Genomic DNA, 102171 nt, shown 5'->3' with positions numbered 1-102171 from the left:
TTTGTTCCTCCCTCTGCCTCTCCCCCTGCTTGTGCTCTGTCCCGGAGAAAACATAAGCTGGTACATAGGATGGCTTCTGGGAATCCAAGGTGGGAAGTTGACTTGCTTTTCGCTGTACAACTTTTGCTCTTCGGGGTTTATGCTTTCTAAGTGCAGGTGTTACCCATTGATCTGGAATGGGCGCGAACTTCGGAAATGAGCGGGTGAGCCCAGAACCCAGGTCGGGGCGGTGGGGGAGGGGGTGGACAAATTGAAAACTTAGCTCTTGCCTGGGTTTGCCAATGCTATTGCTGACCAAACTCAGATAGACCTGTAGCAAGAGAAGCCCATAACTCAAGAGACAAGGTTTTTGGAAAAGAGAAAGGGAGACACTTATTTCGAGTGCTGGCAGCCAGGACAGGTGTGACAGAACAGGCAGAGAGCCAGTGATCCTACGTGAGGTTGGCGGGGGGGGAGGGGTTGTTCAGCATGTGATCATGGGCGCGGCGGTGGGGGCACCTGTGGGGGTGGTCTTCTAAGGCGTTTCATTGCTCTCGGGGCTTTCCCAACCTGGCAATTGGGATGTTCCAGTCATTGCAAAACATCTTCCATGCCTCAAGAAGTTGCAATGAGAAGTGAGAACCATGGGTTTCAGTGACAGCATGAGTTGAGCTGTCTTGTCTCTTGTCTGTTTCTGATTTTAATGGTTGGCGTCTATAGTTGAGCAAGAGGGCTTGCTGACTCGTGTATTAAAATAGAGACAATGAATTGACAGTCGCTTAGATAAGCCCCAAACTGGATATCGACTTGACTGAAACCTCCTGGGGATGGATAGCTCTTGTCCTCTACTGAAGGTCTTCATAAAAAGCATCCCGCAGAAGCTCACCACTGAGGGTGATGTAAGAAGGACATTGAGGGTACTGTGAAATCGGAAAGCAAGAAAAACAAGAGCAAAATCTGATTTAACTGTTCTGGTGTGGAACTGGCTGTGGCAGATGTTTTAAAAGCTCTAATGTGTAGCCATAGTTGAGACCCGCTAGGACTGAGAGGGAACAATTCGAGATCTTCATCCAGAAGATGTTTCTCTTATTTTGGGCAAGGCACTGAGGCAGGGGGTGGGGTGGGGGGGATTTAAAAGTAAGACTTGGTCTCCAACTTCAGATGTCTCCTGGAGCTGGAAGTTGCTCTGTTTCTTATTGAAGATGTTTCTGGAAAAAGCCTCTCCCCTACTCCCTGTCTACTTCCAGTTTCATTATGTAAGAGCTGGGGCTGGGTTTGCTCAGTGAGAGCTGAACTGAGGCATTGTGTCAGCCTCAGAAGATAAAGAACTTTGGGTCACCTGGAGCCCTTGAGGGCAGCTGGCCCTTCCAGGCACTTCTGGGAGAATTCCACATTCCAGATCACACACTCAGGCCTGGGGAACCCCGGGGTGGGGGTGGGGGGCTTGCAGAGCCACAGATCCAAGTTTTGCTCTGGAAAAGCCTTTCCGATTGTCACCCCTTCGACAAACTAACTATATATATTTTTTGCCATCTTGATAACGGAGTCACGTAACCTTTTTCAAACTGTAGCAATGGATGGGGGTGCCTGGGTGGCTCAGTGGGTTAGGCCTCTGCCTTTGGCTCCGGTCATGGTCTCAGGGTTCTGGGAGGTTCAGAGACCCCTCATCGAGCTCTCTGCTCAGCGGGGAGCCTGCTTCCCTCTCTCTCTGCCTACTTGTGATCTCTGTCTGTCAAATAAATAAATAAAATCTTTTAAAAAAAACTGTAGCAATGAAGAAATCATCATTTCTCAGAAGAGAGAGCATTCCAAGTTTGGAAAATTCTATCTAATCTTAAATTTTTTATCTTGAAATAATTATAGGCTGTCAGGATACTGCACAATTAGTACAGAGTCCTGTGTCCCCTTCACCTCTCTCCCCCAACCAGTGACATCTTATCTGGGGGTAAGACAGTTTCAAAACCAGGCGATTGACATTGGCACAAGAGTGTTCTATTTCCTTTGCCTTTGGAGACATGTCTTGAAAGAAGTTGCTGTGGCTGATGTTGAAGAGGTTACTACTGCCTATGTTGTCCCCTAAGATTTTGATAGATTCCTGCCTCATGTTGAGGTCTTTCATCTATTTCGAGTTTATCTTTGTGTATGGTGTAAGAGACTGGTCAAGTTTCATTCTTCTACACATAGCTGTCCAATTTTCCCAGCACCATTTATTGAAGAGACTGTCTTTTTTCCACTGGGTATTTTTTTTCGGCTTTGTCAAAGATTATTTGACCACAAAAAGCTGCGGGTCCATATCTGGGCTCTCTACTCTGTTCCATTGGTCTATGTGTCTGTTTTTGTGCCAGTACCATGCTGTTTTGGTGATCACAGCTTTGTAGTAAAGCTTGAAATCAGGCAACATGATGCTCCCAGTTTTGGTTTTCTTTTTCAACATTTCCTTAGCAATTAGGGGTCTTTTCTGGTTCCATACAAATTTTAGGATTGTTTGTTTCAACACTTCAAAAAATGCTGGTGGAATTTTGATCGGGATGGCATTGAAAGTATAGATGGCTGTGGGTAGTATAGACATTTTAATGGTGTTTGTTCTTTGGATCCATGAGCATGGAATGCCCTTCCATCTTTTCGTATCTTCTTCAATTTCTTTCATGAGTGTTCTGTAGTTCCTCAAGTTCAGATCCTTTACCTCTTTGGTTAGGTTTAGTTCTTTCAAGACATGTCTCCAAAGACAAAGGAAACAAAAGTGAAAATGAACTTTTGGGACTTCATCAAGATCAAAATCTTCTGCACGGCAAAGGAAACAGTCAACAAAAAAAAAGAGGAAACCCACGGAATGGGAGAAGATATTTGCAAATAACACTACAGACAAAGGGCTGATATCCAAGATTTATAAAAAACTTCTCAAACTCAACACACAAAAAACAAATAATCATGTCAAAAAAATGGGAAGAAGACATGAACAGACACTTCTCCAAAGAAGACATACAAATGGCTAACAGACACATGAGAAAATGTTCATCATCATTAGCCATCAGGGAGATTCAAATCAAAACCACATTGAGATACCACCTTACACTAGTTAGAATGGCCAGAATTAACAAGAGAGTAAACAACATGTGCTGGAGAGGATGTGGAGAAACGGGAACCATCTTATACTGTCGGTGGGAATGCAAGTTGGTACGGCTACTTTGGAGAACAGTGTGGAGATTCCTTAAGAAATTAAAAATAGAGCCTCCCTATGACCCTGCAATTGCACTACTGGGTATCTACCCCAAAGATACTGATGTAGTTAAAAAAAAGAGCTATCTGTACCCCAATGTTCATAGCAGCAAAGGCCACAGTCACCAAACTGTGGAAAGAACCAAGATGCCCTTCAACGGATAAATGGATAAAGAAGATATGGTCCATATATACAATGGAGTATTATGCCTCCACCAAAAAGGATGAATACCCAACTTTTACATCAACATGGATGGGACTGAAGATTATGCTGAGTGAAGTAAGTCAAGCAGAGAGAGTCAATTATCATATAGTTTCACTTACTTGTGGAGCATAAGGAATAAAATGGAAGACATTAGGAGAAGGAAAGGAAAAGTGAGTTGGGGGAATTTGGAGGGGGAGATAAACCATAAGAGACTGTGGATTCTGAGAAACAAACAGGGAGGGGATTGGGAGGTTTGGGTGAGCCTGGTGGTGGGTACTAAGGAGGGCACATATTGCATGGAGCACCGGGTGTGATGCATAAACAATGAATCTTGGAACGCTAAAAAAAAAAAAGAGTGATCTAGGCTACAGGTCTTATTCACACTTCATCTTTTTTGTTGTTGTTGTTTAAGATTTTATTTATTTGTGGGGTGCCTCGGTGGCTCAGTTGTTAAGCGTCTGCTTTTGGCTTAGGTAATGATCCTACGGTCCTGAGATTGAGCCCCGCATCAGGCTCCCTGCTCCGCGGGGAGCCTGCTTCTTCCTCTCCCACTCCCCCTGCTGTGTTCCCTCTCTTGCTGTGTCTCTCTCTGTCCAATAAATAAATAAAATCTTTTATTTTTTTTAAGATTTTATCTATTTATTGGACAGAGAGAGAGAGAGAGATCACAAGGCACAGAGGCAGGCAGAGAGAGGGGGAAGCAGGCTCCCCGATGAAGGCAGAGGCTTAACCCACTGAACCACCCAGGTGCCCCCAATAAAATCTTTTTTAAAGATTTTATTGAGCCTGGGTGGCTCAGTGGGTTAAGCCTCTGCCTTCAGCTCAGGTCATGATCTCAGGGTCCTGGGATTGAGCCCTGCATCGGGCTCTCTGCTCAGCGGGGAGCCTGCTTCCCCCCTTCTCTCTCTGCCTGCCTCTCTGCCTACTTGTGATCTGTCAAATAAATAAATAAAATCTTACAAAAAAAAAGATTTTATTTATTTGTTTGTCAGAGAGAGAGACGAGCAGGGGGAGCTACAGAGGGAGAGGCAGAGGCAGGCTCCTCACTGAGCAGGGTGCCCAGGACCCTGGGATCATGACCTGAGCCAAAGGTAGACTCTTTACCAGCTGAGCCACCCAGGCGTCCCACTTTTCATCACTTTTTAAATTAAAACAAACAAACAAACAAACAAACAAACAAAAAACCTGTATTCATTTGTGTTTGCAAGTTGTACGGATCTGCATAGAAATTCCCGCATTTAAGATATAGATCTGTTTCATCACTGAAACAGAACTCCTTCCTTCTGCTTCTTTGTGTTCACACCCACCCATTTCTAGATGAGAAATGTTCTATAAATGGACTCGTAAAGTATGCAGTCTTCATTTGAAAGGTGACAGCTTGAGGGATATATAACTCACATACCATTCATTTAAAGTGCACAGTTGAGGGGCCTTAATGTAGTAAAAGACGTCAGCAACCATCAGCATAATCAAGTCAGAACGTTTCTGTCACCCCAAAAAGAAACTTTCCACCAGTCCTCACGGGCTTCTGATTTCTCCCCAACCACTGATCTGCTTTCTGTCTGTAGAGAATCGCCTGTTCTGGCCATTTCCTACAAATGAAATCATCTAATATTTATAATCATATCTATTTAGTCTTTTATAGTCTGACTTCTCTCACTGAGGAAGGAGGATGTCATCAAGGTTCATTCCAGCGATAGCAAGAATCAGGACTTTATTACTTTTTTTGTTTAAAGATTTTATTTATTTATTTGAAATAGAATGAGAGAGCCAGAGAGGGGGTAGGGCCAGAGGGAGGAGCAGACTCCCCGCTGAGCAGGGAGCCCAATGCGGGACTTGATTCTGGGACTCCAAGATCATGACCTGAGCCGATCATGACCTAACCAACTGAGCCACCCAGGTGCCCAGGACTTTATTCATTTTTCCTGCTGACTAATAGTCCGTGGAATGGATGTAGCACCTTTGTTTCTCCATTTATCCATTGTTTCCACTTTGGTCTACAATGAATTGATTGAATTGGTTGGCTATTTTATTGATTGAATTGATTGGCTCTTATGAATTGATCAATTGTTTCTACTCGTGGCTATTATGAATAATGCTACTAGGAAAATTTACATACAAGCTTCTGTGTGGATCTAGGTTTTTATTTTTTTTAGGTTGTACCTAGGCATGGATTGCCAGATTTTATGGTAACTCTATGTGTAACCTTTTCGGGAACTGCTAAGGAAGGATAGTTGGAGGAAAGGCAGGCAAGAACCAGGAACCCCTGCCCTAAGAGGAAACCATCCTTAAAAGGATTTGACACCACCCCGGAAGGAGCCCTCCACCCTTTCCCAGGTGATAGATGAGAAAAACCTGACTGGATGCGCGTGAATGATAAATCAGATTAAAACAGCCTGCCCACAAGCCCATAAAACCCCCTAGACTTAGAAAATCCAGAGGCAACCAACCGGGGTTCCCTCCCTCTTCTGGAGGTTTGCATTATCGCTCAATAAATGGTGCTTTGCTGCCCACCACTCTTTGTCTGGTCTATCTCCTCATTCTTCAGAGCTGCTCGACCATGAACCCTGGACACTACAGGGAAGGGAATCCTGTAACACTGCCCAGCTGTTCCCCAAGCAGCTGTGCTAGCTCATGTTCTCACCAGTGGTGGACGAGGGTTCCCGTCTCTCCACATCCCCACCTGTGATTGTCTGTCTTTTTGATTCCAGCCATCTTGGGGAGTGAGGAGTAGGATCTCATTGTGGTTTATCAAAAAAGATTTTATTTTTATTTATTTATTTTTTAAGGATTTTCTTTATTGATTTGGGAGAAAGAGCGAGAGAGCACAAGCAAGGAGGAGAGGGAGAAGGGGGCTCCCCACGGAGCAGGGAGCCTAGTGTGGGGCTTGATCCCAGAACGCTGAAGGCAGATGCTTAACCAACTGAGCCCCCAGATGCCCCTAAAGATTTTATTTTTAAGGAACCTTTACTCCCAACATCAGGCTCGAACTCACAACCTTGAGATCAAGAGTCACACACTCCACCTACTGAGCCAGCCAGGCACCCCTCACTGTGGTTTTGATTTGACTTTTTCTAATGGCTAGAGACATTGACCATCTTTTCATATGCTCTATGGCCTTTTGCATATCTTCTTTGGAAAAAATGTCTACTTGAATCCTTTGTCCATTTTTAAATTGGGTTATTTATCTTCCTATTGTTTTAAGAGTTTTCTCATATAATCTAGATACAAGTCCCTTAGATTTATGGTTTGCAAATATTTTCTTCCATTCTTTATGCTTCCTTCATGGTATTCTTTTGAAGCACAAATGACTTTAATTTTGATGAAGTCCAATTTATCTATATATGTTTCTTTTGTTGTTTTTGTCTTTTTTTAAAAGATTTTATTTATTTATTTGAATGAGAGAGAGCATGAGAGAGAGCATGAGCAGTAGGGAGGGGTAGAGGGAGAGGAAGAAGCAGGCTCCCCTCTGAGCAGGCAGCCCGACTCTGGGCTCCATCCCAGGACCCCAGGATCATGCCCTAAACCAAAGGCAGACGCTTAACCAACTGAGCCACCCAGGTGCTCCTTCCTTAGGATTTTCTATATACAAAATCATGTTGTCTGCAAATGGAGAGGGTTTTTTAGCATGCATTTTTATTTGTTATTTTTATTTATTTTTAAAGTTTTATTTATTTGAGAGAGAGAGCATGCATGTACGTGGAGGGTGGCGTGGCGGGGGGAGAGGCAGAGGGAGAGGGAGAGAGAGAATCTCAAGCAGACTCTGTGCTGCCCGCAGAGCCCGTCACGGGGCTGGATCTCCTGATGCTGAGATCACGACCTGAGCTGAAACCAAGAGTGGGACACTTAACTGACTGTGCCACCCAGGTGCCTGTGTTTTTTAAAATAGACTTTAGGGGTGTCTGGGTGGCTCAGTGGGTTAAGGCCTCTGCCTTCGGCTCAGGTCGTGATCCCAGGATCCTGGGATTGAGCCCCGAATCGGGCTCCCTGCTCAGCAGGGAGCCTGCTTCTCTTCCCCCTTGGCCTGCCTCTCTGCCTACTTATTATCTCTGTCTGTCAGATAAATAAATAAAATCTTTTAAAAAAATAAAGTCTACTTTTTAAAAAAAGATTTTATTTATTTATCTGAGAGAGAGAGAGAATGAGAGAGCAAACATGAGAGGGTGAAGGTCAGAGGGAGAAGCAGACCCCCTGCTGAGCAGGGGACCCCCCCCACCCCACCGCCCCATGTGAGATTCCATCTGGGGACTCCAGGATCATGACCTGAACTGAAGAAAGTTGCTCAACCAACTAAGCCATTTTTAGATCAGTTTTACGTTCACACCAAAATTAAGAGACATGTACTCCCTGCCCCTACACATGTGTAGCTTCCTTCATTATCAACATCCCCCATAGGAGTGTGGGGCACATTTATTACAATTGGTGAACCTATACAGACACATTGTTATCACCAAGAATCCATCATTTACATTAGGTGTACATCCTGGCATTGCACATTCTCTGGACTTGAACAAATGTATAATGACATGTAACCATCATTATGGTATCACATGGAATATTTTCACGGCCCTAAAAATCCTCTGTGCTCTGCCTCCTCTCTAAACCCTGGCAACCACCCATCTTTTAACTATTTCCATAATTTTGCCTTTTCTGGAGTGTTATTTAGTTGGAGTTATACAATATGGTGTCTTTTCAGGCTCGCTTCTTTCCCTTAGTGGTATGCACTTAATTCTTCAGAATTGAACAACATTCCATGATTAGATGTACCACGATTTATTTATCCATTCCCCTACCAAAGGACATCATGGTTGCTTCCATGTTTCCGCAATTAAAAATAAAGCTGCTATAAACATCCAAGTTCAGGTTTTTGTGTAGATGTAAGTTTTCAGCTTCTTTGGGTGAATACCTAGGAACACAATTGTTGGACTGTATGGCGAGAATATGTTTAGTTTTCTAAGAACCACCTCGCTGTCCTGCTAAGGGGCTGTTCCATTTCGCATTCCCACCAGCAACAAATGCGGGTTCTTCTTCTCCACATCATCACCAGCATTTGGTGTTGTAAGTGTTTTGGATCTTGGCCATTCTGATAGTGGGTAGTGGGATCTCGGTTGTTCTAATCTGCGTGTCCTCAATGACTGAGGATGTGCAGCCTCTTGTCGTATGATTATTTGCTAGCCTGTGTCCTCTTTGATGAAGTATCTGTTAAGGTCTTCGGCCCATTTTTAAATTGAGTTGTTTTCTTATTGTTGAATTTAAAGTGTTCTTTGCATATTTTTGGATAACGGTTCTTTCAACAGATGTGTCTTCTGCAAATATTTTCTCCCAGTCTGTGACTTGTCTTTTCATTATCTTGACAGTGTCTTTAATTTGCATTTTTCTAGCGGTTAATGATGCGGAACATCTTTTCATGTGTTTATTTGCCAGCGAGTGTAATACCTGTTTATGCCTTTTGTCTGTTTCTTAGAGTTTGCTTATCACTGTGGAGTTTTGAGAGTTCTTTGTAAATTCTTGATATAAGGCCTTTGTTGGGTATGTGTACTTGTATACTTAAAAAAATTAGTTTTGATCATGTAAGTAGTACATGAATGTATTTCTCTCTCTCTCTCTCTCTTTTTTTTAAATAGGCTTCATGCTCAACACAGGGTTTGAACTCATGATCCTGAAATCAAGATCTGAGCTGAGATCAAGAGTCAGCTACTTGGTGACCAGACACCTGGTTGGCTCAGTCAATTAAACGTCGGCCTTCGGCTCAATTCATGATCCTGGAGTCCTGGGATCGAGTCCCCCATCTGGCTCCCTGCTCAGCAGTGAGTCTGCTTCTCCCTCTGCCTGCCACTCCCTGTGCTTGCGCACTCTCTCTCTGACAAATAAATAAATAAAATCTTAAAGAAAAGAGGAGATCCTCAACAAATTGAGCCACTCAGATGCCCTACATGGATGTGTTCTTTATTTAAAAATAGTAAAGTAAGTTTGATAAAGTTTCAACCCCCAAATCCGTTCCTTCCCCACAATCCCCCCAGGGATAACCATCAAAATGTATTTGAGGTATAGCACCTAGATTTTTAAAAATACTTTTCTCAAGACACACAAACTCACAGTGTATATAGTGCTGTTTTGTATATGGGTTTTACAAAAAACTTGTACTGTTTATATTGCAGTGCAAGATACATTTTTTGAATGAGGGATATTTTTTTCTATTTTTATTTTTTTTTAAAGATTTTATTTATTTATTTGACAGACAGAGATCACAAGTAGGCAGAGAGACAGGCAGAGAGAGAGAGGGAAGCAGGCTCCCCGCTAAGCAGGGAGCCCGACGCGGGGCTGGATCCCACAACTCTGAGATCATGACCTGAGTTGAAATCAAGAGTTGGACACTCAACTGACAGAGCCATCCAGGCACCCTGTGCTTTTTTTTTTTTTTTTTTTTAAAGATTTTATTTATTTATTTGACAGAGAGATCACAAGCAGGCAGAGAGGCAGGCAGAGAGAGAGGAGGAGGCAGGCTCCCTGCTGAGCAGAGAGCCCGATTCGGGGCTCGATCCCAGGATTCTGAGATCATAACCTGAGCCGAAGGCAGCGGCTTAACCCACTGAGCCACCCAGGCGCCCCATACACCCTGTGCTTTTTATATTTTAATAGATCCTGCCAAACCACCTTCCAAGATGTTTCCCCACACCTTGGCCGAGAACCACATGCCTTTTGAATGTCAGACCCTCTATTTCGTATGTCGATCGCCTACCAGCTGCCAAGATGGGGGCTGTCTGAGGGCGAAGAGGAGTGGGATTCAGACACGTGGCCGGTGAGGGGAGGCGGGGAGCTCACACCGGATGGTGCCTTCTCTGCCATGGGGCTGTGCCCACATGCTTTCAGCTCAACTCTGTTAGGAACTGTCATCAACTGGAGGGGACAGTGGAGACATGAAGACTAAGTCCAGTGCGGATTCGGGGTTAGAACGTGAAACAGAAAGAGTGGGGACACGGGTGGTATCCCATGAAGTCCGTAGTTAACTGTTGTGTACCAATGTTAATTATGCCTTGTGACAAGTGTGACTGGGCTCTGCTGGGAGAAGGATATACAGGAATGCTCTGTCCAATCTTGGCAACTGGACTGTAAATCTAAAATTATTGTAACACAAAATTTGTAAAATAAAAGACTTGAACATGCAATAAAATATATGATGTGTATACCGTATTTGGATCCCACCAGAAACAAACAAACAAACAAAAAAGAGAGTTGGTGGGAGAAAACAGCAAAAATTTGAATATAGACTGGGTATTAGACAGTATTAAGGGATTACTATTAATTTTGTTAGCATGTTTGATGAATAAAAATCATCTTTACCTATTGAAGGTTCATGCTGAAGTATTCACAGGTGAAATGATGTAATAGCTGGAATTTTTAAAAAAATATTCAGAAACAACGGGGGTGCTTGGAGCGTGCGACTCTTGGTCTCGGAGTCGTGAGTGTGAGCCCCATGTTGGGTGTAGATATTACTTAAAGAAGTAAATAAAACAAAAATGGACACATCCTTTAAAAAAAAAAGTTAAAATATTCACAAACAAAAGAGGAGTACGGGGCGCCTGGGTGGCTCAGTGGGTTAAGCCTCTGACTTCAGGTTGGGTCATGATCCCAGGGTCCTGGGATAGAGCCCCACATGGGCTCTCTGCTCAGCGGGGAGCCTGCTTCCCTCTCTCTCTCTCTGCCTGCCTCTCTGCCAACTTGTGATCTCTGTCAAATAAATAAATAAAATCTTTAAAAACAAAAACAAAAACAAAAACAAAAGAGAAGTACTTAAGGGTAAAGTGATATAATTTCTTGGGGTTACTTTAAAATATTCCAGAAAGAAAAATGTAGTTGGCAAAATGTTGCTGCTTAGTGAACCTGGATGGACCATACAGGGTGTGGGTGAGTGTCTGTCCTACTTTTCTCTCTACTCTTATGAATGACGAAGTTTTTCCATAATAAAAAGTTAAATAGACAACGCTGGTCCATGGATAGGAGTGACTCGGTGACCCCCTCCCCCCTAACTTTTTCTTCCCACGGGACTTTTCCACGCTTCGATAGCACTTCCTCTGTTGTTTGACGCCGTCCATAGAACCTGTCTCCTCTCTCGTCTGAAGGCTCCTTGCGGCTGTTTTATCTGTGCGGCAACATCATCCAGTCCTCCTTGGGGAGCCTTGCTATGTACCAGACCCTGTGCTGCCCTGGGGGATGGGCTGGTAGGGAAAAGCAACATTGTTGCTAACTGATTGAATTTATAGTCCACTCTGGATCAGATCCTTGGGTCCTGGCACTGAATCGCTTGGCTCTCTGTTTCTGTTGTCCTGACTGCTTCTCTGACTTTAACTCTGACCTTTCCGCCTCCAGCATATAAATCTTGTGATTACCCTGGGTCCACCGATATAATCCGGATGATCCCCCATCTCAAGATCCTTACTTCATCACGCCTGCAAAGCCCCTTTTGCCACATAAGGTAGTAACATATTCGCAAATTCTGGGGGCAAGGACAGAGACATCTTTGAGGGGGTGTTTTTGAGCCGACTCCATCTTATTTTTTTGAGTTCTGTGTTTATCCTGAAAAAGACTTGCGAAACCATCTCAGTGAATGAGATGGTTTAAGCCAAGGGAGGACCCAATCAGGTCCGCCCTTTGCCCTGATTGTTGTATCCAGAACGGACTGGGTGGGGGTTAGGAGGGGAGCAAGGGCAGGGTAAGGTGGGAAACTAGGAGGCTGTCGGGTGAAATCCTTTAGTCTGGATGAGAATGGAGGTGGTAAAGATGGAGAAGAATGAAGAATTGTGTTTGATAAATGAATGAATGAATGAATGAACGAACAGTCACTTTTGGAACAAGAGGAACTTGCTTCCCCGCTGTGAGGTTTCCACTCTGAAAGCACAGTGTGCTGCTGAGACGGGCAGCCCTTGACCATCACAGCACGGCCTTCCAAGGCCCATGTGGTTGAATGTTGCACAGACGCGGTTTTTATTAAGAACGGAGGCCAGGCACAGTTAGAACCTTCCTCTGCATTAAAAAGCATATGCCCTCTAATAAAAATAGTGTATTCTCTGGGCCCTCTTTGCAATCATCCCCGGAGGTAGGCAGTGACTGCCTGTTTTACAATCAAGAACCTGGGGTCTGTGGGAGCTCCTCAAGGCCACAGAGAAGTCACGGAGGCCAGACGAGTCAGCTCACCGGGTTCTGGGAGGCTGGGTCTCTCTCGAGCCGTCTCCAGGTCAGGCAGCCTCGACATCACCCCCAAGCTGGAAAGGGGAAGGAACTTTGATGCCAAGACTGCACACCTGATTCTGGTTCTTACCTGACTCGTGGGATCTTGGGCAACGCCCTCCCCCTGCCGGCCTGTAAACCCGATGAAATGGTGGTTACGGCCCTTTCTAAGCCACCTTCTAGGACTCTGCTCTTTCCACCGCCATCAGACGTCCTTTGCCAAGGTCAGTCTGCAGACAATTCGGGGGGCTGCAGCCTGAAATTCCTTGCCCTTGCTCCGCAGAGGCCCCAGGGATGTCAGCTTTCAATCTCTCCGCTCCTTTCCCTTCCAGTCAACAGACCCTTGTGTGTGGAACGCTCTGCCCTTAGGAGCATTTCCTGAGGGAGTGCGGGGGCTGGAAGCACCTGAACACGCCGGCTGTTGGGTTTCGTCGGGGCTTTGGATAAAAGCCGTCTTGTTCTTCTATCAGATCAGCCCCCAGCCCCGGCCGCCCCCCAGGAGCGGTGTTCTGCGGAGACTGAGACTACGGATGGCCCGGACTCCCCAGTCCCCACACCGGCAGCCCCCAGGCCTCTGTCCGCAGCAGCTGTGTGCAGGGCTGCTGGAGCGCAGGGCCAGGACGTTACTCTGCAGCCAGGAGACTCTGGATGAAACTGCCGGCCATCCCCGAGGAAGGCTGCTCCTTCCCGAGGTTCCGGAAAAAGCACAGTGAGGCCTGAGTCCAGGGTGGAGCACTGCACAAAGCTTTCCCTCCGGGCACTTGGCCTTTCTCTTACCAACCAGGCTGTCCACACACGGGGCCTCTTCGCCTCCGGCTCCCAGCCAGGCCATCAGCGCTGAAGCGGCTGCCGCCACCGTGGGGACACCTGGGGCGCATCCCACCTTGGTACAGGCTACCCAACAATTCGTTCTTGTCTCCACTCTGCTCCTCCTGCGCTGTGCAGCCTCGAAAGGCATGGGGACCCCCTGCTGTGCTTCCTTTGCTAGCCTTGTGGCCCTGGGCGAGTTACTGTTCCTTCATCCGCAAAATAGGGGTTAGTGGCACCTGCCTCGCAGGATGAAGGTTAAATTTAACTACATGTACACAATATCTGGCACATAAGATGCACTGTTTGCTATTATTATTATTTTTAAGTAGGTTCCCTACCCAGTGCAGGGCTCAAACTCACGAACCTGAGATCAAGACCTGAGCGGAGATCGAGTCTGACGCTCACAGACGGAGTCGCCACTCAGGTGCCCCTTCTTAGGATTGTTTTACATGTTGGCAGTCATAAGAAATAGGGAAGTGGTCCAGCCTAGAGTAAGTAGACCTAATTTTTTTTTTTTTAATACTTACCCTCTTTCTGCATAGGGTACAGAGGTCCTTTCTTCAGTGTGACTCCCTAATCGCCCCAACCCGTTTGTCCTTTCCCTGTTCTATTCCCAGCAGCGCCCACAAACATGGACTGAAAAGGAAAGGCACGAACGAAGGCCTCTAGTGACCGGCCACTCTTGCAGTTGGCTGAAGGAGACTTACAACACTGGATTCAATCAAAAGGGTTATTTTGAAAACTTTGCAGGAACTTTTGGTAAATGGTTTGACAGTTTTACTCTAATGGTGGTAACATAAGGTTGCCAAGTATTAACTTTTATGGCCCTGTCGCACAATTTTGAGACATGGCATTCTGATTTAGTTTAAGACTGGAACTTACTCTAACCTTTGTTGGTATGTAATATTTTATTTATTTATTTATTTCTTTGACAGACAGATCACAAGTAGACAGGCAGGCAGAGAGAGAGAGAGAGAGAGAGAGAGAAGGAAGCAGGCTCCCTGCTGAGCAGAGAGCCCGATGCGGGACTCGATCCCAGGACCCTGAGATCATGACCCGAGCTGAAGGCAGCGGCTTAACCCACTGAGCCACCCAGGCGCCCCGTTGGTATGTAATATTTAATAGCACACCCCATATTGGTGTTAAAAACAGGTCCAGGGACTCAGTTGCTCAAGCGTTCGACTCCTGGTTTCAGCTCAAGTCATGATCTCGGGTCATGGGATTGAGCCCCAGGTTGGGCTCCATGCTCAGTGGAGGTCCCCTTCTCTCCCTCTGCAACCCCCTCCATCCCCGCTCATGCACCCTCTCCCCGCCAAATAAATAAAATCTTTTAAAAAAATGGGTCCAGAGAGGTTAAAACTATGCCAACTATAACTCAGATGTGCTCATTCTGGCACTGTTGATGAATTAAGAAATTAAAAAAATCAACTGGCTTTTGAAAAGGTAGTGCTCAGTCAAAATTGGGCCAGATCGTTCCTAACCCCCAGGCTCTTTAATAGTTACCACCACCATTTCCCACCAGACATCCGATGTGAGGGAGAATGAACGGCCTGAGGCTCGTGAAATGGTAGCAGCGTGGTGACTCCTGCCACAATTTGGAAATTAAATGATCTGTGGGGATCATTCTGATTAGAACATGGATATAAAGCCATCCCCTGATCACTCTGGACATCAGCGGTACTCAGAAAGTACTGCACACAATGTGACTTTCATGACCACATAAGGGAATCTTCCTTGTAATTATGCTCATGGGCTTCTCCCACCGAGCACCGAGGCTACGGTCGCTGAGGGAATCTGGTGTTACCCAAAAGCAAGCCCTAAACTGAGAGTTCAAGAGATTTAGTGTTTTTGGTTTTTTTTTTTTAAGGTTTTCTTTCTTTATTTGACAGAGAAAGCGCACAAGTAGGGGGAGCAGCAGGCTACCCGCTGAGCAGGGAGCCGGACATGGGGCTCGAACCCTGGGATCATGACCCAAGCCAAAGGCAGATGCTTAACCGACTAAGCACCCAGGTGCCTGGAGATTTAGCGGTTTTATTTATTTATATATTTTTAAAGATTTTATTTATTTTAGAGAGAGCGAAAGCGATCACAGAGAGGCAGAGGGAGAGGCCGACTCGCTGTGGAGCGGCCTGCCCGCGACGCGTGGCTCGATCCCAAGACCGCGAGCTCATGACCCATGCGGAAGGTAGACGCTCAACCGAATGAGCCACCCAGGTGCCCTGAGATTTAGCGGTTTTAAAATCTCCTGTAAAGCTGCCCAGGTTGGTAAGTCTGAATGTTACATATTACATATATACATAAAGTAAACATCAAGTAACACCACAAGCATTTAAAAAAAGGAAGTTTATTGGTCTTTAAATGGCTCAATTTTGCAAATAAACCAATCGGGTAGTGGCATCAGCCTAAGACATGTGATGCATCTTTGTCAGTTGGCTTCATAGCACCTCAGTACCCAGGAGAGGAAAGGTCTAAAGCAAAGTCACAATGTTAGTGGTTAGGACCCCTGGTTAGATGAGACTGCAGTGAGTACACACGGAGATCGCTGGGCCCGCGGGGCGGCTGTCACACGGGTAACTTTAATTCTGCACATGGCATAGCCTATGAAAAATACGAAATGAAAGATGTACATCTCCAACCCTTTAAGGACAAATATTTAACAGGACAAGCCAGATGGAGTATCTAAAGAGCTGAGTTCCTAAAAAGCCTATTTTTGTTAACTTTACGTACACACCTGTTACCTGGAATGCCTGAACACATCTTGGACTTGTTGAAATTAGGACTGAGCCAAAAGAAAGACGAACTTTGTTGAATCAACTCTCTTAGACCCATTCCGAAGAAGAAAAGAAAACTCTGGACAGCAGTGTATTTCCTGTTGAAATTATGTTCCCAGATAGCATGCTAGATTTCTTCCAGGGGACGCACCACACAACGGTGACACAAGCTCATGTCTGGCCTGCGTTTGCCACACACGCTTCCTGCACTACACTCGGGTTGGTGTTAACGTCAGGACAATGTGGCTCTGGTGTTCTTCGTGATGACTCCTGAAAACTCTCCCAGAGCCCAGCTGTCACCTCCTGAGCCTGGCTGGCCAGCACGCGCGCCTTCCCCAAGTGTTCCAGGGCAAAATGCACTAACGACGTTCTTCCCGTGCCCTGCTCCAGAGAGACCAACAACAACTTAACACATGCTCACCACTTGCAGCAAGGGATTTCCAGGGACCGGCATTTTAAAGAAAAAGAGGGATCACTGAAACGTGACTGCGCTGAATCCTCACGGCCTCAAGGTATCTTACAAGCATATGCTGGCCCTTTTTTGCAAACTACCTTACAGTTAGTCCAAAGTAATCGAGGTGCTCTGGAACCTTACTTTCAAGAACCAGAGTATGGCACACATTGTAAATTTGGACAGATCCTAGCAGACGGTTATTTTTTTACGAATCTTCTATACAAAAGTTGTACTCCACACCAGGCAAATTTTCTCTCACCAGGACACGTGGGGCGATGGGCCCACGGCACCAGTGAGGACACACCCAGGATGATGTCACCGGGTATTTTTCGGTTTCTAAATTAAGGCATATTCAAAAATTTCCATGTACAAGTTTACACCACTTTTCCACGTTAATCACCAGGTAATTAATGCAGGTTCACAGATGAATCACTCTCAATTGAACTATATGCAACAATCATGCCAACAACTTTTCTTCTATATTTTGCATAACAATGGTTTAAAAAAGTGGTACAGTTTAACTACCATGTTCACAATTGTCATTTTTCAAGGCAGTAGAAGACCAAGACATTTTAAAATGATATAAAATTTAAGCTTTATAATAAACCAGAGGAAGTAGCCTTTCCTCCCTTCCCCCCCACCCCATCTCAGCTCTATCAGTTCCAGAAAGACTGCCCTCGAAACACAAGCCCACACGCTACGTTCAGGACCGCAATAAATGTAGGCAATTATGAAAGAAGTTGAACTTTGCTTCTTGGTGAAGCCACATTAATTTCTTTTTTTTTTTTTTTTTAAGTGAATTTGACTTTCAGTGCAGTTCCAATTCATGCTTTTAGTGATACATAACAATTTCCAAATTGTTAAAGTAATTTCAGTCAATTGAGCCTTCGATGGCAATGCTTATAAATTATATTTATTAGTATGGTCAAGATAAGAAAGGAGTTTGGGCTTTGATTATAAAATGCAGCATCTTTCTCTGATTCTCTTGGCTAAACTTTTCCTCTTCTTTTTTCCATTCTTTTCTTTGCTGTCTTCCATCTTTCTGGCTCGAATTTCCCTCATCAGATCAAAAAATACCTGGAAAGAAGAAAAGAGGGTACATAAAGCCAACAGATAACATGAGCTTGGTACTTCTTGGAACCACAGCAGTAAGCCCTGGGAATGAACTAAGAGTAACTACTTAAGTGCTCTTGTTTAGGGAGTACAGGGAGAAGATAGCATAAAACCAAAGTCTCCTTCTCCAGGTATACTGAGAAAGCTGGGACATTTTCTGAGTTACACTTTTCGGTACAATTGTTCACATAATATAACCTAATCTTCTCATCCCAATTTTTAAGATAAAGAAGATAATAACCTATAGATGACGACAGCTCCAAAGATAAAGATGATAATAGCACTATAGATGACGTGGATTCTGTTTATACAATAATGAATGTATTTCACCAATTCATATTTAAAGGTAATTTATGTTTAATACAATTTATATTTAATAACTTGTTTTCAGCTCTGTTTTGAGAAACAAAGCTGAAGAAAATGAGTGCTTCCTTTATCATTCTGATACCAGGTACTAAGAAAACAATTTTCTTTGTGGCAACATACTTGAGATTTTATCAATTCTGTCTCCTATCCAGAAACTGGCAAATGAGAGCTATTAGCACAATAACTAAAAAATTAGTAGAACAACTCAAAAGTTAAATATTGCTGACAAATGCCGGAGGGCAGACAGACAAGGGTCTAAAAGGACACGGGCTCACATCGTACGTAAGTAGTTTCAAGTATGCGTATGATGACTAGATGAAAAAATTTCAGGGTCTACACTCTAAAATTCTGAATTAAAAACAGTTATTACTTTGGTTTTGTTTATTTTTCTCATAAGCATGAAATAAGAAGTGACACCACACTGACATATTAAGAACTCAGCTGAATATAAAGATTTCAAAACTTCTAGTTGGCCTGTGCATTGCGAAGGTGCAAAGTAAACAAATGTATGTTACGCAGTGGCCGGCGCGCCTCTAGCTCTCTGAAGGAAAGGCTAACTGGAAAGGCGAGGTGCTGTAACGCTCAGGCAGAGGGCTACCTGCAGGAGTTATGTGGGTTTGCCTGCATTTGAAACAGAAACAATGAAAGAATAAACCAAACACTGCTATTATTTTCAGGACGAAGGGAACAGGGGGCACAGAACAGTGAGGCATCTGTGAATATAGTCATGGTACAACTTCTACTTTGGAACGGTAAATGTTTTTCATATTAAAAAATGGAATTAAACACAAAAAAGCAGCTGCCGAAAACTGAAAATCAAACTAAAACACTTTAAGGTGAGCTACACAGAGAGTTGGTGACGTAATCATACAGAGGAGAGAATTCAAGAGACTTTAAAACACGGCATAGAGAATATACATCTCAGAACAGCAGCTAAGAATAAACATTTAAAAAACCTCAACAAATAAAAAAACAAGACAGCTCTTGAACTTCACTTTGTAACTGAGCTGTTCACAGCAACGGCGGCATTGCTGACTTGGAACAATCTTGTACAACGGGTTGCAGGACACTGCAAGAGAGCAATCACGCTAATGATTAGTGTGATAAGGTAAGGAACCAAGGAACCAAGGCTCCAAGACTTCCAGTGTAAGAGAGAAGATACGAACATAAAGTCAAAGAAGCAGAAAGTCCTGAATGCTAAAACTGAATTAGAAGTAACAGTATGCTCTCGTGATTTGTTTTCTTTACTCCGTATTTCCCGGCACTTCAAGGAAGGCCACGAAGCAACGACAAGGCAACAGCGGTGAGCACATTCGTCCTCAGGCTATGGCTGCTAAATACCATTGCGCCCAGGGGAACGTGTTCCTTAGATAAATGGCTGATCCCCGATCTGGAGTAAGAAACAGAATGTGACTCAGAAAGCAAGGAAGCTATTAAAAAAAAAAGGCAAGGAAGTGATTAGAGACTAATGGCTTACGTCAAATGGACACAGGACCAACACACAAAGGGGTGCAAGTGGTTAGAACAGGGAAAAACCGAGCAGAGAAAACCCACAGAGAATTCAGGAGACTGAAAGAGGTGACACAGACGCCAGAGGTCTTTGCCCCCACTTGATGCACCTCGGCTTCCCTGGGGTGATTTCGGAACACCTGCCCTTCGAGTCTACAGCTGGCCCGCCGAGACAGGAAGCTTCCAAACTAGCTGCAAGTAACATCAGAGGACACCCCTGCAGCCTTCTGATGCAGATATATCACTATGGAATGCACTCCAGAAGGTGGTTTAATTTTTTTTTTTAAGTAAGTTCTATGCCTGGCACTTGATCTTACGACCCTGAAATCAAGACCTGAGTGAAAGTCAAGAGGTGGACGCTCAACCAATTGTGCCACCCAGGTGCCCCGTTATAAAATTCAGAAAGCAAACTACAGAAATGCATGATCTACACACACAGAAATACCACACATGTGTGGGTGTGTGTGTGTGTACACACATATATACATACATTATGTATACACTGTATATATATACTATATGTACATTATGTATGTATATACACATAAATATACTATATATGCACTGTAAAAATCCTACGTATACAGGGGAAACACAAACACAAGTCTTCCCTTAGATTCTATAGACTGGTCTTTAAATGTGGATAAACATCTGGAAAGACGTCCAAGTTAGCAGTGGTTACCTCACAGGAAGGAGAGTGAAGTGGAATCTGGGTGAGGAGTGACTCCCTTTTTCTCCTTACAACAAATTTTTCTTTATACAATAAGCATATGTCCATGTTTTTAATGAAAAAAAAATTAAAAACACAGTACATTTGTACTAAAATTCTCTCCCAAACATAGACTTGGCTCTCTTCATGTAATAAATCATCCTCTCCATTTTGACATCTACTTGCTCAACCTCTTCCCATTCCTTCAAGATGTTCCTTAAAAATTAGGAGCAACCTTGGAGTTACGCTTCAAGAGTGAAAGCGTTCAGCCAGAAGGCCGCTAACGAGGTCATGAGGACGAACCAGCACCCAGCGAGTCCGTGAGCAGGACTGCCAGGTGTCTTCTGTGACAGGCGTGGCCTCTGTGACGGGCAAGGCCCCTGCTCGACCACTCAGATGGTCATGAAGCTTTTCACAGAGTGGATTCAAAATCTGCCTCTTCGAAACTTCTTTGCAATGGTCTGTGTGGAAGCCAGAGGAGGGCACGGCATGAGCCCTTACTGTCTTGTAGGGGAGCTAGGATTTGTTTCCTGTGACAAAACAAGATACTTCCCAATATAATAGAAGGAGACAGTGTTAACACGCACGACCCCAGGAAACCTGTATGTGGCTCCACAGAGGGTGACATACATCTGGGGGATACCTCAGGGGCTCCAACCATCGTGTGGAGTAGAAGAGCGAGATGACGTGGGCTCCAGAGCCGGCCACACCCAGGGCGAGCAGCTGCCATCACAGGCCTTCCGAACTCGACTCAGGTATGTAATCTCTCCACATCTCAGTTTCCTCATCTCAAAAGTGAGCATGAAAAGAGTGCTTCTGCTTTACTGGGTTAAAGATGCATGGCTAGTGCTGGCCACAGTGCCTGCGTCTTATAAACACAACTATGAGCTCTTTTAACTACTAACATTATTTCCTCAGCAAGAAACCAAGTATCACCTAATTCTAGAAACTGAGTAAGTTGCAGCAAGTTACTTCTACGTAGCCACTGAGGTGTTTTATGCGGCACGGCACGCACACCGCTCGGTGTAGCAGCACACGCAGCGAGAGCAGTTAGACAGAACTTCTACCCTGGTGTACAAGCCGCCACATTTCATCTCGTTTTGCTTTGGAGAGGTGACCGTTGACTACAGACCACATGTTCCCACACCGGCCACAGCAATACTCCCCGCTTTCTTCGGGCATCTTGCCACTCTCCATCAAGAGGTGGAGTCGATTTCCCTCCCTTCTGACCTGGGCTGGGACTCTGGGACTACTCTGGCCAAGAGAACGGAGTCGAAATTAAGTCTGTGTAACTTCCGTGGCCAGGCCAGAGAAGGTGATGTGGTTTCTGCCTGGTTCTTCCTCTCTTGTGACACTGGCCCTTGGCACTTACCCTGCCTCCCTGCCGGAAGAAAGCCTGAAGTAGGACACCTGGAAGAGGTCACATGGTGAGGAACCGAGGCGTCCCTGGACAACAGCCAGCATGGACTGGCTGAATCAGACATGTGCGAATGCTGTTTAGAACCTAAGCCGAGCCGCTTCCCGTTTCCGGACCTCAAGCTTTTCAGCGCAGAGGCACCATCTCCCCTGTGAGCTGTCCAGATTCTTGGCCCAGAGATTAAAGGAGCACAAGAAATGGTTGTTTTCACCCGTAAATTTTGGGGGTACAGTCTGTGTTACACAGCCAGAGTAAGCCCTATCCCTTGACCTTTCTTTCTTTGACAATACAAGCATATGGCAAAAAAATTCACGCCAGCAGATGACAGCACAGGGATTATTAGAATGACAGCTCTGTGGCTTGGATGGTTACTGGTCACCTCCTCTCCCAGGTTTAGATAGGTTTTAGAGTGTGCTCTATAGCCTGCTCAAGACATCAATTAGGAGGAACCCCAAAACACACATAATGATAATATCCAATGTTGCCTCTCAAAACTCCAAACACATTGAACTTTAAGACATATTTTCATTACCAGTTTAAATACATTTGCTGTAGCTTTAGAGAAAACTGGTATACGAAGTAGAAATCTTGTAACACTCATTTTGTACAGGTATCTTGGGCCTATGGGAATCTGACCAACGTGGCCAAAAAAACCCAATTGGCTTAAGACAGTATAATGACATTGTCATCAGGCCCACAGAAACTGAACAGAACGAATCCCTAATTTTTTTTTTTAACTTAATGATTTCTGGATCGGTGTTATAAATCTACAGGCACAAGCAGACCAGTTCACTAAAACTTGAGGCCACCTAGAAGCGGTGTTACTTGAAGTATGGTCCCCTGGGCCACAGTCTGCACTGCAGGGGAGCTTAGTGGAAATGCAAATTCTCAGGTTCAACCCACAGCAAAGGAATCAAAATCTCTGGGGGTCAGACCCAGGAATCTGTGTTCATGAAGTTTCACAGACGATTCTGCCCATTAGAGTGCAAGAGGCACTCGGCAGAGCCTCGATGCTTGGCGTCGGGCAAAGGCCCCACATGGGGGCTCAGGGAGCCCATGCCTTGGCCCAGCGGACGGCCCCCCGAACACTGAAGATGTGGGTCTCCGGCAGCAGGATGAAATAATGCACCTGGGCCGGCCCCTAGAAAGTACCCTGGACTCAGGGAAGGGCCACCTGAACAAAGGAGGAAGATACAGAAGAGGGCAGAGAGGAGAAAAGGGGTTGAGGGTGGGGAGCGCAGGTGCAGTAAAAGACTTCAAAGTCCTCTGGCCTGCGGCTCCTTTGTCTTGGGAGCGAACCTACGTGGGGCCGGGCGGGTGTCAGCTCAGAGGACTTACGCCATGCCGTCTACACTGCCCAGCCCATCATGATAAGAAAAAAGAAAAATTTAAAAAGGGCAGGGATTCAGGTTAGAAATCCCATCAGCGCTAGAAAAAAAGTGGTGTCTCGTCTTTCAGTGTCTCTTGGGAACCCGAGGACAAGGTGAAGTAAGAAATTCTAACGGGCCGGGCTCGAGCACTCAGGATGAGAACCCGCACAGGCTGCTACATCACTGTCTGCAAGTGTCACAAATCTCCAGACACAATGGAGCGGAGTTAGAGTGGATCGACTTGTCAACACGGCGCAGCCATAAGCAGGGCCGCCCTTTACCTTGTCGACATTAGCTCGAGTTTTAGCAGATGTTTCCACATAGTTGACATTCCACTGGTCGGCTCTGGTTTTTGCCTCTTCTACGGAAACCTGCCTTTTATCTTCTAAATCTGATTTGTTACCGACCAGCAGAAATGGAACGTTCTCATCTTCTTTTACTCTTAAAATCTGCTCCCTGGATAAGAGGAAATGAGAAAGAAATATTAATATTAGCCCCGTGTCTGACCAACAAAACAACAACCAGCTGCAATGAGCCTTTATTCACAGGATTCTTTACAGTAACCATGAGCTCATTCATTGCATGATGGGAAATGAGCATCATATCCTCCTTATTTTATCATTAATCACTTGCATTACATACTCCCTTCTTGGATGAAGGAAAGATACACCAGAGAAGGGAGTATAAAATGGCAGTGGAGGTACAAAATGGAAGTGTCAGAAGCAACTTCCTCCTTTTCCTGCTTTTTTTAAAAATAAACTTTTACGAGAAGGGTGGTTTTAGATGTGCAGAGAAGTTGTGAAGACAGTACAGAGTTCCCGTACTCTCTACACCCAGTGTCCCCTACTGGTAACATCTTAAGCTGGTGTGTGCATTTATCACAACTAATAAGCCAATCTTGATCCGTCTTTATTAACTGAAGTCCAAATTTTATTCAGATGTTCTTCGTTTTTACCTAATGTCCTTTTCCTGTCCCAGGATTCTGTCCAGGATCCCACGCGACATTTAGTCATCAACTCTCCTTAGAGTGGCTCAAACAGTTCCCAGGCTTGCCTTGTTTTTGATGACCCTGACAGTTCTGAGGCTTGCTGGTCAGCTCATCTATAGAAAATCTCTCAACAGGGATTTGTCTGATGTTTTTCTCGTGTGATTAAACTGGGGTCATGGGATTTGGGGAGGAGGACCACGGAGGGAGAGAGTGCCATTCTTATTACCTCATATCAATGGTCCCACTAAATGTTTTTAAAAGCCCCGCCTAGGCCAGACATCTCTTGAGTATAGATTTTGTGTTCAGAGAGAAGTTATATGCCATCACCAATTTTATTTTTATTTTTTTTAGTTTTTTTTATTTATTTGACAGACAGAGATCACAAGCAGGCAGAGAGGCAGGCAGAGAGAGAGGAGGGGAAGCAGGCTCCCCGCTGAGCAGAGAGCCCGATGCGGGGCTCGATCCCAAGACCCTGGGATCATGACCTGAGCCCAAGGCAGAGACTTTAACCCACTGAGCCACCCAGGTGCCCCGCCATCACCAATTTTAAAGGTATGATGGCTCTCTGTTCCTCCTAATCACGTGCCTCTAAGCAATGAGTACTTCTCTGCCCCGGTCTCCTCGTGTATAAAATGAGGCTAACAACAGAACAGTTGCTCGGAGGATGAAACGTAAAGTGATTACAATTGGGTCTGACATACAGGAAATGTTCAACAAATGCAAGCTATTCTTAATGATTACTAGTACTCTACTGGAGAAAGAAGTTTTCTTCTAAAATCATCATTCTCTTGCTACCCTTCTGATGCCTCTCCTTTGAAACAAAGAGACACTGAAACTACAGGAACGATATTTTAGACTAAAAGAAAATGAGAAAATTAAAGGGGTGATTAGAATGGCAGGTCAGCTGAGGACAAAGACTTTGCAGGGATCTATCATGATGTTTGAGATGGAACGGGAATCTTTGCCAATCTTAATCTCAGATTTGTCTACCCTGTGCTTCCTCGGCAGTGTCGCCTGAATACCACTGCCACCACCACCACCACCACCACCACCACAGTGAGCCATTTACTGAGTGTTCCCCATGGGCCACGGGCTTTCAGTGCCACTAACTGCACACAATACGTTACGCACTGCAGAGAAAAAGCCGCTGCCACTTACAACTGTAGGCTGTCCTCCTACAGGACATGGCCCCGATTTTGAGAGATGATAAAATGCAAAAAATCTGTGTCTTCGAGTCTATGAAATTCGCTAGTATCTAGTGCATGTTGTTGATGCTCAGAGCTGCCTGGTGTGTGGTGAGCGCTGCGTGAGTACTAGACAGGGTTACTTTTAGTATTCCTTCATTCACCTGATTGTCGATGTCTTCAACACCCGAGCAGGCTCTGTGTATGCGGGCAGCTCTCTGGACCCTAATTCCTAGTTTCTAGCATGAACGGATTATGGACTACACAGTCACCTCCATCTTTCGGGGATCTGTACTTACCTTAACCACCCCACTGAGGAAAGAACGAGGTCACTGGGGCATAGTAACTTGGGGACACATGCTGAGCTGTACAGGACTGGAGGGCTGGATGTTTCCCACCGCACAAGCAACCTCTTGCAAGGAGCGAATCCACGCTCGCCATTACTACTGTCACATTTCTGATGTGCTTGTGAAGAGGATACTGGCTAGCCATCATCTTTTTCCCGTAACAACAAATGTGCTGGTACCTTCTTAGCCAGCTTCCTTTGTGATCTACAGTCTCAACTAAGATGTTCACAACAACAGACTTACCACCTGTCTCACTAACCGGTAGAGACCGACACTGGTTTTCAGGACTCTGGTACTTCTGGTCATATGTGTATATGTATATATAGTCATTAGTTTATTTCTTAATAAACACCTACTAAGGGACTCTGAGTCCCTCAGAAGACCAACAGAGAAAGTGCAGTGATAGCATTAATCAGTGCTATCAGAAACGTGGCCATGGAAAGCCTGGACTTAACTGGGTTCAGGGGTGAGAGGACAACATTCTTAAGTTAATTAATTGGTTTGAATGAGCTACTTTCCTGGATGTCAGAGAAAGGCAATGTTATGTCTACAATCTTCAGACACATTTTATTTTAAATAGAGTGTTAGAGGCTGTTACAGAATTTTGGAATAGCAAAGTACCTTCACAAACTGGTCCAATTTCTTCATTTTTGACATAAGAAAAGTGAGAATCAAAAAAAAAAAAAAAAAGAGAGAGAGAGAAAGAGAGTTTCCTAACACTTCTATCAAATGTTTACTGAGCAGGCCCTGTATGATACATGCCAGGAACCGTGCCAAATACGGGCACTAGGGATACTTGGAGAGGTGAGAAATGGGTCCTGCTCTCAAGAGTTTTCCACTCCTCAGGAAAAACACAGGCACATCAAGCTGACTCTGGAGAGCGTAGTAAGTGTGCCAGCGGCACTGTCGCAAGCACTTTACCACATACAAAACTCCTACCTTAGAGAAGCCAATAAAGTTAATTTTATAAATAAATCAGCATTTTATTTCTTTATTTATTTAGGAGTGAGAGGGAGTACAAGCAGGGGGAGCAGCAGGCAGAGGGAGAAGCAAGTTCCCGACGAGCAGGGAGCCCGATTGCAGGGCTCGATCCCAGGACCCTGGGATCATGGCCTGAGCAGAAGTCAGACACTTAACCAACTGAGCCACCCAGGCGCCCCATAAATTTGCATTTTAAAAGTTTCTCAATGACGTTTTTTTTGCAAAGAATGCTCTCTTAGATTCCTTTAAGTTCTTGAGACTTTCAAGTGTACATGAAAAGCAAGCTTTATATAGGCTCAGGTATACAGGCCCAGGTTGTTTTTGCTCAACCCCTGGAAAACTTTCCTCATCGGTGAAAATCCTTCTTATCCTTCAGGCTCAGCTATCTCATGAAGGCCTCTGGGCTTCTCTCCTCTCCTGGGTCCCTGCAATGATCACCGCCCACATCTCCTATTTTGTCACCACCTTGCTCTTGGTTTCACCCCCTTTTCAACTAGGCTGTATGAATCTCGAAAATAGAGGATATACTACATGTTTCTTTTGTGTCCCTCATACCAAGGCAAACTCATAACACAGAAATAAAAAAGATATAATTAAGGAATACTTTTGGGGATACCTGGGTGGCTCAGTGGGTTGAGTGTCTGTTGGTTTTGGCTCAGGTCATGACCCTGGGGTGGTGGGACTGAGCCCTGCATCTGGCTCCGCACTCAGTGCGGAGTCTGCTTGGGATCTCTCCCTCTCCCCGCTCACTCTCTCTCTCTAAAATAAATAAATAAATAAATAAATAAATAAATAAAATCTTTACCCCCCACCAAAGAATACTTTTGATTATGCATATAGGATATGAGACTACTCAAGAACTTATTTATGCCGTATATCTCTCAGAACTTCTCTCCCCTTCACCAGCCAGCCCCCTGCAAACCAAATGGCTGACAGATTTTGATTAAGTAAATAGTAAATAAGATATAAAAAATATATAACACAACCTCGTATGCCAATCTATAGTATTTTTATTTCTATTAAAAAAATCAAGTGTGTGCTGTCTGGCATCTGTGTCGTGAGAAGGATGGCGATGAGCCCGCTGAGCATTACACAGGCGCGGGACACCGGTGACCAACACTGAAAGATCTAAAATCTGGGGCAGAGCTCCATGATATGAGCCAATGTCAACTCTGATGGCAGCAACAATATTCTACTCCAGAGAGAAGTACTTCAGGAACAGGTACTGAGGCTGTCACAGTGTCACGCCCCAGTGCAGGCGGCACGGGGACAGCGGTAAGACAGCAGTAAGGTGTACGGGGTATCTGAGTGTCAGTACACCGGGGACGGAGTCATAGACTGCCATCAAAGAGGGAGAGAACACGATCACAGCAGAGTGAAAGACTGACAAAGAACCGCCTCTAGCTGTCCGCCTGTTTCGGGGGAAGACACTACTGTGCACAAAGTGCGAAGGCCTCAGTCCCCGCCATACCTGAAGTCGGCTGTGGCTGCAAAGGATTCCATTTCTGTAATAGAGAAGACACAGAGGAAACCCTCCCCGCTCCGAAAGTAGTTGTCTCTAATTGCAGCATAGTCCTCCTGCCCAGCTGTGTCCAAGATATCGATCTGCACTTCCTCCCCATCCAGCACTACCTTCTTCCGATAGCTGTCTGCTTTGGTAGGCTCATAGTCCTCCACAAACTAGAAAAGATGAGATACAGATTCATGTGAAGTTGCCAAAACCATACAGAGAGGTCCCATGCACTCTTCCTTCCATGTTCCTCAATGGTTAACACTACATTAATTCACATTTTCATTTTAGATAATTCGGTGGCTTCTACTTTTGCAAAAAGCAAGGGTTGAAGGAGTACGTCCAGACTGTTTACAGCTTGACAGCTAGGCCTTTTTCTTCCTGAAAACACCATACCTGCAAAAACGATTATATATCTGTTCAATCAAATACCTAAAAACTCCTTTCAGTGCGACTCTAGATGAAAATTTTCATGCCAGAATTGTGGAAATAACTTGAAAGTGAGTCAATATTGAGGTGAGCACTGAAAGCTGCTATGAGATCTCTTCTCTAAAATGAACCAAGTCAATAAAGTGGCTTATACTACTCAGTATAATGGCAAAGCACGGACTTTTGAGATCGTTCTCTAAATGTCTGCTTTATAAAATAATAAAATTAAACAACTTTACGTTCCCACATCTATCTTCAACTCTGTAATCTCACCTTGGTATTTTTGATAAGTGTATCACTGTCAGCAGGTGTCTATGTATACATACATACTTTTGCAGGGTTTTTTTTATTAGCTCCTATAAATATTTTCATTATCTGTTATTTTCTTGTTTATTTGCTCAATGTCTATATCCCCCTATGAGAATACAACCCTGAGAGCAGGGACCTAGACTATTCTACTCATCACTGTAGCTTCCAGAGCTTAGAACAGTGCCTGGTACACAGAAGATACTCAATACATAATTATTTAAAAAATGAACACAGTGTATTTGTAACTATAAATGCTACAGAACACTCCATATTTTCATGCTTATTTTTATAAGTATTCAGTATTTATGACGATTTAACAAATAGAAATATTCAGATATATCAGATACTACTGTGAATATTAATATTGTTGAATACTAAGTGAAAGCTTAACCATTTATCAAATGTCAGGTATGTGACTAGTCCTACCTTTGACCTCCTCCTTACTGTTAAGGGGCTGGATTTAGCTATTAGTTTGAAAGACTAGCTATTAAAATTAATAGTATAGAAAACAGATTGAACAGATAAATCAGCAAGTTCAAATTCTTTGTTATGGTCCCCGATAAGCAAGATAACGGCTGGATTTAAGCTGTTTGCGGGTGTGAAAGATGCTGATGAGCAGCATCTGGGGGGGTAAGGCAACTGGGGGGTAAGGACCTGCAGGGTCTGCTATAAGAGGGGACCAGGCTTCAGGCTCCATTTCTCAATGGAGATCACTCCTCTGGGGCAGGTTGAGAAACCTCTCCGAGGTTCTGTTTTCTCATCTGTAAAATGGGGATACTACCACACCATGCAGGATTGTTATGAGGATTAAGTAAGAAAGAGAAACATATAACCTTGCTGCTCTGGAAGGAAGAGTTGAGGATAAATGCTTCAGCTGGATTTTCAACTCTTAAATCATTTAAGCTTGATAAGAATCTTCTAGGGAAAGAATATACTGCTGTATGTGGGCTGAGACCTTAACTCTGGGGCAGTCAAGTCTGATATACATACAGGCAGACAAATCTGTAGCCTTCTCAGAATTATGTTTTAGGGATACAGCCTTTACCTAATGGTGAGTGTAGCGCCATGCCAAATACCACAACTAATTTTTCCACTATTATTAGAATTGTTTTATTAGTATTACTATTATTATCACAGGACACCTTATTACGTCAACTTTAAGTCTCAATTAGGTACTATATCTACCAGTTCCATTAATTCAAGATGGGAACCTCCATTAAACACTTAAAACGAAAAAGCCAAAGTTAGATTGCTTTAAAGGAGGTACTGCTTCCAGGTTTGATTTGTTTTTAAAGTATAATGTTTTTAAGGCTCTTGAGTTATTGACTTGTTAAATCAGGATGTGTATAAATGTTGCCTCTGAACTGAAAAATGGGAAAAAAAAAAAAAGTTTAGTAGCTTTCAAGGATTCAGGAATATATTTAAAATAGCACCAAAACGAAGCCATAGAAATCCTCTCTAAACCCAAAGTTTGCTATCCATTATAAAATGGGCACTCACCTCATCGTACATGAACTGTAGGGTCAGAGCAGACTTGCCCACACCACCACTGCCCACCATGATGACTTTGTGTAGGGCCAAAGAATTCTGACCCTTGGGCTTGTTTGCAGCCATCTTGTGTCACAGAGTTTGCAGCAAAGGAGTAAGAAGAATCTAGAAAGGATGAAAAAATAAGTAACGTTCAGTATATTCTTCTTCAGAATCGCAAGTGTAGGGAAGAGATATGGTGTCCCTGGGCTTCAAGATACTAGTTTTCATTTTCATGAAATCACTGTGGTGATTTGAAACAGATGGCAAATGAAGTATGCTTATTTAGAGGAAGAAGCACTTATCAGTGAACACCAGGACAATACAACAAGTATATGAGTCAAGGGCATTTCTCCTAGAACAGCTCGTTTTCAGTAATGAGCTGTGACCCACAATGAAAATTTCCCATTGCAACCACATGCTGACAATAATGGAGTACTGCAGGTATTAGAGCATAATCACAGACTATGAAAACACGCCAAACAATCACTTTGTTCTCATGTTAACCTTTACTGACAAGAATTAGAGAGATGTTTCTTCTAATTCTAGTAAGAAACAACTGACCCCCCTCCCACCCCACCTGCCAAAAAAAAAAAAAAAAAAAAAGGTTGCCGACTGAAAGGCTTACTCCCTGTCAGTTTATAAACGAAGGAATCTCATCCCAGTAACTTGGTAGCAGAATTACAGATAGACTCCGATACTGCGTATCACACCTCCCAAGGGACGCCATGGAGTAGACATAATTCACATAGCTGGATCCAGTGTGCCCCCACTTTCTCCAGAACATGCATTTGTGTACTACCTGTCCGTCTGTGCTCAGGGTGGGAGGACCAGGTTCCTCCAGAAGCTGGCTGCTGCTCTATGCTAATGGCACCCAGTACCCAGCCTTAGAGAAAGAGGCCATGAGGTCACAACCAACAGCCCGTGTGCAGCCCAAGCCAGAAGCCTTTTTGTTTTTCGATGTTCCAGGGGCCTGCTGCTACCCTTCCTTCTCAGCATCCTTTGACTGCTTTTGGTTACCGTTCGGCTTTTCCAAATTGCAGCTTGCAGGGCCACACCGCCTCCTGCCTGCCTTCCCGTTCCGTGCCATTGTCTCCCACTTCCGCTGCACCAGATCCCCACTGGCCTCCCTCGGTTCTTCAGGTATCCTGGCCCTCGCCATGCAGTATCCTGCGTCTGGATTCCAGTTGACTAAGACCTCTCAGTTTGGGGTCTCAGCCTTACCCGAAACTCTCAGCTCTCCCCTGCCCTGTGTTCTCCTACAGCATCTGCTGATACTTTCCCTCATAACCATTATTCCAGGTTGAAACTGACAGAATGTGTTAGCTGCTTCTTCGGGGTCTTCTTCCCTAATACACCAGAAACAACTCGAGTGCCGGGAGCCACGTCTACCTGCCTTACTCTACACCCGACATGAGTAACACAATTTGGCAAAATCAGCCATTTGGTACAAACATGTTTAATGAACAAATAAATGTTCTCAGACTGACAACTGTGGGGAGTGATTTAGACAGTACTGGTATAAAGTGGTCATTGCTACTAGAGATCCGACCACAAGTCTGGGCAAGGCCAGTCTGCTGGGGGTCTGTGCCTCATCCACTGGCTTATAGGCACCCAAGAGTTGGGCAATTCTCAGCTGCACCCAGAAATCACACCCATATGACTATTTGCCCAAACAGAAAAGTCTTTCTTTCTTTTTCTTTTTTTTAAGATTTATTTATTGTACAGAGACGGAGAAAGAAAGAGTGCCAAGTGAGTGGGGAGGAGGGGCAGAAGGAGAGACTCCATGTTGAGTGCTCAGTCTCAAGGGGCTCAGTCTCAGACCCACGAAGTCATGACCTGAGCCAAAACCAAGAGTCCCACACTTGAGCCACCCAGAAACCCCCTCAAACAGAAAAGTCTTAAGCAGAAAAACAAAACACAACAAAACACAACCTCCCATAATCTTACTATCCATTTAACAACATGAACATGTTGTACTTTGAGACTGCTTTCAAACTGTATGGAGCATAACTTGAGCTGACACTATATATGCAATTTCTGATCCTGTTCTTAGTGTGTATCATAAACATTTCAGCAGAAGCAACTTGCACTGCAAAGTGTCCTGTAAAGAATCCATAGTTGGAGGCTAGCAATTATTTGATCAACTCAACAAACAAGAATTGAGTCCCCCCTTTTTCTGGGTACCAAGGACATGATCATTAGAATGTGAATGACTATCATTCCTCAGAAATAGTGAAAAATAACAGCATATTGCAGATAAGGAACTAAAAGCCTGAAGTCTTCCCAGCCTACACACAATGCTGCTGGTGTTCCTAGGTGAATCAGGAAATGACTTCTCACCATTATGATCCTTACTTGCTGGTAGATGTAATCACTTCATGACTATGTAACTACTGTTTTATTTTTAAAACAGTTAAGTATACTCTACGAGCTGTGTGTGTGTGTTTTGAAAGCAAAACATTTAGCAGCTATAGCAACTGGGTTAGAACACTTTTCCTCCCAGAGCAATTTAAAATACTGTTTAAATATTTGTAAATACGTAATTTAAATAGCTACATTGTATTTATTTCAAATATACACATATGTAAAATTTAAATATTATAAAATATTGTGACGTAGATGTAAAAAAAGCAGATTCCCAAAGACATTCTTCCAAAGTGCAATCGGTCCCTAATAACTAGGAGCTGCACGTCCCATACATTCAAGAGACTATGCAGGGTGAGAAGCTTCCACCGAGGAGACACTCGGCTCTCCCCAGTTCAAAAACTTGACATTCCACAATTTAGCTCCCAATCCCTAGCCTAGATGTTGTTTGGATGGTAAAAAGCTGAAGCCCTTGCCTACCTAGAACTTAAAACAAACACATATGCAAATAAGAAAATTCCACAGTGCTGAGTGCAATACAGAAGATGAGGGGCACAGGGCTAGTTTAACCAGGACAGTCAAGGATGACTCCTTTGAGGAGGTGGCATTTGAGCTGAGACCTGAATTTTAAGAGAGAACCAACCAGGCAGCTCTGAAGGAAGAGCATTCCAGACAAATGACAAATGCAAAGACCTAAAATGGGAGAGTTTGGCTTGTTTTAGGGACCAAGTGAAGTCCAGAAGGGATGGAGCCTTGGGAGTTAAGAGTGGGGAGAGTAACAGGAGGTGAGACCGAGAGGTAAAAGAGGCCAATGACAAAAAGCCTTGAAGGCCATGGAAAAATGTTGGAGTTTACTTTTAATTGTAACGGGAAGCCCTGGAGAGTTTTTAAGCAAGACAGTGACATAACTTCACTTCTATCTTTAAAAAGATCAGCCTGGCGGGTGTGTGCAGAGTGGCTGGTAGAGGTGCAAGGGCGGAGAGCACAGGCGGCTGCCTCATTGTCCACGCAGGAGAGGTCAGAGGCTTGGCCTACGGCAGCTGCGGCCCAACTGGTAACACTACTTGTCCCCCTAACTAGTACTTGCATAACTATCAATACTATCTATACTGGGGACAACAATGACAAATCTTCACTGAGCACTCACTAGTGCCAGGCACTGCTCGGAGCACCGCAGACGTATCAGTTCAGTTGGGTACCACAGGTTATGAATGAACAGTCCTGTGAGATGTGCAGCATCTTAATTTCATTTGAAAGCTGAAGAATCTGGATCACAGAACTTGACTCGCTCAAGGCCGAGTCAGGACTCAAACTGAGGCAACCTGGCTCTCCCAACTACTATGCTATGTGGCATACTTCTGGAGAAACAGCTGACATGGGGGAAAAGCGGAGCGGGGGAGGGTAAGAGTATCTTCTAAAAATACTGAATGGGCGGTGGTACCACTAGCTAACACGGAAAAAGACAGGAAGGAATAGGTCTGGGAAAGCAATCCTAAGCTTTGCTTGTATATTAGATATCCAGTTGGGAACTGAAAAGGACATTGGACATTCTGGTCTGGAATTTAGGAGTGAGGGCAGAGATGGGCACAAAAATTTGAAAGTTAGTCTACAGGCGCATTTAAAATTTTTATTTATTTATTTATTTGAGAGAGATGGAGAAAGCACATGCATGCATGAATTGGGAGGGCAGACAGAGAAGGAGAATCGCAAGCAGACTCCCCACTGAGTGCGGAGCCTGATGTGGGGCTCGATCTCACAACCCTGAGACGGTGATCTGAGCTGAAACCAAGAGTCAGATGCTTAACCAACTGAGCCACCCAGGTGCCTCAGTTTACAGATGTATTTAAAGTCACAAAACTGAATGAACTCACTTGGAGATTGAGCCCCATATCTGGTTCTGCGCTGGGCATGGAGCCTGCTTAAGATTTTCTCCCTCTCCCTCCAACCCTTACCACCAGCCCCCTATATTCTCTCTTTAAAAGCAAATGAAGACATGGGGCGCCTGGGTGGCTCAGTGAGTTAAAGCCTCTGCCTTGGGCTCAGGTCATGATCTCAGGGTCCTGGGATCGAGCCCTGCATCGGGCTCTCTGCTCAGCGGGGAGCCTGCTTCCCCTTCTCTCTCTCTGCCTGCCTCTCTGCCTACTTGTGATCTCTCTGTCAAATAAATAAATAAAATCTTAAAAAAAAAATGAAGACAGCAGTTATTGTGATGAGCACTGAGTAATCTACAGAATTGTTGAACCATTATATTGTATACCTGAAACTAATATAACACTGTATGTTAATTGTACTTCAAAAATAAAAAAAACAGAAATTAATGACATAGAATAGAGGGTACTTCCAGGAGCAAAGTGCCTTTAAGAGAGTGGCCAGAGGAGTGGAGATGGGTCATGCAGGAGGGCCATCTCTTTCTTTGTAACAGGAGGTGAGTTAAAGCGAAGAAAAGGGGTCCAGGTGAAGGTTGCAGAGAGATTTGATCATTTCTCTATTTTAACTACATCTATATTTCCTCCATGAAATATGATCACACAGCAATTCAGTGAGGGAGTTGTAATTCAAAGGCAAAGCCTGTCTAGATAGATCAATGGGACAGAATATACAGCCATAAATCTGACTACATGCTATGGTTCAGTGCGTAATTTCAAACAGAGGTGTGGAGGGAAGGATGGAGGATAATTTAATAAGTGGTACTGGGACAACTGGTGAGCCATCTGGAAAAAAATAAAGTTAGATCTCTTCTCACACCAATATAAACTACCTGGATCAAAGATTTGGATGATAAATTAAAATCACAACAGCACTGGGGTGCCTGGGTAGCTCTGTTGGTTAAGCGTCTGACTCTTGATTTCAGCTCAAGTCACAATCTCAGGGTTGTGCCATGGGCTCCTCGCTCAAAGGGGTGTCTGCTTAAGATTCGCTCGTCCTCTGCCCCTCCCCCCACGCGTGTGCGCACACTCACTCTCTCAGATAAATAAATAAATCTTAAAAAAAAATAACAAAAGCATCAGGGGGGAAAAAAACTCCGGAAGAATTGTTTGATGATCTCAGAATGGAAAAGGCATGAAGTATTACATAACACTCATCATCAAATACCTGACAAATTTTACTACTCAAAACAATTTCTACCTGACAAAATCTTCTACGAGTAAAGAGATAAAGATAAAACTGAGGAAAATATTTGCAATTCATTTCAAAGAGATAATTTCCCTTATATAAAATGTTACTATAAATAACAATCCTATTTATATGGACAAAATGGACAAAAGATATGAACAGTCACAGAAAAGAAAATGTAAGTGGTTCTGATATGCTCAACTTTGCTGATAAGAAAAATACAAATAAATTACATTGGGACACCATTGTTTTACCAGATACGCTGATAACAGTATGTTTGCAAAAGTCAGCAAACCACAGCCCCTTGGCCTTCTTTTTGAGCTAACAGTGGTTTTATGTTTTTGAAGGACTGTAAACAAACCAAACCAAACCAAACGAAGAATATACAACAGAGAATGCCTGTGAGCCACAAGTCTAAAATGTTTACTTCTGGCCTTTACAGTTTATTTACCCCTGGTGGAAAGAAACGGGCACATCCACTCACTGCAGCGGGAGTGCAAGCTGGAGATATGGAATAACCCCAACCACGAAACACAAGGATGCGCTTCACCCAGTGATAGGAAGGGAGCTCCGACATATTGTTAAACTGAAAGAAACAAGAGGTAGAACAATGTATGAACCGCATCCACAGATGAGGAAGAGGCTTATTTAGGAATTCACTTGTCTATTGTATCTGGAACAATGTAAAATACTGGTAACACAGGCTGTGTGAGGGCAGAAATGAAATCACTAGTGGACATGAGCGCGACAATGGGTTTTTACTGCACACCATTTTTTGCATTTTGATTTTTGTATCGTGCATATACAACTTGTTTTAAACAAAGAATTAAAATTAGTCACAAAATAAAATAATAATATATGCTTGTTTATTGCTCGCATTCACTTGGCAAAAGTGCAATTAAGTACCTTGTTGGGACTTTCATCCAAACTGGGAATTGGAGGGCTGAACCTACATTTTAATTAAGATATGACATCTCCATGTGTGTGCATGGGTTTCCCCCCTCAACTCACGAGACAGAGATTCTTGGATTTCAAATGGTTTGGTTTATTTGGTTTCTCAATTATCTTCTACTTTTTACTGTTCAATTTTTAATAAGGAATGTCCTAGAATAATACTATAGAATCTATTGGTTATGGGTAGGCTTCAAGTTTTCAACCTACTGTTTTTCTCTGCTTCATTCAGAAACTAGACACCTATACCATGCTCAAAAAGACTCGTGTAAAATACAAATCCCCTGACTTTCCCTTCCTCTTTGTCTTCCTCTATTCACAAAGGCACTGTTTTTCCGGGCTGGGGCTGTGGAGTTGAACCGCACGGGCGGAAGCCTGGCTGCTGAGGTTTAGTGGATGGGTAGCCACACTGCATGGGCTTCCTGCGGCTGCTGTAACAAATCAACACAAACCTACAGGGGCTTCAAACAACACACATTGATTGTCTTACGGTTCTGATTGCCAGAAATCCAAAAGGAGTCTTAAGGTTCAATCAAGGTGTCAGCTGGGCAGATTCCTTCTGGAGGCTCCAGGGGAGAATCTCCTCCTTGCTTTTTCCAGCTTTTAGAGACTGACTTTCCTTGGCCCTTAAATCCCTTTGCAAAAAGATTTAAATCCCCTGGCTGCATCACACAATCTCGTTTCTGTAGTCATACTGCGTTCTCCTCTACTGTAGTAAACGCCCCCTCTACCTCTCTCATAAAAGGACACCTGATTACATTTAAGGTCCACCCAGAATTGTCCAGAATAAGCATCCCATCTTAAGATCCTTAATTTAATCACACCTGTAAAGTCACTTTTGTCACAGAAATAACATTCACAGATTCCAGGGATTAGGTCATGGATGTCGTGGGCCATTACTCAGCTTACCACATACAGAAAGGGCAAGAAGGAGATTCAGACTACAAATCTTCAATCCAAATACTAAACTCTCTATTTTAAACTTTAAGAAACTTTCTAACAAACGATCAGTCTAGTTCTCCAATACTGAATAAGGAATACTCTATCAAGTAAGAGATCAAATAGTCCCTGCCACCCAAAACAAAAATCCCAACGGTCTTCATATTTCCAGAGTTCATTATTGTCTTTAGAGTTTCCTAATAAAGGTACTTACTATTGGGCTTTAGTCTAACAAAAATGCTAGCTGTAAAAGCTCCTAATGAGAGATTCTTTGTAATAAAGAGGTTAAATGAAGCATTCACCTCCCCTCCAATTTCAATAGTGCATTAAAGGTTTATGATCATTCAAGTTCAGTTCCTATAGCCAAATCAGTGACTAATTCTCAAAATGTAAGGTACTTCATACAAACAACTCACCCACGACATTCCCTATCTGCATTAAGAATATCTGCTCAAGGGCGCCTGGGTGGCTTAGTGGGTTAAGCCTCTGCCTTCAGCTCAGGTCATGATCTCAGAATCCTGGGATCGAGCCCCGCCTTGGGCTCTCTGCTCAGTGGAGAGCCTGTTTCCTTCTCTCTCTCTGCCTGCCTCTCTGCCTACTTGTGATCTCTGTCTGTCAAATAAATAAATAACACCTTTTAGGGGGAAAAAAAAAAAAGAATATCTGCTCAATAAAACAAAACCAAACCAACCCAGGAATTTAGTATAAAATCAACAATTTTAGAAGAGTTAAGAGTATACTTGACCACGGAAATGAGACACACTATTGTTTTTTGAAAGGGCTTTAAGACTATTTAGATTTACTACCAGCCACAAATAATATCACTGGTATAATTTTTCCAGCAATTTAAACAGGTATTATCAATACTATTTACTGTTCTGAAAAAGCTTCCAAATTCTCTTCAGAGAGCCAGCTTAACACCAATGAAATCCTAACAAAGAGAGACTAGAGGAATTGTAGATTAACTGACCTATTATGTGAACACAGTGCAAAAACTCTAAATAAAAAAAAGTTACCATATAGAATCCAGCACATTAAAAGAATAAGTCAAAGTGACCAAATAAACCAATGTGATCAACCAGATATTGCAAGAACAACTTTATATTTTAGGACGTCACTATAATTCCTCATATTAACAGTTGAAAAAAATCATATTAGTACCTTCACAGGATCTAGAATATTTGATAAAATTCAAAATCCACTACTTATAAAAACCCTTAATAAAGCAGAAATTTATTAGTACTCACACAGTAGAGAAACTGGTGACCTTAAAACCAAAACCCCCAAAATCTCATTGTGCTTCATGATAAAATAAAAGCATTCCCACTAACGTTTTTGTCAGGAGTAAGACAAGAATGCCCACTACCATCACTCCTTTAGCACTGTTCTGGAAATAGCATCTGATGACATCAGAAAGAGAAGTAAGGAGCAAATGATTATTATTAACTGATAATATAATTTCATATTTAGGCCAAAGGAATCAACTGAAAAATTGCTATTACAAGAAAATTTCAAAGAGTAAGTGGTTCTACTAACAAATATGTTATATAAAACATAAATTTCTGGGGCACCTGGGTGGCTCAGTGGGTTAAGCCGCTGCCTTCAGTTCGGGTCATGGTCTTAGGGTCCTGGGGTCAAGCCCCGTATCGGGCTCCTTGCTCAGTGGGGAGCTGCTTCTCTCTCTGCCTCTGTCTGCCTCTCTGCCTGCTTGTGCTCTCTCTCTGTCAAATAAATAAATAAAATCTTTTAAAAAAATAAATAAAACATAAATTTCTTTTCAAATAACCAGTTAGCATGTATAACGAAAGAAGGGGCCAAAGCAATTAAATGGGAGAAATGACCATCTTTTCAACAAATAGTCCTGGAACAACTATATAAATCTTGGGAGAAAAGAACCTCTATGCATTTCTCACACTATACCAAAAAATTAATTTGTATGTATGACAGGCTCAAACGTAAAGCAAACATCTAAAGTTTTCAGAAAACAGGAAAATACGTTTGACCCAGAAGGAGAAAAAGGTTTCTGAGGACACAAAACATATGAAGTACAAAAGAAAAAAACTGAAGAATTGGGCCTATCAAAACTGACATCTTTTGCTCCTCAGAAGAGATTGTTAAGAAAACTAAATGGTAAGCCACAGCCTGCGAAAAAAATATTCACAACATATATGTCTGTCAAAGGACTTGCATCCAGAATATACAAGTAACTCCAACAAAGTAATGGAAAAAATATAAGCAACCCAATAAAAACTGGGCATAGTACTTGACCTTCATAAACACTTCATAAAAGATATTTCTTTGGCCAAAAAGTTCATTAAAAATTGTTCAACGTTGCATTTACTGTATTTGTTACAAGATACTGCCTTGGAGAAAAGCTGCAATGGTAGTGAAGCAAGAAGTGGTCATTCTCTGGAGGTTACTAACAAGCAGACTGTGAGGCTTGTGGTCAGACATGGTAAGAAATGTCAGGAAATCAGAAGAACAGAGAATTGGATCAATATTTTGCAATAAAATCTGGAAGTAAGAAATCCTCATATTACCATCAAGGAAAACCACAGGAACAGTACTTCCATCATTCAGTTCCTCTGAGCCTTTCAGTATTAGCACCTCAGCTCTGCAATGGTCATCTTTATTCTGATTTCCATTAACACGGAGTGGAAGCTCTTTTTAACAGAATCAAACAAAAATTTCTTTTGTGCATCTGCCTTCTTTTTCTCAGTGCTTATGAGATGCAAACTTTATAATGTAAGCAATAATGCTATTGCTTTCTTTGAATCATTTGATATTTTCAGATATTATGAATAAAAATGCTATAATCCTCCCTATTAAAAAAATTGGTCATCGTTAGAGGGAAATTCAAATTAAAGTCAGATGCCCACTGGAATAGCTAAAGCTAAAAAGTCAACATTGAATGTAGGCGAGGATGTGGAACTATCAGAACTCTTTTGCTTTGCTGATGGGAGTACAAATATGGTACAGTCATTTTGAAAAATGGCAATTTCTCAAAAAGCTAAATAAAACACATACATACCCCATGACCCATAAGTTCTCCTTGTACGCTTTACCCAAGTGATACACGTCCACAAAAAGACTTGTAAAAGAATGTTCGTAGTTTCATCCACAGTAGCCCAAAACTGGAAACAACCAAATGTCTAACAATTAAAAAAAATATATACATATATATAAAATGGAAAAAAAGACTGAATTTACAACAGCACTCACAAAGGGTACATAAGAAAGAATAAGACTGACACAAACTGACTAAGATATACATGAAGACAATTTAATAATATACTTAGTAACTTTATAAAGATTCAAATAAATGAAGAGAGATCCTGTTTTGGGGGCAAGAAGATTGTACACTGATACAGGCACAAAATCCTATAATAAAAAAAAGACTATTACTTTTAATACATAAGAATTTATTCATGATTTAAAAAAACACCACTGAGTCAAAAGACAAGGGACCTGATTTAGGAGTCATCTGATCTATCTCCTGGAGTTTTCTTTACCCTTAAATTTGTGAAGATAATTTCCGATGTTGAAAACTGGCTTTAACTTTTTCTTTAAAGGCAGTTTGGTTTACATACAATAAAATCACCCCTACTTTTTCTTTTAAGGATTTTATTTATTTATTTGACAGAGAGAGAGAGACACACAGTGAAAGAGGGAACACAAGCAGGGGAAGTGGGAGAAGGAGAAGCAGGCTTCCCACTGAGCAGGGAGCTGATGTGGGGTTTGATCCCAGGACCCTGGGATCATGACCTGAGCAGAAGGTAGAAGCTTAATGACTAAGCCACCCAGGTGCCCTGAAATCACCCTTTTAGTGAATTTTGATAAATGTATAGAGTCACATAACTACCGCTACAGTCAAGAAACATAACATTTCCATTCCCCCCCAAAAGTTCCTCTTACCCCTTTGCGGTCAATCTTCCCCCATGACCCCATCCCCTGGCAGCCACTGATCCAACTTCAGTTCCTATCACCTTTCCAGAATGTTATATTAATGGACCATATTGTATGTAACCTTTTGTACCTGGTTTCTTTTACCTAGCTATGGCTTTTGAGATACATCCATATTGTTACATGTAGCAGTAGTGCATACAACTTTCTGTAATGTTGGATGGTGTTCAGCTGTCTGCAAATAGCACAATTTGTTTATCCATTCACATTTATTGGGATTGTTTCCACTTAAGATGTTAAGGATAAAGAAACTATAAACATTCACATACAAGTCTTATGTGTGTGTTTGTAGATAAATAAATAAATAAATAAATAAATAAGTAAGTTCGTTCCTACCTCTCTTGGGTAAATACCTAGGAATGGGATTGCTAAACTGCATGGTGTGTTTAAAAATGTTTTCCAAGTGGCTGTACCCTTCTGCATTTCCACTAAGATACAGAAGATTTCTATTGCTTTCTGTCCGGGTACTGTTAGTCTAACAGATGAGTACTAGTATTTCACTGTGGTTGTAATTTGCATTTTCCTAATAGCTATTCATGTTAAGCATCTTTTCAAGTGGTTGTCTACCATCTATGTTATTGGTGGTCAAATCTTTTGCCCATTTATAAAAATTGGGTTTTGTTTTTTCAGGGAGTTTTAAGAGTTCTTTATATTTTCTGGAATAAAACCCTTTACCAGAAAATATTTTCTCCCAGTCTGTGGCTTATCTTTTCATTTTCCTTACATGTTTTTTTGAAGAGGAGCAGCTTTTAATTTTGACAAAGTCTAATTCATCATTTTTTTGTTTCCTACTTGTGGAATTCCAATGAATCTTTGACAAATATTAAATGACAAAGAAACTACCGTTTTGAATATTTATAAACAAAACCTTATTAATTTGTCATTGTTAAAAAGAGAAGGTGGAAGGAAGTCCAGGTGAAACATGACATTAGTAGTAATTGTCACCCTAAACTCTTAGGAGGTCTTCCTCCACTTTAAAGTATACAATCAAGGTCTACATGAGCAACATTCAAAGTCAGAAAGTTTAATTTTTGAGGCACTGTTTTATTTTTGAAATATAACAACATAATATTTTCTAATCATTCAAGCTGCACTGACTAAGGAGAGTACAAAATCATAATAAAGACTGAACTAAGGAAAGCAATACTGTTTTAAAGGCACAGTGGCTGGAAACCACTTAAAGATGTCCTAACATTTTGCTTTGTCTGAATAATAACATTTATTTATATGACTTGCCAAACATGTCAGATATCAAAGCACAGACTTAAAATCACAAAGGCTTGAATTATTTTATCTCCTTGGGTCTCCACCTGTTTGTAAAGCCAAGGTTAACGTGAATAAGACAGTACTGTAAGATGTCTGATAGAGTAAGCATGGATAATATAAACATACAACTTTTTAAGCATCTTTTCAGAAGATCCAACCTTTCTCTGCAGCAAATATTCAGCCGCCAGTCAGGAAAAATTACTAATATCAGCACAAAGGTAAAGCCCTTGCCTCAGTTAAAACTAACAAAAATTCTCTAGAACAAAAGAGAAACTGAGAGCTGAGACTTAAAAGACAAAGCACTAGCCAACCAGAGGTAAACCCGGGAGGGAGAGAGTGAGATGAAGCCAGAAGTAAAAAGGGCCAGGAATAGAACCTGATGTACCAGGAATTTAGATCTTTGTCTTCAGAGCAGTGGAGACCCACCGGGAGTTCCGAAGAGAGAGACTATGACTCAGAGGCTGGCAGAACGGCTGGAAGGCTAAAGGGCCACGTGGGCTTGAATGGGGACGAGGGAGAAGGTGTGGATGGATTCAAGAGATACTCAACCAGTCTGGGGACAGATTAGATGTGAGGGGTGAATGGGGAAGTTCAAGCCAAATCACCCAACTTTCTGGCTAGAATGGACATGGGTAAGGAAAAGAAGAGGAATGAGCAGCCTTTTGTTGGCAGGGGGCAGGGGGGGCTTGGGGGTTGGTGGTGAGAAGGATTCATTCAGGGTAATAATGGAAATCAATACTGATCTTTTAACAGATCGAGATAATTTAAAACCCGGTGCGCCTGGGTGGCTCAGTGGGTTGGGCCTCTGCTCAGGTCATGATCTCGGGGTCCTGGGATCGAATCCCGCATCGGGCTCTCTGCTTGGCAGGGAGCCTGCTTCCTCTTCTCTCTCTGCCTGCCTCTCTGCCTACTTGTGATCTCTCTCTGTCAAATAAATAAATAAAATCTTAAAAAAAAATTAAAAAAAAAATTAAAACAAGAATCTAAGTATAGCCTAAGTGTAAGTGTCCTTTTTTCACCCTAGCCTCAGTCTTTTGTTACCACATTATGACTTGATTTCTTTTCTTTTTCTTTTTTTTTTTTTACAATTTCATTTGAGAGAGAACAAGAGGGCGAGAGCCCATGAATAGGGGAGGAGGGGCAGGGAGAGAGCGAGAGAAAGAGACCTCCTGCGGAGCAAGGAGCATTCAATGACAGACTCCATCCTAGAACCCTGAGATCATGACCTGAGCTGAAGGCAGACACCTAACCAACTGAGCCACCCAGGAGACCTTTTATGACTTGATTTCAGTAATGTTGAGAAATAAACAACAGAGTGGAACCCGAAAGGTAAAAGAATAAAAAACTGATAAAACTACTATTTACAGCTATTTTAACACTTGTCTTTGAACCCCTAAATGTGCTTTTGAAATAAGATTACATAGTTTATGAAAATAGTAAATAATAATTATAAATAATATACATTTTGCTTCTGTACTGCTATGGTAACTTTGGAGGATACATAACAGTAATCATCTGAATTTTGAATGATGCGAATATGTTACTTATTTGAAAATTAAATACATTAAGTGTTATTTACTGAATTTACTAGCTGCAAAACTGGATGAAGAAATAATACTCAGAGCCTGGATGCTTAACAGATCAAATAAAAAAGTATGTAACATATCTGATTTAGGTTCCACTGGGTGTGAGCTATAAATTAAATATATATATATATATATATATGTGTATATATATATATACACACACACATATACACACATGTATATGTATATATATGTGTGTATATATATACACATATATATGTGTATATATATATAAAATTAGTTTCTCTTATTGATAGTTTATGAACTTCATATTGTCTATGAAAGCTCTGCTAAGTTAAAAAATGCAACCACAAAAAAATAACTGAATTGATCATATATGAATGATTCAGCTTAAAAATTATTCAAATAAGACATATCAAACCTAGATATCAGTGGGGTGCCTGGGAGGTATGGTCAGTTAGGCAACGGACTCTTGGTTTTGGCCTGGGTCATGATCTTAGGGTTGTGGGATGGAGCCAGTGTTGGGCTCCACGCTCAGCATGGAGTCTGCTTCAGTTTCTCTCTCTCTCTCCCCCTCTGCCCCCTCCCTGCGCGCTCTCTAAAATAAGTAAGTCAATCATATGAAAAAAAAAGCACTACATATTAGAATACAAAAAGTTTAACAGTAAACAGTCATGAACACATGAAATATTTTTAAGGAATCTAATTTCACATGAAGACATCTGTTAAATTCCACTTTAACGCATGTTTCATTAGTAAGTTAGCTCTCTCTGTGGAAAGTAGCTTCTCTGATCTTTTGGCTTATTTCTGGATTTCCTTCCCGTTTCTTTTTCCTACGCCCATCTTCGGAGTCAACATAATTACCGAGAGTCAGGTACCATGCTAGGCATGGAAGAGGGCAGTAGTGGATGGGCAGAGAGATAAGCGAGTCATAATCAAGTACTGAGACATGATGGGAAGAGGTCAAGTTGCAATACACAAGTTTGCTTTCTGCATCCCTTTCCACTTAAGTCACACTTGTTTTCCTGTGTTTTGCTGACTCGATGGTTATAATTCTTATGGCTATTTAACAGTCATTCTGTAGATGTACATCAGTTTGCTTACCAAGTGTTGTAATAGAAGACGTTATAGCCAGTTAGAATTCTTCAGTGTAACAATGAATGACCATTTATTTCTATATTTAAAATGCTTTTCATGAGGCAGAGTCTAAGAAATAGAAATGAATGAATGGATTGTTTAAGGTTTATTAGGCATAATGTCCAACTCCTTTTCAAAAGGGCTGTACAATTGTTCAAACATTCCTGTTAGCAATTGGTATTCTTTAAAAAAAACCTGCTCATTATATATTAGGAAAAAGATCTCATTGTTATTTCTATTCCATCTTTGATTACATGAAGAGGATGAATATCTTTTCCATTTAGTTATTTTGTAAACTGTTAATTCATATCCTGTACTAATCCAGCAATAGTATTGTACTACATTTTATAAAATTTCATGTCACCAATGGCTAGGCTTTCTTTCCTCTAGCTTCCCCAGGCCATTTCCACTGGTGGTGGGTGACCTACTTCCCGTTACAGATCTGGAGACTCTAGGTTCACTGGCATTTTAACAGACACACTTCTCTTCAGGGCTCTTGGGCAAGGAACAGCCTGACAGGGTGGATTCTTCCCCAAATATCAAACCAAGGAGAGTTTACCTTGGGTCACTAACACTTTCACTGGAACTCCGAGTCCTCCTCAGGCTGAGAGTTTAAAAGGAAACTTTTTCTGAACATTGATTTCCAAAATTACCATGGGAACCAGTGTTGTTGCACCATTTGTATAGGCTGGGTGTATGGGCAGGGATTGTCCAGTTAACTCTTTTTTTAAAAAAAATAATTAATTAATTAATTTTTAAAAATATTTTATTCATTTATTTGACACACAGAGATCACAAGTAGGCAGAGAGGCAGGCAGAGAGAGAGGAGGAAGCAGGCTCCCCGCCGAGTTGAGAGCCCGATGCGGGGCTCGATCCCAGAACCCCGGGATCACGACCCGAGCCGAAGGCAGCGGCTTTAACCCACTGAGCCACCCAGGCGCCCCTATCCAGTTAACTCTTGACACATACATACATAATACCATGTCCTATCATCTCTTCTGCTGTTCCTCCTGACTCAGCATCAAGCCTCTTCAGCAACCTATGGGAAGAAGAGATTCCCCTTGCAGGCTTTGCTCCTGGGTATGCCGGACTGGGGCTTCCTCCACCCCGGTTCATCCCTCAGTGCCATCTGTTTTCTGTCTTCCAAAACCTGGAAAGTCTCTGCTTTGTTGATGGTCACTCCATCTGTTCCCATTCTCAGTGCTGTTGCAAATTTACAAATTTCTGTCTGTAAATTTTATTTTCCTCTGTCATTTGACTGGGAGCTCTCCTTGACACAGAGGAGTCAGTCTACTGGCTTTCACTTACACAAACCTGAGTTAAAATCCTTGGTGACTTCCTTGAAATCCCAAAATATTTCAAATTCAGGAACTACGAAAATCTCATTAAAGACATCTAATTAAAATTAACCTCAGTCTTATCTTTTAAGATTATTTATTTACTTATTTGAGAGAGAGCAAGTGAGAGAGCATGGGCTGGGGTGGGAGGCAGGCAGGAGAGGAACACACAGACTCCCTGCGCAGCGGGGACTGTGACACAGGGCTTAATCCCAAGACCTTGGGATCATGGCCTCAGCCAAAGGCAGATGCTTAACTGACTGACCCACCCAGGTGCCTCAGTTTTGCATCAGTTTTAAAGAATAATTTGCATCAGTTTTAAAGAATACAAGTATCCAGAACCAATTTTCTTTTAAAGATTTTATTTATTTATTTGACAGACAGAGATCACAAGTTGGCAGAGAGGCAGGCAGAGAGAGAGGAGGAAGCAGGCTCCCCGCTGAGCAGAGAGCCCGATGTGGGGCTCGATCCCAGGACCCTGAGATCATGACCTGAGCTGAAGGCAGAGGATTTAACCCACTGAGCCATCCAGGCGCCCCCAAACCAATTTTAAAAATAAATAGGTTTCCTGAAATGAGTGACCAAATAATCATAAATAAAAAAGTTAAGATTAGGCAAATTCTGGCACAGAAACGGAGTAGGCGTGAGGCACCAGTGGGAGAAAAGAGAAAGGAGAGCCAGTAGTCTTCACTGCTGCTATAGAGAAGTGCTGAAGTGATTTTTTGAAAAAAATGTTTTATTTATAGCATTGAGACAGGTTAGCTAAAACTAGGAATTTACAAAGGGCCATACTGATCAGTCATGCTCTGCAAATGAAGTACTGAAACTATTTTTATAAACCAGGAATTTAGTTTTCTTTAAGATTTTATGTATCTGAGAGTGAGAGCTAGTGAGCCTGTGCAAACGGGGAGGGGCAGAGGGAGAGGGAGAAGCAGACTCCAGGCCGAGCAGGGAGCCCGACATGGGGCTGGATCCTCCAAGTGCCAGGATCGTGACCTGAGCTGAAGGGAGATGCTTCACCGCCCGAGCCACCCAGGCGCCCCATAAACCAGGAATTTAAAGCTAAAGATTAACTCAACGGCAATAAAGAGAACCTTTGTACCAACTGACCTCTACTAGAGATCTTTCCTAGACCACATGCTGAGTTCCTACTTTACCGAAAACTGGTTCAACAGTCAAAGGTTTATTTATTTTTATTCGGCGGGGGGTGCGGTGGGGAATCTATAGATACTTTAGCAGAGAAACCAGGCTGTACTGAGTCTACGTGACTGGAGCAGGTGGCGGTCATCTTTCCAAAGGGACATGTGGAGCCTGAGTGCAGCTGGCGGCACACACAGGTTACAAGCGGAGCCAGGATACTCCTCTTTTCTGGTTCTGCCCTGCATCGCCCGCTCATGCGGTGAGATGAGAGACTGACGGCTGTACTGAAGGAAGGAAGAGGTCCGATGGGCAGAGGCGGCATCCCGAGAGGAGACAATCAATCACTGAAGAGGACACCAAACTAAGCCCTATCTGACTGGGTTGACGGTCGGTCAAGCAGTAGGACGGGATGAGAACCTGGGCTTGGTACAGATCTCTGTGCCTAATGAAAAGAACAGCAATGCTAAGGGAGAAGACAGGAACGTTAAAATGCCTGAAAGTATTAAAAAGAAGAGCCTATTCTCTTTATTAAATAAGATAAGAAACGCCATCTTTATTTTCCTCGTGGCAGGGGAAGCACACTTGCTGGTTTTCATGCACCACGATTTCTGGAACGAGGCCTGCGGGTCGGCTCACTCAATCATGGGAGGACGAGCACGAGGCTGCCTGCTAATGCCGGAGCACGGCTTCCCGCAACACTTCCCGTGGGTGCTATGCTTATGCTGGATCTACAGAGCTGCCCCCAATGACATCATGTGCAGCAGAGGAAGCTTCTGGAACATCGCAATGGCATGATCGACAGGTGTTCTGTTTTGTTTTGGGGCTATTTCTTGCCTGTACGTGTAAACTCTTTTGGAACAGCCGGAGTTAACGGATGAGCAGGAGTTTGATTCTGAGCCACAAAGCTTCAGACACCCGCCACAGATGCCTCTGCCCTATTTCACGACATGTCCTTCTCTAAGAAACACATTCCGTGGCTGAGTGTTAAGTCCTGTGGTTGAATGAAATGATGAGCGGGCCACCACCTGCCCTCCTCCTTCCTCCATGTGAACCTCAGTGGAGGCCGTAGATGGGAAGGTCGTCTGTTTCTTCTCACCAGGGAAATGACGTGGTGACCTAGTGAAAGGCATGGGCAAGGTAGCCCCTGGCCACAGAGGTGCAGCCATCCTCTGTCATGCAGGCGGAGAACTCCTTGGCCTCTCAGCCTGCTCGAGCTTTAGTCCTGTGAAACGGAACATGCCAGTCCGGTCGGTGATGTGCTGCCGGTGTGGAAGGAGCCCTCCTTGAGGCTGGAGACCAGTGAAGTCAGCCCGCTCATGATGCTGTGGGCCACACACACAGGGCCTACCTCCTGGTTGGGGCTGACCAGGATGGTGGAGGCAATCTGGGCCCCACAGATCAGGGAGGGTTGGAATACATCGGGTGGATCAGGATCTTCAACTGTGACTCCGCCCTTCTGGCTGTGTCAGCTTCTTGGCGGACCACAGTGAAGGTCCCCATGTGCTCTCCATACAGGCCCCTGTTCTTGGCACAAGACTGGCAGAGGCCAACAGGAATGCCCTGTCCGATGAGGTGGCGTACAGCCCAGGCGTCCTTGTTGCCATCACCGCTAGCAGAGCCCTGGGAGGCCATGTCAAAGAATGCAAAGAAACTGTTCTTCACCACCGTTGCAATTTCCTTCCACTGCTCAGGGTGAGGGTCCACTCCCGTGGGACTGTGGGCACAGGCATGCAGAAGAACATTTTGCTGCGGCATTTTCAAAATGTTCTCCATAGTGTCTGTGAAGTCAAAGCTGCACGTCTTAGGGTTATCGTATCAATTAACCTTGGGGCTGCATGCCAGCGTCCCTGATTTCCCCTGGATGATTCCCCAAGAAGATATTTGGCTGAACTTAAAAAATCTTTGCAGAAAACTGGCTCCAATCCTCAAGGTCCTAGTTCCAGAAATGGTCTTCAGGGTGACCTATGTGCTACTTTTCAGCACTTGGCTGGTCTTACCCGGGGCTAGTTCTGTAGCTGCCTTACAAAATTCATCAAGTCTCATGACATGCATGTATTCTTTTGGAGCAGTCTGGGCCTCTGCCTTCCGGATGCTGGGAAGCACATAGGCTTTCCATACCACCCAGTAGGCACCAACTCCCAGATTCATCTTTTTGCTGCTGTCTCTCTGAAAGGCTTCTGGGACTCCCAGGATGGGATCTGGGGGTCCCATTTCCACATGGGTCCACCAGGAGCTGACTCTGGCAGAAACCGCAGAGAGAGGCCTAGGTGGAAGGTGGCAATGAACCGGGACAGTACGCCCGCTGGGGGGCGCAGCAAGGCCAAGGTGGGCGGAGAGAAGGCAGTGGGGGAGCTGCAAGGTGGAGCAGAGGGCCAGCCGCCAATTCTTAAATAGCAGGGAGTCTTTCAAAACACAGAAAGAAAAACAGAAACTGGTAACTTCTGAAATTCTGACTTGCTATCACGCATGGCACGAGGCATCCATGTAGTCTCATTAAACTTCTAGTATGTACTCTCTAATGCTTGCTGTATAAACATGACACAGCAAAAAACCAGGAAATATCACTGATTTTCCATTAAAAACTCTAAAAATGAATATAAAAATAGACAATCTGAACTTATGTTTAATAACAGCTTGAGTATTTATCAACTTTCTCCTTTGCAAAACTGTTTACCAGAGGCTGATTTCTTTTCCTGCTTTCTTTCTTTTTTTAAGATTTTATTTATTTACTTGACCGAGAGAGAGACAGCGAGACAGGGAACAGTGGGAGAGGGAGAAATAGGCTTCCTGCTGAGCAGGAGCCCAATGCGGGCTCGATCCCAGGACGCTGGGATCATGACTTAGAGCTAAAGGCAGATGCTTACTGACTGAGCCACTGAGGCGCTTAACCACAGGCTTGTATCTGAAGGCCATCTTGAATGCTGTTGAGTACTCTTAATGTTACCATTAGTGTTGATCAACCGCCCACACACGCATACACACACGCACATGGGATGTGTGCTTCTCTTTCACTAAATTTTTCATTTTTTTTATATATATATATATATACATATATATATATATTTTAAGATTTTATTTCTTTATTTGACAGAGATTACAAGTAGATAGAGGAAGGCAGAGAGAGAAAGAAAGAGAGAGAGAGAGAGAGAGAGAGAGAGGAGGAAGCAGGCTCCCTGCAGAGCAAAGAGCCCAATGTGGGGCTCGATCCTAGGACCCTGGGATCATGACCTGAGCCGAAGGCAGAGGCTTTAACCCACTGAGCCACCCAGGTACCCCAATATTTCATTATTATAAAAAGCAACATGTATTCATATAAAACTTGGAGAGTAAAGATACAAGCGAGAAAAGTCACCTGTGTGGTAACTTAATGTTAATATTTTTGAATTTTATCTTCTTCTAGGACTATCTTATCTTTTTTATAATATTTTATTTATTTATTTGAGAGAGAGAATGAGCAGAGGAGCAGGGAAGGGGATGGGGGCTGCGGCACAGAGGGAGAAGCCGACTCTCTGCCAAGGAGGGAGACCCACACAGGACTCAATCCTGGGACTCTGGGATCTGGACCCGAGCCCAACGCAGATGCTTAACTGCTTAACGGACTGAGCCATCCAGATGCCCCACGAGAACTATCTTATACAGAGCATTCAACTGATCATATGATTCAAGAAACTGGGAGAAAAATTCCAAGGAAAGCAGGAAAAAGAATAAAAGGGAAATTAAAAAAAAAAAAAACCTGAAGATAAGACAGTAACACTGCAGGAAAATAAATATTTTCATTTATTGAGTATTTAAGTTGGACACTTTTTCAACTACTTGATTATCTCAAGAAACTCTTAAAGGACATTAAAACTATAACCCACATTTTACAGCTCAGCCACAGAGAGCCTTGAGAAGGTGCCCAAAGTTACACTTTTGGTGCGAAGCCAGGATTTTTAAAAAATCCAGATCCTAAGTGTTTACCATCTAAACTTTACTACCACTATGGAAGAAACTGATAAGAATGAGCTTTCTAGAGGGCCTGGGCCTCAGACAGTTTTTGTTTGTTTTTTAAAGATTTTATTTATTCAAGAGAAAGAGTGAGTGAGTGGGGAGTGGCAAGGGGGAAGGAGAGGGAGAAAGAATCTGAAGCAGACTCCTCACTGTGCAGGGAGTTGGACATGGGCCTCGACCCCACAACCATGAGATCATGACCTGAGCCACAGCCAAGAGTTGGAAGCTCAAATGACTGAGCCACCCAGGAGCCCCGGGCCCCAGAGAGGTTTAAAGGCAATTTCTCTTAAACCTAAAGAGATACTTCTCATGGGTAGCACAGAAAAGCTACCCTAATCATTTCATTTGGGTAATAAAAGCCAGGGGTACTAAATGGCAGCAATCATACCAAAAAGAAGGCCACATTATAATCTCATTAAAGAACAGACATTTCATAAAATATAAATACCTCATTTTTACCTCTTAGTAATGTATAATCCATTACAGTTAAATGTGTTATATCCCAGAAATACTAACAGCTTAATATTAAGAATGCTAGAGTAAGATCTAATCACATGAATAAGCCAAATGAGAAAACCCATATAATCAACAGAAGAGAAAAGAAAAAGGCATTAGGTAAAATTCAATATTCCTTCCTCAGAAAAAAATTTTGAGGTAACTAAGCAAAGGCTGCATGTTGTTTAGTGTATATATACACTTTAATGAAGTGCTTTACAAATTTGAGAGTCATTTTTCTTCAGGAGCCACACTGAACTTAAACTTCTCTGTAATTTAAGAAACTATATATGCCACTAAAGCAACCCCACTTCATGAGTAAGGAGTGCAAATCAGAGAGAACACAGTAGCGGGAGGTAGAAAAAAGACCAGAATTCTCTTTTCGGGGTTTTAATATTTTGTCTACAGCTGTCAATGAACTAACAGAAATTTTGCTTGTAATTTTGGGCTTATCTAGAACCCACTTACCAGAAATTTCAAAACACTGTTAACAATAAGAGAACAAGAAACAAATTAGTATCAGTGAAGGAAGAAAGCTGCTGTTCAAAGAAACTCCCTCCATTTTCTCTTGGCTACATTAAAATTATGTGGGTAAGCTGCCATTGTGAGTCAGGTGAGTCAAAGTATGTTAAGCTGAATTGTGGCCTGCTTACTACTACTTATTCTCTTTTGCGTGAAAAGGGAAAAGTATATTGGAAAAGTGTAAAATCCTACATTTAAGTTGCATGAAAAATAATGTGAAGTGATCTTTCAGAACTGGGGGAAAAAAAGACCTGGAAGTTCCTTGAAAATCATGAAAACATCCTATGGCACCTAGATTTTCCTTCTCAAGATTAAACACTGATAAATCTAAATTCGAGATCTGATCATATCTTGAAGTTAAAAATGACAATAATTTGAGGAGTCATAAAAATAAAGTTTCAATTGATGACCAGAAAATGGATTACATGAGAAACACAGAGGTCTGTAAAAAAGAACTTGTACATTAACAGAAAACAATCTGAAAGGAAGATTCTCTGACAGGTATTTTAGCAGGAATATGAATTTGAATCATCTGGGGAGCTTTTTAAAAATGCTTTACTCATGGGGCACCTGGGTGGCTCTGTTGGTTAAGCGTCTGCCTTCAGCTCAGCTCATGATCCCAGGGTCCTGGGATTTGAGTCCTGCATTGGGCTCTCTGCTGGGAGGGAGCCTGCTTCTCCCTCTGCCTCTGCCCCCCTTTCTCTCATGAATAAATAAATCTTTAAAAAAAATACATTTACCCAGGGGGCACCTGGGTGGCTCAATCGATTGGGTGCCAGACTTGATTTCATCTCAGGTCATAATCTCAGGGTTGTGAGATTGAGCCCAGTAGTGGGTTCAACACTGGGCGTGGAACCTGTTTGGGATTCTCTTTCTCTGTGCACTGCCCCCACTCTGCTCATGCTTCCTCTCTTAAAAAAAAAAAAAAGAAAGAAAGAAAGAATAAAAAAGGGACTTATCCAGGACCCATGCATGAAGGTCCTGATTCAATGGGCTGGGATGCGGCCAGTGTATATTTACATACTATAAAATGCTGACTAAATTCTAATTCACATCCTGGTTAAAAACCATCACTCTCTGTATCTATAAAGTTGAACTATATAAAACTGCCAACATTAGATTTCTTTTTTTCCTTATAAAACAGCAGTTTCATATGATTCATTTAATAGAAAGTGGCCACAACTAAAAACAGCTAACATTTACTGAATATACTACTTTGTACCAGGCACTAAATTCTGCACACCTATTGCTCCAAGTTTCCTAACACTAGTCAAGAAGTGGGCAAAAATATACCCGGATTTTGTATGGGGAAGTGAGAGGGTAAGAAATGCAGCTGAGAAGAGGAGGAGTGGAGTCAGGGATGATACCACAGGACAAATCATCATTACGTCTGGAATAAACACCACTGGGGTTCTAGATGGAGTGATGGAGGCAGAAGAAAAGGCTGGACAACATTAATTTAAAATGACTCCCACAGAGAGCGACTGTCTATGTGGTCAAGGAAGGATAAGCCTCCTCGGTCATTTCTAACATGTCTAACAGCCAGAACACAGAGCAGAATGCCTGTCCTATTACTCTGGGGGTGGGGGCTGGCTGTGGGCGAGAGTGGGTAGAAAGAGCTGATTGGGGATAGTCAGAGCTCATCAGGAATGGTCAAGAATCATAGGCTGGGCAGCAGGCCCATCTACAACGAAGCTTCCCATCTCTTTAAACGGCATCACCCAAAACCAACCATGTATTAATATGAAAACACTACACATGTGCACCTAAATTCAAACTGGGGGGTTAGAAGCAAAGTTGTAGCATGTCATTATCATCTCTGATAATCAAAGCGATAACATCTGGAAGGTCCAGGCCCCATAGAAAGTGATATTTCCTTAGGGACCTCATTCAATACAATATCCCCTTTGGTATACTAGCCTAGTTCTTCCAGTTTTATATGTGATGGGATTTAAAAAGTCATTTCCATTTTTACCTAGAAGTTTCACTGCAAGATGTTAAGTCAAGTCAATACAATGTAAGTGAAGAACTACAGAAGGAAGTCTTAAAATAGTCAATTCTCTCATTTTTCCTAAGAAGTAGTCAGGGCTAGAGAAGAGTTAAGTCACTTGTAAGAAATTCCACAGACAGCTGTGGTAGAGTTAAAACGAACTGACCCAGGATGGTAACGATCCGGCAGAATCTGTGTATCTACGTCTGTGTAGTTAGAGCAGACGTGGAATCACTGGGTACTCACATATGACTTTTGAAGCCAGTATCCCTTATCCTCTTTCGTTTGCTCTATCCCAAAACCAAGGGTTCAGTTCAAAGGCTGAGCATGTTTATTTTACTAGTAACTGGTAACCACTTATGGGCTTCCACAGACCAATCCATCCTACTGGAGGACTGAGTTCAACTAACCTCTTGAAGGATTGGTCTCTTATGATTTAGTAGTTTCAGGTTATGCGAGGTGTTGAAAAACATGGTCTTGGTTAGGCAGTGACAGGTGCTATATGAAGACAAAGAAACTTCTAACCATAAACTCACTTTAACAACAGAGCATTCTGGTTGCCAGAAACTGGTCACTGCTCATAAATCACCTTTGTCCTTTCTGGGTTCTTGCCATCCCTTGCTGTCATCAAGAATCAGTAGTGCCTTACTGAGAATGGTGACTAATCTCAAATCAATGAACCTTGACTCTAAAGGTCTGAAAGGAAGAAAAATATAATATTAAAACCACTTACATGCCATTTTATAAGATTTCATACTGAAAAACAGCAAGGATGAATATATGAAGCCTGTTATTTAATTCCAGTAGACTAAATTCTTAAGCCTAAATATAGTTGTCATTCTCATAAATCCAAGAAGCAGAAGCAAGAAAGTTCAGGTAGTTCTGAACTTTGAATTGTTAGCTATATTTCACCTGACAGGATGCAACTATAATGTACAGAGCCTGGGGATAAAGTATCAGAAGAAGAGTACTGACCCTGCCACCCCCCCAAAAACTACATATTAACTAAAATACCAAAGAGACTGACATGAGGCCCCTCACTGTTAATATTGCCTGCCTCTTTATGTAACCACAACCTATCACATTAGAAGGGAAATTAGTCCAACATGGCCTAAGATTCCACAGTGCTCTTAGGTTAAAATCTAAATTCTGTAATACTATCTCCCTATGTCATCTGCCCCTGATCATTTCCTTTTTTATACTTCTCCCCTTAAACCTTATATATCTTGATCCTATGCATTTTTCAGTTTCTACTAGTGAAATATGTGTGGACATTTGGGGGAGTTTGAGTTAAATGGATAACAAAATGGTTTGTATGCAGTTGAACAATGGTAACAAGGAAAGATAACAGACCTTGTAGGAACTGACATGACATAAGGACTTGAATAAAGAAGTAGAAGGTATACCTGAAGTGAGTTTACAAATCACATTTTCTGAATGCTATATTAAGAACTACACACCATTTTAAAAAAGATTTTATTTATTTATTTATTTGACAGATCACAAGTAGGCAGAGAGGCAGGCAGAGAGAGGAGGAAGCAGGCTCCTCGCTGAGCAGAGAGCCTGATATGGGGCTCGATCCCAGGACCCTGAGATCATGACCTGAGCCGAAGGCAGAGGCTTAACCCACTGAGCCACCCAGGTGCCCCTACACATTTTTTAATAGGAATAACAAAGCGGGAGTTATTATATGAAGAAAAGATTAAGGAATAAGAAAAGAAAAATTTTAGCTATCAAGACATAGTTTACTGTATTATTCTATAAAATTTTTAGAATTTTATTTGTAACAGCTTTATTGAGGTATAACATATAATAAACTGCACGTATTTGAAAGTCTGACCCATTGTAATCTCCCCTTCCATTGTCACCCTCCTTAATACATTGAATTACATACATTACATACATACACTGAATTATTTTCTATATAGGTTAATTAGCATTTTCTAGAGTTTCTAGAATTATGCTGTATGTATCCCTCAAGCTTCCTGCACTGCACATAATTCTGAGATACATCCCTGTTGTATCAGCAGCCCTTCTTTTCCTTCTACTCTGCACAGCACTCTACTGTATGGATGCACTACTACGACTCGTTTATCCATCCACCGCCTGGTGGACAAGTGGGTTGTTCAGATTTTGACCCCTGTTGACAAAGGTGCAAAAGGCAATGCAGTACAGAAAGGATAGTCTTTTCAAAAATGATACTGGACAATTATGATATCCATACATTTAAAAAAAAAAAAAAGGAAAGTACCATATACAAAAGTTAACTCAAATTGGACCATTCTTACATGTAAAACCTAAAACAGCTAAACTAGAAGAAAGCACAGAATTAGGCATGTGGCCTTGGATTAAGTAATGACTTCTTAGATAGAGTATCAAGAGCAGAATCCACAAAAGAACAAAACGATAAATGGGACATCAAAATGAGAAACTGCTACTCTCTCTTTTTTTTTAAAGATTTTATTTATTTGACAGACGAAGATCACAAGTAGGCAGAGAGGGCAGGTAGAGAGAGAGAGGAGGAAGCAGGCTCCCCGCAGAGCAGAGAGCCCGATGTGGGGCTCGATCCCAGGACCCTGGGGATCGTGACCTGAGCCGAAGGCAGAGGCTTTAACCCACTGAGCCACCCAAGCACCCCGAGAAACTGCTACTCTTTAAAAGACAGTTAAGTAAATGATTACACCGTCATCCGCTACATTATTACGGTGTGCCTTTTATTCCTGTGATTTATTCATTCATTCATTCATTCCAAGTGGTAGCTACATTTGTGGTGAGCACAGCGTAACACAGACTTGTTGAATCACTATGCTACACACCTGATACTAACGTAATGTTGTGTGTCAGCTATACTCAAAATAAAAAAATAAAAAAACATATTTTCTGCCTTCAGAAAATAAAAGACAGTTAAAAAAATGAAAGGAGAGGTGCCTGGCTGGCTCAGTTGGTACAGCACGAGACTCTTGATGTTATTAGGGTCACGATTTCAAGCCACATACCGGTTGTGGAGCTTGCTTAAAAAAATGAAAAAAAAAAAAAAAAAAAAAGAGATGCAGGTAGAAGAAAATGAAAGGGCAGAAAGGTCCCAGTGGAGAAGCTGAGGTCAACACGAGATCTGACATACTCAAAAAAGATACAAAACTGTCTGAGCACCGCAGATGTAAACAAGGGCACTGTTGTGGGCGATGGGGCCGCTGGTAAAAGGTGTCTCCTAATTCCCTACATTTCCATCTGAATATGGACCAACTGTTTTTGACAACCATGCAGTCATGGTTATGATCGGTGGAGAGCCACATACTCTTGGACTTTGTGTGTTTCACTGTTTTCTCCGTCCTCATTCAAACTGTGAGGAAGAGTAAGTGCCTGCGATAATTCACCACGGTGCAAAGACTCCTTTCTTGCTTGCTGGGACCCAAACTGATCTCGGAGATGATCCCTCTCCTACTGAGAAGCTTTAAGAACAAACAGAAGAAGCCTAACCAGGCTTGAATGCTATCAAGGACGTGGAGGGCTTTGGACTCACACAGAAAGGCCGAGGAAGAGCTGCAGATGTGCGCGCTGCTGTGAATGTCTCTCCAGAGCCCTTTCTGCACAGCTGGCCTCAGCATCGTACTAAATGTTATGTTTTACTCAAGCCAAAGACGAAAAGTAAAAATTTGTCTTTCCAATAATGACAAATGCCCTGCACCTTCCCACATGCACTTGTGTGAGACAAGGCCCATTGGTATGACCCCCCCACCTCCCCCAATACTAGTTAATTCTGAAGAGTTCTATGTTGTCAGAAAAGTGGTCAGTACTGGTCTTTGATCTGTAGTTTCCAAAAAAAGTAATGCTTTCGTCGTTGTTTAAAAGCCAGGCATACTTGAGCTGACTCTGTAACAGACTAATCTGGACTGCGGAAGCTGCTCCCTGGTTCCACTTGGGAGAGTAATCAGGGATATCTTAGCGGTATCTGTTTCTTTTCCATTTTCAGGGTGTGTGCTTGGTTTGTTTTTATTTAGTCTTTTAAAAAAAGCCATTAACCAGTGGACGGCCGTTAAGGTGTAGAGGACAAACTGATTCCACTTCCGAGATCCAGTTTAAAAAACATGTCGTTGTCCCCTACTCTGCGTTTTCCCCCAAGCTCCCCCGTGACATGCTCTTAGGAAGGCGTGTAGTAAAAGCCTTATGTAGTAATACACTCCTTTTTGAGAGTTGACTTTTCTGTCCACCGTTGAGTAGGTCTAGTGTCCGATGAACCTCATAAAAGCAGGTGGTATCTGATCTGCCCCTCCTCTTTTCTGGGATGCATTCTCTATGTGACTGTGACTTCCAAGATTTGTCTGCCATTTGCTGAGGTTTTTTAAAGCTAATTTCCAACCTCTACTATTAATAAATGTACTGTAAAGCACTGCATCTTTTGAGATAATATCAAATGGATTGAGTTCATAATTTAAAAAAATTTTTTTTCCCTTCCAAAAAGAAAATGAGGGGCGTCTGGCTAGCTCGGTTGGTAGAGCATGTGACTCTTGATCTCAGGGTTTTAAGCTCAAGCCTCGTGTTGAGTGCAAAGATTACTTTAAGATGGTATCTTTAAAAAAAAAAATAAAATGAAGGGATAAACTACGGACTGGGAAAAAAATGTTTAGAATTTAAAACTAAAAATACTGAGGAAAAGGGGCTCAGTTTATTAGGAGGCTGCCTTTGGCTCAGGTCATGATCTCGGGGACCGGCATCGGGCTCCCTGCCGAGCAGGGAGTCTGCTTCTCCCCTTCTCTCTGTCCTTCCCCTTGCCTGTGCTCTCTGTCTCTAATAGATTAAAAAAAAATCTTAAAAAATAAAAATACTGAGGAAAAGAAAAAGGCAAATTTTGGCTCACTCGCAGATTCTTTCTGATTACTTATTATGGTAAAAAATGAATGAACTGTATATAAGCTCCCAACAAAGGATTCAAACAGTAGGAAAGAGGGTGGTAGGGACTCAGATAATTAAATTTAAATTGCTTCTTACTCTGTAAATAGACTTTTTAGCTATTTCTAAGATGACTAATTTAATGCATATTGATGCCATATTAAATCAATGAGGAAAACAGTTCTTGATCCATACAACTTGATCAAAACATTTTCAATGAAAACAACAGCCGAACAGGGTGATGTGAAATGTGTACATAAGGGTAAAGGAAGCTGTTTAAACAGAACCTCTTTTGTAAAGCATGTCCAGCCCTCCGACTGCTCTCTGGGGCCTGAGTGGCTACTTCCTCAGTGATTTCAAAGCACTGTGCTTCACACCGCATTAATTACTGAGGGCTTTTCAATAGCAAAGAGCTTTTTTTTTTTTTTTTTCCAGTTCTGAAATCCCTGCATTGAGCACAGTATCTAGCAAATACTAATACATACAAATATTTTGAAAAAGAAATCAAACTCTAGACAATGACTGAGGAACAGGTAATCAGTATTGGTAAAATCTTGACACATTCCCCCAACAAGAATAGGAACTCTAGTTAAGAATTGCTTATTGAGGGGCGCCTGGGTGGCTCAGTGGGTTAAGTCACTGCCTTCGGCTCGGGTCATGATCTCAGGGTCCTGGGATCGAATCCCGCATCGGGCTCTCTGCTCAGCGGGGAGCCTGCTTCCCTTTCTCTCTCTCTCTCTGCCTACTTGTGATCTCTCTCTGTCAAATAAATAAATAAAATCTAAAAAAAAGAATTGCTTATTGAGGGGCGCCTGGGTGGCTTAGTCGTTAAGCATCTGCCTTCTGCTCAGGTCATGATCCAAGGATCCTGGGATGGAGTCCCGCATTGGAATCCTTGCTTCTCCCTCTCTCTCTGTCCCTCCTTCCCTGCCCTGTTCATGTTCTTTCTCTTTCTCACTAAAAAAAAAAAAAAAAAAGAAAAAAAGATTGCTGAATAAGGGAATGGGCAGAGCAAGGAGAGCTAGCACAGAGTCAGATGCTCCCACATCTGATAATGCGATGTTGTATTACTTGGAATTACAACGTATTATGCATTATGGACAAATTAAACACTGGTCTCACAAGCTAAGTTAGCTTTTCCAAGACTAATGTACTTAAAAAAGCCTCAGAAAAAAATTAAATGGAATAGTAAGAGATAATTTTAAGCTCAGCAGATACTTAATGCAATTTTCTTAATAAAATTAATATAACCATGTCAACGTTATATAACATCTGACTACAAAGCAATTCAATCTTCTGATAATGAGGTCATTTACTAAGATCACCATAGCAAGTGGCAAATCTCCACGAACAGATTTTTTGCTTTTTACCTTACATATATATTATAAGATTTAGGAGTCTGGGGGATATTAGATATGTGCTATGTTCTTATATCCAACCCAAGAGGTTTATGTAAGGTTAAGTTTATAGTCACTGACCTATTTTTGCAAATTAACTGAGGACACTAATATCCCAGTCACTTCTGAGAACATTTATGGACCCTCAACACAGAAGTCTCACCACGGTCCTATTTAAAAACTAATATAAATGTTACAAAATCAATACCTACAGTTATTGCTTTTGTTGAATTTGTGTATGAATTATTAGTAAGAACTGATAATTGAAAAAAAGGCTATCATAACATGGCTGTTCAAAGAGAATTAACAAGGATATTTACTGTAACACTATTCATAATAAAAAATGAAGAATTAAATTATGGATAGTCATATAATGGGATTATAAAACAGTCATTAAAAATGAAACTGAGTACTGAAGGACACTGAAAAATGTTCACAAAATACGTGAACGCAGCTCACAAATAATGTGAAATAGGAAAACAGATTACATATTAGTACAAACAGGAAAAACATCAGATAGCAAAATAAGTAAGAGCAGGAAGAGCAATCAAAACAGAGGCACAATAAAAATGTTTAATTTCCAGAGCCTTTTACTTCTCTGAATTCCAGTGTTCTATCATGAATGTTGCTTGTGTAAAAGAAAAAAGCTTAGGAAAAAAGAAAAAAATATTTAAACAGTGCTTGTGGCTGGACTTTAATATAATCGAACTGTCAATAACAGCTGTTCTGGGCAGTGAGGAAAACACTGGTCACCACTTGGCAAAGCTGGAGGTCTACAATGTAATTCTGTAGACGTTCAAGTGAGTCTGTGTAGTCAGCCTCCAAGATGGCTCAGACAACCCCCACCTCCCGGGATTTACACCAGTCTGCAGTATCCTCCTGTAACGTACCAGGATTGATCTGTATGACCATTACAGTACAGCAGAAGTGAAGGCATGTCACTTCCGGGACTAGGTTATAAAAGACTAAGGCTTCTGTCCTGGGCACTCTCTCTCACCACTCTCTTTGGGGGAAACCATACTGTGAGTCGTCCCACGGAGAAGCCCCTGTGGCAAGACACTGAAGCCTCCTGCCAGCACCGTGTGAGCAAGACAGAAAGCCAGACCTGGAGACCGAGCCAAGCCTCAGATGCCAGGAGTTCTGGCTGACACCTTGATTGCAGCTTCATGAGAGACTGAGCCAGAACCATACCACTAAGCTGCTTCTGATGCCTCACCCCCAGAAACTGTAAGATAATAAATGTTGGTTGTTTAAAGCCACCAAGATTGGGGTCATTTGTTACACAGCAATAGCTGACTATACGGTTAGCTTATACCTCTGGAGACTTCGGTCCTTCTAAGAACCCACCTTAGTTTGAAAAAGCCCCTAGGCTGTAACTCATTTTGCTCTAAACTCAAGGTTCTGATTTCCTTCTGATCTGACCCAAACCAGAAATGACATTTGAGTACCCCTTTCAAAATGTTCAGTTCCTTAGAACTGCCTTCTACTTCTCCTCTCCCACTCGTATTTCACCTCCTCTTTCAGTTACTGTAAATCTAGGGTCGACAAACCCGTTCTGCAAAGAGCCAGACAGTAAATATCTTGGGCTTCTCTGTAGGAACTATCACTACAACTTGAAAGCAGCAATAGACAACAGCTAAATAAATGGGTACAGATGCATCCCAATAAAACTTTATTTCAGTAACAGTTGGTAGGCTGATTTTAGCTCCAGAACTGTGGCTTGCCAACCTGCTATAAATGAAAACTGGTAAGATCAATGCTTCCAACTCATGCAGTAGATCCCATTCCCTCTAGCCGACTCCAAATATTGCTTCAGAAAGCCCAGAAAACCAATGCATCAATCTGTCCCACTCTACTGAAAGTATACATGTTATTTCTTTTTTAAAAAACAAAATTCAAAACAAAACAAAAAACCCAAAATGAACTCTCAACCCAGCTTCCATTTCTTCAATTCACTGTCTTTATGTTCCTCCCCAAGCCTACTCTTAACAGGCTTTTGTTAAGATCATCAATGATCGGTCAATTCTCAACCTTCATTATACTTCACTTAGCAGTATCAGCCGACTCAGATGATCAACCCCTTTTTCGTGAAGTGTCTGCCTTTGGCTCAGGTCCTGATCCCAGGATCCTGGGATCAAGCCCCACATCGGGCTCCCTGCTTGGCGGGAAGCCTGCCCTCCTCCCACTCTGCTTGTGCTCTCTCTCTCACCGTCTCTCTCTCTCTGTCAAATAAATAAATAAAATCTTTTAAAAAAATACCTTGTTTTATTTCCTGGATACCATAATCACTTGGTTTTCCTAAAATTTCTATGGCTGCTCCCTTTTGATCCCCTTTGTTCTAAGTGTGGTGGATCTCAGGGTTCAACTTGAACCTCTGTTTTCTATCTATACTCATTCCTTCATAACCTCACTCAGGATATTTCTATATGAGATAGCACCCAAATTTATACCTCCAGATTTCATCTCTCCCCTGAAGGCCAGACTTATATTCGGCTGCCTACTCGACATCTTCAGCTGGTTGGGTTCCCAACTCCAAACTGTCCAAAACTAACCTCCTAGTATCACCTACCTCAACCTCTCTCTTTCTCAGTTTTCCTCTTTTCTTGGTAAACGGCAACCCCATTCTTTGAGTTGCTCAGGCCGAAACCCTTGAGTCATTTTTGCCTCCTTTTTCACAGCCCACATCTCATGATGTGCTGGCAAATCTGTAAGCTCTACCCTCAAAATAGATCTACTCCTGTGAAGAATTTCCATGTTACTCTGAATAATACAGTCTTACAATGAAATGTAAGGTCCTAAGTTATCTTGCCATTCCTTCTACTAGAAGATAAACACATGGCTCACTCCCTCACATCATTTAGGACTCCCCTCAGCAGAATGTGAGATTTATGGGGGCAGGGAATTTTTCTTTGTTTACTGTTTGTTACATCGCCATTACTTTATATAGTGCATAACACACAGTGGATCCTTATGTAGTATTTGCTGAATGAATGAGTTAACTGTGAAAAATGACAAAAAATATTTTCTAGTTGATGGAAAACTTACTGGTAAAACAGATGGGTATGTTAACTTTTTTCCTCATTTCCTACTTTCATAGTGTTCCTTAAATATAATCAAAGCCCCTGGTAACACTGGGTATAAAAAAAGACTAGAATATCAGTCAGTGGTCTAGGTTCTGCCACCTACCAGCCTCTGAAGTCTTTAGCTTTTCTTTAATGACCATGGTTTTCAGATCCGTAAAATGAAAACTGCACTAGGAACCCTGGATCCTTTTAAAATTGACAAACATTCAAAATTGTGCATATGACTTCAGAGACTTAAGCAGTTACAGATACTCTTCAAGCCCACGGGCATCTGACCGCAGTCTCTATAAAGGTGGGCTCATAGGGAAGTGTAAACCTAACTTCCTGGGGAAAAAAAAAGTGTAAACCTAACTTCCTATAGGAGAAGTGGCAGAGCAGCTGATAAGTTGGTGACAGGAGGTAAAACACTTACTTAAGGGCTTTAAATGTCCAAGGCTTTATGTTAGATACAATAATAATGCTGGAAAGTAGATAGGAATTTTCTTGGTTTATTTATTATTTTTAAAGGTTTTATTTATCTGAGAGACAGAAAGGCAGTATGAATGGGGGAGGGGCAAGCAGATTCCGCGGGGAGCTTGACCAGGGGCTGGATCCCGGAACCCTAAGATCATGACCCGAGCCTAAAGTCAGATGCTTAACTGACTGAGCCACCCAGGCACCCCAAGGATTTTCTTTGCTTAGATTTCTGTAACAGACCATGTAAATTATGTAATAGCCCCCAAAGTGACGTAACATATCCAAGGCTACACAGCTAATAAAGGGCTGAGCCATTTACTCAAATACAGGTTTATGAAATTTTTCATATTAACGCCCTGAGTGGTGATGTGAACAGAGTCCATGTTTCCAAGTGCTACCGCTCATACGTATTCGGATATTCACAGACAACTGAAACTCAAGTGATGATCCATTCAGGCTCAGGGACTCATACCAGAAACTTTACTTATTCTTCATGCCTCTCCTCAACTTTTCATGTGTCATTAATCACTCAAGCCCTACACGTTCTATCTCCTCAGTATTTCAAATTGAGCTGCTTTTCTTAATCCCCCTTATCCTTTTTAGGAACCTATCCTATCAGCCTGGGCTGTTCTAAGAATCTTATTAGCCCTGCCTGATAGCCTGACCCCTTCCAGTGCCTTCTCTAGAGACTGACCCCGAAAGTAGGCTTATATGCACACCAGGATGAATAGAAAACCAGCCACAGGAATATGGGAAAATATTACAGCTTGTTATTTTTATGTGTTTGTCATCTTAAAAAATGAGAAAGAAATTAAACTTTACCAATAGCCAACATGCTGACTTACACTGGCATCCTCACTGGGTCTCTGTCAAATGGAGAAGGTCCGTGTGAAATTTGAGGGGTCGGATCTAAAGGAAGAGCGAGCAATCTGAGAGACGTGAAGAGTGGTGCTTTCCCAGCTGTTCACTGTCAGGATATCGGGGGGGGGGGGTATTTTAGTCTACATGACCAAGGTAGATAGACATAAAAAATATTATCTAAGTTTTACCTAAAACATCTTTACAAGATAGATAATTTAATAAACTTCCTGAAAAGAAACCATGAATTAAAAAGATTCGCAGAAGCACGGGGGAGCAACAAGACAATGGCAGAATGTCAACTCATTTTCACTTCTAGTATAAGCTCTCCAGTTTCATTGAAGAAAACAATGACAAAGTAAATCAGATCTGAGAAGTAGGCCAAACTGAAATGAAAGACGGAAATGGTAATAGGGATTTATATATCTAATTCTGCGTTAGGTTTAGGTTGGGCTGCTAATGACAGAAAACCCCAAATAACAGTTAAAAAGAGATATTAATTTCCATGATGATGTAAGCATACAGAGACAGGCAATCCAGCGCTGACAACATGGCTCCATAGTTATCTAGCCACCAGCATGCTTCTGGTTTTTTAGGGGGCAGCTGTCCCCAAGGTGCAGAGGATTCCCAGTCATTTTAAGTAAGTTGAAGGCGTGCAACCCTCTCAACTTTGAGAGCCCTTCCGGGAGTTTCACCAATCACTTCTGCTTGATCTCACTGGCCAGAAATGAGTCAGCTGGCCATGGTTAATTGTAAGGGAGACGGGGAATTGTAGTCTTTATCCGGGTAGCACGCTCTGCCTGTATGCGGGAAGTTTGTTTACAAAAGAAGGGGAACACTGAGATGAGCTGTCTCCAACAACCTATCAACAATAACCCTCATTTCTGTTCCTCATTGTTAACCAGGAGTCAGCCACAGTATCAAAATACAAAAAGGTCTGAATGATGAAGTTTTTTTCAGGTGAGTATGGTGCAAACTGATGTGAGGCAAACCTGAACTGAACAGACAAGAGGTTGTTTGTACTACTGATTTATTTAGTGTGAATAGTCATACATTTTGATGTATAAATACTATCTGATTAATGGGAACTGCCCCAAATGAGGAAATATTTAATATATGCATAAAATTATCTTTCTTAAATTCTAAGGATTCCAAATCCTAGAACACATCTGTTTTGGATAAGATTATAGAATGGTAGTATGAAAGTACTAGAACTACTAAGGTATTTGAAAACTAAGCGTTAGAACAAGAAAATCTCCATATTTTTTGGTCATCTTTAAAGTAATGCAATACTGAGTCAAAACTTTTATTACTTGTAATTACCCTGAAATTAACGATAAAGGTTCATAAGCATCCAATAAGGCTTCTTACTTAATAGCGAAATCCACATTATATTCTATTAAGACTTGTTCTTCCTGCCACGGTAAACATGTCTAAACACACACAGAAAACAAAAGGCAAAATTCAACTGAATTTCACTAACAACAAACACTGCTGGAAATCATATAGGTTTTAGGTAAACAAGAACAAGATTCTTGGACAGGCAGATTTAAAGTGCAAGTGTTTAACGTATTTTCTAGATTCTAGAATAACGTAACACACAAGAGCTGTTTTTTAATTGCTAAAAAAGCAAGAGGTAGCAGAGAAGAGATTTCCAAAAGTAAATTTCTTCTTTCATAAAAAAAATGTGCTACATGGAAAAACTATGTAAATGTATCCCTGACGGAGCTATTTGGATGAATAAGAGGATTCTAGGATAAGCACAGAGGTAGCACCACGTCTGAAATTTATTCTCTGCATAATTCACAGCTAGTGTAACAAAACTGAAACTGGAAGTGCACAAAATGTTATGCCATTAATATGGTTCATTTTATAAAAATAAGACCTTAAAATACAGAAGAGAAGAGGGGCTGTATCCCCACTCATGTTGTAATACCAACCTAATCTTGACATGAAAAACTGAAAAGGAAAAGAAGTTAATTACAGGCCAATCTCTCAAAAAACAAAGATGTAAAGACATTAAAGATAACAGCAGACCAAAACCAACAATACATCAAAAACAAAACCAAACAAAACCAAAAACCCAACATCATGGTCCAACTGGATTTATTCGAGGAATATAAACTTCTATTCACAAATTGATGTGTAATTAACAAAAGGGGAGAAAATCATATCATTATCTCAACTAATGCAAAAAATTGCATCTGACAAAATTCAACATTCATTCATAAGAAAAGCCTTATTAGCAAACCAGAAACAGAAGGAAACCTCTTAATACTGATAAATAATATTTACAAAAACTTCACAGGTAAAAGAGCAAAATGTTTTCCCCATGAGATAAAGGATAAGACAAGACTGCTTACTATCATCACTGCTAGTCAGTAAAGTCTTGGAAATTCTAGTCAGTGCAATAAAGCAAGACCAGAAATAAAAGACAGAAGACTGGATAGGGAGAAGGATAAATTCAAAAAATTGAATTTATAGGCAACATTCCAAAAGAATCAAATAATCAATATTAACAAGTGAATTTAGCAAAATTGCTGAAAATGTGGTCCTAACTTAACATTATATTTCAATATTTAAAAAGTAATTACAGGATAAAGGACCTAAATGTAAGACCTAAAACAATACAACTCTTGGAAGGAAAAAAGGACAAAAGCTTTATGATTTTCGATTTGGCAATGGTTTCTTGGCTATGACACCAAAGGCATAGGTAAGAGAAGAAAGTATAGACAAACTGGACTTCATGAAAATTACAAGATTTTGTGCATCAAAAGATGTTATCAACAGAGTAAGAAGGCAACCACAGAACAGGAGAAAACATCTGCAAACCATATATCTGACAAGGGAGTGATATCCACAATAAACCATTTATCTGACAAGGGATTGATATCCACAACAAAAGCACCAAGCAACCTAGTTTAAAAACAGGCAAAGGACTTGAACAGACACTTCTTCATAGAAGATAAATGAATAGCCGACAAGCACAGGAAAGGCTGCTCAACATCATTAATAGTTAGGGAAATGCAAGTTAAAATTACAGTAAGATACCAACTCACACGCATTAGGATGACCACTAAAAAACAAAACAAAACAAACCAAACCAGAAACAAGTGCTGGCAAAGACGTGGAGAAATCAGAACCCCTGTGCACTGTGGTGGGAATGTAAAATGGAGCAGCTGCTGTAGAAAACAGTATGGCAGTTCCCCACCCCCCCAAAATAAAAAACACACTTAACACAGGATCCAGCAATTCCATGTCTTGCTTTGTATCCAAAAGAATCGAAAGCAGGGTCTTGCAGAAATATTTGTATACCCATGTTCAGAGCAGCATTATTCACAATAGCAACCCAAGAGTCCATGGGTAGATGAGTACACATACACACACACGTACTGAAATATTATTCGGCCTTAAAAAGTAAGTAAGTTCTGACACATGCTACAACATGGATGAACCTTGAGGACATTATGCTAAAGCAAAGTAAGCTAACACAGAAAGGCAAATACTGTAAGATTCCGCGTATATGAAGTAGGTCAAGCAATCAACATCGTAAGGACAGCAAGAATAGTGGTGGTTCAGGGACTAAGAGGAAGGGAGAATTTGAAGTTATTATTTACTGAGTACAGAGTTTCATTTTTACAAGATGAAAAGAGTTATGGGGATGGATGACAGCAGTAATGGTTGCTGAACAATGTGGATGTGAATGTATTTAATACTGCAAAATTGTACACTTAAAATGGCTAAGATGGTAAATGGCATATGTATTTTACCAGAAAAACAGGGAAACAAAACTAGTAATTACATAGAATTTGAGGATGAAAACTTAGAAGTATGTATTAAGACTGTTGTCTTTCAGTGCACAACAAATTACCCTAAAACTTAGTGACTTAAAGGGGCGCCTGGGTGGCTCAGTGGGTTAAAGCCTCTGCCTTCGGCTCGGGTCGTGATTCCAGGGTCCTGGGATCGAGCCCCGCATCGGGCTCTCTGCTCGGCAGGGAGCCTGCTTCCTCCTCTCTCTCTCTCTGCTTCTCTGCCTACTTGTGATCTCTGTCTGTCAAAATAAATAAATAAAATCTTTAAAAAAAAAAAAAACAAAAAACAAAAAAAAAAAACTTAGTGACTTAAAATAACATTTATTATCCTACGGTTCGAGCAGCCTAGCCAGGTGCTTCTTCCTCAAAGACTCTCATAAGGCTTCAGTTAGATGCTGTCAAACTGCAGTCATCTAGAGGCTTAAACACTGGAGAATCTGCCTCCAAGATGGCTCACTCACATCACTGTTGTGGCAGAAAGCCTCTGAGCTCTTCACCATGTGGGCCTCTCCACTGGGCTGTTAAATGTTCTCTTAACATGACAGTTGCTTTCTCCAGGTGAGTGATCCAAAACAGCAAGGCAGAGGCCAAAATGTCTTTTATGACTTCGAAGTCACACAATGTCATTTGGTCAGTGAGAAAGGTAACGAAGAGGCAACAATCTTTGGGGGCAATCTGGAGGATGGCGACCACAGAGAACTTCAAATAGACAATTATAAAACACTGATGAGAAAATTTAAAGAAGACCTAAGTAATGCTTTAGTTTATGTTTACGGATTGGAAGACTCGTTACTGTAAAAAAATGTCGATTTTCCTCACATTTATTTATAGATTTAATGCAATCCCAATCAAAATCCCAGCAGGCTTTTTGGTGGAACCTGGCAGTTGGTTTTAAAATTTGTATGCAAACATGGGGCACTGGGGTAGTTAAGTTGGTTGAATAATCCACCTTCAGCTCAGATCATGGTACTGTGGTCCCGGGATCGAGTCCCGAGTCAGGCTCTATGCTCAGCAATGATTCTACTCCCCGCCCCCCAACTCATGCCTTCTCTCTCTCAAATAAAGAAATAAAATCTTAAAAAAAATTTTTTTTTTTGTATAGAAACAGTTACACCAACAATATCCAAGACCAATGTTGAAGAACAGTCATCAAAGTACCCAGTGGTTGGCAAATTAGGCTGCTTGGGTTTTTTTCTATAATAAATTTATTTTACTTACTTTTAATGATATGTATTTATTAAATGTTGGAGCAATCTCAAATTTACAGAAAAGTTACAAGTACAGTACAGAAAGTTTGTCTCTGAGCCATTTAAGAGTAAGCTGCTAGGATGCTTGGTGGCTCAGTGGAGTAAGGGTCCGACTCCTGATTTCAGCTCAGGTTATGCATGATCTCAGGGTTGTGAGACTGAGCCGTACATCTGGCTCTGTGCTGGGCACTGAACCTGCTTAAGGCTCTCTCTCTCTCCTTCTCCCTCTGCCCCTCCCCTGCTCTCTCTCAAGGAAAAAAAAAAAAAAAAGAAGAGAAGAGTAAGTTGCTGATATGATGCTTCATCTCACCCGAACACTTGAGTTTATTTCCAACAAACAAGGACAATCCCCTACAAACCAAAACACAGTCATCACCCCTGGGATATGAATGTCAACAAAGTCCTACCACAGAATCCTCAGACCCTACCCAAGGTTCTGCACTGGCTTAGAATCCGATGTTGCATTGAGTTGTTCCATCTCATTGGCCTCCTTTGGTCTAGACCAATTCTTCATACTTTGACTTTCATGAATTCAACCATTTTGAAGATTACTAACCAATTATTTTATAGATTGTCTCTTAATTGAATTTTGTCTGATGATTAGATTCCGGTTATGCATGTTCCATAGGAACACCACAAAAGTGATGATGCTGTTTCTTCTCTCTGCACTTCTTTTTAATGGACTATTTTTTTAGGGTGGTTTTAGGCTTATGGCAAAATGCTTCTCTTTGTAAATAAAGTTTTACTGGGAAAATGCCACTCCCATCTGTTTATGTGTTGACTATGGCTACTTTTTATTACAGCAGCTGAGGTGAGTGGTTTTAACAGAGACCATATGGCCTACAAAGTGTACACTGGATATTTTGGCCCTTTGAGAAAACCTTTGCTGACTCCCACTCTAGTGACTAAAAAGACTTTTTATAAAACTGCAGTAATTAAGACCTGTGATATTAGTGAATGGATACACCAAGAGCTGGCAAATTATTACTGTTACGAATGTAAATGTACCCATTTTAAAAGATAATCTCACCCGAACAGCAACTTGAAAATTAATTTCTAACCTGTGTAAATCTATAGATACACTGGATTTTGAAAACATTTATTACAAATACACACAAAAAAGGAAACACATTTTGATGAATTTGCAAGAACTGACTAACATCAGAGAAAACAGAAATCAGCATGACAAATTTCATTAAAAATCTGTCCTTATTTATTAGATAAAATTAAGAACTGAGGATTATCATTAAGCCAAAACAATCGACAACATCATTCTCCCATTTTCGATCTATATCTTCATAAGGCATATGTTTCAAATGTGGCAAGCATTAAAACAAATATAAAACAGACTGCACCCAAAACCAAGCCTTTGAATCACCATTTCACAAAGTGTTAACTTTCACTAGAATGAAGACCATGGTGAGCAGAGACAGTTTTTTTAGTATATATTATGGTCTACTGTATCCCCCAGCATCTATAAGAGGGCCTGAATAATACTTTTTACTTTTTTTCCCCTCAGCTTTATTGAGGTAAAATTGACAAATTTCTATTTGGACAAACTGTATACCACAAGATGATTTAATATACTATTTATCTGTTGTATGAATGAACCAAGACTTGTACAAGTTATAATAAAGCACATCTGACTATAGTGCTTTCACTAAATAATGTTTTAGTGCCAACAAAAAAATTTTATACTACTAAAATTTTTAAATTTAAAATAGCTTATATAACCTTCCATTATTTTACAATTTATATTCTTTGATTTGTAATGTATAACTGCACAGCAGTATACGTGTGTTATTTAAAAATAAATATACACATGGGAGTTTCTAGAATTCTGTAGTGATGGGGCATATGATCAAAAAGAGATCACTCCCCTGTAGCAGAGGTACCAAAAGCCTAACTAGTTAACGACCAGGAAAGAACTAAATTGAGAGTATATATTCAGAGACTTACAAAACTTAAGAGTAATTTTATGTTGGGGTGCCTGGGTGGCTCAGTGGGTTAAAGCCCCTGCCTTCGGCTCAGGTCATGATCTCAGGGTCCTGGAATCGAGCCCTGCATCGGGCTCTCTGCTCAGCAGGGAGCCTGCTTCCACCTCTCTCTCTCTCTGCCTGCCTCTCGGCCTACTTGTGATCTCTGTCAAATAAATAAATAAAATCTTTAAAAAAAAAGAGCAATTTTATGTCTATTCAATCTAACTTTTGAAATGGACTTGTTTTCTGTTTTAAAATTTCATTTTTCTGGTAATTAATTTTTATCATATTGTATTTTAAAAACTCCTCAGTCTGATATATATTGAAAATTTTAAAAACAGTTCTTCACCAAAGTTAATTTCAGAAGCACTGCTGTAGAGAATGATCAAAACACAAATCTGATCATAATGCTTCCTAAATGTATTTGATGGCCCCAAGGGCCTGAGATGACAGGCTTTATGATCTGTCTACAACCCTCAGGGCCTTTGCACTTTCTCCTCCTTTCCCCTCAAGAATACACCACACTCACTCTAAATTCATGGCATGAATTTGATTCCCCAGTCCTGAACCCTCAATGTCCAATTCAGTCAGACCCTGATTTCTTTTACCAAATTCCTACTCATTCTCCTGGTGGTCACTTCCAAAAAACTCTCCTTGTTCCTTAAGCCTAGGTTGAGTGCTTGTCCTTTTATGTGTCCAGCACAGTACCTTGGCACACAACAGGTGCTTATTAATTCAACAAACATTTTATTAAACAAAACCTACGCTCATGTTGCCGCACATACTGTCTCCCCCAAAGTGTTCCATACTTCTCTTAAAAACATTTCATACTACTGACAAATAAATGCGTATCTATCAGCTTCAAATATTAAAGAATAAACAAAACAAAGGATAATTTCTAAAGGGAAAAATACCCCTCAACTACTATCAATCTTCCCTTTCTTGTTTCCATTTATGAAACATTATTGGCAATATGTCCAAGTTTTGGAATGAAGAAAACACACATTATTAACAACTTTCATCTCAAAATTACTTTCATATGACTGCCTTAAAAGGGAATCCTTCCTGGGATGCCTGCGTGGCTTAATTGGTTAAGTGTCCGACTCTTGATTTCAGTTCAGGTCGTGATCTCAGGGTCCTGAGATCCAGCCCCACGTAGGGCTCTGCCCAGGCATGGAGCTGCTTAAGATTCTCTCTCTCCATAAATGAAACAAGATGTGATCGGGAGGGAGACAAACCATAAGACTCTTAATCTCACAAAACACTGAGGGTTGCCAGGGGGAGGGGGGAGGGAGAGGGTGGTGGTGTTATGGACATTGGGGAAGGTATGTGCTACGAAGTATGTAAACCTGGCAATTCACAGACCTATACACCTGGGGCTAATAATACATTATATGGTAATAAAAAAATAAAAAATTAAAAAAAAATTCTCTCTCTCCTTCTGCCCCTACCAACACCCCCACCCACTCCCACGAGTGCACGCACTCTTGAGCTCTCTCCCCAAGAAAACAAAAACAATAAACGGAATGTTTCTTTCTAAACCCTTCTGCCCTAAAACAGAGGTTTACTGACTAACCTAGCAAAAATAAACTACAAAAAGTAAACCTGCTGCTATTTACCCTTGGCCCAAATACTTTAATGTCAGTGAAAATATTTTACACTGACAGTAAGTGAAAAAATGAGTCCTGAGTTCTGAACCCAAATGATGTTATAATTACAGTCTCGGTACTTTAAGCCAAAGAGCACTTCACACTTTTAAGGAAAATCACTGGAAAGTCTGAATGTATCCTACTTCTTCATCTATCAACATAAAGAAACAGCACAAAGTAATTTATAAGCAGAGGTTGGGTTTCCCACATTTTTCACAAGTCTGTCAGGTAATTATATACATTCTATAATTCTATATTGCATTACAAATTGTTCTTAGTGTGAAGTTACTAAAACTTCACTGAAAGCACAGATAAGATTACTACTTTATAATCGTCAATGGTAGCAATGCTCTGACAAGATTACTGCTAGGTTTTGAGCAACCAAAAAAACCCCCCAAAAAACAAAAAACAAAAAAAAACAACCCCCCCAAAACAAGACCCCATCAATATTCTGGCACTATACACTTTTATCTTTTTTGATTGAAAAACAAGGTGTCAATATGTACATCAAAGACTTAAAGATGTAATAATATTAGAGACAGTTGAAACTTATAAGAATAAAGGGCAATTGACTACGTCTATCAAAATAGGAACCAAACGAACAGCTAGGGTTTGGAAGAAAAGGAGAGGAAGGGTAAAAACTAAAGTATTTCCGGAGTAAAACAATCTTAAACTTCTACTTCCCAATCCAAAAGAAAGCAACTGCTAATTAGGTAATTTTAAAAGTACTCACATACATTTTTCTATGAAAAGTTAAATTGTTTTGCTTAACAGCATTCTCTAAATATTTATCAACTGATGGCAGGGAAAGTGGACCAGAATGTGCCGGCACACAAAGGGAAGACAAGTTGTAACAAACTGTTAACACATCAAAGATGGGAGAACCTTGGTAATTCAGCCAACGTTATAGGAAATGACAAATTCTAACTGTATAGGTCACACCTCCCACATCAATCAACAAGTAAACAGCTTATTTTACTTAGTGCTTAACATTCATTAAAAAAAAGAATCATCATGGGACTTTAGTAAAGATCTGATAACCGATGAGAAACAAGCGATTTAGCCACCAGCAGTATCCAGGAAGGATAGTAGCTAATTTTTGAGGTGCACTCAACATAAGATTTTGAGTTCCTAATCGTATGTCTCACAAATTCCTCAACTTAACTGAATAGTTTTTTAAAAATTCCTTGATAACCCAGAATCATAAGGAGCCACTATTCTTCTGTTCTCAGAGGTTCTTCTGAATCCGGGGCAGGTTTCCCTGGATGCAGTAGCCCTAGACTATGGAACTCTGAATTCTCCTCAAGTCGTGTTTTAGCTTTCTGCCTCCTGCCTTCCCTTCATAGTTGTCCCTAACTGATCACTACTGCCTACGTGCTTGCCTTCAGCAGCATCCCTTCACCCCTAAAAATTGTTTGGATGCACACTACCAGGCTTACTGCAACTAGATATAAAGTAAGACTTCGGAAGATGGCGTAATTATTCTCTTGAGCATCAGATGCATAACAGCCTGTAGTGCTAGGACCTTGCTTTTCTACTGTGGATGTTCAAAGGTATGTTGTTTTTTTCTGTGTTTTTATACTTGAATTCCTGATTCTTATAGCCTTTAACGTTTCCTTATCTTCTGCCCCATCTGGCTGAATCTGGACAATTAAATGGAAATAATGAATCTGATATTGTTTAGGATCAGGGCCTGGCCATAGAAGGAAATCTACAAATTCTAGCCTCCTCCTTCCTCTCTGAGTGTGTTTAATATTTTAAGTTGTAAAATTTGACCTCAAAATAAATGAATGTTACTGCATTATTATAGGAAGCCTGTGATCAGGAGAGTTACGAACTAACTAAAGAAATGAAGGACGTCTGGCCTGAATAGGCAGACACTTGGGAAGCTGGCAAAGGAATTGTATCACTGCCATCTTCAATTAGTTGAAGAAAGATATCTGCAAAATGCCTGTTCTCAATTCCATCAACAGATGTACTGTTTAACAAGGGCTCAAAAATGTTTGTGTACCAAGTGCTTCTTTAGAGAGCAAACCAGGCACCGAGAAGTCACAGGATAACACACTTCAGTACAAAACAAGAATAAATTTTAAATGCAAACATCCAAAAATGACCCAGATTTCTTGACCCAAGATCACTGCAAGAGCTTAAGCAATGGCTAGTGGCTGGGTAGTTTTGAAGGGATTTTTGTTAACTGTGGAAGAACACACTAGAAAACCTTTCAAGGCCCATTCTTCTAACTCAATGAGACATGACACATTTTATACAGACAACCCCAAACCCTAAGTTCTCATTTCTGCATTTCACTTTCATATGGAAAGCAAATCCTAAAGAGTACTGGAGAAGTATGGAAGCCACACAGTATCCACAGTTATTTGTTCAACTTCAGGGACAGTATTTATACAGCAATTGTATCTATCTATTAAAGGCTTTAGATAAGAAACATTTTAAGTGATAAAAATTATTTCCTTTCCAGAGCTGGAAACTCACAATTACATCAACAGCACTGTCACTATCACCATACACATCATAAACCCAATGTCATGAAAAGGAATTGGGAACTATCCTTACTTTAAAAAAAAAAATCACTTTGAAGATGAATCATACAACATATGGACACTGACAGAGCTTGAGAAGCCAAGTAAATGAAAGAGGAGAGGAAGGAAACTAATTATAAAAAATTGATTTCAGCAATCTGTAGGAATGTAGGAACTCCAAGACAGTTGGATACAAGCCCCACTCAGCTAAAGAAAACTACATGAAAAAACAATCAAGACAAGTAGAGAAAAATCAGCTACAATTACCAAGTTGTTACCATTGTTAATGTCAGTTGCTCCTCACCTCCATGGGAGGAGGAAAGAGGTGAGTGGGATCCTTTAGTTTAAATCAAATACTGCATCAGTTTATTTAAGAAAAAGTCCTACTGGTAAAGGCTCATTCAAGGTTAAAATTAATCGGATAACAAACGTGATTTTTTTCCCCCAAACTCCAGATGTCAACTTTCTATGTATTACTTTAGGTTTAATTTCATAAAAGTGGGCAAAAAAATGACCCGAAACCCCTAAAGAAGCAGACATATGGTTTGTCTGCTGAGCATTCCTTCTTCTGGTGGGACCCACCCTCTCCTTAGTCACCGCATTACAACAGGCCTGCAAATCTGGATGCTCTGCCTCCCTCAAAAGCGGACAAGAGACCCAGACTGGCCAGAGTGCTCCTTTCCCCGGGCTACAGAGAAAGACTGGCTCTTTCTGCTGAGCTGGGAAGAACTGAATCTGGAGATGAAAGTGGGAACCATGTGAAGAGTTGGCCAACAGAATGAAGAAAGAATCAGAGCTGAAGAAGGGAGAGAAAAACACCAACATTCTGTCTTGCCCAAGACAGTCAAGGGTTGTGGGCGTGGCTCACTTTGCTGAGAGACTGTCTTCTGCTCAAGGTCATGATCCGGGGTCCAGGGATGGAGCCCCACGTTGGGCTCCCTGCTCATCGGGGATCATGCTTCTTCCTCTCCCACTCCCCCTGCTTGGGCTCTCTCTCTGTCAAATAAATAAAATCTTAAAAAAAAAAAAAAACCAAAAAAACCCTCAGTCTAAACAGGATTTCTAGCTGTTATGGTTCAGAAGGGAAGTTTCTCACTGCTTAAATGCAGAATGAAGATGAAGGTAACTATCACTGTCTTTAACTCTGCTTCTGTAGTAGCTAGACATGTGGAAGAATTAAGAAAAGATTTATCTTTTATTTCAATTGTCTAAAAAAGCCCCATGGCAAATGAGAAAAATTAAGCAAAGCTCATGGTTAACATCATTACAAAAACCAAACAGCATTCTCTGGGAGAAAATCTTTGCAAATCACATATCTGATGAAGGACTGTATGCGGAACACAAAAAGAACTCACAATTCAATAATAAGATAGATAACACAATTTAAAAAAAAAAAACAGGAAAAAGATCTGAGTAGACATTCCACCAAAGAAAATTTGTGAATGGTTAATAAGCACATGAAAAGATGCTCAACACCATTAGTCATTAAAGAAATGCAATTAAATCACAACGAGATACCAATTTATACCCACCCGAATGGCCATAATAATTACTGAAAAGACTATAACCACTGTTCAAGATGCAGAGATAGGGGAACTTTCAAGCACGGCTGGTAGAAATGCAAAATAACATGTAGCCACCTTGGAAAACAGTTTAGCACCTCCTTAAAAGGTTAAACATAAATGTACCATACCACTAAGCATTTCTACTCCTAGGTATATGTCCAGGAGAAATAAAAACATATGTCCACACAAAGCAGATTCATAATAACCAAAAAGGGGAAACAATCCAAATGTAAATGGTAAATCAAACTGGTGAATGGATAAGCAAAATGTGGCATTTCCATAAAATGGAATACATACCTACTGTTCACCAATAAAAAGAATTATGGACACTTGCCACAACATGAGGAACCAGAAAAAAACAAACAAACCCAAAGATGACTTATGGAATGATTCCATTTATAGTAATGCCCAGAAAAGGCAAATCTGTGGAGACAGAATGTACGTTAATGGTTGCCTGGGGCTGGAGGTGCGAATGGGGATTATTGACTACAGATGGGCAAAGGGATTTTATTGAAGTGATAAAAATGCTTTAAAACTGGATTATGGTGATGTTTACATAATCAGTTACTAAAAATGACTGTCAACTTAAGCAGGTGAATTTTATGATATGTAAATTATATCTCAAAAGAGTTATTTAGAAAAAATGAAATAAGAGACTAAAGAAGACGTAATAAGCAAACAGAAATCATGAACCTTGATCAGACCCAGCATCAGAGGAAAAACAGCTACTAAAGACACTGGGTGGCAGCGAGGGAAGGAAATCTGAATTTGGGCTACATATTAAATGATGGTATGGAATTAATACTAATTTCCTTACGCGTTACAATAGCATTAAGTTATACAGGAGAATGCCTTTATTCTCAGAAGATGCAAGATGAAGTATATAGAGGTCAAGTTTCATGAGGTCTTCAGCCTTCTTTAATAAATAGTAGAGAAAAATAAAAACATCTAACTTAGAAAGATGAAGCAAATGGGGCTAAATAATAACTGGGAATTGGGAAATACAGGTTTACAATATAATACTCTATTAATTTTTTTATAAGTTTGGACTATTTCAAAATACAAGGCTGGTGGGGTGGGCAAAGAGCACTCTCATTTTAAAATGTAACCACATGTAAAAGAATCACCAATGCAGTTCTCTATGCATTTCAGAAAAAGGCCTATAGTTGAGCTAGAGAGATCGGCCTCTCTTTATGAACATACAGATAATAATAGGGAACAATGGGAACTAAAGTATAAGATAATTATGCAGAGACTTAGCAAGTTAGAGCTTTACATGCTAATACTAACCAATACTTTTTGGAAATAATCATTGAAGACAAAGCAACATAGTTATTTGTTGGTGTGGAAATATTTAAGTTATAGGTATATCCAAGAAAATATTGTTGAATGAAGGTCAATTTTCCCACCCCAAAGAGCACCCATCCCACCTATAACTCTTGGCTGACATAAAGGTCAAACGAGATCATGTACACAAGAGTGCTAAGTTTCAATTTTTAAAAACTTAGGCACTTATACTTGGTACATTCTGGGTAAGAAGAGGAATACAAACAGAGGATCAAACCTAACATCTTTTTTGGTTACTCTTGTGTATAATTGGTGTTTCTCAATTTTGTAGTCAACACTGCACAAGCAAATCTTCAAAACACTGTCAGTGTCCACTATGAATGATTCCCCTTCACTCTCTTAGGCATTTTGTTTTTCTACTTGTTATGCCACATTTTTTAACAGTATGCTTTTAACAATTTAAAGTTATAACAGCTTGAACCTCATCAGACACACTAATATAAAACAGAAATCTTGTTATGAATCAAAAGCAAAGTTCACCTGGAAGTTCGAACAAAAAGCCACCTTTATTATAGCTTTTACAATAAAGAAAACATTCTTGGAATTGGGCCTCAAAGTAAAATATCTAAGAAGAAAAAGACATGATATGCTAAGATGTCATTACTTCACATACACAGGGCAGCTCAGACAAAGTATTCTAGCAAATGAAAGAAGACAATCACACCCACTTGGATGGCTGTAATTAAAAAGAGGGACTATACCAAATGTTGGGGAGGAGAAACTGGGAAGGAGGAGGAGAAACTGGGAAGCCTCATACACCCATATTGGGCAAGTAAAACGGTACAGGTGTTTTAGAAAAACAGTTTGGCAGCTTCTCAAAATGTTAAGCATGGACTTACCACATGACTGACTAATTCCATTCCTATCTATATGCCCAGGAGAAATGAAAACACATGTCCACGCAAAAACATGTACATCAATGTTCATGGCAGCATTTTCCGTTGTAAGCCAAAAAGTGGAAACACCCAAATCTGTCCCTCAACTGATAAACAAACAAAATGTGGTACATCTATTCAAGGGAACATTATTCAGCCATAAAAAGGCATGCAGTACTGATACATGCTATAACCTGGATGAACACTGAAAACATGCTGAGTGAAAGAAGCCATACACAAAAGACCGCACATTGTATGATTCCATTTATGGAATCGAGCAATGTCCGGAATGGGAAAATCTGTACAGATGGTAAGTGGATCAGAGCTAGAGGGAATCAGGAGTGACAGCTAACGAGCATGGGGTTTCTTTTTGGGGTCACGAAAATGTTCTTAAATCAGACAGTAGTGATGGTTGCACAACTCTGTGACTGTACTAAAAACCACTGAATTATACTTAAAAGAGTAAATTTTATGGTATGTGAATTATGTCTCAATAAGTCTGTTATTTTTTTAAGTCCAGCCCCTCCATTCCCTCAAAATAAGCAAATGACATAAAGACAATTCACAGAAAAAAAACATAAATGACCAGTTGCTGTACAAAGAGTTTAAACAGTTGTACCCAAATAAACTTAAAAAAACAAAACAAAATATAAAGACAAGAATGAGTTTTATGATCTGAGCCAAAGCAAAGAATAAGAAATAAGCAGAGCAACTGATCAAGTTTTATTTATTCTGAGGGATCAAGAAAGCTACTAAAACCTACAAGCAGCAAACAAGAATAAAGGAAGTAATAGACACAGAGAACCATTTCAGTTGTAGCATGCAGACACAGAAACAGGAAGACCCTGGAGACCAACAAGGTAGTGGGAAAGTTACCAATAATTCAAGCATTAAGACTAGGACAACTAAAGACCTCGGGTAATGGGGATTTTGTGTCACAGACAATATGTCTTACGCAGAAGGTTAGGGGAAACAGGGATACGGTCCTCAGCCTTAAAAGGTGGGGGTAGGTGAAGTAAGGGAAAAAAATATGAATAGAAAAAAAATCAGCCTCCTCCCCAAACTTTGCCATCAAGGTGCCATCCATGTACCAGCGGGCGGGATGTGAGGGTCTTCAAGGCAGGCAGTCCCCACACCCCGTTAAGGCTGAACTGCAAGCCAGAGAGGCCCCATGACCCAAAGAGAAAAAGGCAACGCAGGTCCCAGGAAAAGTGGAGATGGCCAAATGACTGTGGACCACTCACCTGGTGAGTGAGAGCTCTTCAACCCAGGGACAAGAAGAGATTATTGGACATCCTACCTATCCGTGTTCCTGGGCCAGTGAAGATGGACAATAGGCCAAGGACTAAGACTTGTAGGGATTTCTGGGGAGGAGCTCCTCAGCCTAAGGGGCAAGAAATTAATAAATATCCTGCCACCCAGAACTCTTGGGGAAGGAAATACTTAGAATGACAAAGACAACAGGATGTGGATTGGCAGTTCACAGATGGACCTAGATAATTGTGAAATTATAAGAATCTATAGAAAATATGTTATTTAAACTTCCTGGGTGACTTAGATGGCAGTGAAATGAAAGTACCCTCTAGAACTTGGGAGACAGCACTGGTGTGTGTCCACAACTGACATGTGGATGGAATGTGTGCTGGATGCCCAACACTTGATTCCACACAAACACATCGCTTCCAGCTAGAGGACTAAATCTTTGAAAATGCATTCTGGAGAAAGAACTGATGATCCAGGCTCTACAAACTTGTCAGGAACCACCCCACATCTGTGTACTTTCGGTCACCTCCATGGATAAACTCATCTAATTACAAACCTGCCTTGCCATATGACCTAAAAGCCCCAAGAACCCAAGCCATAACCACATCAATACAAGGTAAGCCTAATTTATCTGTTTACAATGGAGAGAAACCACTTGAGACTGCGAAAGCCAGGAAAGACACCCTTAGATCACCACAGACCCACGGCAGCTTTAGCCTAGAGGAGAAAAGGAGGTCACCCTGTGGCATCCATGACTGACTGAGAGACGATTACAACGAAGTTCGACAAAACTGCGTGGCATGATAAGAAAGAACAAAACTTAGGACTGGATGCGTGAACTGGGAAACTATAGATCAGTCCTTACCTTGCTTATCTTTGTACTTTGCCCACTAGGAAAGTCCATTTTTCCTGCCTCTCACCACATGCATCTCCATTAATAATTACAGAGACAGTGAAGGACTGCAATCTTCGAAAGTCACTTCCATATCTACGTTAGTGTCTAGTACAATGTGTATCTTTGTATATCCACAGGAAAAAAATAATAAAGCAACCAGCATCTCTTATTAAAGACATGGTTAAACTGCAGTTTAATTGTCCTGGAGATATCAACTGATGCAGTTAGATAGGATAAACAACTGGAGGCATAACCACTGGGAAAGAAAAGACTGAAATCTCTGCAAGTGAAAGAATAGTATCTGAGCCTAAAAGAAGCAATGATGAAAGTAACTCAAACACTGAGTTTAGCAAGGTAGCAGGAAAACGTGCAAAAACCTCCAATATTCATATACGTGAGTAATAACCAGAAGATACAATGTATAAGAAAATTCTATTTATAATAGCGGCAACAACAACACAGCAACAAAGATAAAATGCCTAGGAATAAACTTAACAAGAAACGTTCAAAATTGGTATGAAGAAAACTATAACCATTCTGCAAAGACATAAAAGTAGTTTTAAGAAAATGAAAAGACATTGCTCGTTCTAAGTTAAGATGTCTCCACACCATCAAGAAATTAGTTCGAAGCTAAATCATAAGTTTAGTGCAATCTCAATAAAAATAGCAAAACGCTTTTTAATGAATGGACTTAGATAAACTGATGCTAAAGTTCATACGGAAAAGTAAAACATGCACGAATAGTAGGGAAAACAATGAAGAGGACGAACTATAATGGGGGCTAGTCCTACATGGTATGAAATCATATACAACACCTCTATGACTAAACCGTTTCATACTGGTGCATGAATAGTCAGTCCAACAGAATAAAATACACCCAACTACATAGAGAAATCTAGTATCGATAAAGGAAACAAAGATTTTCTAAATAGCACGGGGACAACTGGATAGCCATGTAGAAAATGGTAACATTATATCCATTCCTCACACCATATACAGAAATATCCTCCAAATGGATCAGAAAACTAAATGTGGAAAATGAAACTATACTGAGTATTAGAAGGCATGGGTAAATTTCTCTATAACCGGGGGATAAAGAAAGGCTCTCCAATGATAACTAAAAATCCAGATATAATACATTTAAGATTAATATATTTGATGGGACACCTGGGTGGCTCAGTTGGTTGGGCATCTGCCTTCGGCTCAGGTCACTATCCTAGGGTCCTGGGATTGAGCCCCACATCGGGCTCCCTTCTCAGTTCTCCCTCTCCCTCTGCAGCCCTCCTACTTGTATGCTTTCTCTCTCTCAGAGAAATAAATAAAATCTTTAAAAAACAAATTGGGGCGCCTGGGTGGCTCAGTGGGTTAAACCTTCTGCCTTCGGCTCGAGTCATGATCTCAGGGTCCTGGGATCCTCGGAGCCCCACATTGGGCTCTCTGCTCAGCGGGGAGCCTGCTTCCACCTCTCTCTCTTCTCTGCCTGCCTCTCTGCCTACTTGTGATCTCTGTCTGTCAAATAAATAAATAAAATCTTTAAAAAAAAAAAAGTGGGCAAATAACATGAACAATTCTTTTTTAAAATGTAAAAAATGGCACTTTAATATGCAAAAAAAAGTTCAATTCACAAATTAAAACTACACTGAGATACCATTTCTCACCTATTAGATTGGCAGAAATTCAAAAGCCTGGCCATATACTCCATTGGTGAGGCCATGGCACTCTTACGCACTGCTGGTAGGTATTCAAAATAGTATAGCTCCATTAAGGAGCAGAATCTGGCAAAATCTAACAAATCTTATATATGCATTTATCCTGAATATTTACTTCCAACAATACAAAGACACATGTACATAAAGATTTTCATTATGACATCATTTGTAATTGAAAAATACTGGAAATTACTTAAACGTCCAAGGACATGGGGCGCTTCGGTGGCTCAGTCGGTTAAACATCTGCCTTTGGCTCAGGTCATGATCCCAGGGTCCTGGGATTGGGCCCCATGTCGGGCTCCCTTCGTAGCAGGGTGTCTGCTTCTCCTCTCTCTCTGTCTACCACTCTGCCTGCTTGTGCCTCTCCCTCTCTCTCCAAATAAGTAAAATTAAAGGAAAAAAAAATGTCCAAGTACAGGAGACTGGTTGAATAAACCATGGAGTACTATGCAGTTAAGAAAGAAATTATTGGGGCACCTGGGTGGCTCAGTGGGTTAAAGCCTCTGCCTTAGGCTTGGATCATGATCCCGGGGTCCTGGGATGGAGCCCCACATCAGGCTCTCTGCTTGGCAGGGAGCCTGCTCCCCCCCATCCCGCCCCTCTGCCTACTTGTGATCTCTCTATCAGATAAATAAATTTTTAAAAATCTTATAAAAAAAAAAGAAAGAAAATTATTTATTTTAATTCACATGTTTTTTTTTTTTTTTCATGTAGCTACTGAATTTTTAGGACTTAAATACTTATTAAGTTGCTTAGGCCTATTTAATAAATTAAACCGTTAGGTGGTTTTTTTGACCTAGGGATGCTGTGAAACAATTATTGATATGATAAGGACGTCATGAACTAAGAAAGTTTGGGAACTTCTGGTAAAGGCCTGTGAAGACTTTTAAGAGTGTATTTATGTGTGTAGTTATGAGCTCTGCGTGTAGTTACTATGGATTGTGGTCAACAAAATTTAATGAAGGCACTGCCCATAGTGGTAAAAGTGCTATGCTGGATTTTATGGCAGCCCATAAAAAGAGCAACCAGTCCAGTCTCGAAAGTTGTTGAAGTTTTTATTTGTTGGCTTTTCAGTTTCTTGTTTTTAGAGATGAGATCAAGAGAAAGAAACCTAATACAGACACAGTTTTTGGAGAGGCATAACCCACAGTGAGTGCTGGGAGACAAGCAGGCATACACCAGATTGGGGTAAAGAGGGATGGCTACAACTACCAGAAGATGCAATGGGGCATCAAGAAAACGCTAGCATTCTAGAAGTTTGGTCCTGCTGGAACAGAATATTCTAGAAGAGAAGAGATAAGACTAGAGAGTTAGGGAAAGAGCAGGTCTTGAAAGTTTCGTATGTGAGATTAAGGATTATAGGAGTTTGGATTTTATTAATAGGCAAGAAGGAGCTACGAAAGGACTTTAAGCAGGGGAGTGTCACAGGACTGCTCTAACCAAGAGTGGGTGGGGTGGGCAACAAAAGGCTAACGAGCTTCGGCAGCAATCCAGAACAGACAAAAACCCGAGCAGCTGAACTAAAGCACTTGCAATCAGTAGTGGGCAGCCTCCATTTCCAACGAGGAACGATGATAGCTATTCAACTGCATTAGGAAGCAGAGGTCCTGTGGCTTAGAGGACTACAATCATGATCTTTGTGGAAACTGGGGATCTCTGCCCACCCTTCATGATGCATCTGGGAGTAGAAGTCATTTCATAATCTAGCTATGTTTTATTCTCCAACCTGACATTGTCAAACCTGATACCTATTTCCAGTAAGTGAATTCAGCAACCCAACTGGATCCCAGACTTCAAAGGGATTATGTGTGTCAAGCGTTAGGTCTATTCCATCTAACAGGGAACTCTAACTGTGAAGGACCTGGAGAATAGTACCCTAATAGTTTATGTAAGCTTGCTGATTTTGGCTTGTACAGACTACCCTCTTGATGCTGAGGAATTGTACCTTAGGTATAATTATATCAAAGATTCAAATTCTCTTCCAAAATTTACTCACATGACTCTTAAAACTCACAGAGCTTTACTTTCACTTTTTCTATATTGTAACCAAATCCTCTGGAGTGTAATAAGGTAGTAAGAAAGGTGTCTTAGAAAAACAAAGAATAACTGTTCCTAATGGGGGCTGGGGAATGAGCCATTTTTTACTCAGAGCTACATACTTTAAAAAAACAAAAAACAAGAGATGAACACATCCTTCAAATTAAGCCCATTAAAAGCACATTCCCCCCCCCCAAAAAACCAAAAAAACAAAAACAAAAAAACCCCAAAACCGCACAGGCTTGGGAAGAGTAAAGAGAGCTGACCAGCACTTAATAGCAATCACTTACAAGAACTCTGCCACTTTTAAGCCTCTATATTAAACCCAAAGTGAAAATGATACCTGGTTTGAAATGGTAAAAACAGATCCAGGATACCTTCGCCTCTTCTACATTCTTCCCAATTCCTCCTCCCACTTCCCAACATTCCCCCACCACCTCCTTTAGTGAAAGAACTAAAAAACAAGGTTTCAGGAGAAGTCACCACAAAATAGATTTTCCATGGTCCTCTCCAGTAGGGATTATTCAGGTATTTCAGAGCAAAAAGCAGTAATCGACTGCTTGAGTTCCTGACATTCTACTCCTCCAGGACCCCTATTCCAACAAGACCCAACCACTTCTTCACGGCACACCCAGGCAGATGAACACTGCATCTTTAGGCACTCACAACAGAAACAGCCGTAACCCTAGGGCCCACTAGATGGCCAAGAGGGCTGAGATCATTGGATTCATGTTCCTGAAGCTCAGCTCAATCATAAACTTGTTTTTCCTCAGCATTTAAGGATTAAGTGCAATATGCAATGCTCTCAGAAATCGGTACTTTCAAATCCCAACTCTCCTGAATACTAGCTACCAGCCTCCAGCCAACAGCTTTTCTTAGCCTTAGTAAAGAACGGAAAAACTACCTATCTTACAAAGGTACTGCGGAGATTAAGAATAATATAACTAAAGGTCTTATCACAGTGTTTGGCAGGCAATCAATGTTATATGGGCTGTTATTACCAAGAGGGTTGCTGAATTAAAAAAGAGATCTCACCTCTGTACAGTGATGTTGCTAAGAAACTGCAGGCCTCCCTTCTCCTTAGTGTCTAAGAGTTAAAACATTTTACAAAACAATAAAAATCATAAACTTTCTCCCTACTACTTCCAAATCATAATATTTTTCCTCATCAAGAATACATACTATTTTAAAAATGACTGTCCTTGCCACCCATTTATATGGATTACAAGTGTGTATAACAGTGATACACACATATCCAAAAAGTGATTCTGGTACATTCATGTATATCCTGCAGACACTGAGCTTTGGAAACAAGTGCAGGACCACCACCAGGCCATTTGGAGAGGAAAGAAGATATCAGCACTTTTTTTTTCGACCTCTCGGAAGTGAAAACAACCCGACCATCTATACACAAAAATTATTCCCCCACACAAATGGCAGAAAAGATCCTTCCCTCTAATTAGCCCTTCTTTTCCCCTGAAAGCCCTGCAAAGAAAGGGTTGTATGAAACTACTTTAAAATAAGTGATAAGATGGCTACACATTCAGCAGACACACTAGAGAACACGAGGATCTTGACAAAGAAATGTGAAAGTGGCTACTGGTAAATCATGCCAAGGTCATATCAGGATGTCAGAGGATCTCCTCTACCCATGGGAGAACCAAGCCACTATAAGCAATTCTACGATGTATCGTGTTTTCCAAACAGTGGTGACTTCTAATTTCCTCTTTTGTATTAAAATTACTGTACGGCTATCAACCCCAAACATAAACTTACTATCACTAGGAAATCTCTTCTTAATAACCCTGGATAAACATGTTTAAGTAATTAAGAACTGAAGACTGGAATACAAGCTATTATAATGCCCAATCACAATATCCCAAATATAATTTTAACCTTTCAGAGGATAGTTTTGGAAGGACAGCAAAGGATTCTTCTTAAATTGTCCTTTTCATCACGTTAAAAAACATTAAGACAAAGCAAAGTCTGTATGTGCCAAGAAACTGGGACACAAACAAAAAACCAACAAAATAAATGATTCCTGAGGCAACTGTGGGGTCAGCTACACGTTCATTCATTCAGTGAAGAAATATGGGAATAACTTCTATGTGTCAGTCATCACTTATGAACACAGGGATGCATAAGACATAGTTCCTGGCCTCAAAAAATTTAAGTCTAAAATTAACGTCTGAAGAGTCACAAGTCATTTTACAATAATATTGTATTAATACACACAGAAATATATAAACTAGTAAAATACATTTAAATATATTAATAAACAAGCTGGAAAAAAAAAAAAGACCCTCTACCGCAAATTTACTAACAAATTTTGTTATCCGAGTCTGGAAACATGACTAAAGTTGTACTTTCAGGACAGAAATTAACTAATGACACACGTTTTACAAAGGCCTCCTCACTCCCCACCCCTCCCCCCAACACACACCAAACACAGTTTGTAAATTGGGTGCTTTTCAGCTTGACACGCAAGGCGTGGCACGGGAGTTCTCACACAACCCCCAAGACACCTGGATAAGGTCTCACAAGTCTGGACATTCAGGTTTCTCAAGCAAAGGTCAGTTAACTCCCTAATTCTCCTTAAATCTTGAAACAACACTGCCACCTCTCTGTGCTGTCATCCCTGCCCACTTACACACATATACCCAGACTAAACCATACAAATCACATCTTCCACTCCTGGAAAACCATAAGGAACAAATCCAGAGGAATTACCCTCTCACTCAAAAAATATCTGTATTCTCTTCCTCGCTTTAGAGGCTAGATTACCCTAATATGGGTAAAGCTGTGCAGTTCAATGCTGATCATCTAATGACTTCAGTCTGAAAAAGCCATTCCTTTAACTGGCACAAAACCCTGGCGGAGATGCTTAAAAAGCAACTGCTCTAGTACAGGCGAGGAGTGGAAGAAAGGGAAGGAGGGGAGAGGGGCGGAGTGAAGCGCGCGGGCACTGCGGCGGTGGCGACGGGTCCCCCCAGGTCGCGGGCACCGCCCAGGCGGGGACCTCGGCGCGGCGGGCCAGAGATGCAGGGTGACCTTCCGATGAGGCTAACTCAAGGAGGTGCTGGGCTCGGAGGACCGAGCCGCAGCCGCCGGCTCTCGGGAGTGCACTCGCCCGCACAGCAGTGAACACCGCGCCCCGGATTCCAGCCCGGGCTCGTCCCGCAGCTCGTTCCGGGACAGAACGCGGGATGTGCAATCTCGGCGTCCGGGCCCTGAGCCTGGGCCTCGGCCCGCTGCCGCCCGGACACACCCCCGCCGCCGCCGCCCCGGCCGCCCCAACCCCTCCCGGGGCGGCCCGGGCAGGCATCGCTCACCTGCACGGCAAGCCGGTCCGCCGCCCCGCGGGTTCCGGAAGCCGCGGCTGAGCTGGCCTCGGCCGGAGAGAGCTTGGCCCTTGACGTCTGGGAGGCTCCCCGCCGCGAGCGGCAGAAGGACGAGTCCGACGGGCGGCGGCGGAGCCTGGGCGGCAGGAGGAGGAGGAGGACTCGGGGTGCTCCGCTCTCCGGAGATCCACCCTCCTCCTGGCCGCTCTGCAGCAGCCGCCACAGATCACTTCCGGGGCGCTGGGGGAGCGGGGCGGGGCCGGCTGGGGAGCAACTTCCTGTCCGTGGGCGGAGAGGAGGTTGTTGGGGGCCGGGGCTGGAGAACAATGGCCAGGAGGGCGCGGGCTTGCCGGCGTCCACCCGCTGCGTGCCGAGAGCTGGCTGCGCTGCCTTTCGGACCGCCCCACCCCCGGCTCCCCGCGCCGGGCGAGGTGGAATCGCCTCCCGGGGGCCCGGGAGCTGCCGCAGGCCTCGCGGAGGTTCCCGGATCTCGGCGTCGGCGCCGCGACGTCCTTGTCTCTCTTCTGGGGACCAGGAGGGGGTTCTCGGGGAAGGAGGGGAAAGCGGAGGCCGCCATCTTGCTTTCGGGGGCCGCCGTTTCTCACTGGTTGTCCAAGGGTGGAGGCCGCTTGTCCCGTGCCCGGGGTTTTCCCGAGCGGAGCTGGCGACGTGGCTCGTTGCGGGCGGAATACTTGGAGATGGTTTGGTCAGTTCTCTGCCCTGGCTGGAGGGTTTCGGTAGCCGCCCTGGGCCTCAGGTCTAACTGCTGATCCCTGGAGAGCTCAGACCTTAGGGTGGTTTGTGATCTTTTACTGAGGGGACTCGAGTCCCCGGACACCGCAGGTCTCGTGTCTGGTGCGGCCCTGAGATCAAACGGCGCCCCCATCTTGTGATTTGGTAGCTTGAGTTAGAAGGAGTTGCACTAAATCGGTTGCTCTATTTGACTCCTTCCACAGATTTGAAATAGATCGTTTGCCTAATATCCGTTAGCACTTGGGAGTCTTACCTGTTGACATTTATTTATCCCCTTATCTCCTCCCACTGTTGAGTAGCAATTCCCAGCTTTGCACAACTCGTTCAAGGAATGCCCACTCTGATGGGCCGACATGGAAGCAAGTAATTATGATTGGAAGGATGGTGTATCAAGGTATACAGAGGAAAGAATGGATGACTCATAACTGCGTTAGATTTTCAAGATAAGGGATTTTCCAGCACAAACTTAAGGGTGGAATGGTAAATCCAGATCCTAGCAAAAAGGACATGCAGCAAAGGGAAAAATAATATGTGTTTAGAAGTCTGGGTAGTAATTACAGGACTTAAAGCCTGAGTTGCTGAAAAGGTTGAATCTGGAGAAGCAGATAGGAACCAAATTGTGAACCGTCTTTCACTCCTTGGTGAGGCAATAAATAGAGGAATTACCCTGGACAGTTTTACAATTTAGGCTGTTGGTAGAGGACATTAGTTGAGGGGAAGAAGAGGGGAAGAGGGCTTGTGGACAAGGGGACTTGACAGAAATCAAGAGAAAGGATTAGGACCATTATGGGGAGTGTCTGTGAGCACCCAAAGAAGATGGATTCCTAAAATACCAGGATGCCAAATCAAGTGATTGTAATTGTAATTGATTGCTGGGGGGAAGATTCTGGGTAAGCCAACGGAAGGGAAGTAGCAACATGATGCCTTGCTTTGCGTTGGGGAGAGGGTAAACGTGTAATTTACCAAATGGAATAGGGAATGGCTGGGATGGGAAAGGGGAGGGGATGTGGAAACAAGTGCCATTTTGGACCTGGCCAGCTTGAGGTGCCGGTGATGCTGTCTTATGGCAGTTGCTACATGGGTCTGGAGTTCTGGGCTGAAGTTAGAAACACCACAGGCTTGTATCACCACATCTAAGCCCACTGCAGGCCCACTTTGTCAAGCACAGTTTCAAAACCACTTCTTTCTCCCTACCTTTTCTTGGGAAAATTGCAGAAATACTACATTTTTTAAATCTCGATGTGGTAATAATACATATGCCCATGCCAATACTCCAATGTTTAATGTTTCTATTGGACCGGAAAGGTCAGGCTTACGAAAAACAGTATGACAGTGACAACTAGTATATAAGCATAAACTCAAAGATGAAATATCATTAATTTTAAAAATTGTTAGGTTTAATCATTGACAATAAACAGCTTCTTTAAAGCCAGCCAAAAGGACTGAGGACAGTAGTTTGCACAAACACCTGTTGAGTGGAGAACGAGGAAGATGACTTCAAGAAGAGTGAGCAATGGGAACACAATGACAGACAACCTCAAGTTCATTAGTCAGCCTGTCTCAGTTGCTTCTTCATTGTTGATAGCCACGCTAACCTAGCTGAAAGCAGTCAGAAATAGAATGGATCATTTTGAGCAGAGGCTTTGGAAAGCAACAAATAATAAAAGCCCTATGCCCTACAGTGGCAAACCAAAGAGTAATTATTAGTTTTTATTCAACATTTTTGAATATAAAAAATAAAGAATTCTCACCTTTAGTCCGTAGATTATTCAAATACATTATTTGCAGTTTTCCTAGAGTAGAAATACATGGAGGCGTATTAAACAACCTTTTAATGGGTACCATACTGAACTGGTAATGAGAACAATGATCTCGAGGCCTTTTTTGTTCTTTGTTCACCCTGTGACCCTAGCACAGTGCCTTAACCTCTCCATGCCCTAGTTTCTTTGTAAAATAGAGATAATAATAACCCTCTACTGGCCTACCTCTCAGAGATATTATAAGAAATAACAAATTAATGCTTTAAAAGCTCTTTGAGGTACTTGGATGAAAGGGTATAATTGTGACTACATATCATTAATAATTAGCACTAATATCCAGTAGAACTCATGAGCGTTCCTAAATTTGCTGCCCGGGCAACTCAAAGAACGTGAAGGATACTGTTTATAAAATAGGCTTAGATTACAAAAAAAAAATGAGATTTCTTCTTGTGAGTGGAAATTTTTATTATGATCAAACCTTGTGTGTTAAATATACTATGAGTAAGAAGTAAAAGGAATATTTAGTAACTACAGTTCTTATGTTCCCTGCTGTTATAGATAATCTATATTTTAGGGGGGATGTATAGAGTGGTATGCTTTTGTCAGAATCTTGTTTTAGAACTAATGATTAGTTTACCGAAGTGAGTATACTAGAATTTTCTATGAAAGCATTACACGTCCCAAAAGGGTAGTAAGAATTTTATCTGCAGTTACGCGTTTATCTGAAATCTGAAGCATTCCTGTGAATCTTTTGTCATTCCTATCATTGTTTAATCAGAAATACAAAATAAAATATATAGGTCCCTGAGGTTTTATCCAAAGTCTACCCCACAGTAGATGAAATTTTGCCCATTAGATTTGTGGCTTTGGTATTTCTATGTTGAAAGGTATATGCATAAACACATTTAAACGTATTCATGGGTATATTATGTGCATATTTTATACATATACTTATTACATACCAATTTATAAAAATGTTATATGAATGTACATTAACTACACATATAGAAACAACTGTTAACAACAAAAACCTCTTTGGGTGTATTGGCCAGATAAGAAAGCAGTGGTTATTAGCAATTTGTCACTATTGATGGAAAAACAACTCAAAATACATGTCATTGTCTGTAATACCCATGGTACCTTAACCCTTATATTACTTCATTTTGTTTTCACAACAACTTTGTGAGGCACACATTATTCAGAAAAAGAGGCCCAGAGGGCTTAAAGACTTGCTGCAAATTGTCCAGTAGCATACTCAAAGTCAAACTTTGGAGACTCCCAGAGACACTGTTCCCTGTAGTACTTGATACTGTGGTTACCAGCTTGATATGACTGTTAGACCAGAACGTATTTATAATATGACATTCCTGGCTTATGAGTGATAGACTGCAGGATCTAAAATTCAGCCACACTTGAATTTTTGAAAATTAAGCCGCTATTCTTATGTTTATGGCAGTGTCTTCACCAAAAACTTTGTTTTATTCATCTTTGTATTCTTCATGATGTCAGGCATAAATACTCAAAGTATTTTAGGGATGAAAATAAAAAGTATACTGTGATGATCAGTTGACTAAGAAAAAAAAATATATATATAGATAGATGAGTGGCTCAGTCGGTTAAGCGTCTGCCTTCAGCTCAGGTCATGATCCTGGGGTCCTGGAATCAAGTCCTGCATTGGGCTCCTTGCTTGGCAGGGAGTTTGCTTCTCTCTCTGCCTTCCATTCCCCAGCTTGTGCTTTTTTTTTTTTTTTTCCTCTCTCTCTGTGGCAAATAAACAAAATCTTTTAAAAAATTAAAAAACAGGTGGGTGTGTGTGTGCACGTATAACAGCCTCCTAATTCTGATCATCAGTCAAGTCAGGTTTGGGAAGCTCCGGTTTCATTAACTTATCCAAAGTCACCCAGAATCATAAATAGAGCCAGAAACAAACAAATCTTGTTATAGTTAAAGATCTTTTCACTGGACCTTTACTGTCTACATATGACAGGGTAGGAGAGCAAAATAACGATTTCATTTTTAAAATTATTTGTTTTACTATATTGTGTTGTATGGTTTTATTTTTACTTTTTAAAGATTTTATTTTTAAGTATCTACACCCAGCCTAGGGCTCAAACTCATGACCCCAAGATAAGAGTTGCATTCTCCACAGATGGAGGTAGCCAGGTACCCCTCTGTTACATGGTTTTAAGATTAAATGAGTTTATACCTGTAGAGTGCTTAGAACCTTATCTGGCATGAGGCAAGTACGGTGTTAAATAATAAGTTTTCCAACTACATTGCTCCCGTTGCCCAGGGTTAAAATTGGTAAGATTATGTTAGGTACAGGCATTTTCTATGTAGAAAAAAATCTATGTAAACAATGGTGGAATCCTTTTTTTTTTTTTTTTTTTTTTTTTGGTCCTAGAAGCTTTGAATTTGTATAGCTGAAAGTATTTCTATGTTGTTTCTTTTAATCTTTCCTGACATAGTAAAAGAAATGTTAATAATATACCTATTAAATAAAGTTTTGGACTTGAGACTGTGTAGTATTTTCATATCATTTTCTTTAAGACATAGTTAAGGTACATGAGATGATGTACTTTATTTTACATTGTCCTCCTATCACTAAACTAGTTCCAAAAATTGATTCTTACTGTTGTGTAATCAAATATTCACTGTTTAGAAGCCATTGGCTGCTCGGATTGACCTTTCAAATGAAATATTTCCCTGGAACAAGGTAATAGATAAACTCGGTTCTTTATAATTTCTCTACTTCTCTACAGGTTTCTCTGTAGTCTTTCAGCCTTGAACAAATGTTTGTACTTGTTAACTATAAATAAAATCGTACATTTTCATCCCGAGTAAATGAGGAACCCAATTTGATATTTAAGGGCTCTTTGATATATTTGGAGAAAGTCTGGCAAAGTATGCCTTTGGTCATCATCTGTGACTGTGAAAATTGATACTCATCTTAGTTTTTGTTCCATTTTATAAGTTGTATGACTTTTCAGAGGAATTATCACATAGCAGCAATTTCTAGTGGCTCCGGTATTCTTTGTGTGTGTGTGGGGGGCATACACATACACGGGGTGCCTTCATATCTTCATGCAGAACATGAATTTAGTCTTTAATATACTTCATTAAGTGAATTATACTATACTCTTTCCCGAAGGTGAGGATAGACCAGAACAGAAGGTATTTACAAAGTCAGGAGGGACCTGGTAGGTAGGATTGGACCAGAAGGTACAGATGGGAGAAGCCAGACAGGGAGAACTAGATGCCATTAGTGGTGAAACAGCTGGCTACTGGAGTCCAGAGTCAGCCAACAGAAGGGAATTAAATTAGCATTTATGGAATATCTACTATATTTCAGACTTTGCAGCAGTTAGCTTACAAAAGAAGGAACATTTGGCTAGGCTTCATAAATCTAGGTGGTTTGAATCTTGGAAGTCAGAGAAAATAGTATTAATAAGCAGGACACTTGAACAAATCCCATTATTCTCTGCCTTTTAAAATACTTATACTGGGGGCGCCTGGCTGGCTCAGTTGATACAGCATGTGACTCTGATCTCGGGGTTGTGAGTTTGAGCCCCACATGGGGTAAAGAGATCACTTAAAAATAAACACTTAAAAAATACTTAGGGGCACCCGAGTGGCTCAGTTGGTTGAACAACTGACTCTTGATTTCAGCTTAGGTCATGATCTCAGGATCGTGGGAGCATGGTTGGACTCCGTGCTCAGTGGGGATTCCGCTTGCCCCTCTCTCTCTGCTCCCACCACAACCCGCTCATGCTCACTTTCTTTTTCAAATGGATGAATGGGTAAAATCTTTAAAAAAAAAAAAGATACTTATACTGTGTAGTTTATTATAAGAATTAAAAATTACATGAGATGTTATGTTAGTTATTATAACCAAACACACATCTTTTGAACCGTATCCATCCCTTCTTTGTTCTTTCTACCATAGACAAGCATTGTTCTGTCTGTTCTGAATCTCAACTCCTCCTATCTACTGGAGGACCTATCTCCATCCGTTGTTCTCTTCATTGTGTACTCAGCTCTTACCCTACTGATTCCTTGTCATTGGTATTTTTATTGGTACAAGGTATCTCCCTCATATCCTCTCTCCCTCTAGCTTCCACCTAGATTCTTCTTCCTTTCAGTAAAGAAAATTTTCCAGAGAATTTTTTGTGCTTGTTATCTCCCCTTCCTCACCTCCACGTCACTCCTCAACCATTTGTAGTCAAGCTTGCATCCCCAACACTACTCTGAAACTACTCTGATAAAGTCACCAATATCACCCCTATTATATGATCTCTCTCTTTCTCTATTTTTTTTTTTTTTTGAAGAGGGTGAGGGGCATAGGGAGACAGAGAGAATCTTAAGCATGCTCCACTCCCACCACAGAGCAGGACATGGGGCTTGATCTCACCACCTGAGATCACAACCTGAGCTGAAACCAAGAGCTGAATCCTTGACCAACTGAGCTACCCAGGCACCCCATGATATCTCTAACGTCTTAATGTTTCAACAACTTTTGAATTTATTGATCATTCCTTTCTTTTTGAAACAATCTGTTCTCTTAGCTTCTGTAATACTACACTTCATTGTTTCTTTTCTGGCCACTCCTCGTTGTCCTTGGTCCTTCTGTCTTTGCTTAAATTTTTCCATTCCAAGGAAGTCTAAAGCTCTTATCACTCTTCTCTGGTCTACATGTTCTCTTGGATGATCTCATCCATGACCAACATATGGATAATACGTTGATGACTTCTAGCCATGAGCCCACTCCTGAGCTTGACACCCATATATTCAGTTCCTTACTTATATCTCTTTGGTGTTTCGTAGGCATCCAACTCAAACACAGAATGCCCACACTGAACTGATGCCATTGCTCACCCCAAATGCCCCAAACTGGAAATCTAAATGTTTACTTTGCATTTTCCATCTTCTCCCTCAACAGCTACTCTATCCCCACAATCTTTTAAACTTTCCCCCTTAGGATATCTCGAAGTCATCCATTCCACTCTGTATCTACTCCCACTCTCCTAATCTGAGCCATTTCTACCTGCTTACCATTACTGCCGTCCAGATCCAGTGGGTTTAGTGTATTCCCCCCTATATCCACTCTTCATGCTGCAACTCTTATGATCTTCCAGAGGCAAATGGATTCATATAATTCCTCTGCTTCAATACTTTTGGTACTTCCATTAATCTCAGGATGGTTCTGAATTCCTTTATGTGTCCTATGCAGCCTTACACAATCTAATGTCAACTGATCTCTGTAGTCTGATCTCTGGTCACTCATCATTTCCCTCATTACACACACACACACATATCCAGGTCCAAGAATACAAGTAGTTGTCTGCTTTTATATATACTGTGGTCCCCCAAAATGTGTGAAAGTTAAATGAACAAAAGCTAAGATATATTGTACAAGGTTTGTAAGATTATAATACAAACACTAGAATATTTCCAATTATTGTACAAAGTTTTAATTTTTTAACCCCTGCCATATGTATACCTAATATATTTAAAACCTAGGTTAAACATTGAGTATGATAAATTTCTTAACACACATTCCAGTTCTCCCACTTATGGTGACATTTAGTAGACAAAATTCATTTTCACGTTGGAAAGAAGTTGGTGATGTATATTTTGTAGAGTAGTGATCATTTTTGTTAATGTTGGGAAATTACTGAGAGAAACTTGAATTCCAGCTTTCTCTTGGTAACAGGTTCATTAGTGAGGTGTGTCCCTATTCTGTTTGCACAATTTTTTTTCTGTGTTCTAATCACTAGAATACTTAAGGATGGCAATGAGCAATCCATAATTTTAACAATTTCTCCATTTCTGTTGTCACTGTATTTTATGTTTTAGACACAACTGTAAAGGGTAAATTTCCAGGATTTTTAAAACATGCTTGAATAGCATTCTTTTCTTTCACTGAGCTCACAGGAAATCCTCTTCAACAAGCATCTGATTTGGGCTAAAGATTCACAACATGAGGAAAACCTATTGATTTTTTTTTTGGCCTTTGTCTCAATTACACTGTTAGTAGCAACATTTTTAAATTTCTTTCATTAATTTTTATAAAAGATGAAGTTCCAATGCAGTAAAATAATCAAATAATTGCACAAGCACTGCAGTACAAAGATTATCTGAAAGTCAGATAATTGTCAGATGGCAATGAACACTGCTGTGTCATAAAAACTTCCCATTTTTATCAGTGGATATGTTGTGATCTCAATTCAGCCTAGAAAAAGTAGAGGGTGGGGTGGGAATGGATTCAGTGAAGTCTAGTACCACTTCATGTGGCGTTCTTGTCACTGCTGTGTCTCCTGCCTGGAGAAAATCTCTCACCTCCCCCTCCAGCCTCCTACCTCCCCTTCGCTTCTCTTTCACACCACATGGCAACTACTCATCACTACATTCTACTCTCCTTTCACATCGCAACTTAGATGTCACTTCAAAAGGACTTTCCACACCTTCCCTGACTACCGCAGGTGACAAAGGCATGGGCTCCCTTCCTGTCCCTGGGCTTTGCTTAACACCTAGTACAGTATATTAGAATTGCTTGTTTGTATTTCTTACTTGATAGGGAGGGCAGGAATTATATCTATTTTGTTTATAGTTATATCTTAGATTGATATCAACTTCTTATTTAAAGATTTTATTTATTTGAAAGAGAGAGAGAGAGAGAGCACGAGCAGGGAGTGGGATGGAGAGAGAGGGACAAGAAAGATCTCCATTGAGCTGAGCACAGAGCCCGAGACAGAGCTCCACGTGGGACTCAGTTCCAGGAATCTGAGATCATGACACAAGCTGAAGGCAGACGCTTTATTGACTGAGCCACCCAGGTGCCCCAGGGATTTTGAAGTTCTAAGAGACCTTTGATGTGGTCTAGACCAGAGAATTTCTCAAAAATCATTTTACCATGACCCCTGGAGGTAGGCCCAAAGATCCTGCAGCCCACCAGTTTCAATTTTCTTTTCTTTTCTGTTTTTTCTAAGATTTTATTTTAAAGAATCCCCACACCTAGTGTGGGACATCCCTGAGATCGAGTCTCATGTTCCACTGACTGAGCCAGCCAGGTGCCCCTGTTTCCATTTTCTAATGAAAAGAACTCAACAATGATGAATGGATCAATAAAAATTGTAGAACCAGAATTCTAGTTTTTCCTCAGACCTGCAATAAGTAAAAAGGATAATCTACAGAACATGAATCACTCACCTGTAAGAACTGAAGAAAAGGCTTGACTTGTAAAACGTTCTCAGTACATATATGTCAGGATTCTCTAGAGAAGGAGAGCCAACAAGAGATTATCTATCTATCTATCTATCTATCATCTATCTATCTATATCTAGGAATTGGCTCGCACAACATGGAGGCTGAGAAGCTTCAAGATCTGTAGTCAGCAAGCTGGGGACTTGGTAGGGGGGGGACAATGCTATAAGTTCCAGTCCAAAGGCCAGTAGGCCAGAGAGTCAAGAAGAGCCAGTGTTTAAGTTTGACTCTGAAGGAAGAAAAAGAACTGATGTCCCGGTTCAAAGGCAGTCAGGTAGGAGGAGTTCCCTCTTCTCTGCAGGAGGGTCAGCTGCTTTGTTTTACTCAGACCTTCAACTGATTAGACATGGCCCACTCATATTAGGAAGAGCAATGTGCTTTACTTAGTCTACTGATTGAAATGTTATTCTCCTCTAAAAACACTCACAGGCACCCTCAGGAAAATGTTTGATCAAATATCTGGGCACCCTGTTGTCCAACGAAGTTGGCACATAAAATTAGGCATCCTAGCCTGTGTGGTAGGATGTCAGCTTACAGTAGGTTATAAACTTATAAAGTCACTTTGACCTGATCTGGTTTCCTACCAAAGCAAGAATGTCTCGATAACACCGCTGCAAGCTGGCTATGTTCCTTGACTTGAAGGATGTCTCACTATAATTTTAGCCAATTGTCCTACTTTTAACCTGTTGAACTATCCAGGATAGTTCTATACTATATCCCCCATACTAACTTTTCAAATAAATTAAGATTCCTGTTATAGTCTCCCAAATGTTTTTCTTCCCCCAGGTTAAATAGCCCCAGCTTATTTTTCTAATCCTCATATTACAGGATTTCTTTGATGCACTCCACTTTTGTCAGTTTTCATAAAATATAATGCTTTGAACTAAAAACATTTCCTAAATGGGTTCTAACTTCTTTATGCTGAAAAAAAAATCAACTTTGAGTCTCTGTTTATATTCTTACCATAAAACAAAAGGAACTTCCTGTTGTGAGAACCACTAAAACCATTATTTATGACTAATAATCACACTAGTCTTAATATAGTATACATTATATTCTGTGTATACACACACACACCCTACAAAGTATATATGTATATATGTATACGTTTTACACATCCAGCAATGTATCATTTTCCTTGAGACTCAAATACCTGTGGAAGTCACACTGTGGACCTAAAATCCTGATTTTTTAGGTATCTGCCTATACCTGCTTTGTGACTCAGGTGAAGATGACTCATACCCAACCTAGGAGAAAATCTTGATTGGTTTAAACCAGTTAGGGTGTTTCTGAAGGGAAGCAATCTCCCTTGTCAGGAGATTGGCTTAATAGCAGGCATGTGATATAATTCTGGCCAACTGGGTATGTAGGGAAGTCTGCTGGAGTTTCTTCTTGGAAAGATTTCCTCATTCATAAAAAGGAGATTCCAAGAAATGGCCTCTTTCCTGCCTCTGGAAAGGGATGTGTTGCCAGGAACTGCTTTTTGCTGTCAGCCGGAAATGTCAGAGTGAAGATACTGAAAGCACCTAAGTCCTTAACGTCAACCAACCCCTCCTCTTATTTTCTGCCCTTCTTTTATCCTTGCTATTATGTGAGATAATTAACTATCTTATCATTTAAGTCAGATTGAACCAGGTTTCTCTTGCATCCAAAATCATCTTACTTGATAAACTCTGCCCTTGATCTACTTCAAAAACCGAGTTAACCCTCATCTTGCCATTGGTGGGAAATCCAAAATCCTCCCAATATTTTTTTTGAAGTTCCTCAGGCTGACATTCTTCAAGTCCAACTTCTTGGTTCTACTGAATTCTTCACCACCCATCTCCTGTGGCAAAGTGTATCCTTGTGCACTGTGTTCATCCAACCATTGGAACATGACTTCCTTTCCTCCATATAAAAAAACCCATTCATATCAGACACACAGAGCTATGTGTGTGCATGTATGTGTGTATGTGTGTGCACCAAACTTTATTGAAGTTTCAGAATAAGGGAATAGAGCTTGCGTTACTTCAGTTAGACATCTTAAAATGGATTATTAGACATTAATGTTTCTAGACATCCTCAGGAATTCTGTCTGTTGGAAATTTTCACTGATCACCTTTCACAGTAGTCTCTGCTTTCAATCTTCAAGCTGATCTCTTCAGGACGAAGTACTTCATCACAATTCTCAGACCTCATTTTCAGATTAATTTAGTTTTTCACCTACTTAGTGACTGGGGCTTATCTTTGCATACCAAAACTCATTACCTGCACTGCTGAATTAAGAGCCATTTACTTCAGG

The 102171-nt window shown here is 41.4% G+C and overlaps 1 protein-coding gene and 1 pseudogene across 1 annotated transcript; both read right to left on the bottom strand.

The window, feature by feature from the left end:
- Nucleotides 1-17551: 17551 nt before the first annotated feature.
- On the bottom strand, nt 17552-90344 carry RALA (RAS like proto-oncogene A). The gene is made up of 5 exons (XM_032874955.1): nt 90106-90344; nt 30393-30545; nt 28116-28324; nt 23426-23600; nt 17552-17737 (listed from the first exon to the last, which is right to left on the bottom strand). Exons 2-5 carry the CDS (start codon nt 30504-30506, stop codon nt 17615-17617), a joined length of 621 nt encoding a protein of 206 aa, XP_032730846.1. The 5' UTR covers nt 30507-30545; nt 90106-90344; the 3' UTR covers nt 17552-17614.
- LOC116877879 lies at nt 49297-50444 on the bottom strand (annotated as a pseudogene).
- Nucleotides 90345-102171: the final 11827 nt, after the last annotated feature.

This window comes from Lontra canadensis, unplaced genomic scaffold (genome assembly GCF_010015895.1).
Source record: "Lontra canadensis isolate GAN:19392208 unplaced genomic scaffold, GSC_riverotter_1.0 scaffold54, whole genome shotgun sequence".
In the NCBI taxonomy this organism is placed as follows: domain Eukaryota; kingdom Metazoa; phylum Chordata; class Mammalia; order Carnivora; family Mustelidae; genus Lontra; species Lontra canadensis.
The sequence above is the reverse complement of the archived record's forward strand: the minus strand, read 5'-3'. Positions and strand labels throughout refer to the sequence as shown.

What these genes read in the sequence shown, in the direction of transcription:
- RALA (XM_032874955.1), bottom strand. Translation starts at nt 30,506, where the DNA reads ATGGCTGCAAACAAGCCCAAGGGTCAGAATTCTTTGGCCCTACACAAA. An exon ending in TACAGTTCATGTACGATGAG is followed by an intron (nt 28,325 to 30,392) that starts GTGAGTGCCCAT and finishes CATCTTTTCTAG; the next exon opens with TTTGTGGAGGACTATGAGCC. An exon ending in GCAGCCACAGCCGACTTCAG is followed by an intron (nt 23,601 to 28,115) that starts GTATGGCGGGGA and finishes CCTCTTATCCAG; the next exon opens with GGAGCAGATTTTAAGAGTAA.